At 43.1% G+C, this 144,179-nt stretch overlaps 1 protein-coding gene and 1 long non-coding RNA gene across 2 annotated transcripts; one reads left to right on the forward strand and one right to left on the reverse strand.

Annotated features, from left to right (window-relative positions):
* Positions 1–4,276: 4,276 nt before the first annotated feature.
* On the reverse strand, positions 4,277–83,354 carry DARS1 (aspartyl-tRNA synthetase 1). The gene is made up of 16 exons (XM_006117048.2): positions 83,066–83,354; positions 81,382–81,439; positions 71,254–71,346; positions 55,944–56,046; positions 38,574–38,676; positions 37,194–37,274; positions 36,453–36,512; positions 26,135–26,246; positions 20,446–20,580; positions 18,557–18,704; positions 12,992–13,138; positions 11,586–11,628; positions 9,839–9,919; positions 9,016–9,127; positions 7,190–7,261; positions 4,277–4,918 (listed from the first exon to the last, which is right to left on the reverse strand). Exons 1-16 carry the CDS (start codon positions 83,129–83,131, stop codon positions 4,827–4,829), a joined length of 1,506 nt encoding a protein of 501 aa, XP_006117110.1. The 5' UTR covers positions 83,132–83,354; the 3' UTR covers positions 4,277–4,826.
* A 190-nt stretch (positions 83,355–83,544) lies between these two features.
* On the forward strand, positions 83,545–103,350 carry LOC112544790 (uncharacterized). Its single transcript, XR_012905140.1, has 4 exons — positions 83,545–83,817; positions 86,434–86,532; positions 102,106–102,265; positions 102,892–103,350. It is a non-coding gene; the product is annotated as an uncharacterized LOC112544790 (long non-coding RNA).
* Positions 103,351–144,179: the final 40,829 nt, after the last annotated feature.

Raw genomic sequence — 144,179 nt, forward strand, 5'->3', positions numbered from 1 at the left:
ACTTTTCCTTATCGACTAATCGTGTTACAATTAAAACACAGAGATGCAGTGGTCCCAAACTGATACAAGACGGGACTGCTCAGTCCCAGCTCAAACCAGGTCCAGCAGCTTGTTTGCGGCAGCTCAGGCTGGCCGCAGACAGGGGCTGCTGCTGGAGCAGCCTCTGCCTGTGGCCAGCCTGGGCCGCTGCAGACAGGGGCAGCTGCAACTTCCTCTACCGACCCCCCCAATAGAGGCAGCAATGTGTGTGTGGGGGGAAAGAGGTGGCACCGCAGAGATGGTGCTGGACGGGGAGACAGATAGCTCCTGTTCCCTCCCACCTTGCTACGTCTGTATCAGAGTACTCAACTACTTGCTTCAGAGGGGTAGCCGTGTTAGTCTAAATCTGCAGAAGCGATGAGGAGTCCTGTGGCACCTTATAGACTAACTGAAGTGTAGGAGCATAAGCTTTCGTGGGCAAAGACCCACTTCGTCAGATGCAACTACTTGCTTACATCCCTACTCTAAACATGTCAAATGTTAAGACTGGAACCTGGGAGTCACAGATGCTGAACACCTATGCAAAACAAGCCAGCTCTACAGAGGTGTATAAAGACTGAATTAGGTGCCTAATTTTTAGGCACCCTGTCATGGGGCAGTTCCTCTGTCCTGCGTTCAGTGGGCACTGTTGAGCTTGTGGCACCACAGCCCACATCTTCTGCAAGCCCGACACAGCTATGCACCGGAGTCCCTCTTCCCCAGGGCAATGTGGCCTAATGGCCAGAGTCTCTAGCAACATCCTTTTCACCAGGACAGTGTGGCCTAACAGCCGGAGTCTCTAGCAATGCCCCCATCACCGGGGCAATGTGGCCTAGCAGCTGAATCAGAAGTCAAGGTGCAAGATCCCCTTGGGGAATAAGGAGGGACGACCCTCTCCATTGGGTCCCAGCCCAGGGCCCTATCAATGGTGGGCTCATCCCTCCACTAGCTGAGCTGAGAGTCTGCCCAAAAGATGCTAAGTTTCTCCAGTTACTTAGCTACTTCCTACCATTAGGATTGTTGGCATCTTCCCCACCTGTGTCCTCTGAACTGGGCCCTTCTGTATCCCGTCTCTGCTGCAGGGTCTGCCTGCTGCTTTTCCTCCTCTGGACTGGAAGCCTCCCTGGCTGGCCTCCTGGTCTGGTCTCTCAGGAGGTTCACCTGCAGGAGCTTGGGCAGTACATCCTTCCTCCTCAGCAGCCAGCCCAGAGCTAGCCTCTAGGTTTTTATACCTGAGCTGTAGTCTGAGCATACCTGGCAGGGTTGTGGGGGCTTCTTCCGCCAGGTGAGCCTGATTAGGCTCAGCTTTCACAGTGCAGGGCTTGTACACCCGGTCATGCACCCATATGTTAAGATGTTATCTTAATAAACGATAGTACACCAGTTAGGTATCTAAGTACTCCGGTCTTATATCTGAAGTGAGAAATGTATTGGAAGACTACATGATTTAGAAAAAGTCCCATAATGAATTAAAGACATATATTAAATAAGTTACTTGCTTGAATGAAAGTAACAAACACACAAAACTGTATTTTCATAGGATATTCATAACTAAAATCTCTCATATAATCATTAAATACATCATATTCCAGCAAATATCTGATGCTCCATAGATAGCATAAGTAAATCTAGCAGTAATATTTTAAGAATCATAGCCTACAATGTAGGCGTTACCTTGTGAGGCTCAGAATTTGTTTCTAACAAGATGTATGGCTTACTCTGAACATTTTGAGTAGGCATGTCATATAGCTATATATTTTACAGTTTGTGCATCTGTCTGAATCAGTCAGTCTGTTTGTTCAAGAACTCCTCCTAAATGATAAGAGCTAGGACCACCAAATTTGGAATGCAGCTTCCTCTTATGCTAACTTAAAGCAAGGTCAGGGCTTGGTTATGCCAGGAAAACAGGAAGTGCCTGGAATGGGATTATTTTCTGTAACATGGAAAGGGAAGGGGTCTGAGAATAGAGGCAGTTATGCTCTGCAATGACCACTATGCTCTGCAGCGGATTACAGGGAGACAGCCACACCAGAAAAAGAGTGGCAAGCTGGAGTCAGAGCTCTCCCATATTGTTGGCCACGGGTAAGTAGCCCCCCTTCCACAAACTCCTCCCCTGGATATTTGACTGTAGAACCCCGCCCCACCAGTGCGCCTACCCCCCTCAGAACCGCGGGCCAGGGCCAGGCAACCCAGCCCCTTTCTAGGAGGAGTTGCAGGCCAGGCAACACAGCACCAGCCCCCCAGGAGGAGCCGTTGGCCAGGCAGTATGACCCTGGGTGCTTCAGGGAGACACCCTTGTCACCGTAGGTAGCCCCAGTGAATCCTTCCCAGAGTCTCAGCCCTGACTCCTGCCCCCCACAAGGACCAGAGAAATGCTGGGTAAATCTAGGGTGAATGTGTGTGTATAAAGATTAATCATTTTGATTTATTTCATTACAGAAGGCAATACATCATTTTCAGAATGCACAACTGATCTTAGTAAGCTTTAAAAAAAAGACCACCAGCAAGCTATTGAGAGATGGGAAAAAGTCGCTCTCAAGAAATTGTGGGGGACTTTTAACTGGTCTATATTTGAAATAAGGAAGAATGTGACTAAACGGCTCTACAAACTGATCCTTGTGGGCTATAATCAAATGCATGCCTCTTAATCTGTATTTATTTTTCCTATACCTACATGATTATTTACAAGTAAAGACAAGTTAATACGAGAGCTTTTAGGTAGTAACACTATATTGGGGAAATAATTTACAAGCTTATGAACAGAATATAAAATATTGTAAATAGTCAACCACTTCTATATGTTAGATGCTGAGTGGCAGATTGCTGAATGCAGCCTGCTCGCAGAATATATAATGAACAGAACCCAGAATTTATTGGCTCACGTTAATCTCCTGTCTTAAAATTAGGGATGTTAAATTTAGATTAATTGGTTAATTGAATAGTCAATGCAATTAGTTGAGAAGGGTGCCTTCACCTTTGAAGTATAGCAACAGCCTTAAGGCTGTTGCTACACTTCAAAGGCAGAAGTGCTATGGAGAGAATGGGGCCAGATTTGTAAACCTGTGCTTCTTTTGCATTTTCAATTTCCTTCTTTTACATTTCTCTTTTGAAAGGAAGTTGTAAATACTAGGGAAGCAGTCCCTTCATCCCTCCCTTTCTGTGGGATAATGGTAGTTCAGACCAGAAAGGCAGAACAGAATGATTCTGTAACCCACAAAAAATCCACCTTCTTTGCAAGGCAGTGCAGTCAGTTATCTTTAAACTAGGGTTGGCTTTCCAATGCCTTGTCAGACTGAGGGGCAAGGATGAGCTAGCTCCCTGGGCTCTAAGGAAAAGAAGGAAATAAACAAGGTCGATCTACTCATCCAGAGGAGCCAGGCAGCAGAGGATCTTTAGCAACTCTTCTAGTCAGCCGTCCCTGCTCTGTGGGCTTAGGGAGTTCTGCGAGCTACCTCTGCTTCTGTGTGCATGCCACCCTTAATTGGTCTTGAATTCTCACTTCTAAGGAGTAATCATTTTCTAGGTAGAGCATGCCTCAGAGATGTGTGGTGTTGGAGCTGACTACCCAGAGTAGCTCTTCAATCCCTTCCTGACTGGGATGGGGTCGATTCCCACTATACATGTATTACACAGAGTATCTTAAAACCAAAAATGATCCTTTTGTTCTTATATTACTTTCTAAAGGAATTATACATAAAAAGAAAAAAATTAAACCAACTGGTTGTGCAACCTATTTCCAAACACCTTCATCTTCTCAAGATTGTTTTATATGAAACTGTGGAGGCAGGAAAAGGGAATAAGGGAATTTGTGTGCCGCCATCTTGGTCTTGTTAACAAGAGAGCAAGAGTCAGGCTAAGTCTGTGGCCTGACAACGCGAGATCTGTAATTAGACGCTGCCTTTGCCTCTTGCCTCCATACGGTGATAAGGATAGAATGCTGACTCTGGCAGGGACCTTGAGAAAAGGAGCATCTGGGTGGAACTAAAATAACTGTTAGCCACTGGTGTTTGTAATGGGAAGGAGACTAATTGTTATTGTTATTATATCTAATGGACAGTATATAAACTGCTTCATAATTGCTGGTATTCGAAGATCTGCCTCGGGGGGGAGGGGGACTTCCCCCCCTGTCTGAACCAGTTTTCCCTTGCTGCAGCTCGTAATAAAACTGCCTCTGGCTTCTTGTTGCTTACAAACGCAGAGTGAGGACAATGTTTTCTTCCACAAACCCAAAGAAAAAAAGACAGATACAATAACTAGAGATAGTTTATTTTAAGTTTTATTGCAATCTATTTTTACAATTTAGTATGAATACTTTGTTAAGAAAGTTCAAACTTTTCACTTATTTTCCATGATACTCAGTTTACCATGTAAATTAGTTAGCAACTTGCTACTTTCCACCTGCTTTTTAGGTTACCAATGTCCACAGTTATTGTTTAAACTTCAGTCAAATACTGTCCTACAAGATATACAATCTTGTTGCTGTAAGTTAAAAATTTAGACTTTTGTATTCTTTATTGCACAACTAGTTTATTAAAACTTAAGTGTTTAGAAATTTTCAATGTAATTCATGAGTATAACACTAACTGAATGTAAGTATGACATTACATAAAAAATGTGCACACAACTCCTATTGCAAAGATTCCAGATTTATTAAAATCCTTCCCTTTAAACAGATAGTAGTGAAGGATTCAAAATGATGTTGTGGCACTTCAGCAGACTTCACTTCCTTATTTTAGTGCATATTACAGGTAGACAGGATTTAGGCTGATCAATTGCAGGAGTTTGGAGAAAACTTTCAGACAGACATCTTAAGGAGTTAGCCGTTTGGGATCCCGAGGGAACATGGAGGTCTGACGAACATTGTGCAGTCCCAGATAGAGCATAGTGACTCTTTCTAACCCTGCAAAAATAAATCCAGCATAATCAGTTATGAGTTTCTAACTCCTGACAGCATGAACACACAGCTGTTAATTCTAGGAAACTTTTTAGACAAAGCAGAGTAAGGACCACCTCAGAACAGGGCATACAACTGCTGGGAGGTATCAGCATAACTGATTACAATATGGAACTCGCATCAGAAAAAATGTAGGTTTCCCAACATCACACATTTTGCCATGTGTTACTGTCTCAGAAAATTAGTTACACAAATAAATAAGACGGAGAAAAGAGAAAGAATCAGAGGGCCAGGAGTGCTATCTAAATAACATAGTAGATGCTAGTTCACATCAGAACAGTCTCTGACAGTGTTTAGTACCAAATATTCCAGGACAAAGTGTCAGAAACTTTAGCCAACAATTATGGGTCTGCGCTTAGGGGAAATTTCTTCCTAATTCAGCGGTTACAAGCAATTTAGACCTCATACCCATTACAGGCTGAACTTCTCTAGACTGGCACTCTCTGGTCCAGCATGATTTTAGATAGCTGGATGTCCAGTTAATCATGGGTGTGGCCAAGTTTCCTGCGATCTCATAAAGTTTGCTCACAGCCACCAGTCGTGGCTCTCAGTATTCTGTGCTTTTAATTAGCTCTTATTTACCCCTAATGTTTTCGAAAGCAGTAAGCAGTAGAAGTGTTGGTAATTAATACTGACCTCCCATGGTTCGGAAAATTCTCTGATTTGGCACTGGCTAGGTCCCGAGGGTACTGGACTAGAGAAGTTCAGCCAGTACTGGGAGTGGCTGAAATTATTATTCCTTCCAATGTGCAATACTGTGTGTTTTTATAAATGATGAAGTTTATCTGCCATCATAATGCCAATTCACCTAGCTTTGTTAGGTCCCTCTGAAGTTCCTCACAGTCTTCTCTAGAGAAAATTATTAGATTGGACAGGACATCTGCAAATGCTGCCACTTTACCATTCAGCTGCCTTTTCAGCTCACCAATACAGGCATTTATGTAAGATGCAATTCTGCAATGCTTTGCTTACCATGCCTTATAAATCTAATTACGAGGAAAATACCTGATTTAGAAATTATGCAGAAAATTAGTTTAGAATTTTCTAAATTCATTTTACAAAGATAAAAGACACCCATGAAAAGACAGACTAAAACAAACAGCATTGGTTTTGGGGCACTATGCTTAGGACAAACACAGAACATTAAAATACATGAATAGGTTACATACTGCTGTTGAAAACACTGTGTGGAATTGAAAATTGCTGTGCTTAAAATACATTTTAAAATTTAATGCTATACACTATGAAAAATTCTCTCATTTTTTTGTTCACTTGAATATTTAAAATGTTCATACATAAGAAGCCCTTACACCTCAATACCTTTGCTGAACAAATAGCTGAAGCCAAAGCTGATATATGAGATTCAGCTAAGTAACTTCACCATGAATAAAATAAAAGCAATCACAGGTTTCCCCTGACTTCAGAAGGTTTTCATCAAAAGGTATGAGGGGCCGAGAGCCTCTACTATTTTTATTCACTTTAAGCCTGTTATAATAAATCATACCAAGTAAAGTATTCTTTTATTAAAGTTTCTTTTCCTCTTTGTTTGGAATCAGAACAATCAGTGGGTATAACAAATGGAGATTTATTCTTGTGCTTGTGTGTCTTGGAACCTTGGAAGATTATTCCCTTAATATTTCCCATTTTATGAAACAACTAATGGTCACAATTTAAGATTATTTCCTTAATCCCAGATAAGGAGTTCATACTATTGCTCACCAAGGCCATACCATATATCCATGTTAGCTTCTTAAATTTTATTCTGAACATTACTGTACTGTAATCATAAATAATATTACAGGCAGTCCCCGGGTTACGTACAAGATAGGGACTGTAGGTTTGTTCTTAAGTTGAATTTGTATGTAAATCGGAACTGGTACATATTGTAGGGGATACTCTTGCCAAACATTTCTCCAGAGCTCAGTTTTATTCTCCCACACCTCACTTCCCTCAGTCCTTTATTCTCAAGCTGAGGTGTCTGCTGAGAAAAGCTGCTCCGCGTCTCCTTGGTTTGCTGCGGGGGGGCGCTAGCTTCGCGTCTCCCTGGTCTGCTGGGGGGAAGCAGCTAGTGCGGGGTTGCCTCACCCCGTTTGTAAGTAGGGATCTGATGTAAGTCGGATCCATGTAACCCGGGGACTGCCTGTACTTTATACTGACCATCTGATGCTAAATTTGAGCTGGAACCCAGCAAAAATAAAATCAAGGCAGATACATTACCTATCCCACCACCTGCATGGGGAGGTGCACCAAAACGGAAGGAATCAATGTAAGCCTTTATTTTTTCCAAGTCTAGAAAAGAAAATAATGTTTATTTTTATGCAGAGTTAATGTAACATCTTAAAATGTATCCAAAAAAGCTCAAAGACTAAATACTTCAATGTGTCCTGAATGATTCTACAAAATAAAAACTGGGCAATGAAGCTGTGTAATGTTGATCTGTAACCAAACAGATGCAAATTATGGATGTAAAGAACTAGTCGACTATCCAAAAACAAATGCTTATCGGATAGTCAACAAGTCGCTCCCCCATCCCCACCGTCACAAAGAGGCAGTGGGGGGGGTGGGGAGGAGGAGGAGGTACTTCAAAGCAGCAGCATCGCTTGAAGCCTGGGGCCAGACAGACCCCAGGCTCCATGTGGTGCTGCCACTTTGAAAAGCCATATGCAGCTCGGGGCCAGTTGGGGTGTCCCCAGGCTGCATGTGGCATGAGCCCATCTGATCCTGGGCTCAATGCAGTGCTGCCTCTTTGAAACGCCCTGAGGAGCCTGGCGTCAGGCTCCTTGTGGCATTTCAAAGCGGCGGTGCTGAACAGAGCCCGGGATCAGCTGGGGAGTCTCCAGCTGACCCCAGGCTCCATGTGGTGCTTTCACCTTTCAAGAGTAGCAATAGCCCGAGGGCTGCTGCTACACTTAAAAGGCAGAGGCGCACTAGCAACTAATCAAATAGTTGATGCAAAATGCATCGACTATTTGATTAGTCATTTAGTCGATATTTAACATTCTTAAGGCAAATAATTTAGTACCCTCTAGAAGCTCTGACTTTATAAATTAAAGCAAATATTCCATATTATCAGTGAAACTCCATGAAGTCTCCTGATTGATTTACTTGGAGAATACTTTCTATACTAGAATAGCAGCTACCCTCTACTATACATCATTGTGAGATTATATTTCTTATCACTATTAGGGGTAATAGCATTCATGCAGGTACACTCTATCAAGAAGCTTAAGCTCAGCATACTCTTCTCTGTCTCCTCACAGCCACCACCAGCAAACTTTTCCTAGCTACTGTTCATTACCCTCCAAGACAGATGCAGTTCCACCCTACTTGCTACCCCTCCCAAAGTACCCAGATTCAACACTCACTTCACCTCTGCTGATTCACTTACTTTCCACTCACTTTTCTTCTGCCTCCCTCTATTATCCAGGCAGTATCCATGCCAATTCCCTCTCCACATCCACTGATGGATGTTCCTAACATGACCTATTTCCCCTCTTACTGGTTCAAAGCCCAAAGGTCAAGTTAGGTATCAGCAACACTGTGGAGTTGCACTGGAAGTGGTATACCAGAAATCAGTAAGACTTCACAGGTGCAGGGAACTATGTCAGGTTAGGACTTGCTTTGGCAAGAGTGCCCTATCTCTGCAGTACACTTTCCTCCTCTCTATAGTCCTTAGGAAATAGTTTCTGGGTTTTTCTTAAGGATTAACGCTATAATGGATTAAAATGGCTAAAATAAAAAAGAAATTAGTTAATTGTTATGCAAGAGGCAGGATTACTGTTGCAATGTTGACCCAGATTATGGTATCAAACTTTCCCAAAATCTTGCTTTAAAGATACAGAAATATATTTAGAACTCCCTTGATGCAAATGATTTAGACTATGTCTGTTGTGCCTTAAAACTAAAGCCAGAAATTGAGAAATTCATGCTTCAATTTTGTTTTCTCCCTCATTACCACCATTTGCACAGATTTTGGAAGTCATATGAAAAAACAAATTCTCTCTCATGATTTACAATCTTGCAAAGTGTAAACATTTTATTACCAATGCCATGATGTTGGGCGCTTTCTGTCAGCAGCTGAGGATCGTGAATTCTCTGAGCCCCAGATAAAATCTCTTCCCCTCTCATGAACATATCATAGGAGTTAGAGCTTTTCTGAAAAGAAAAATTTGCATTTCATCAGTGACTGAAGTTGGAGAGATGTGTGTGTTTCCCACTGACACAGGCTAAGCCTGCAACTAGTCAAAATGAGCTTTTCAGTAATTTCACCTATCATACTCAATGCATCTAGCTGATAGTGTGAAGTACTGAGCTGCGCCAATATCACTAAACTCACCTTTGCTTTCCAGCATCACATTCAGACAAACTAATTCATGAACCTGAATTCTGCCACCTCTCTCTAGGCAGAATCACATCATTTGTATTTGGAGTTTCAGTAAACATAAAAGTGCAGGACCCATTCTGGTAAAATCTGGGGACTCCATACAAAAACTAAAGAAAGCATACCTTCTGCTACAGCTTTTATTCCCCTGTAATAACAGTTTTGCTCTCCATGCACTACATGGACTAGACTGAGAAACAGCAGTTTGCAATCTTTCCACCAGGCTTCTGCTGGGAAGTTTACTCCTCTGGATTGATCTATTTGTTTTTCTTTCTGGCAGATTTTACCAGTAAATGTAACTGTAATTCAGGTATGACCTGACGTTGGTTTACTCTCAATACCAACATGGATAACATGAATCTCATTGGAACTACAGATCACTAAGAAAAAGTTTTTAATTCAACTGTGCTTTGTCCAATTAGCTTTTCACAACTAGATTAAAACTTTGCTTTTTTACACTGACAACACTACATAACTTTACTTACGGGATTTCCTGGGTCTGGCATTGTGTAGAAAGGCCTCACAGCCAGAGGATATTTGTCAAGAATAAAGAAGTCTGTATCATACTGTAAAAAGACCAGGTATATTTTAATAAAGCTAATACTAGATCAAATGCAGTGAGGTTTATATAGAGGGAAGCCATAACAAATAATTCTTTTAAATTCTAAACAAAAGTTCTGTTAGTTTAAAACCTCATCTTTTAATTAACTTTTGCAGAAATTAAGAAAAGGGAAACTATTTGGTCTATTTATTTCACAATGTCTTTGTTGGAAAGCAATAGTTAAAAAGGGCCACTACTGTACTATCTTAATTAGCTTTTTGGACATTGCATTTACTATGATCTCCAATTCTTGAAAATAACCTAGTAAATGTGGTTTTTTTATTTGCAATACACAGATTTTCCCTTCTCCCACCATTCCTAAGGGAAGGCAGACTAAATGGCTCCATTTTATTTATGTTCTTTGTGCAACAGGGTGAATGTACTCAGAATATTTATCAGTAAACTAGTTGTTACAAAACTACCAGGAGAAATTCACACTGTAGTTTAGTTAGAGCAGTGTTTCCCAATTTTATTTGGCCACAGAACCCTTTCAAACTCAAAAGAATTTTGCAGAACCCCTAATAACAGTCTAATATATGGGAATCAGTGCCGAGTAGTGACATCATCGTCCCCACTCTCTGGCTAAGATGGCATTACACAGGGACACTTATCGTGGCAAACACAAATGAGAATTGTTTTCAATAAAATTCATAAATGCTTAATTATTATTATTATTTTAATCATAAAATGTTGTTGTAATGTAATTTTCTCACGGAACCCTTATTTTCACTTCACAGAACCCCAGAGTTCCATGGAGCACCATGTGGGAAATACTGGGTTAGAGCACCTTTTCTGGCAAAAGCAGTGTTTTAAAGCATTATCTTTTTTGAAATTTACAATCTAATGAGATGATAAAAAAGAAATATTAAACAAGCCCATACAAAGAGATTCAAATATGTATGACTTGCTTTTAAGAACAATTATTAATGTGAAAGAAAATAAACTCAACAGACTGGTGAGCAATAGTAAAAATATATAGACACACATCTATAGCAGAGGTCTCCAAACTGTGGAGCAGGTTCCCCTACGAGGGTGTATAGGAACACTGTGTGGTGGGCAGTGACCCCGAAGAGCTACAACTAGGGGGCAGGGAGTGAGCCCCACCCAGCCCCACCCTTAACTCTTCTCCAGTCCTGCCCCCAGTTACAGCCCTGTCCCTGTGCTTGTCCCCATCTCCAGCCTTGGTGCGGCTCTGCACCCAGCCAGGGTCTTGGCTGTCAGCCCCCACCACTGCTCGGCTATAACTCCTTCTCCCAGACCTACCCCAACTGTGACTCTGCTTTAGGCCTGGGGCCAAGACTAGGGTTGAGGCCAGGAGTGGAGCTGCAACCAATTGCAGGCCTGGCACCAGGCCCGCACCATGTATGGTTGCAGCTCCGCTCCTGCCACCAACCTAACCCCCAGGCTACAGCTCAGTTCCCAGCCCCAGCCCCAGCCCCAGCCGTAACCCCAACGTCAGCCAATTTACAAGAAAGTCTTATGCCAACACGGAATGCTGCCCAAATGATTTTGGCCTGTTCTGAGAACAGCCTGAATTTAGAGATGCAAAAACTACATTTGTCTGTAGTTTTCTATGTTGAGATCAAGCTTCAGTTTTAATACAGAGAACAATTTATTCTGAAGTTAGTTACCTTTTCTTTTACCAGACGACCCAGAAGTTTTTCATTAGGTGTGCTGAAAACAAGTATTTTCACCATTAGAAAAAACACTTAGATCTTTATCAAACATAGACCTCAAAAAGCTAAACAGATTTATATCTGATGGGTTTCCTAACATGCTCCTTTGGGAAACAGAATGTTTCTGAATATTTTTAGATCCTATATCACAGAATTTTTAAAACATTAATCACATTTATTTGTGTTCTTCAATGAAGTTTGGTAATGTTCTAACTTTGCAGGAATATAACCGCCCTGAATTAACAATATATACAGATGTGCTTGCTATTACCTTGCCAGTTTCTCTCACACAACAGACTAGACCTCCCTGGTCTGGCACCCTGAGGACCTGACTAGTCCCAAATGATGGAGTTTGCCAGATGAAGGGAGGCCAAGGCCAGACACTCTATTCCCGACCCAGCTGGGCTGCCCGGTCTGTAGTTGCTTCTCCAACAGAGCTCCTGGCTCCACTGTTGCTGCCCCAAACACAGCTCCTGGTCCTGGCAGGACTGCTGGTGCCTCTGCTGACCATCAGCCCTGGTGGAATTCCCAGCCCTGTGAAGGCTCCCAGCTGCCAGCACCTATGGGCTTTCTGGCCCAGAACTTCCTGAAAGTTGCCAGACCCGAGTGTCCTGGTTTTCCAAGTTTCAACCTGTACTTTGATTAGTGAAAGACTATGGGCCTGATTCCCCACAACTTTGCACCTTGCACAATCATTTACACTTATGTAAAATAGGTGTGAAATGCTACCACTTAGCTATTATAATAAGCACTTCGCAATACTGTACTTTTATATGGCAACCGTTTGGGGTCAGAGATCCATTATATTTATTTACCTGCAGAGTAACATACACTCCTTTTTTACTGCATATTTGAGAAAGAACAGAAATGTTTTAATGTGGTACATGTACTTGGTGTTGTGAACCCACAGGGCCTTGATCCAAATTCCACTGATATCAATGGGAACTAGATGAGGGCTAATGTTAAAGAAGAAAAAATGTACAGCCAGTTTCCATGATAGAGGGGGTGATCGATGAGCAAGATTTTTTTTACTGGAGAATTTTTCAAACTAAATTGTACACTGATTCCTGCTACTATTAGGCAGACAGATATTTTATTCTTAAAAGGAGTTCCACCCTCTTTGTACTTTTAGTTTTTTGTGTTCAGTCCCAGGGCTTACTAAGATAAAAAATCTGGAGTGAAAAAAACCCCTATTTTCATAACCAGTTACTTTAATTTTTTCAACAGATAAGATCTATTTTATTCTTCATTTAAAAACTTGCGATATGTTTAGTCACACAATGCAAAATCAACACTTTAAACAATAGACAGTGGTAGATTCACTTTTACAAGACTATATTACACTCCAACAATGCATGTACCTTAGATCCTCTTCATCCCCCATTTCCACTCCAGCTTCCCTGAGCATTGCCAGAGCTTCACAGTACTCCAGCCTCAGAGTTGGCTCCAAAAACTTGAATGGTTCACAAGGAAATTGTTTGTTCACTGTCAGAATTTCAGTTTGAAATCTGTATACATAAAGCAGAAGGAGCTAAGTTCCTTTGCAATCGAGCAATAACCTTACAAATGTAGAAGCAAAATGCAGGACAATGTAGCACTTTAAAGACTAACAAGATGGTTTATTAGATGATGAGCTTTCGTGGGCCAGACCCACTTCCTCAGATCAAATAGTGGAAGAAAGTAGTCACAACCATATATACCAAAGGATACAATTTAAAAAAAAGTGAACAAATATGAAAAGGACAAATCACATTGCAGAACAGAAGGGGGATGCGGGGGGGTGGGAAGGGGGAGGAAGGAAGGTAAGTGTCTGTGAATTGCTGATATTAAAGGTAGGGAGAGTGGGATGTTTGTGAGTTAATGGTATTACAGGTGATAATTGGGGAAACTGTCTTGGTAATGGGTGAGAAAGTTCAAAGACTTGTTAAGTCCTTGTTGGTAAGTGTCGAATTTTAACATGAATGACAGTTCAGAGGATTCCCTTTCAAGTGCAGATGTAAAAGGTCTTTGTAGCAGAATGCAGGTGGCTAAGTCATTTAGAGAGTGTCCTTTCTGGTTAAAGTGGCAAGAAACTGTTTTCTCTTTGTGATCTTGTCTGATATCTGTTTTGTGGGCATTAATCCTTTGGCGAAGTGTCTGAGATGTTTGTCCAATGTACATAGCAGACGGACACTTTCGGCACATGATAGCACTAACACGGCTACATTTCTATCACTATTCTACATGCAAGGCACTACATTTAGCCGTTTGGAATGGAAATCCATCAACCATATGAAGAAACTCGCACAGATACAGACAGACATTATCTTTCTATCCAAGTGCAAGAAAATGGACATCGTACCCAAAGGACTGAAAGTGAACAATCCACTAAGATCAACATACTTCACTGACTACAGTGAAAGACTCTGCCTCACACTATCCAAGAAATTAAGAAACCACCTGATAAGTATTTTATACAAGAAACAGAAAACCATCAAGAATGACATTTCTAACTTAGATCATCTCATCTCAAGACAAACATCCACACCGACTGACACCTTGCAAGACTTTTGTTCCACCAGACAAGAAATCTACTATACACACTTCTATTCCCTACAACAAAGAAAAGACAATAAATTTTCTAACCTGCTCCATACCACTGGCTACAACAGCAACTGCCTCAACCCACCGGATAATATTGTTAACCTCTCCAGCTACAAACTCAATCCAGCAGAAGAGTCTGTCTTGTCCCGGGGTCTCTCTTTCTGCCCCACGTCCCCCACAAACTGGATACAATTTTGTGGTGACCTTGAGGCTTTTTTTCGCCGCCTCCGTCTCCGAGAATATTTCCAAACCACCACTGAACATCAATCTGACCTACCAGATCCCCCCTACCAACACCAAAGGAAAAATAATTCTATATGGACTCCCCCTGACGGTCGGAATTACAATCTGGATTTCTATATACACAGCTTCCGCAACAACGCACAGACTGACATTATTCGCAAACGACAACAAGCGACACACAATCTTAGCCGCGCTGAACACCATGCCATCCAGAGTCTCAAAAACAACCTGGACATTGTAATCAAACCAGCTGACAAAGGGGGTGCTGTGGTCATTATGAATAAGGCCGACTATAACCAGGAGGCAACCAGACAACTCTCGAACACCACATTTTACAAACCTCTCCCCTCTGATCCCACCTTGGACTACCAAAAGAAACTACACTGTCTCCTTAAAAGCCTCCCCACAGCTACTCGGGAACAAATCCTACCAGAATCACCTTCTGACCCCCGACCAGGATTGTTCTATCTACTTCCCAAGATCCATAAACCTGGGCACCCCGGACGTCCCATCATCTCTGGTATTGGCACGCTCACTACTGGTCTATCCAGCTATGTAGACACTCTTCTCAAACCCTTCGTAACCAATACCCCCAGCTATCTCCGAGACACTACTGACTTCCTAAGGAAACTACAAAACATCGATAACCTCCCCAATAATACCATCCTTGCCACCATGGATGTAGAAGCTCTATATACCAACATCCCACATGAAGACGGATTACAAGCAATTAGAAACACTATCCCAGAGGACACTACTGCCAACCTGATAGCAGACCTATGTAACTTTGTTCTCACCCACAATTATTTCTGGTTTGAGAACAACTTATACCTCCAGATCAGCGGCACAGCCATGGGTACACGCATGGCCCCACAGTATGCTAACATCTTTATGGCTGACCTAGAACAACGTTTCCTCAACTCCCGTCCCCTTTCACCCCTCCTCTACCTACGGTACATCGATGACATCTTTATGATCTGGACACATGGCCAAGAAACACTGGAGATATTCCACAGAGATTTCAACAACCTACACCCCACCATCAACCTCAGCCTGGACCATTCTACACGAGAGATCCACTTCCTGGACACCACCGTACAAATCAACAATGGAAAATTAGACACCACTCTCTACAGAAAACCCACTGACTCATACAGTTACCTACATGCATCCAGCTCCCATCCAGAACACACCACACGATCCATCGTCTATAGCCAAGCCCTTCGATACAACCGCATCTGCTCTAACCCCACTGACAGAGACCAGAAGCTTCAGGATCTCTACCAAGCATTTATAAATCTCAACTACCCACCCAGAGAAACAAAAAAGCAAATTGAAAGAGCCAGACGAATACCTAGAAACCATCTACTTCAAGACAGACCCAAGAAAACCAACAATAGAACACCACTTGTCATCACCTACAACCCCCAACTTAAACCTGTCCAACACATTATCAATAAACTACAGCCTATATTGGAACAGATACCATACTCAAAGAGGCTCTGGGAGACAGACCCATAGTCTCCTATAGACAACCACCTAACCTCAAGATGATTCTTACCAACCACCACAGGACATACCACACTAATACCAACCCTGGTACCTTCCCTTGCAACAAACCCCGTTGCCAGCTTTGTCCACATATTCATTCTGCTGATACCATTATTGGACCTAACCAAGTGAGTTATAAGATCAAGAACACATATTCCTGCGCATCCAGAAATATAATCTACGCTATCATGTGCCGAAAGTGTCCGTCTGCTATGTACATTGGACAAACATCTCAGACACTTCGCCAAAGGATTAATGCCCACAAAACAGATATCAGACAAGATCACTAGGGGTACGTCTAGACTACATGCCTCTGGCGACAGAGGCATGTAGATTAGGCTACCCGACAGAGTAAAATGAAGCGGCGATTTAAATAATCGCCGCTTCATTTAAATTTACATGGCTGCCGCTTTGAGCCGACAAACAGCTGATCAGCTGTTTGTCGGCTCAGCGCGATAGTCTGGACGCTCCCCTGCCAACATCAAAGGGAGTTGTCGACAACCCAGGTATGCCTCCTGGGATGAGGCATACCTGGGTTGTCGACAACTCCCTTTGATGTCGGCAGGGGAGCGTCCAGACTATCGCGCTGAGCCGACAAACAGCTGATCAGCTGTTTGTCGGCTCAACGCGGCAGCCATGTAAATTTAAATGAAGCGGCGATTATTTAAATCGCCGCTTCATTTTACTCTGTCGGGTAGCCTAATCTACATGCCTCTGTCGCCAGAGGCATGTAGTCTAGACGTACCCAAAGAGAAAACAGTTTCTTGCCACTTTAACCAGAAAGGACACTCTCTAAATGACTTAGCCACCTGCATTCTGCTACAAAGACCTTTTACATCTGCACTTGAAAGGGAATCCTCTGAACTGTCATTCATGTTAAAATTCGACACTTACCAACAAGGACTTAACAAGTCTTTGAACTTTCTCACCCATTACCAAGACAGTTTCCCCAATTATCACCTGTAATACCATTAACTCACAAACATCCCACTCTCCCTACCTTTAATATCAGCAATTCACAGACACTTACCTTCCTTCCTCCCCCTTCCCACCCCCCCGCATCCCCCTTCTGTTCTGCAATGTGATTTGTCCTTTTCATATTTGTTCACTTTTTTTTAAATTGTATCCTTTGGTATATATGGTTGTGACTACTTTCTTCCACTATTTGATCTGAGGAAGTGGGTCTGGCCCACAAAAGCTCATCATCTAATAAACCATCTTGTTAGTCTTTAAAGTGCTACATTGTCCTGGATTTTGCTTACAAATGTAGTGCATGTTTTTGCCACAAGAGGTCAGTCTTGCAACACAAACTATTTTGAAGTGGTTTCTGGGAGAGGTCTATATAATCAAAATGGAATTTTATCCAAAGTAAAGCCATCCCTATTTAAATATTACAAAAGTTAAATATTTTAACACTACTCTTGCTACTTCATTCCTCTCTCTGAGGTAGTAACTGACTGACTGGATTATTCTGCATAATCACTATTGTTTAAAAAAAAAAAAAAAAAACCTTGAACCCTTTAATCCCTTGAAATTAAGTATTATATAAAACAAACATTATAAAAAACGCATTTCCTTTGGAAAAACTTAAAAAACAATTAATAGTCCTGCAGCACGTTAGAGACTAACAAAAATGTACATGGTAGTCCGTAAAGTGCTGCTGGGTTATTTGTTGTTTTTTTAAGATTCTTCAGTTACAGACTAACATGGCAACCCCTCTGAAATATTTCCTTTGGGTCAAGAAATATTTGTTTCTGGCAGCAAGAAGGAAATCTAACATCCATTTCCAAATTACCAATGATTTCCTTCCAGATCCTGATGAACTGGATTTGTCACATAAGGTATATGGCAATAAGTGGAAAATACTGTTCTTGGCTTTTGTAGCAGATAATGCTAATTAGTACAATAAACAGGATCTAGAAACATTTCTGTAAGAACCAATATATAGTTCAATATCAAAATAAGGACAAAGTTTGTATGTGCACAAAAAGAAAGAACATTTAAAGTTGAGGACAGATCATTTCTGTTACGGGGCCCTTCGAACAGAACAGTGAATTTTTTAAATACATCTAACACTACTGAACAAAATCAAATTAAAATACGCAATTTCAGCTACGTTAATTGCTGAAGTCTAAAGAGCTTAACTTTGGTTTTGGTGCTGTCTACACTGCAGGAAGTGAAAGGAAGAACACTCTTCCTTCAATTTCCCTTACTCCTCATAAAAGCAGGGTTACCGGCATCAACCGGATTGCTCCTCTCACTTTGAATTAGCTGTATTAACTAGATCTCTAATTCGAACTGTGGAAGATCGACAGCAGCAGCTTTGATCTTCTGTTGTAGTGTAGACATACCCTAACATACTCTAGGAATAATAACCCTGGAGGAAAAAGAACATTTCCTGTCCTGATTCTTCAGTGAATTCCAAAATCTAAGACACACACGGAAAGTCAAGCAGACTAGCAATTATGAGCACCCACTACTTTCCTATAAAGACTGTAGGGATCTCAAGCAGATGAAGCTATTTATGGAATGAAAAATGCTTTATTTACCGTTCTTGAAGTCCCTTGAATATCTGCACTAAGGTGTCCGCAATCTCATCAACCACTTCATGATAGTGGTAATTAAAAGCCATTTCAATATCCAGACCAACAAACTCAGTTAGATGTCTGTGTGTATTGGAGTCCTCAGCTCTAAATACTGTAAAATTAGAGTTCAAATTCTAAATGGCTGTGTATCCTAAAGGACATGACTACAACATTATTTGATTTACAAAAAATAACTCAGACAATCAATCACATCGTGTCTTGCATTGATCACACATTGTTATTTGTGAGCATGACAATTCCTCTTACATAAACACACACACAACTTTCCTGTAGAGATAGGCTATCCCTAGAGCATAATATTTGCTAATAAGCAAGATTTATAAAATTTGGTTCCTTCAAAATCTTTAGTTCTGTTACTTGAGAAGTTGTTCTGCCCATTTAGAAATAAATCACTAGTTACAACCTTTAAATGTACCAATTTTACAGTTCTGAGAAAGATATAGGTTAATGCTCAGCAGACACAATTTTCTGTTTTATTTCAAAACTTTACAGAAAAGCAAGATTGGAAATTAAGCCTAGGGGGTCTTTGCTCTGAGTCACTGTTCACCAACCAGTAGATCTTGGAGCCTCAGACAGGTAATCCTGTCTGATTTGGCCAGGAAGCTATCACATGCTAGCACTTGAGCTGCCTCTCCCTGCACTGCTGTGCATATCCTGCCTTTTGCCTTGGAGCTGGTCCCCTTAGGAGCCTCCTGCTTGCTGTGCAGGGCACGGGAGGCAGAGCATAGGCAGTGATGTCAAGGGACCCTCTCTCCCACTCTGTATCCTATCTCCACAGAGCAGAGAGAGGGCACAACAGGACCTGGGAGGGAGTTTGCTGGCTGCTTTTGGGAGTGGCACAGGGTCAAGGCAGGGATGAGCCTGCCTTAGCCTCACTGCATCACCACCCAGGAGCCACCTGAAGTAAGTAGTGCCCAGCTGGAGCCCACATCCCGAAACCCTACCCCGGTCATGAACACCCTCCTACACTCCAAGACCCTACCATAGCCAAGCCTCCCCTAGATCCATACTCCCTTACAGAGCCTGTATCCTCTCTGGCACCTCAACTGCCTGCCCCAAGCTCAGCTCAGAGTCCCTCTCACACTCCAAATCCCTTAATCCAAGACCAGAGCCTGCATCCCAACCCTCTGCCTCTTCCTGATGAATGGATGGGAGGATGAGAGAGGGAGGGAGGATGGAGTGAGCAGGGGCAGGGCCTAGGTGAAGGGGCACAAAGGAGGCGGGGCAAGGGTATTTGGGTTTGGAGTAGATCTTGGATTGCAATTAAATTAAAAAAGTGATCTCGAGCTTAAATAGGTTGGAGACCCCTGCTCTTAGTCCAATTTACACTGGGGATGTTTAAATGAAATTGGTTGTAGACACAACTCAGAATGGATGCATTTCAGGAATCACAATACATTAAAGAATGTAAAAAACTGTATGCATAGTCAACTTGATTGGACAAGTTAAGCATGTTCATCAACCATCATCAGCATCTGGAATAACAAATGCGGTAGATGCTTTGTTGGCTTGTCTTAGCTCATCGCTGAATTATTAAACTTCTATTTCAGTCCTCCCTCTTTTTCATCCCAAGGTCTAGAATATCATATGGCAACACCTGCTACAGAACACCAGTGCTTTCTATCAATGCTTCTGACTTGAGCATTGCATTTTTATTCAATCAACTTGCCCCTTAAACATTGTCATTATGTCAGTCTAATTAGCAGTCCTTACTTGAAACTTTTGTAAAGTATGCAGAGAAGAAGCAAAATGATCACATCTCATTTGTCACAGGCCTGCTCTAAGCGATCAATGCAGCATGTAAAACTCAGATAAAACACAGTTTGTCTGACCTGGACCAATGCAGAAAACCTTTTCAAAGTCAGCACAAATACACATCTGCTTGTACAGCTGTGGGGATTGAGCCAGGTAGGCACTGCTTTTGAAGTAGGATACAGTAAACACATTGGCTCCTCCTTCACTGGCAGCTGAAAAAACAAATGTTAATAGCAGTTATTAAAATACAAGCAAAAGTAATCTGAGGTTGAGTTATTCAATATGTTTAGGTTTGTACGTAAATTTTAGGATGAGATTTTTTTCAAAACTAATCAGGGTAATATACAGAGAGCAACTATTAATAGTAATAGAATTGTATGTCTAAATCCTCTACCCAGTTTAGCTGTGTAACTTGCTGGACACAAAAAGTTATCATGAGAAAGCAAGAGAGTGTACATGTACGTGCAAAGTCCTAAGAGTCAAGAACTCCTTCATTCTAATCCTGCAAGTGAAACTTACTCCTTTCTGTGTCATCAGATGAGTCATTTCACTGCTCTGTTTCTCTATCATATGAGAATGATACTTTTCTATGTGGCTAACAAAGTGTTCTGAGGAATCGTTAGCTAATGTTCTTAAAGAGCTTTGAAGATGACAGGGCACTATGTAAGTACTAGAAGATTATCATGTCTTCCATGAAGATGAGGATCTCCCTTACCAATAACCTCTCTGTTCAAACTACAAAAATTGTTATGCAGTTTGAGTTGCAACACAACTCCCTCTCTCTCTCTCTCTCTCTCTCTCTCTCTCTCTCTCTCTCTCTCTCAAAAAAAAAAAAAGTTTCAAGATTTTCAGCAGCTACTTTCGCATATTCTCAGTAAAAATGACAATTTAGGTAAATATCAGGGATGTGAAGGGTTAACCAATTAACCAGTTAGCCTCACCCATAATGAGTGAGGCTTACAGGTTAAGGTTAACCAGTGGGGTTGGAACAGCTCCCCACCTGCCACAGACGGAGGCTGCTCTGGCGGCAGGCTGGGGCTGCTCTGATCTCCCAGCCAGAGCAGCCTCTGTCCATGGTGAGTGAGCCAGGGCGCCCACATGCAGCGGCTGCTCTAACTGGGACACCAGAGCAGCCCCTGCCTGTAGAGGGAGGAGGGAGCATTCCAGTTAGCCAATTAAGCAGATTTTACATCACTAGTAAATTCTGTAACAATTATTCTTGAGCATGGACCAACAGCTTTTAAAGTCTTGAAGACTGAAACAGCTAAGATATTTAAATATGAAAATTAGCACAGACTTAGCAATTTTGCATAAACATAACCTCATTGAAACAAATAGCATGTTTGCCCTATTGGTATGCAGCACAATAAGAATTGCACACTTCTTGGTGGGTCATCTGTAAAGAGACCTCATGAACTATTTGTACTATAGCATTATTTCATATTTTTACAAAACAGACATCTAAAATAAAAGGGGTGAACTGTTGCATTCAGTGTGATTTTGTATAGTGAGACAATTGCTTCCACCCGTTGGATTATAAAAGGCTACCACTATAGTCTCAGATGACAACTGGCTTCATAAAATAAAAGGAAAATTAATCCACTTCTAAGAGATGTCTGGGTAAGGCACATCCAGAGAGAATACACAGAATCATAGAATACTAGGACTGGAAGGGACCTCAAGAGGTCATTGAGTCCAGTCCCCTGCCCTCATGGCAGGACCAAATACTATCTAGACCATCCCTGCTAGACATTTATCTAACCTACTCTTAAATATCTCCACAGATGGAGATTCCACAACCTCCCTGGGCAATTTATTCCAGTGTTTAACCACCCTGACAGTTAGGAACTTTTTCCTAATGTCCAACCTAAATCTCCCTTGCTGCAGTTTAAGCCCATTGCTTCTTGTTCTATCCTCAGAGGCCAGGAAGAACAATTTTTCTCCCTCTTCTTTGTGACACACTTTTAGATACCTGAAAACTGCTATCATGTCCCCTCTCAATCTTCTCTTTTCCAAGCTAAACAAGCCCAATTCTTTCAGTCTTCTTTCACAGGTCATGTTCTCTAGACCAGTGTTTCCCAAATGGTGCTCCGCGGAACCCTGGGGTTCCACGAAGCAAACGTAAGGGTTCCGCGAGAACCCAAATGCTCCCCTCCCCACACCCATAAAGAGACAGAGGAGCCCAGCGCACAAAGACGCTGGTTCCTTCCCTGCTCCCCTTTCAGACATCTCCCGCGTCCCCCGCTGCCTCTCTGCTTTTACCACTGGACCTAGCAGCAGCAACAGCTGCTTGTCCCGCTTCTGCCCGATCAACCCAAGATCCCTCTCCCGCGTCCCCCGCTGCCGCTCTGCTTTTACCACCGGAAAAAGCAGAGTGGCAGCGGGGGACACGGGAGAGGGATCTTGGGTTGATCGGGCAGAAGTGGGACAAGCAGCTGTTCTGCTGCTAGGTCCCTTGGTAAAGGCAGCATGTGTGTGTGTCTGTGTGTGTGTGTGTGGGGTGGGGGGGGGAGTACTATCAGTGAGTGGAACACCGGAACTCCTACTCACTGTGAGGATCGGAACAAATCCCCATACACACTGTGAGGACACGTGGCTCCTGTGTATGACTTTAAGTTTAAGAATTCAATCTAATATCAAAATTCCCCATGGATCGTTGGTTAAAAGAAGGAACTTTAAAGAGAAAAGTGAGTACTTCAAACTCCAATATTTTTAATGAAACCAGCAAGGAAAACACTGAGGCAGCTCAAGTTAATTATGAAAAATTTCAGCTGACTAATAAGAAACGCAGGTATTGTGAGGACTATTTGGCATTTGGATTCACAAGCAATGGAAATGTGTGTAGTGTGCAACAAAATATTATCTAATCGTTGTTTAGTACCTGCTAAATTGCGAAGACATTTTGAAACAAATCATCCAGAATACAAAGATAAAGACATTAGTTTTTTTAAGCAAAAGCTTGAATCGCTTGAAAAAAGTAAACTCTTCATGTCAAAAATTGCCAAATCTGATAATGAAAATGCAACAGAGGCATCTTACAAAGTAAGCTATCGTATATCGCTCGCCGAAGCACACACTATTGGGGAATCACTCATAAAACCATGTGCAAAAGATATTGTGATGTGTATGTTGGATCAGGAGTCTAGTAAAAAAGTTGAGGCTGTGCCACTATCAAACAATACTGTCACATGTCGTATTCACGATCTTGCTGCTGACATCGAGAAGGAGCTTATTCTTCGGCTGCATTTATGTGATGCATATGCATTACAATTAGACGAGTCCACTGACATTGCAGGTCTTGCAGTCCAGCTTGTATTTGTCCGTTATGATTTTAATAGTTCTACTGAAGAAGACTTACTTTTATGTGAATTTTTGCAAACCAATACAACTGGTGAGAATATATTCAATTGTATCAATAACTTTATGAAAACACATCAAATAAGCTGGGAAAAATGCGTTGATGTGTGCAGTGATGGTGCCAAAGCAATGGTAGGAACAGTGGCTGGCGCTGTAACAAGAATAAAAAAATGTAGCACCAAACTGCACCAGCAGTCACTGCATTCTCCACAGACATGCTCTGGTAGTTAAGAATATTTCTCCCTCTCTTAAAAATGTGTTGGACGAAGCAGTACAGATTATTAATTATATAAAAACTCGACCATTACAATCAAGACTGTTCAAAATTATGTGTGAAGATATGGGTAGTCAGCACACAGCCCTGCTTCTACATACAGAAGTCAGGTGGCTATCACGAGGAAAAGTGCTGGTTAGATTATTTGAATTGCGTCATGAGCTCTCCGCAAATCTGATGGATCACAAATTCCAACTGTCTGATAGTTTAACAGACTTTTTGTGGTTATCTAGAGTTGCGTATCTTGCAGACATCTTTACAAAACTAAATGAAGTAAATCTGTCGCTGCAAGGAAAGAATGTAAACATTTTTAATGCGAAAGACAAAATTTTGTCATTGTCACGGAAGCTACAGTTTTGGATCTCATCTGTAGGACGAAATGATTTGGATTGTTTACCAACTCTGAATGATTTCCTTGAAGAAAATGGATACAAACTTGATGAAGATATTCGCAGTGACATTGCAGATCATCTCCGCGATTTATACACGAACATCATTAAGTATTTTCCAAACATCAATGACAACAATAACTGGATTCGAAATCCATTAAGTTTAACAGAAAAGCCAGTCAGTTTTTCTACACAAGATTATGAAAACCTAATTGAAATCGCTTCAGAAGGCCAATTAATACAAAAATTTAAAGAAGTTTCTCTGATTACATTTTGGAGTGACTTATGTCAAAGTCAAGAATATTCATCTTTATCAAGACGCGCAATTCGTCAGCTGTTTTGCCAGTACATACTTGTGCGAAACTGGGTTCTCGAACTATGCAGCAATGAAAACGAAATACAGAAATCGACTGAATGCTGCGCGAGATATGCGAATCCAACTTTCTAGTATTAAACCAAATATAAAAAGAATTTGCCAAGAAAAGAAGAAAAACCACTCTTCGCATTGAAAACTATGAATATAATTAATATTATCTGATAGTTTTATTTTTTGTACATATTTAATATGATTTTTGTTGAATATAAATGAATGGTGTTATATTCAATATGTTGAATTTAAATGAATGGTGATCTCATGACCGTATTTAGCATCTTATTACTACCAATTGTGGTGTACTGGCAGTCTGTGTGTGTTTGGGTGTGTTGTTTTTTTTTCCTTGACAAACTTAATCCCTGGCTAGGGGGTTCCTTGAAATTTTTCTGAGTTTGAAAGGGTTCCGTGGTCAAAAAAAACTGGGAAACACTGCTCTAGACCTTTAATCATTTTTGTTGCTCTTCTCTGGACCGTCTCCAATTTCTCCACATCTTTCTTGAAATGTGGTGCCCAGAACTGGACAGAATACTCCGAGGCCTATTCAGCGCAGAGTAGAGCAGGAGAATGATTTCTTATGTCATGTTCACAACACAACCGCTAGTACTTTGCCCTGATATAGTACCTTCCATCAGAGAATTTCCATAAACCTTAGCAACATCACTGATGCATCACAATGTTCCTGGCCAGTTCATACCATCTCCAAATTACAGATGGAAAAAGTGGCACCGAGGTGTTAACTGACTTGCCCAAAGTCACACACAAATCAGTGGCAGAGCCAAGAACAGAACCCACATTTTCCAACTCCTACTCATGTGCATTAGTCATCTGGCCACTCTTCCATGCCACGCTATGCTAAATAACCTTATTTTGTTCTTTACAGATGTGACAACTTGCAATATTTTTTTTACTAAAGAACAATCTTCTGTATAGTATCAAGTGATATGGTGGCTCCTCCTCCCATAGAGAAGCTGCATACAAGTCTGCTCTTGTTAATGCAACGTGCATCAGATTTTAGATTGTGAGTACCCAACATTCAAGAGTGTTCAGGTTCAAGAACAATTTTTGTTTGACTTGACAGAATCTTTATATGCCCAGGAGAGACTGCAAGTCAGGTAAGAATAATCCTTTGTCTTCAGGAATGCCAACACTAAAAAGGTACAAGCAGCAGATCAACTACTAACATACATATAAGGATAGGAGAAGAACAGGACACATTGTTTCTCCTTTCTAGAAGATGATATGCTAAAAAGATAGTAACAGTTATTATTTGTTAAAAAGAAAAATTCTCAGCCACCAAAATATCAATCCAGTATCACTGTGCTAAGTAAATGCCACACCTCAGATTTGTAGTTGGCAATTAAACCACACAGTACCTGAGATGATTTTGGGAGTCTGAATTTCCACAAACCCCTTGCGAATGAGAGTTTCTCGAAAGAGCTGACAGATACCAGACTGAAGATGGAAGACAGCTTGACTAGTAGAGGTCTATAAAAAGGAAATAAAATAATATATCTGGAATTAGTTTTGCTTGCTGAACTTTATTACTTTTGTCATGACCATGAGAACGTTTAAGCTATTCAATCAGGAGTGCTTATTATCCCATATTCCCCAACAACAAGGAAGAAGTCTCAACTGAGAATTACTGATTATCCATAAAATGGCAAAGGTAACAAAAGTGAAATCCTTTTACTTCACTTTACAGTGCATTCAGTTAAAAGAAGGCACTAGTTTGAATTTTACACCCTTGTAAAGAACCACTGAGTTGTGATATACATTATGTTTTTCCAAGATGAGATTAGTACCGTACTGTAAAAACACTAAACCAAAACTGATGCAGAAATATATAATGAATTTGCTTTAAAAGAATACAGGATAAAAACAATGGCCGTGGCAAAACACGTAAGGGAGAAAAATTTGTTCAGCCCTGTTAGACTGCTGAAATACAGGACCTTTGGAGGTGATGCAACATGAAAAAAAACATACCACACAGAAAATTTAAAATTTCCCACAAAATATGGTCAAGTAAACCCTGTTTGATCAGTCTTTCCCATGTGTGCTGCAAAATCTATACCACTTTTTTAAGTGAAAACTTGAAAAAAATTATTATAAGAAAAAAATTGTTATGCTTTTCATATGTGCAACAGTTAACCCATTTACACACATAACTGCACTAACTATTCCTATAATGCTTTTTGGAGCTTGGGTATGAAAAGGAAAGTCAATGCTGAAAAATACTTCAATACGTCAACACTGAACCGATATCTGATTTCATGCTTATAGAGCATGAAACCTTACAGTTAGTGATCTACGGATGTATATAAATATATCAAATAGCTCTTGCAAGCAACTGAAAGAACATTTTTTTAAAAAAAATTGGATCTGCGTCATAACACTGTTTACTACTTCTTTCTACACATCTGACTTTTCAGTTAGGTGAGGAGAGACTTGTGGTTTTTCACATGACATGCCACCAACCACATATACCCATAAACCAATCAAAACATATCACAATCATCCAACTTTAGACAGACAGCGTACTGAATATTTGAAACAAACCTAGGTTCATCTCCATCACAGGATGAATATTTCACTCCACTGTTTTGTTTTGAAAAAGAAAAACAGAAAGCTGTAAAATACTGTGGCCTTGTAATTATTTAGAATTTATTGGCATTTTATCAGTCTGATTACATAACTTGGTGTATGAATGGACGACACTCTCTTCATAGCTGCTGGAGTTTTCAAAGACTGATGTATTAACCACAATTGTTCTCCCAAAACTTTTAGAATGTGGAAACTAAGGTTTGTAACCCCTGTCCTGCTCAGTTTATAGGATATACTCACTTCAGGAGACAGGGGCGGATATAGGGCAGGGCGAGCAGAGCGGCCGTGGCAAAGGGAGGCCCTGCAAAATTGGGCTGCCCTGGGCCCTGCAAAATGGTCATCTGCCCCTGTCAGGAGACACGCAGAGATGCCAAAACAACAAAGTGACCCCATGTCTTTTGGGGCGTTGCAGTGTAGAGTGCTGTAACCAGACTGTGGGAATGATCCAGGGGGATATTTTTCTATTTCGCAATTTAATACTGAGAAGTTGGAAGATATTGTCCACCAGATGATGACCATTCAAGCCATCAGATTTGTGACCTAAATTGTCAATGCCTTATATCTGATTAGGAAGGAGATATAGACCATTATCAAAATGTTCACAAGGATAAGTTTCTAGAGTATTCCTTTTAAGTGGCTGAAAAATAATGCTTCTTCCATTTGTTTGATGGACTACCACCAAATGAGAGAGAGAATTCCTTGGCTACAAAATCATGAAAAATAAAGAAAAAAAAATGGGATTTTGCTATGCCTCTTCCTTCTCAATCTGAAAGCAATTATTTGCTTTGCAGCCTAAAGCTGTACACAGTAATACAGCCAACTGAGGTCTAGCCACTCACTTTTGCTTCCCCAAGAATTCCTCTTCTATTTTGTTAGCAAGACTGCAAAGCAAAGACCATGGCTTCTTAACCCCATATACAGTACCAAGTTCTCGTTAAAAAAGCATTAGTGAAAATTGTCATATTGTCAGACCTGGAGACTGGTGCTTTTATTTAGTTATATAATACGTACAGCACAAGCAGTGACAAAACAACCCTGTCCAAAATGCCTCAATGCTGACCTGACAGGACCATCTCCAAAGGTGAGATGGTAGTTGATTTTCAATGCTCATTCAATCACTGGCTTCTCTCTGGAGACTGCCAACAAGAGTACCTATTTAAAGTCCATTGTGATGTGAAAACCTATTCAGCAGGAATTAGACAAGCCACCAACTCATTTCACACAGGCTGCTAAAGAGCCATCACAAGACCAATGTAAAATGAATTCAAATTGCTGCCCTAGAAGTGAAAAGCTTGGTATCCTATTACGAGTTTCCTGAACCAGCAAGTCCTAAACTGAAGACATGACAGACGATTCCCTGTCAATATGAAACAACACTTTTCTAAAATAAACATTTTGGTGCAGTAAAATAAGCCTTAGGAAAACACAAACCTAAACTGAACTGGCTAAAGAAAGGAGTTCAATCTAAGGATGTTAAATTGTGGTTATCTGACTAATCATGTAGTCAATATAATCTTTATCGACTACATGATTAGTTGATAAGAACCACTCTGCAAAACCTCAGCAGGAGTAACTCCAGGAGCGGGCTTCAGCAGGCTCTGGGAGCTACCCGTGCAGTGGCTCTGCATTTTAAATGGAGTAAGAGCCTCAGGGCTCTTACTCCATTTAAAATGCAGAGGTGCAGCATCCTGGACTAGCGCAAGCCAGGACTGCTTGGTCCTGATTCATGCTGAGTCCAGCAGCCTCTGTGCACGGCCAGCCCTGGCCTACGAGAACATCAGCTGCTGCGGGTTGCTGCTGAAGCAGCCTCTGTTGATGACCGCCAGGGCTGGCCGGTGGCAGAGGCTGCTCCAACAGCAGCCCCTGGCCGTCACAAACAGAGGCTGCTCCAGCATCTGCCCCTGTTGGTGGCAGACAGGGCTGGCTGTGGACGGGATAGGGCTGGACAGGAGGTGAATATGGCTGGCTGGAACAGTTCGTGCACACAGCCAGTCCAGGCCACTGCAAATAGGGGCTTCTTGGCGGCAGCAGCCTCTGTGCGCAAGGGGGGCCCATTCTCCGCTGGGAGTGCCACAGACAGGGGTTGCTGCTGGAACATCCTCTGCCCATGGTGAGCCTTGACCTGCCACGGGCAGAGGCTGCTTTGCTGCAGCAGGTGGCACCGCGGAGCTGGAGCTGGGGGACCTGGCTTTTAATCCTCCCCCTCCCCCCCAGCACCGGCTCATCCCTCCCCTGCCCATTGCCTCTATGAGAGGTAGTGGGGGGATGTGGGGGGGGGGGGGGGAAGAGAGGGAGTAGTTGATACTCCAGTCAACTACCCGATTAGCTTATGCTGAACGGGTAGTCGACTATTCGCTAACATCCCTAGTTTAATCTGTCACCTTGCCTTAACTGTCTCTCTACTGATGTATATATCATTGTGGGGGTTTTAAAGTTGTGTGTAATACTGTTACATCTGCTACAATACCTAAATACAAAAGAATAAATTAAAGACAGTGATAAGCTTTCACTGTGAATTATTTTTTCTTTTGCCTTTAAAAAAGTCACACCATTACAATTATTTTTGCTATAATAGAAAATCAACCACTGATATATTGGCAAATTGCATTGTCGGAATCAATTTTGCAGTCTGTGAAGATTCCTTCATGGAATTAAAGTGGGTAATTAAATGGACACATGCCACTTATGTTATACCCACAGCAGTATTCATGTTTCAAGTAGGTGTTCAGATTTGGTTTCATGTGCCAGCTCATCACCTCTATCACAAACAAGGGCAGAAATACTGCTAAATTGAATCTCGTGGTTTCTTCCTCATAGTCTCTTTCCATTTTCTGTTTTCTATTACTATTTTTGGCCATGTTAATAATATGAAGTAAAATTAAAAATAAATATATAGTCAGCACATTTCAGTCAAAAGGCGCTCTGTCTAAAACAGAGTGACTGTAGCCATACAAAATACCTAGAGAAAAAATGTTCTAATAGTCTTGAAGGCACTTAGCATCTTGAAGGACTGAGTTATGAGTGTTGGAATTTGAACTAAGAGATGCAGAGCCGGGAATTATGAGTTCTAATCCTGTCCCTGATGTGGGCTTGTTCTGGTACCATTGCAAATCACACCCCTTCTTCCTTCATTTTCAGCTCTGTAAAATAACAGCACTCAGTGAATTCAAATGGATGTAGGAGAGGGAAGATTAATTAGTTGTTTGTAAACCTCTTTACAAGACAGATATTAATTTCATATTTACTACTATGCTTTGGATATTAAAATATTTCCAGTCTCTCAAATAGCATACTAAGAGCTTAGTATAGCTAGGGCTGTTAGATACTGTGCAAATGAATAGTTATGAAACCTTAATGGTTACACAACTATTCGATACTGCCCAGGGGGTGAGGCAGGCTGCCAGCCAGTGCACTCCTGGCCCCACTCTTGCCACCCCACACTGCTGTCTCTGTATCAGAGGCAGCACTGCAGGCAGAGGGTGGAGGGAAGAAGAGTGTGGAAGGTGGATCTGGTGCTTGTGGGGAGCCAGCTTTTAAGTCAGCTCCTGCCCCCCATTGCTGCCTCTGATATGCCTCGCATAATCGTTTACACCACGGCTAGGCAAGATGTGGCCACGGGTTGGATCCGGCCCACTTAACACTTTAATCTGCATCTAACCACTTTCTATTTATATCTTGCTGCCTATGCCACCAAAATTCTAGGCGGTTGCTCAGCTCAGGCAGCAGGATCTTATTTAAATGGCTCCCGGTCGCAGAGCTACCCCAGCAGAGGCTGGAGCCACAAGCTCTTTGTTGTATTTTTTAATTCAAAGCCTCTGGCCCACACAACTTTGGGGGGAGGCTAGTCCACAGCCCTGGCCTTCCTCCCTAGGCTTCTCCCCTTGCGGGGCCAGAGCCAGCCCATGATCACATACCAAAATTCATTAAGTGGCTTCACTGCAAAAATGATTGCCCACCCCTGGTCAACATGATGACATACCTAAGTATAGAATACCAAGAGCTCATTTATCAGATGGGAGACCTCCTCACAATAATTGCTGAAGTGGTGTTTATGTCCAACCAAACTATCTATTTTTTTAAATGGCATGCAACAAGAGTAAACATTATTTCTGTTTATTCTGCAATGAATGAAAAGACAGTGCAGGCTCAGGATTTTTAGTTTAAAACATTTGTCATTCTAGCATGTTAAAGAATATTTTTATTCAGGTAAAACATTTCTTCGTGTTATCGGTAAACTAGTTAGAACTACCAGTTAGTTAAAAGTTGTACTCCATACATTTAAAATTGGCAATAACATGCTAGAAATGGCCATCACTGGATACATGTATTAGGAACTTTGACAAATCCAAACTGTTAATTACTTTATACTTCAATTTTTACATTTAGCTTTTTATAACCTACACTACTTGAAATATACAAATAGGCAGAAAACAATTCATAAAAGGAATTCTGAAGCATATACTGCTGCTTTTTGCCTACTATCACTGACTGATTACAAAAAAAAGTTCTTGCCAGGCAATAAAACATGCTTTTAAAAATCCTTCAGGTCTCAATCCCAAAAAGGTTTGAAACAAACTTTGTTATTTTATAACAGCAACAGTAAATAGGAGCTAGAACTTTGTTTTTAAAATGTTAGAGACCATATTATAACTTCATTCCATTAGTATAAAAGGAAGTAATGAGATCTGCTTCTTCATTCCTGCTTACTCACTTTCAGAAAAACTTACAGCTACTGAGGAAATTGAATGCATCATATAGCAAAGTTGGGTTTGAAGCCACTGAATATTTTGAAAGTATCATGTTTAGATCAGTGCACTTTTGGACTGTCAAATAGTATGCTTTAAGTCTAAATTTTACTACAGGTTCCAAGCTATACTGCTCTGAAAAAAATCCCTACAGTATAATTGGTTCTGTGAATTAGGCTTAATGCAGTTCTGCATGGGCACACGAGATGTATGTGACCTAGCTGCAGAAGCAGACCTGATAAAATGCAGTGTGATTGGAGCCAAATTTCCCATTCATGCAAGACTCCTGTTGAAGTTAATGAGTATTTTGCCTGAGTAAGTACTCCAGGATTTAGTCCATCATTAAACTATGGCAAGCCTGAATTGATTTGCCATTCCCCAGACAGACACACTCCAGGAAACAGAACTCTGAAGCTGTCCTTCATCTATTTATAACCCTCTTTTTATTCAAAAACAGCTGTGAAATACTGGGGTAAAATTCTGATTAGTGGGGTGCAGTGTAAATCTTGACTGCTTAATAACGTGCTGAAGTAGCTTTTACCTGGGCTGCTCACAAATAGCCTTCTAAGTATGCAAGCCCTACCCTGCGTGCACGTATATAATTGTACCGCCCGTTCCGTACTCCTGAATCTTCCCCCCTGAAATTTATGTCCTGTACTGCCCAGCCCGCTCTGAGATTGTACAAATATATTTAGTTCATTATTCTTTGAGGGAATAATATATTATCTTATCGTCTTAAACAATTACCCAGACACTTCAGCTTAAACACATTGGATTAGATAAAATAGCACAAGTGTATTAACTTCAAAGAGATAGATTTTTAGTATAAATAATGAGGCATAAAAATTAGAAATGGTTACAAACAGATACCTAGTAGTATCTACTTAACCAAATACAAGTTGAACCTCCCTGGTCCAGCACCCTCAGGACAACAAGGGAATTTGCCAGACCAGGGAAGGTCAGGCATCCGGGCTCTCCCAGGACTCCCCTCCTGGCTGCTGCCCTGGGAGAACATGCAGGCCTGACCTCCACTAGCCCACCTGCCTGGCTCTGCTGCTCTCAGAGTTCTTCTGCCCCCAGGTTTCTCCAGCCCCACGCACCAGGTGACAGCTGCTTCTTGGGTTCCCTGCCCCCAGGGCACTGGCCCTGAAGGCTGCAGCTGACCAGACCAGCTCTGCTCATAGCCACTCTCAATCTCCGGCTGGGGCTCTCTGGTCTAGCAACATTTGTGGTCCTGCCCAACCAGCGATGTTGCCGGACCAGAGAGTCCCAGACAAGAGACAGAGAGTCCCAGACAAGAGAGGTTCAATCTTTATCTTAATTGCAAAGCAAATTTCCTCAGTACATATCTCAACAGATTGTTGACCAAGCTTTCATTTCAGGTCCCCACACTTCCACTCTGAGTTGAACAGCTACTATCCTTTGTTTTCTTTGGTACTATGTCAGCGACAGACAGAGAGAGTGGAGGGGTATCTTAGGGTGACCACCCCAATTATTTAAAATCCTGTAATCCGACCTGGTCCTCTCAAAAAGCATTTTCAGCTGGGAGCAACGCAACATTCCATCTAGTAAAGAAAGGAAATTGTACTCTGTTTCTTTACTAAGGGCAGGTGTACATTATGGGGAAAGGTCAACTTAAGGTATACAATTCCAGCTACATAAACATACCTTACACCATGCTAGTGTGCCTTCCTCACTGCAAGAGGGGAGCAGATGAAATGCTCCTGTTGACTTTGCCTACTTTTCACAACAGGAATACCAGAGTCAATGGCAGCGCTCTCAGCGCTCTCAGTGACCTGTAAATCGAACGCCAAAAGATCAACTGGCAAGGAGCTAGATTTTTGTCCCTCCCCATTCCTTGCAAAAAGAATGGCCTCTTAGCAGATAATTGGTCCATGAGCTTTAGTGACACCTGGCTACGGTATCAGCTGTCCTTTTGTTTTGGAAGAATTGATTTACTACTCCTCAGACCTATTCAGAAAACATGTTCATAATTGTACATATAATGGTATGTACATTTTGGCATATTATTGATCAGGAAGGCATACCCTGTACATGTTATTACCGTAGTGTGATGGTTCTGAATATAGGGACATATTCTGTCACAATGGACTTTTAAATGCAAGCATACAGGAGAGATAGGAGGATGAAGAGGCAGTAAGAGTCCCGTACCAACCTATTCTTATGATTCCAATTCCAGAGTAGTGAACAAAATGTTGATTCAATATTTTTAATCCTATAACAGTAAAACATCATATTGAATCATTCCAAACTGGGATATATTGTTTCTCAAATCACCTCCCAGTAGCCCCTTTAATGAACTTTATAAATCAGTACTCAGAGCGGTTAGTGGCTGTCTATGAAAGTGGCTATTTTAGAAGGCAATGACAGAATCTGAAGCTTTTACATTATTTTTTCCCTGATACTCACCACAATTTTAAAATAACATACATGGCAAATCTGACATTTACAAAAGCCAAATATAATAATTAAAAACGAATACCTAAGTTTAATCAAGGTCCTTTGCTACATGTCCTGTTGCAGACTTCATTTTGCCCTACGAAGCACTACCTGATAATTTATAAGAGAAAAGTGCTTGATTGGATAATGTGTGTTCAAAGTGCAAAATGTTAGACGTCCAGAGTCAACCGAAAGGGACTTAAGTTATTTTTAAATTGTGCCATCCAATCTTCCAAGCCTCTTTTCCTGAACTAGACAAATGGTTTAAGTGTGAAACTTTTGTATTTTTAAAAAGAAAGACCCTGACCTTCTTGTTACCCTAATCTTCCTTTTTGCTGAACAAAGAGAAGATATATCTTCAGCAGCAGATTCACTGAGTTTTCTCTTATTAGTTGTGTTCCATATATGAAGGGAAGCTAAGGGAGGAGCAGAGGCAGTGGCTATCGAGTCCTGGGTCTGAAGATCCCCCCCCTCCAGCTTTAGATGTTTCTCATAGTCACTAGATTGTATCTGAGATTATTGCCTAGCAGAATCCTATTTAGATGACACGGTCACTTAATCTACCAAAGTAATTTCCCATACACTCATACCTTTGTTCTCTAATTAGCCTGGGCAGTCCTATCTATTTTGCTTACATATCAGTAGTTTCATCCCCATCCACACTTAAAAAGAATCTTAACCAACTGTTTACGCCTAGACTTTCATAAATTGAGAAGCAACACTTGAAATGTAAAGGAGCTAGTAAACCTAGTCTAATTTAGCTAGTGCATAACTGTTCTATACAATGTTTCCTACTACCCAGTGGATTTTTAATTGCATCTAGGAATGTTTTTTGCTATTTAATTTAGGATACTGTTCCTCACTATGATCAAGATATTTTTCTCTCAATATCCATCTTAAAATTTCTCTTCTGTAACATTCTCTCTCATTAGTCTGAATTATGCTTCTTGTATCATACCATGCTCCTCTCCCTGAATTTTGTATTCTTCAAAATATGTACACTTCTGCCCTGTTTCCCAATGGCCATGTCTACTCTGGCACTAAAACCTGGTTTGCCAGCCTGGTTCTAAACACAGTTCAAGACTGGTTCAGGCTATTTTGTTTTAACATACCATTGTGGACAAGACCAAACCAAGTGTGGAAACTACATTTCCTTAATCTGGAACATAATTTCTAGACTGTTTAATTTTGATTGGACCCCAGCTGTTTAAAATAAGGTCGCTTGAGCTAATATAAAAAAATGTAGTTAAATGGTCAGCAAATACATTTTTAGACCCCGTGTAAACTGTTTAATTGTGATCTAGTTAGGTTGTATGTATTTAGTTTGTTCAGTCTTTCCTAATAAACCAACAGCTCCAGTTTCCTAATGATTTTTGCATGTTTCTCTAAATTTTTTTAATAATGGGGTACCCAGTATTCTTGGTGTGATTTCACCACACCGTCATGGGAAGGCATTCTGATTGTACCTTCATTAGGATTATTTAGCTACCATTTCTCATCATTGCTATCAATGGTTTAAATTCATCAATAGGAGCAACGGTGGACTAGCTAGTGCAAGCAGGGTTAAAACCACGCCATCTAAAATCTGCTCAGACCACATCTACCTGAATAGGTCTTGAAACATTGATGGATCCCTGAGTCACACTAGCACTCCCAGTACTGCTATCATCAGAGAAAACAACCTTATAATGAAATCTTGGTAGGAGTTTAATTCAAGTGCATATGTTTAGCACAAATATTACTAGTGTAATAGCCCCCCCCCCCCATGTTATTTATAATGATCAAATGAACAGAACAATGGTCATGAACTCAAATCCTGGAATTCTCACGGATATTAAAGTTCTATATTGCTGCAATTAATTGTACAACAAAAACAGTTCCTTACCCTCAGATCAATTACTCTGTTGTCCAGCCGCGTATCTTGGTTTACAGTAGCTCTTCCTTCCTAAAAAGTTGTACAAAAGTATGTAATGAAAATATATACACAGAAAGAAATACATTCAATGGACTGAAAAACACTTTGGTTATAAAGCAAAGGGATATTTGCAAATTCAGTGGAAGGACTTTTAATACTATTTTGAAGGATTTAGTAGAACAATTCAAACAAGAATTCAGGTGGCATCTTTATCTCTGTCAATTTCTAGTATAAAAGCAGTTATTTTGGAAAATAATTCCATGGCCTGTGTTATACAGGCGATAAGAGCAGATGACCACAATGTTCCCTTCTGGCCTAGCAATCTATGACCAGTTCTTTGTTCCCAGTGTGATCACAAGTGTTCAAGATGTGACCTTTCACAATGGCTACAATGCGTAAACTAGTCTCAGGGATTTCCAAAAACATAAAAACATTTTTTCCAAGAGTACTTATTTCAGAATGAGGTCCTGTAACACTAACTGGTACAAAAGAACCGGGTCTGCAAATTATTTAGCTCCAACTACCCACTATACTACATCAAGTATCATATAGATGAGAAGATTTCAGAGAACACATATAAACTGGATGTAAGGGAAGTTAAATCAAAGCCAAAACAGCAAAAATCACTGCATTAAGAAGTACTTTCAAGTTTTTGCTCAACTACAAATACAATGAAAATTCCCAGGTGTATTAAGGAGAAAAAGTTTTCACCTCATCTCCTTCCACCTCAGCTCGAACGGCATCATCCAGCTGCAAAGGCAGTCGGGGCTCAGCCAAACTGATCACATAGATCTGAAAGTGAGACAGTAACAGAAATAGCATAAAACCACGTTCAAAACAAGGTATGATCTACAAAAGGGTATTTCTGGCCCAAACATGAAACGGTGTTTGCATAAATCGTTAGCTGAAAGCATGCAATTTTACTCATAAAGTCAAAAGAGGGAGATGTTTATTTGGTGTTAGTCTCATAGCTATACTGGAAACACTTAGTATAATTTCTTTCCTCCATAACTAGGAAACAATGCATTTTATATCATTTTATAGAGTAAGCACATCAAAGAGACACTTTCTAAAGGGGCAATTTATGACTGGGATTTTGGAACCTGAGAGATCACATCAGTTTTTTTCCCTTCTGAGGTAGATAATCTAACAGAAATTCATATGGTATCAAAGTAAGACTATAATGGCAATATGATAATATGTGCGTAAACACAGATTAAAAGACATCTTATACTCTAAATATATGGTGAGGCATTTGTGGGCACAGTCACAAAAATCCACAGGCTGCCTGTGGATAATGCATGATTATTAAAGCAAATTTCATGGAACTTTTATTATGTCTAGGGGATTTCCTTAGTATCCTTGGCTAAACTGTAACTTCCCACTGCACCTGTGTAATGTGTTACACACTGGCTGACTGCTGAACTCCACCCCCAAAGCGACTGCATTTTAGCAGTTTGTATGTGTACAGTGTGAGAAGTGCTAACATATCCTTTCGGTGAAAGATGTCACGTAAATGTTAAATACTAATTCTAATCAAACTGCATTTCCCCAGCCTCAGATTGTAAACTATGGGAAATGTATGTGTTCTCCTATTTCATAGTCGCATCCTTAGGCCACTGATTTACCCCTGCAAAGGGGACATATGCATAGCTCCTCTGTATCCTAGAAGACATATGCATTTGTCTGTATCAAAAACAAACAAAAAATCTGGGTTTATGCCTACGAACCAAGAGGCAGATTTGTATGGCTAGAGTTTGCTATTAACAAGAATCAGAACTGGCAGTGAAAGCCAATCCTAGCCAAAGCGTTCTTGCTAAAAACATCAAAATATGGTTCCAAATGAGTATTTCTTAAAGAACAGATGGAAACCACAAATTCGCAAAGTCTCTCTTGCAAAAAACAAACCCCAAAGTGCTCCATGTTTACTGTATTAAGCATTTAAGTTTGTGGTTTAATGCAGTTTACTGTAACAGTCTACAAATGTTATGGGTGATCCTTTACTAAAAATATAAATGTAACAGTTTTTATAGGTTTGAATAAAAAGTTGTCTGATTACCCAGGTGCACTATTCGGTTAAAAACATGTTACCTTCTGAACATGAAGCTCAACATCTTGCTGAGTACAGCCTCCAATTTTCTGATGCACTTTCCTCACAACACCTTCAACATCCACAATGCTCTCTTTGTTGATGCTGTCAACAGATATATCCAGTTTAATAGTTTCATCACACTTTTACGTACTAATCTGGATACAACCACAAGAGGACTGTGATTTCTACGTAACAGTGGAACAATATAACAAACTAGAGCACTTTAGGTAAAGTCATTATTTATTATATACAAGTACTGAGATAGCAGGAGGTCTTTGCTATCTTCCCTCCAGCTGTAATAAATTAACAATGGGGTAAGGGAGAAAAGAAATTTCTTCTTCAACATTTCAAATTTGATTACTATTAATTCTGTTTGGGCATTTTTCGGTTTTCCTTCCTACCTTCCTCCTTCAAAGGGAAAGGTGAAAAGATTGCTCCGTAAACTTGCAACTGATGGAATTAATAGCAAATACAGAGTCAAGCATCTTTTAGGAACAGATTTCAAAATAAGATGTACTTTTTGCAGGCTTTGGAGTCTAAAACAGTGGTCCCTCAAATTACAGTAAGACTAAGGTGAGATCTGAACTAGGGATGTTAAAATGCATTTATTTGTATAAATATGTAAATGCTGACATTTTCAGCAGATACCCCGGCATGTAAATGTGGGGGGGAGGGGCAAAGGCAAGCACCAGCTCCCATTTCAACTCTTCTCCCTCAGCATTGCTGCCTCTATGGGAGGCACTGGGAGGTGACACATGGAGAGCTGGCTTAAAAGCTGGCTCCCCACATGCATTTGCCTCCTGCCTCTGCAGCCTATGATACAGAGGCAGCTTGGGTTGGGTGGGCCTGCCTGTAACAGAGAGAGTTAACTGATGAGCCCAGGCTCATTGGTTAACTATGTACTTGGCTACACATTCACATTCATTTAAGCTATAACTTAAATAAATCCATGTTAATATTATTTTTTAACCAAACCTAAATGCACATAAAGATATCTTACACACAGAGAGGTGGAGATACTAGCTTTCAGAGTATAAATGTTGGGGTTCTCAAAAGGGTTAGAAAATAAGCTAGTTTGCCAAGGCCAGTAAGATTGCATTCTTCATCCTTGCATTTCTTGGCCTGCCTTTTGTTGCTTCTGCGATAGGTAATAGATAACATATATTCTTGTGCTATAATTCCCCTATTTTCAAGTACAGAAATGATCAATTAAATTCAAAGATACACAGCTTCATTTGTCTATTTTTACTACTGAAATGACTGCACCAAGAAAAAAAAAATCTTCCTTTCTTTCCAGTGCTTGTCTTAGATTAAATAAACTTGTCTCAGAAATAAAGGAAGTTTAGATCTATATTAAATTCTCTACCATTTATATGGAAGAATCATCTCAAATTGACAAGTCACTTTTTTTCTAGGAGTGTATGCCTGTTTTTATTTTGTTCAGTGGTCGTTTTCATCAGTGATATAACTTAAATGTAACCAGAAATTTCTGGGTCAATATAAGTTGATGGTTCTATTTCCTTTAGAAGAGATGTAGCTAAATTTTATATTATCTACGTAGCTTCTAAGAACTCTACCAAAAGAGAAGGTTGGGAACTAGAAAAATAAACACAGAGCTTACAGTTAGTCCTCTGAAGTTCAGATTATTCTCCTCTATTTTCTATTGTTGTAATATTGTGGACAAGTATACTTATAGTATTTAATAAATTATATCCGAAAGAACAACTAATTCTGCCCAACACACCAAATAAGGGTACGTCTAGACTACATGCCTCTGTCGCCAGAGGCATGTAGTCTAGACATACCCTAACATACACTGGGTAATGTGGAAAACAAGTTCTCTGCCATCTACAAGAACCTGACAATTACCAGTTAAAACTCAACCTTGAAAAACACATCCTTATATCTGCCAAACTATACTCCATTCAATAAACAGCTCAGTATTTCTTAATGTTTTCTGCTGGCTGTCAGTAAATTAAAGTCAGACAGCAAAAAGCCTTGTTTTCCTTTCTATGTGATTTTTTAAAAAAATGACACTACCACCATCTAAAAAAACAGCATCTAGCCATAAAGAAAATAGCACTTGGTAGCAATGCAAAGCAAGACACCTGTAACTGGCATGTTGCCAGCTTATATTATATTATATTATATTATATTATATTATATTATATTATATTATATTATATTATATTATATTATATTATATTATATTATATTAGCAATTCATAGCCATTTCACAGGACTCTAAGGACAAACAGAAAAGTTGAAATCTGTGTGGGAATTCTCCAAATTAATTTAATACACTCACACTTTACAGTTGGGATTTTCAAAGTTTTCAATATTAATTCTGCTTTCAATGAAATAAATATTAAAATTCCCATTGATTTCAATGAGTGCCGGGAAACACCAATGCTGAGCTTTTAAAAATATTCTACTCTCTTTATTTTTTAATAACTTTTTACCTAAAAGCTGAAACCCTGCTGAAAAGGAGAGGAGAAATTAAGCATACACAATCAATTACATATTCAGAGGAGAGCCATGAAGAGAATGAGAGATTCAGAAAGACTGTTGTAAAGAACAGGAGCAGCAAAAGAGAAAAGGCTTTTCTACCATGAGTGACAAAATTACTTGGAAGAAGAGAAGGTGGTGTGGGTGGGTGGATAGGTGGGGGAGGGGAAGAAAGAAAGAAAAAGAAAAAGAAAGAAAAGCAGGGTGAGTTATGCTCAATAAAGTCTAAGGATATTACACAAACCAGGCGAGCAATTTTAAATGTGATACTTAAATGTATGGGAAGCCAGTTTTTTTTTCCAGTCTGAGAAAGTAATTTTTATCTCACAGGATAAATGAAGCAGTATAATATGCTTGATATGCTAGAGTTTCAAGAGCTATAATTTGAGGAGAATGCTACAACAAAGTCAAACAGAAGAAAAAGATTAAAACATAGGTGAGGATTCAGGTCTATCTACAGAAAAGGCTATATGATGGTAAATCTGTAAATTTGCACAGGTGGAAGAAAGAAGGGATAAATAAGAAAATATATAGATAATGGAAGCAAATGGACCATCTGAGTAGAGAGGTAGGTGAAATATGTAATTATATTAGGCATCTCCTCTTGTCCAAGAAAAATACTACTATATTGGGTGTCATTTAGATGGAGGAAATTAAGATGAAGTCATAATTTTACTTGGGCAACCCAAGCAGAGAATGAGGATATGAAAATATCATTAAAGAATTCCTGGTCCTTGTACAGTAAAACTCCATTGGTCCGGCATCCAATGCTCCAGCACTCCTGATGGTCCGGCACCATCAGGAACCCGGAAGTGCTGGGGCAGCCAGACAATTGGAGCTGCTATGCGCCTGGCTTCCCCGATTCATCCGCTGCTGAAACTGACCAGCAGTTGACTTGGGGCTCCTGGGGCAGAGCAGCTGGGTTGCTGCCGGGTTGGTCCCATAGCGCCGCGGGACCAACCCAGCAGCACCCCAGCTGCTCTGTCCCAGGAGTCCCAAAGAGCAGCTGGGGTGCTGCCACGTTGGTCTCGCAGAGCCGAGGGGCGGTGCGGTGCTATGGGACCAACCCGGCAGCACCCCAGCAACTCTGCCGCAAGCGTCCCCGATTCAGCCTCTGCTGAAACTGACCAGCAGCGGCTGAATCGGGGACGCCTAGGGCAGAACCGGACTATCGGAAGGGAGGGCTATGAGGGGTCTCGGGTGGCATCCCCCCCACCCCACCCCAGGCCCCTCATAGCTCCCCCTTCTGATAGTCTGGCATATCTGATAATCCGGCACCCACTGGGTCCTAAAGGTGTCGGATTATCAGAAGTTTACTGTATTTCTATTCCTCCCTTTTTGAAACACAGGCAAGTCCCCGACTTGTGTCGGATCCGCAGTTACGAACGGGGCTGCCCCAGAGTACACGGACTGCGGGACCTCGCGGTCCTGCCGCCCGTGTACTCTGGGGCTTTCTCTGCATCTCCCTGGTCTGCAGACCAGGAAGACGCAGAGCAAAGCCGCGGAGGGGCTATGGCAGCCCAGGGGCGCCTGGGCTACCCGAGTGCCCCCCCCCCCCGTGGCTTTGCAAAGCTGCGGGGAGGCTCGGGCAGCGAGGCAGCCCAGGTGCGCCTGGACTGCTCCGCTGCCGGCTTCCCCGCGGCTTTGCAAAGCCGCGGGGGAAGCCGGCAGCGGGACAGCCCAGACGCCCCGCGGCTGTCCCGCTGCCGGCATCCTCAGAGGCTTTGCTCCCCGTCTCCCTGGTCTGCTGGTCTCCAGTAGACCAGGGAGACTCGGAGCAAAGCCGCAGAGGACCCAGGCGGCAGGACCGCAGTGCGTCTCGATCCGCCGCCCGTGTCTTCCTGGTCTTCTGGGATGGGGGGGGCGAACCAATTCCTCCCCGCCCCCCCCAGCAGACTAGGCTTTTCTCCGGACGCCTGTGGCAGAGCAGCTGGGGTGCTGCCGGTTGGTCCCGCAGCGCCGCTCTGGGCGCTACTGGTCCAACCCAGCAGCACCCCAGCTGCTCTGGTCCTGATTCAGCCGCTGCTGGTCAGTTTCAGCAGCGGCTGAATCAGGACGCCTGGGGCAGAGCAGACGGGGTGCTGCTGGGTTGGTTGCCAGCTGCTCTGCCCCAGGCGTCCTGATTTAGCCGCTGCTGAAACTGACCAGCGCTGACTACAGGAAGCCCGAGGCAGAGTTGCTCTGCCCCGGGCTTCCTGGAATCAGCTGCTGATCAGTTTCAGCAGCAGCTGACTTGGGGACGCTTGGGGTTCTTAAGTTGATTCTGTATGTAAGTCAGAACTGGCGGTCAGTTTCAGCAGCGGCTGAATCTGGACATCAGTTCCGACTTACATACAGATTCAACTTAAGAACAACCCTACAGTCCCTATCTTGTACGTAACCCGGGGACTGCCTGTATTGCTTTACAAACCACAAAAACCACTTGCTACTAGACTTAGGTACACATGGGCATTTCAATGACATTAGACACAAGCAAGTTTGTTTTAAAGAACAGAGGCCTAGCTTTTATGTAACTACAAACACTCACACTATATGCACGAGTATTCATGGTTTTAATTGAAGGCTTTAATACAACGAATTGATTAGAGCTGAAAAATCAAACCACTAATATTTGTGTTTCAGTTATTTATGAATGACAAAATTAGAGAGTTTGATTAATAATGTCTGAATTCTTGGCTGTTCATTGAACCATCCTGTGTGTAAATTAAAGGTTTCCATTAAGACCTTTTCTTATTTATCAGCCATTTTTTGATTGATGAAATTCCAGGCGAAGCAGACATTTGGTAAGTTTCCATCAAAGTACTATTTATTTTTAATGTTGTATAGAATTAAGTTCAACAGTAAAGAAACAAAGATTTTAAATTAATTAAAAATCCCTAATTTTTCTATCTAGGCCTCCAGACAGTTCTTAAATGTTTTTTTTATAATGTTTCACACTGATTGTTCTTTGTTTTTGTACATAGGACTGACACGCCCAGCCTCACGCCTTCACTCTTCCCACATGCTACTGGCTAGGCACCTTCCCTGTTAACTTTCATTCAGCCTTCCATCAGGCTGCTTTCCAACTCTCTGTGGCTAAAGTCGGGATTAGCACTGTTCTTCTAAGCCCAAGCATTGCTGCAGAGAGTGTCATGCCAGAATGGGGAATCTCCATGGTTTTTCAGCTCTCTAGGAGTGGAGATGTTCTGCAGGTTTCCGGGCAAATCCTGGTCCCTAAAACAATAATACAACTGCTCTCAAGGTCCTATACCTTCTCCTGGCCCTACTTCCATGGAGGACCAGGCGAGGTAAACAGAGTACTCCCTCCGCAATCTTGCGCCTCCTGGCTCTGCTTCACTCCTAGCTCTTTGGAGGAAAAGGGATAAGAGGTTGATTGATCCGTGTCTCTCTAGGTCCTTTTTTGGGAGAGGAGTATCCTTTCTTTCTCTCTCTCTCCCCACCCTCAATAGCTTGTCTGTTCCAGCTGTCATCAAGTGCTTTTGGTTCTATGGCCTGTGGAGTGGTGCTACTCAAGCCAATGAAAGGGCTTCCCTGGCCCCAACATCAGACTTTCAGTGCTTCCTGTCACATAAGAAACCAGAGAAAGGAAAGGGTCTAACTCCCAATTCCACCATTCCTAGTGCTGCATCTCAGATATGTTTAGAGGCCCATGGAAAAGGAGTCATTCGGTATCCTAAGCTGTACGGTTACCTGTAACACTATTGCAGAGCCTGAGATCTGCCCTCAGAACAAAAATGCCAGGGTCTTGTGCTCATCTATAACACAGGAAGTTCACTTGGCCACTGAACAGTGAAATGGACCACCCGCAAAATGGTGTCAAATGCATAAAATGAATATAATGAATAAATATTTTGCTTACTTCTTTCATTTTTTGGTAATATTACCTGTAACGTGAAAGTATAATTTTTTTAATATGAGAGTGATTTTCAAGTTTGACTTAACTACTGTCCAACTAAAATTTAAAATGGATAACTAAATAATGTCAAATCTCCATTTGAATTTATCACTACAGAATACTTATTAAAAGCAACAAATCCAAAAAGGAAGAGTAGAAGAGGGGAACAGAAAAGAATGGAACACACAAGACTACTGGTTAGGGGAGAGACTATGGGTATGTCAGAAGAGGTGCACACAGAGGCTGTGTCCAGACTCCATGCCTCCGTCGACGGAGGCATGTAGATTAGCCAGATCGGAAGAGGGAAATGAAGCCGCGATTAAAATAATCGCGGCTTCATTTAAATTTAAATGGCTGCCCCGATCTGCCGATCAGCTGTTTGTCGGCAGATCGGGAGAGTCTGGACGCGATGCCCCGACAAAGAAGCCTTTCTTCATCGACACAGGTAAGCCTCGTGAAACCAGGCTTACGTGTGTCGATGAAGAAAGGCTTCTTTGTCGGGGCATCGCGTCCAGACTCTCCCGATCTGCCGACAAACAGCTGATCGGCAGATCGGGGCAGCCATTTAAATTTAAATGAAGCCGCGATTATTTTAATCGCGGCTTCATTTCCCTCTTCCGATCTGGCTAATCTACATGCCTCCGTCGACGGAGGCATGGAGTCTGGACACAGCCAGAGTTATGAAGAAGGGAACAAAGGAAGGAGGGAACAGGGAATTCCTATTTGGCTCAAAGATCTTAATATTTTGCCATCATAGCAGATACCCACGCATAGCAGCTGATGCATCAGTCTGAAAATTAATTCTAGCCAACAGAATAACAAACTGAAAGAAAGGCCATTAGATGGTGAGGAAAAACAAAACTGACTGAACTTGTTTAAACTGCATGACTTGTAACTGAAAGAGACAACATATTTGTGATTCATTAGCTATACAACACAGACAGTAACCTACCTGCCTTTCACTGAAAGTCAATGAATTATATATTATGTAGCTTTATAACATTTTAAACATTTATCAACACTGTGACCTAAAACATGTGTTATTAGCAATCAAAGCTTGAGGGAGTGACCAATAATAAAAGAAATACCGGAGACTGAATATGACAATTAGCTCCAAATAATTATCTCACATAGTAGATTTTACAATAATAACCTCATCCATCTAATTACATGAACATTTTATATAATTTACCTCTGATGCAAAGTTAAGCTAAAAACAAATTTTCACTGTGTACACCATTGCTAACTAGTTGACAGAATGGTTTTTCCCCGTATCTGTCCTATAAATAGTGAAACTATTACAATTAACATTGTTTTGTACCAGAGTGGGCAATATGTTTTTATGGAGGATCACTGCAAGATTTTGACAAGTGGTCAAGGGCTGCATTTTTGTATGGAGGGGGAGCAGGGTCTGTGACAGAGGTTGAGTACAGAAGGGAGCGTGGGGTATGAAACTGGGAAGCGGGAGAGGGTGTGGGGTCTGAGAGGAAGCTTAGGTTAAGAATGTGGTTGTGACCTGGGGCAGGGGCACAGGAGTGGATTTTCTTCTGGGAAAGGGTCTAAGAGGGGGTGCAAGGTCCAGGAAGAAGTTGTGACCTGGGGGAGGAAGGCTGCAGAGGATTTGGGTTGTGACCTGGGGTAGAGGATTGGGGTGCAGGGTTGGAGAGGGGGTAGGAGTGCAGGAGAGGATGCTGCCCTGGGAGGGGTATGGGAGAGGGCTCAGGGTCTGGGAGAGAGTTGTGACTTTGGGCAGGGGTAAGGTGGCAGAGGGTTTGGGTGGTGACCTAGGGAAGGAGGGGGTGGTGACCTGTGCCATGGAGTTGGTGAGCAAGAGGAGGTGATCTCAGAGGCAGTCTCTGGCCAGGAGTCGCTTACCTTAGGCGGCTCCTGACCAGCAGCCCAACAGAGACCCCTAGGCAGGTTCCTTGCCTGCCTCAGCCCCAGGCTGCTCAAAACAGCCAAAGGCTCCCTCCATATTCCGCTCTGCGCTGCAAGCCCCTGGTGGGAGGTAGAATGGCGGAGACTTTGTACACTGTATGGAAGGGTGGGAGGCAGTGTAAGAAGTATCCCCCAACCCTCCTTCCTGCCAGGGGCACGCAGTGCCTAGAGGGAGACACCAGCCATTTTGAGCAGTCTTGGGCTGCAGGCCATATCAAAATGCTTGATGGGCTGAATCCAGCCCACTGACTGTATCTCACCCACCCCTGGTATGTACTAATTACAACTTAATTCAAGGATCTTAAGGCTAGTCTATAATACAAAGGCTACACAACTATATTGACAAAAGCCCTTGTGAATACAGTGTACACCAAAAGAATCAGGTTATTTTTCTGGTACAGTTAAACTATCTCCCAGAACAACAAAGGCTATACCTACAAAAAACAAAACAAAACTATTTTGCACGTATAAGATGCAAACTCCTACATGTGTGGGAGGGGGCTGCTGGCATACCTATGTAGGCTAGGGATGTGGCTTTTGCAAATCTTTGTAGTGAAGATCTAGCTTGGAAACACACTGAATAGGAATCTAAAGTTTTTCTTCACATGCACCCAATTTAAAAATATATTCCCTTCTATTGTTTGTTTAATGAGGGCACTCCTGGTTTCAATAGAGAAGTCAGTCCTTTAGACTAGCATGGAATTAGGAGATATTGTTACAAAGAAAGGTTGTATTGTGTACCCCACATGCAGATGGCTTCACATTCAGGTTGGTCTACTGTGGTTTTACACAAAATAGATAAATTCTATGACAAACCTAATGACTGCAAAGTAACATTGGCAAGTTCAAGCATTGTAATTCTCCAAGCTGAAAGTCAGCACTGTAAGCATTGTCACCAGGTAAAGGCAGTTTTAATATTTTAGTTAATTATATGACTTACTTAATGATAGATAAGAACGGCCATATTGGGTAAGACCAATGCTCCTTCTAGGCCAGGATCCCACCTTCTGAATAAACAGAAGAGGCAATCATTGAGTGATCCATTCCCTCTTCTCCACTGCCAGCTTCTGGCAGTCAGAAGCTAGGGACACCCAGAGCATGGGGTTATATCCCTGTCCATCTTGGCTAACAGCCATTAATGGACCTATCCTCCATGAACTTACCTAGTTCTTTCTGGAACCCCATTATAGTTCTGCCCTTCATAGCATCCCTGGTGAAGAGTTCCACAGGTTGACGGCTACAAACAACCTTGAGACATAGCTGCATGTGACCAGATCACCTGGTACTTGACCCCATCTTGCCAGTATTTTTCCTCTAAAAGTCAAGGGAACCAAGACTGGAGACAAATGGTGCCCACCATATGCAAAAGCTATTTAAGGCAGGGGAGTGACATGATTGTGGTTCTTCATTGAGTCCCTGCCCAAAGAGGCTCCTGGAAATATCTGAGGAACAAGGACTGAAATGGTTGGGGAGGTACAGTGGGGGAGAGAAGTGCAGAACCCAGGCTAGAGAGATCTTTAGATTGAGAAAGAAACATCTAGGGTTTTAGCTGCAAGCAAGTATAACTAGCCCCTCGAAAAGGTTGCATTTTTGTTTATATGCTGCTTTGATCTGGTTGTTATCCCTTATAATCACTTAAAATCTATCATATATAGTTAATAAACTTGCTTTTGTTTGGTGTAAACCCAGTGTGTGGAAATCATAACATGGGGCAAAAAGCTGTTGTGTATTCCCTCCTCTACACTGAGCGAGGGGGTGAATTTCACAGGCTTACACAGTACAGATCTCAGTGCTGTGCAAGATGGTATAATTTTGGGTTAACCCTTCAGAGGGTAGTGTGCCTCTGAGCAGCTGAGCTGTTGTTAGAGTGGCATTATGGTATATTCTGTCTTCTTATTTATCCCCTTCCTAATGGTCCCTAACAGTCTGTTAGCTTTTCTTGACTGCTGTTGCACACTGAGCAGATGTTTTCAGAAATGATTCCAAGATCTTTTTTGAGTGGTAATAACTAATTTAAAATCTTCAATTTTGTTTGTATAGTTGGAATTAATATGTCAAAGAACTCAAGGGAAGATTACAAACAGTTGATCCCAAGTATGGGTCCCTGTGGACCAATGGTCTAAGTCAGGGGTGGGGAACCTACAGCCTGTAGGCCCATCTGGCCTGTGGTAAGCCTCCAGTGGCTTTAGCATGAGTGCCGGCAGCCCCTGAGCCAGGTCAGTGAGATGGTTTGTTTTTGTTTGTTTGCTGCTTGTTGGGAGCCATGTTAGTGGCTTTTTCCCCCCTAGTTCTCACTGGTGTGTGGCCTCCAACTGAAAAAAAATTCCCCACCCCTGGCTAAGCATAGCTGTCCAGTTGATCCACTTATGCTAAATACTGTTTGCTAAAAGGTCAAACACTTCTGGCTTGTGTAGACTGGGTTCAATGCACACTCTCTGGATCTCCTCTCACTCCCTATCCACAGGGTCTGTGCATATTATCCTCTTCTTTTTCAGGTACTCCCTACAACTTTCATGGGGGTGTCTCTTTCTGGCTCCTAGTCTCTCCTATTCCCGTTAACATGGTCCACCATCTCCTCCCCCCACCATATTACTATATCTAGTTGAACTCCATTCCCCTCTTTCCCACCTATGTCCTCCATTCTTTTCAAGCCAGAGACTCTGTGTTCCCACCCCATACCAGAATCCTCCAATACTCCGCCCCTGCCAAGGGTTCTGTGTGCCCCAATGTCACCTGCTTCCAAACTCACTTATCCAGACCAGGGTCTTGGTGTGAACTTCCTTCTGCATCCCAGGGCCCCCATTCTCTCCCCATGGGGGAGATCCTGTGCAAACCCTTATTCCTTGCATTTCCCTCAAGAACCAGAAGCAAATTAGACTATGTCTACATTACAATAGGGATGTTAAATATAGATTAACCTCATGAATTCTTATCAGTGACTCAACTAGTCCCCATGGGTAGGGCCGGCAGCCATTGCGCTCCAGCCCCACTCCCGAGGAGCCCACTGCCACTCTGCACTGCTATGAAACTGCTCCATGCTGGCAGGAGAAAGCTCTTCTGTTAGTATAATTAAACCATCCCCTATGATTTGGCTGTAGCTAGGATTGAGAGACACACTCTCCCACTGACACTGTCCCCAACCCTGTTTTTGTTGGTGACACTTATCTTGGTTAGAGGTGTGATTTTTTCACACCTCTAACACACACAAGTTCTGCTGACAGAAGTGAGAGTATAGACAAAGCCTTAGCAAATGTACAATAATTCCAATTATTCTTTATTGAAATTAAATCAATAGGCATATACATGGATTTCTGTATGTACACTAAATTATCTCCTCAACCTAGGGTACTAATTGAGTCTCACTTAACATCGCAGTATATAATCTGAATGAAAAGTACTTAGCACTGATGTACCACTCAGCTAGCAAACTTCAGTATTTAAGAGATAGTAATCTCCAAAAGTGATGTTTACTAAACACACTGTACATCCTCTATATTCCATCTTTTGTATTAACAACAATATCTAAATATAGGTATGAAGGAAAATATTTATAGAATATGTTACAGTATGTAATAGTTTTTTTTAGCAATACCGTGGTTTTTAGCTATTTACCTAGCACAGCTTACAAATTCTCCACTGCTAAAGTCTGCAGGTTCCTTGCTGTGAACAAATGGCTAGTTACTAAAGTGCAGTCAAGCTCCTTAGTCTGGTGCCACTTTAAAAGCTCTATTACTTTAAAGCCATTAAGTCTGTCAATCTTACATTCTCCTTCTGCTTTAGCAGCTATGCTATAACCAAACAGTTGTGCAATTAACCGGGTGTGAACACAGAGGCTCCACATTCACCAAGCTTAATGGAGTTTCTCCTGCTCAGTCTTTCATTTACAAATACAGCAAGACCTCGCCATTTGCAGTTTCGCTGCTCACAGTTTCACCTAGTCACAGTACACTGCGCCACACTGGCCCAAGCACATAATGCAACATGCTGGCACCTTCTCTGTACAGTCTAGTAAAAAAAAAATTACAATCGCTAAAGTAACACCTAACCTTAATTATGGCACCAAAAAGAAAAGTGAGTGATTTAGACAGTGGTCAAGAACCTTAGAAAGGGAAAAGGATGATGATTTTAAGCTGAAGGAGTCAAGCTGGTGGCTGGGGCAGGCAGTAGAGCCCAGTAACCAGGAGGAGAGCCTGGCCGGCTCTGTTGACAGACCCCAGGAGAGCCTGGATTCTGCCAGCAGAGGGACTAGAATTGACTTCTCCTGGTCTGGAAAACTCTCTTGTTTGAAACCGGTCAGGTCCTGAGGTTGCCAGACCAAGGAGGTCCAATCTGTACTTACATTTCAGTGTATAGTGTACACAGCAGTATAAACAAGTCATTGCATGAATCCCTATTCCTTTTTACCTAGCCTTTTGTAAAGCAAGGCAAATAGGAAGACCTCTGCATATCCGTGGTTGAGAACCACAATTCTATGCTGTACTTTCCTTTCCTAAAAACTGACAGAAAGTTTAATTACTAAAATGGCCACTAAATGTCTTAGGTCTCTTTTTGTTATCTGTATGTTTATTAAGCTATACTTTCTGTTTTAACCACATGATTGCATTATAGTAGTCTGTGTGAGACATCTTCTTTCACCAATAGCTTCATATGGCAAGCAAAACCCACAATAGTCACTTTGCAGTGAATCACTTTCTATTAGCTGTTGTTTTGATCAACCGTCTCATGCAACATGCTGGTCAGAGATAATTTTTAACTCATACAATATGTACTACATTACTTTGTTAGTATCAGCCTCCTGGAAAGATGTATGAAGTATTCCCATAATGAAGAACTACACTATAGTTAAGGTTTTAATTTTAGGGGCATTCTAAAATAAAAAAGTGGCAACGCTGAAGTTGCATGCCAACATTAACTATGTATGTTTTATTCCTATTGCCATCTTTATTTGAATAATGAAATAGGAATATACAGGTTTTTTTCTTCAAATGGATATACAAACTTAAATAATATTTTTTTCATTCTTTTTGCTTCAACAAATTTCATTGTCATAATGATCCCAACTAATTTTAATGAATTAATATTTTCAATTATGGATTCTTTTCTCTAAGCTATTTATTTTATTAGCATCCACATACTGTATCTTTTCATTTCAGTTATCGCCTTTGATACAATTCGGGCAATGAGGAAAACCATTCCTGAGTTATTTCCTTGAACACACTGCTAACTCTGGAAATTTTCAGCAAAATTACAAATGGCTGAACATAGTATTAAGTATGGAAATTCTTATGAAGCCTTAACAATAGTGGTTCTTGATGCCGTACTATAATACTAAACTGTAATTTACAGTAACTAAATATAACTAACTTCTCTGGAATTGGAGTCAATACTTCATTTTTGATAAGGCAGTAGTGACAATACTGATACACAACCTTTAATGCCACTGAGGATTACTGTACCAGCTGTTTCAATCGTGCTGATAAAGTCAGGGGGAAAAACCAATGGTTTTATACTCTCGTTAAATCATTTCAATACAGCAAAGTATGCAACCTTTTCATTATGATGGACATACATAAGAGCAATGCTGAAGAAGAGACCTTTCCACTATAATAGTCTTAGAATGAATGATGTAATACTATTCTAATTCCATTTTGAATGCATGTGAATATTTTACCCAGCTAAACTCAGTTTATCTGCATCATTTAATCCCTAGCAAGATTTTTTTCTAAAAAAAGGCCCCATATATTTCTGGCTGGTTGACAGAAACAAGGGGAGGCCAAGTTACTTGACTAAGCTTACATCATGTTAGTAGCTCATTTTAAAACTAGAACTTGAGTCCTTTAAAAAAATAATTAAAACAAAAAACAAAAAAAAACCTTCCAGACCACATGGACTCATGGCTGTGGTTCAAAATGAGAAGTAGGGAAAATCCCAGCAAAGGATTAAAAAAAAAAGTGCTTGCACAACCTATACCCTTTATCTTTTGGGAAAAATAATTTGCAAAACATTTTGACTATAAAATTCAACACATTACTACTAACTGCACTGGTTAAAACGTTTTTGGGCAGTCTCAGTAGAGGCTTCTAATCAAAGTGATAAAGAAACAAGTACCATCTTTACTCCTACAAAGGGTCCACTCCAGAAATGGGCAGAGGCTTTTTGGTGGGGAAATTAGGGGAATCTTGAACTGACACTGCTCATGACAGTGCACTCATTGGACGGGCAGTTAACCCAGCATTTTTTATGGGAACTACGCTGATTTCAGCAGTTTGTTTATTTTAAAAAAAGAAATAAAAGCAGAAGTGCATCATAGCTCAATTTACAGGTTTTTAATCTTTTTTTTTTTTAAATGGAGATTAGAAGCACTTTCTTTCTCTAAACAAAGTTAATGCATACATTAACAACATGTTTCTTAGACCACAGCAGATTATGAAAGTTTTCATTTTTCATACCAATACTAAAAAGAGGAACCAGTATGTTTACTGCTTGTGAGAATTTTTGCAAGAATCTTATCAGTCTGCTATTAGATTATCTTAGGTTCTTTTTGTAAAATCACAAATGTATCGTGTCAGCAGATATTTAAAACAGTGTTTTTGTTGGTGACACTTATGTTGGTCAGATAAGCTTTTGCTTATCGGATAGTCGATTAGTTGCTTACATCCCTATTTCAAATGTAGGGATCGTGAGTAAGATGCAGACAGTGTGAAAAAGAAAGAAGTATCAGGATTTAGCACAAGAATACACATATGAGGGAAGGAATAGAAGGAAAAATAAAAAATGATACAACAGTTTGCAGGCAACTCTGAATCATGGTTTTCTTTCATATATGTGAAAGCACTACATGAACTGAGGTCTATATGCTGCCAAGGGAGAAAAATTAAATTTAAATCTTAAATATTTTATGAGGTAAAAGATCCTCATTACTTATTTGGGTAGAAAGAGACAAACTGAATAGACAGAAAAAGCCATCAAGAAAGGTAGGGAAGCAACCTGATTATTAATAATTTATTCATAACATTACATTTGCAAAACAGAATGGTCTCTGTCCCAAAACAATATTAGTTAGCACAAGACAATGAAGGCAACAGACAAAGTAAGGTAATATAAAAAGGAATTATTGGGAGGAGGGCAAGTTATGAAGGATTCCTGCAATGAGTTTAGCAGGACTTGCAAGAAGATTGGTAGTGGAAATGAGGACTGAGATTCATGGAGAGGAAATAGCAGACTCTTTGAAGCACAGGAAGCAGTATGAAGGAAGAAAAAGACAAGACAATAAGCAAGAAGGAGCAGGTAGAGCATCGGTAGAAATTAATAAAGCGATGGGGATGAGATTATGTATGACCTTGAAGGTGAGGACAAGGTACTTGAATTTCATCTGGTAAAAGATGGGAAGGGAGTGAGGGATTAAGGAAATGAAAGGAGAGCAATAAGAAAGTTACATCAATCAAAACAACTGACTGCCTGGGCGCAGGAAAACGGTTTCAAATGTAGGGACAGAGACTAAAATTCAGACAGTGCAAAGAGGAGGAAGAAAGCATCAGGATTTAGCACGAGAATGCACATGGGGAGGATGGATGGAAAAATTAAAAAACAACAATGAATTCTGAACATGGGCAATTGGAAAGAATAGTGGAGCTGTATCAATGGTGATTGGAAAGGAAAGATGGAAGAGATGAATTGGGAGGAAAATAAGAAATTTAGCTTTACAAATACTGAATATGAGATAAGAGCAGGACATCCAACAGGAGATGCAGGAAACAAGAGCTGAAGATGCAAAACTAGCCTTGGCATCCAGCCTTGTTCAGAAGGATTTATTCAGGACTCATTGGCACAAAGGAAGGAGATGATCATACAGACAGCATAGCAGGAGAGAAAGCCTTTTTTCTTTCAAAGTATCCATTATGTGCTGAGAAGAAACTAAACACAGGCTGTCACATGGAATACAGAACACTTCACTTTGGCTCCTCAACACCTGTAAACATTATGTCTCCTGCTGGTAGTGCCAACTCTAAGTGTTGCCAACCAACGAACACTGCTGGTTCTATTTTCCCACTGTCTTGCATCTAACCACCAAGAGCACCATTCTAACCTTCTAACTCCCCCCTCTTTTCCTAACACATCAAAGGCTTTCAACTCTTACAGCTAATTACTGGGAGCTACATTCCCAGTCATAGGAGTACTGCCAAGAACTGAACAGCAGCATCTCAAATGTCACATGCTAAACAGATTATTGATTGGTTCTGTATCTTAACTTGTGTGCATTCAGCTAAAAGATTTGTAAGTTGGAAAAGTTCCACTATAAAATCACCTTTTCGACGGATGACCCAAAACTTGAAAATCTAGTAAAGCTTAATTAAGAAAGGAAGGCAAGGAGAAGAGAGCTCTTTAACTCACATTCATCATTTTAGCCTTAAGAATAATACAAACTACATGTAAATAGCTATAATGTTCTTGTTAATTGGGAACAAACCTAATTATTACCAAAAAGGGAGAGCACAGCTTGAAAGGGACAACAATAAAAAAGTAAATTAGACCAATTAGGTTCTTAAAAGCACCTCTCTACTTTCTCACACTGAGTAATCAATTTTCAATGTAGATTTTCTTCCAAATAAAATGTAGTTCAGAACTTATATTTATTCTTGTTAAAAACATTCTACTAGGCTGTAGATCTGTTACTTAAGGAAAATAAAGCCTGAGCATGTACACACATCCCTGCCCTCCCCCACCAAATAAAAAATGACCCACTATGCTAAGCCTGCCAAGCTTTTTGTTAGACAGCTTGGAAGTAAACGTAGGTTGTCTGTGGAGAAAGAATGCTGCTTCAGCAGTTCAGAATGAATTTCAAGGCTCTGTTCTATTTTATCTTTTGTAAGTGTAATGTATTCAATGCAATAGTGAACTGACAATTTAAATAACTACATTTTAAAACAAATGAAGCATTGATGTTAATGTGTGAAAATGGTCCCAACCCCTTGGAGTCGTGGTTCCCACCATTGTTTACTTTGACAACAGGATATAATTGCTTACTTACTTGGCAGCAAACTTTACCATCTGCTTGCTTGCATGGTCTCCCACAGCCACAAGAGCCTGAACATTAAACTGCTGCTGACGTAGGACCAAAAAACACTGCTTTCCTGAAAAAAATGCAGGTGTATTAAGGACAAGTTACTCACGATCTTTGTTAATTGAGAAATGTTTCACTACTTTAAAATTAAGCCTGAGATTTAACACACACAAAACAAAGTATATATATGCACATGCATTCAACACTGAATATAAGCCAGAATGATCTTATTTATCCCCAATGTATGAAAAAGCCTGCTTTTTCTATAAAACATAAAACCTGTTTTAAAGCAACTTGAGTAAAATCGCTGATATTCATACAAGACAGAAAGCTAGGACTGAAAACTACAAATCAGAGATCAGAATGGGATTGCATAAACAACTACAGTGTCTATCAGTATTCATTGATTTTTTATAAAATTACCCTTTACATTTCTGACTTCTCACAATTTCTTAGTGAGGATGGCCCTGCTGTTATAATGGTAGCTGTCTTTTAACACTGCTTCTGAATCTTAATTATATTTAAATGCTGTAAGTTTATTTATAAGCTTTACTTTTCCTAAAGTTTCTTCCACTTTTATCCCCCAAGGTTTTACTTTATAACTGCAGTTAAACCAGGAGCCTTTGCTAACCTATATCACTTCAGAATAAATCAAACAATTTCTCTACCTCCTCCCTCCATCCTAAAGTTATTCAGTCACTGCCAAAATTAAAGAATAAATAAAGTGAAAGGCCTTTCTGACAATAATGGAGAGCAAAAAAGTCTTGCCTTTATATCAGACGGACTAAACATCAGTGCATACACACAAAAATTTGAAAGAATGCTGATTCTGGAGGACAAGACCTTAAACAGTTAAAAACCTGGATTTTAGGGAATAAATAGCAAGACAAAAATAGTTTTCAGAGAGTATAACAATGCAGTCAGTTGATTTGTGAAGTGAGTCTTTCTGACTCAGTGAAGTTAAACCCAGTCAAACCTATTTAATAAACAGTTACAAGAACTTGGCATTTCCCTTCATACTTCTAATGAAAATTTACTTAATTTAATTTGAAACAAAGGATTTTAATTGCATTTTCTTCAGACACAAGGAGTGTTAATAACATACATTAATTGTTTTAACATCCTTTGACAAGATGCGTAAACATCTTTTTAATACTGGGCTCTGACTCATAATGATACAGCAATATTTTCATTAAACTTTTGAACGCACCTGCTAAAAGCCAGATGTTTCACTAAAAATGGTTGTTTTCCAGTTTGTTGGTTACCTGCATTGCAGAATACTAAAGTCAACACATGGGCTACGTCTAGACTGGCCCCTTCTTCAGAAGAGGCATGCTAATTTCTAACTTTGGAATAGGGAAATCCGCGGGGGATTTAAATATCCCCCACGGGATTTAAATAAACATGGCCGCCGCTTTTTTTCCGGCTTGGGGAAAAGCCGGAAAAGAGCGTCCAGACTGGCGCGATCCTCTGGAATAAAGCCCTTTTCCGGAGGATCTCTTATTCCTACTTCAGGTATGGAATAAGAGATCCTCTGGAAAAGGTCTTTATTCCGGAGGATCGCGCCAGTCTGGACGCTCTTTTCCGGCTTTTCCCCAAGCCGGAAAAAAAGTGGCGGCCATGTTTATTTAAATCCCGCGGGGGATATTTAAATCCCCTGCAGATTTCCCTATTCCAAAGTTAGAAATTAGCATGCCTCTTCTGAAGAAGGGGCCAGTGTAGACACAGCCATGCTGTCTATCCATAAGAGGGTTCTATGAATTGCTCTACACCAGTGTTTCCCAATTTTATTTGGCCAAGGAACCATTTTCAGAATTTCAAGGAACCCCAAGGTTTGTCAAGCAAAAAAAAAAAAAAAAAAAAGGAGGGGGGGAGGGACCCACCAATTCATGAAAATCCCCACCAGTACAGCTCTTATACACTCTCACTAGGTTGAGACAGGATGTGTGGGGTGGGAATGAGGGATTTGGGTGTGGGAAGGGGTGAGAAGCACAAGTTCTGGGAGGGAATTTGGATGCAGGAGAAGGGGATGCTGGCTCGGGGAGGGGGCTCCAGGCTTGGGAGTGTTGGGCTCAGGTGGAAGGTTAGGGTGCTGAGCAAGCCATGGGCTTGTGGATGTGAGGGTGCAGGAGTTTGGGCTGGATATGTGAGGGGCTCAGGGCAAGAAAGTTGTGAGTATGATGGGCTCAGGACAGATTTGTGATGTGTAGATGGTACAAGAGTGTTGTGGCAGAAGACTGAGGATGTGGGGATGCAGGAGTTTGGGGATGTGAGAGGCTCAGGACAAGGGGTTCCAGTGTATGATAGGCGCAGATTTGGGATCAGGTGGTGCAGGAATGTTATGATGCTGCAGTGAGATGGGGGTTTAGCCCCAGTTGGGGGTTTGTTGGCCAGGTTTCATTTTTAAATAAAATATTACGTCAAACTCAAAAAGTTTTAGCATTGTCTCTATTTATGAGAGGGTGAGGAACCTGTTTTGAGTCAAGGGTCATTGACCCACAGAAAAGTCAGTTGGGGCCACACAAGTGAGATGCAAAAAAAAACCCAACAACCCTCCAAAGACCCCCAAGCCTCACTAATTTGGTCCCAAATGTGCTGGTGGGAGCAGGGGACAGAGTGAAAGTGGGTGCTGGGGCTGGGGAGAGGGTACTGCTGGGTGGAAGAATGCTGGCTCAGGTGGTGGGGTGCTAGGGCAAGGTGCTGGGGCAGGCAGGTGGCGGGCTGCTGGGGTCAGGGACATGGTCCTGCTGGGCACTAGGGTGACTGGCAGGGTGCTAGGACAAGGAACAGGGTGCTGCTGGGTGCTAGCATGGATGGCAGGGTGCTGGGGCCAGGGCCAGCGTGGTGCTGAGTCCTGGGGTGTGAGGCAGGGTGCTGGGGCCAGGGACAGGGTGGTGCTAGGGACTAGGGTGGATGGCAGGGTTGCAAGGAGAGGGATAGGGATGGGGTGCAGGATCTGGGAGGGAAGTGGGGGGCAGAAGAGGGCAAGGTCTGGGTGGTAAGTAGGGGGCAGAAGCAGGCTGGGTGTAGGGTGTCTGGCCAGGGGGAGAGAGCAGGAGTAGATTGGGGGTAGGGTGTCTGGCTACGAGGGAGGGTGCAAGGAGAGGACTTGGGTAGGAGTTGGACCTCTCTGATCTGGCACCCTCTAGACCTAACTGGTCCCAGATGAGGGATTTTTGGACTAAGGGAGGTCATTTCAGGGCTCCTTTCCCCCCCCCCCCCCACTAGGCTTTTCTGCACCTCTATCCCCTGCAACCCAACTGAGCTGCCCACCCCTGCTGGTTCCCTGCACCTCCCCCAAAACCATCCCCCACAATCCAAGGGAGTGCCGCACCAGTTCCCTGAAGCCCCTCATAGCCCAGCTGAGCTACTCGTCTGTTCTGTATGCCCTCCCGCATCCACCTCAGCCCAGCTGAGCCCTGCACTGGTTCCCTGCATGCCTCCCCCACAGGACTGCTGAGCCCCATTTCCCTGCACCTCCCTCAAGCCCCGCAAAACTGCTGAGCCAAGCGCCGCTTCCCTCCCCCTCCCTCCCTCTTGAGTCTAGCCCCAGTTCCCAGCACCTCGCTCCTCCTGCAGCCAAACTGAGCTATGAGCTCCACACCCCCCCACCCCCACCCCAGCCCAGGCCAGCTTCCCGGACCTCCCCACTCTGCAATCCAGCTGAGCTCAATTTCCCTGCACCTTCCCCCAAACCATGCAGACATGCTGAGCCAGCACTGATTCCCTGCACTTGCCTACCTCCCTTCCTCCCCTTGGCTGTGTCTACACTGACACGATCTTGCGCCAAAGCGTCCGCTCTTTCGCAAAAACTTGCTTCCTGTCTACACTGGCCGTGTGTTCTTGCGCAAGTACACTGACATTCTCATGTATGAAATCAGGGCTTCTTGCGCAAGAACTATGATGCTCCTGCTCAGGAATAAGCCCTTTTGTGCAACTGTTCTTGTGCAAGGGGCCACTGTAAACAGCCAACATGAATTTCTTGCTCAAGAAAGCCCTATGGCTAAAATGGCCATCGGCACTTTATGGCAATGTGGACGCTCTCTTGCCTGAGAGATGCTCTTGTGCAAAAGCACAGCTCGCACATGGCAGCGTGGACATGTTCTTGCACAAGAACTCTGCGCAAGATGTTCTTGCGCAAGGAACCGCCAGTGTAGACATAGCCTAAGAGTTTCCTCGCATGAACAAAATGAATTTTGTGTTGTGCACCAGTACTGAGTTCATGTGGCTTGTTTGGATGTGCCACTGTGGTACCCAAGTTATTAATAAATATTTTTAAACCTTTACCTTTTCTCTCTGCTGCCATGTCTCCTCCCCTTGCTCCATCAGCTCCCCTGGTGCCTGCTGCCTCCCAACTCCTCACCCTCCTCTGCTGTCCTGACTCCTGCCCTTCTCCCTGCCCTCTGCCCTTCTGCAACCTGCCCCCCCTCCACCAGCCCTTCTCTCCTCCCTGTGCCTATTCCTCCAGTAGCCCCACTCTGATCATGTGAGCTACCCCTCCTCATCCCCTCTTCTAACTCCTCCCTCTACAAATCTGCCCTGCCTCTCTCCTCTGGTGGTGGTCCCTCCCCTGCAGGTGTCTGCCCTTCTGCTTCACCACCAGAATCCCCTGGCACTTGCACCTTTTCTTATTCCTGCACCCTCCTGTTGCCTCCCCCTTCCCTCACTGCCCCTACCTCCTTTGTCCTCTTTTTCCCTGATGCCCACCCCGTCACGACCCTCTGCCCCCGTTCCCCTTATGCCCCTGTGCCCTCACACATGGCCTTCCTCATGCCCACCCCTTCTTTCAAGCCTTCTCCCCAGCACCTCCCCCTCCCTGCTCTAGCCCCTTATACCCTTACCCTCTCCCCTCCCAGCATCACCCTGTCCCCCTCCCCTCCTGCCTTTTCCCTTATTGTCTGCACTTGCCCCCCTGGGATTTGTCTCTCCTCTACCCTGTCCTTTTGGTGCCTTCCCCTCTCTTCCCTCTCTCCCCTCTGCCTCCACACAAGCCCCTTCCTCTCTCAGCCCTTCCCCTTCACACAAGCCCCTTCCTCTCCCAGCACTTCCCCTTCCCCTACCTTCAGCCTTCCACTTTTTTGGGACTGGAGTCTGTGCTCCGTCCCTGGACTCCGAACCCACAACTCAGCCACACGGTGCAACGCAGTGCCCAGCAGTTTTAAAATCCCAGGCCGTGACGTTACATCACGCCTGGGCGTCTCCCCACCTACCGGTCTGATCACACTGTGCAGGGCAGCAGCAGCCAGCAAGGGGGAGCTCAGTGAAAGCAGCGCACGGCAGGGACGGGGACGGGGCTGGGGAAGAGATGCTCTGGGACCAGGGTGGGAGGACGCGCGGGGGGGCCAGGGCCCGCTCCAGTTCCAAATCTTGGTGGAGCATGGGCACCACGAGCCCATACAACTCGCTGCCCATGCCCCTGCTGTCTAGCCGGCTCTCTCTCTTTCAGAGGGGACGGGGGAATGCCCGCTCCTTGTGGAACCCCTAGTTTTGCTTCGCAAAACCCCAGGGTTCCCCGGAGCACCAATTGGGAAACACTGCTCTATACCAAGGGCAGCTAACCAACTATAGGAATCCTTACTGGTGTCTTTCTGCATTAGCTACTATGGATCTCAACTGCCTGGATTCTTAGGTAATAGCTGGTGGTGCCTTCACCTGTTTATGGTAGTCAAGGACCTACCTTATCTTCCTCTATTGTTTCAACTATCTCCAACATGGTACCTAACCCTAGAACTAACCTGATACCTGGTGAATACACTATTTTGACACCTCCATAATGGATAAATCAACAATCAAGGGGAAATAAAGGAAGCATATAAAGGGAAGGAGAAGACTGATTTGGAATGCATACATCAGTAATACCATACAATCCACAAAGAACACCACGACACAGTGCATATTTTCCTCAGTTCATTGGTCCAGTTTATTCCACACTAGTAGGCTCTGTAGAATGAAGGAACTCACATATCTGAAGGAGTTGTTGCAAGCCTGATGGTACCTGATTTCAGCAAGGTGAGGAGGATGTGAATTCTAGGGGGGCTAATCCTTTCAGGAAGTAATAATACATCTTACAATAGAAAAAAATCCTTGGTGTTTCTAAGTTCAGCTGCTCTCTCCAAGAGTAGTTAGAAAACCCATTTGACAGCAGAACAGGCAACTCCTCAGGTGGCGGGGGAAGAGGGAGGTCAGAAGCTCTCTCACATTTCCTTAGGCAGAGTTGTCCTGTGCCATCCCTACCAATATTGATACCTTATGCAGCTCAGCACCAGCACATACCTCCCCCACTGCAGGACAAGCAGCCTCTTTGCAGAAGGCAAGAACTGGGGAGGCAGAGCTATGGCCAGAGAACTCAGGAGGTGCAGCAGGCAGTTGTGCGCTGGCCACAGAGAAACAGCGCTCTGAAGTAGAAACTGCCACTTTTCTCCAGCTGATGTCTGCACAGATGCCCACTGTTCCTCCTGAGTCCTCCAGCCTGCACACGTACCTGGTGAGCAGTGGCTGGTGCAGCCCACAGGTGGGAGGGGGGAGAGGGGTCCATTCGGGGAACGGGTCTAGGAGCCACTGCAGCCCATACACAGCACCTAACTGCACAGGGCACTATAAAATTTGGTGCAATCTGGTGCCCCACATTTTGTAGTGCCCCAAGAGGCTGCATGTTTTGCATATGGGTAGGGACGGCCCTGGAGAGATCGCCCTCTCAACCCCTCAGCAATAGGCATAGTCAGCCTTCCATACTCCACAGCTCTCTGCATCACAAGGTTCAATATCCTTGACATGGTGAGTACACTGCAGTCTTCCTCATCTCTTATCTACCCTGCAACAAAGTTAGTTCCATTTGTCATGAGGCCCATTAACCTGGTTACACTCCCCCACCTTTTTTAAAGTTTGACACCCCAACAAACTAAATTAATACATTTTACTATCAGTTAATTGTGGCTTTAACACACTGTTTCTCATAAAGAGCATCTAAACAAGGGGTGGTCAAATACTGGCCTGTGGGCCACGGCATGATCCAATCTGCCGGAGTTAGCCCCTGGTGGGCCTCTATATTTACCTGTGCATCCACAAGTACATGGGATCACAGCTCCCATTGGCCGCAGATTGTCATTCCCAGCCAATGAAAGCTATGATTGTCTGTACATGCGGAGGTGCAGGTAAATATAGCAGCAGCAGCAGCCCATCAAGGGCTAACCATAGTGAACCACTGCCATTTTATTGCTCGCTCCTGACCTAAATTCACAAATGAGCTCAGAATTCTGGGCTGCAATGTGCTAAGTTGATCAGATGTCTGGTGCCAATGACAGTCTGGCCAGTGGTGGCTGAAGGACTGGCTAAAACAACATGTGATTGGCGCCCTCTCTGAGAGGACTGATGGACCAATGGATGAAGGTGACATGCGGCAAGTCTGTTATTCTTGTTTTCAGCACCACCCATGGAAACTGCAGCTTTATTCACATTTATAGATCTACATTTTGAGGAAGAGGGAATGTAAGCTTTACTATCAGCTTCACCTCACTCTCAATTTTAAACACTGCAGCATGTACTTTCCCTGTAATGGGCTATAGTTCAGCATCACGTTCTGCATTCACCACAGGATTTCCTGTGGGCAGTATCCCACCTTTCTTGGGTATCACCAAGGAAATCTCATCCACATGTATCACTGGGGGCTGAAGTATGATATCCATAGTTGCTGTGACCCAGAATTGCAATTTTTACTAAAAAAAAGTAACAATAAATCTATCACTATGGAGCTGCAAACAAAGAAAGTGGTCAAATACAATAAACATTGGGTAATGTTAGTTTAGAGTTTAATAAATATACACAGTTCAAAATAGACAGTAACCAGACTAGTAAAATCCAGGAGAGGACGGCAAACTAATAGGAGAACATCGATTTGCACAAGTTAGAAACAAAAATATAGCACTGTTACTAAAACCAAAAGTGAAAAGTTATTTACTACAGACTGATGGTAAGCTGCATTACAAACTTATTCTAATATTTTTGTCAAAAGTGATTGAACTAATTTCATTGCTAGGGATGATTAAAACAGTACAGTTAAAGAAAGTAAGAATAATCTGAACTTTTTCTAAAGGACTAAACCATGTGAAACAAAATATCAAAGAGGAGCCATGATCATATCTAGGTCAAGATTAGATACTTTCTGAGATAAGAGAAAGAGAAAAGGCAAGAAAAATATTTTGGATTATAATTCTTTTCATGTATCAAATAATTTCACTTTCAAGTGTGGAAATGAGATCTGTCCCATAATAGGACTATCAATGTTCAAATCAGAAACTGTTACAGTCCAGACAAATATGTTACAGTCCTCAACTAAAAGATGTTGGTAAAATAATACAGAGCAGCCCAATGCAAGGGATCCTGAATTTAATTTATGGATGTGACTTTTTATTCTTTAACTAAAAGCAAGAATATAACCTTATGTGACATTCATCAACTCCAGAAAAGGCACTGAAAATCAATGCATATCCCCTCATGATAGAAGTACCAGACAACACAAGGTCTTATGAAAGAAAAGGACATTGATGGCGTAGTGAAAGAACTTCTACAGAGAGTTCTTGGTCATAAAAATTTAGATATTGTTCATTATAGATTAATATTAGTGGGGGGAAGAGACTCCCAGTGTTTTATTTCAAAATTTGGTTCAGCACTTCATGTTCTTATTTGTACGAACACAAATAAGCACATTATACTTATATTTTAAAACTTTGCAATCTTAATACCAACACAAGACACCAATGTACAGCAAGTAAGTCGTAGCTGCTTAAACTGATTCCCAAGTGCTGCTTTCTGATAAAATTCCACATGATGAGAATATAAGAACGGCCATACTAGGTTAGACCAAAAACCCATCCAGCCCATAGCCTGTCCTTGAGAGTGGCCAATGCCAGCAAGTTGCTCCAAAGGCAGTGAACTATACAGGTAATCCATCAAATGATCCATCATCTCTGGTTGCCCATTCCCAGCTTCCCTACCCAGCCTGGCTAACTGCCATTGATAGACTATCCTCAATGAACTTATCTAGTTCTTTTCTGAATCCTAGAATAGACTTGGCCCTTACAACATCCTCTGGCAAGGAGTTCCACAGATAAGACTGTATGTTGTGTGAAAAAATACTTCCTTTTGTTTATTTAAAACATGCTGTCTATTAATTTAATTTGTTAACCTCTAGCTCTTGTATTACAAGGAATAAATAACACTTCCTTATTTACTTTTCCATACCAGCCATGATTTTATAGAGTGCTCCCATATCCCTCCTTAATCATCTCTTTTTCCACCTGAAAAGTCCCACTCTTATTAATCTCTCTTCATACACAGAATACTAGAACTGGAAGGAACCCAAGAGGTAGGACCATTCACTAGTAGGTCATCTTTGACAGATGTCTATCTAACCTGCTCTTAAATATCTCCAGTGATGGGGTGTGTCTACACTGCACCCATAGCTCAAAATTTGCGTAGCTTATTTTGAAATTTGGCACTGTCTACACAGCACACACTTTGAAATAATTCGCTATTCCGAAACGTCCCTTACTCCTCGTGGAATGAGGTTTACAGGGACGTTGGAATAGCAAGCCTGTTACATTTCAAAATAACAGGCGCACTCAAAAGACATGCAACAGCTATTTCGGGATACCAGAATAGCACTGCAGTGTAGACCTAGCCATAGAGATTCCACAATCTCCCTAGGCAATTTATTCCAGTGTTTAACTTCCTGATAGTTCGGAAGTTTGCTGTTCCATATCCCTGATCATTTTTGTTGCTCTTCTCGGGACCTTTTCCCAATTCCAATATATCTCTTTTGAAATGAGCACACATCTGCACACAGTATGCAAGATGTGGGCACACCATGTGCTTTTATGGAGGCCATATATTTTCTGAAACAAAATACAGGACTATATAGCACTTTAAAGACTAACAAGATGGTTTATTAGATGATGAGTTTTCGTGGGTCAGACCCACTTCCTCAGATCAAATAGTGGAAGAAAATAGTCACAACCATATATACCAAAGGATACAATTTAAAAAAATGAACACATATGAAAAGGACAAATCACATTTCAGAACAGAAGGCGGATGCGGGGGGGTGGGAGGGGGAAGGAAGGTAAATGTCTGAGTTAATGATATTAGAGGTGGGGAAGGGTAGATGTCTGTGAGTTAAGGGTATTAGAGGTGATAATTGGGGAAGCTATCTTTGTAATGGGTAAGGTAGTTGGGGTCTTTGTTCAGCCCCCTGCGGAGAGTGTCGAATTTTAGCATGAATGCCAGTTCAGAGGATTCCCTTTCAAGTGCAGATTTGAATGTCTTCTGAAGTAGGATGCATGTGATTAGGTCATTGAGACAGTGTCCTTTCTCGTTGAAATGGCAAGAAACTGTTTTTTCTTTGTGATCCTGTCTAATGTCTGTTTTGTGGGCATTGATTCTTTGGCGAAGTGTCTGAGACGTTTATCCAATGTACATAGCAGACTGACACTTTCGGCACATGATAGCATAGATTATATTTCTGGATGCGCAGGAATATGTATTCTTGATCTTATAACTCACTTGGTTAGGCCCAATAATGGTGTCAGCAGAGTGAATATGTGGACAAAGCTGGCAACGGGGTTTGTTGCAAGGGAAAGTACCAGGGTTGGTATTAGTGTGGTATGTCCTGTGGTGGTTGGTAAGAATCATCTTGAGGTTAGGTGGTTGTCTATAGGAGACTATGGGTCTGTCTCCCAGAGCTTCTTGGAGTTTAGTGTCCTGTTCCAGTATAGGCTGTAGTTTATTGATAATGTGTTGGACAGGTTTAAGTTGGGAGCTGTAGGTGATGACAAGTGGTGTTCTATTGTTGGTTTTCTTGGGTTTTTCTTGTAGTAGACTGTTTCTAGGTATTCGTTTGGCTCTTTCAATTTGCTTTTTTATTTCTCCGGGTGGGTAGTTGAGGTTTATAAATGCTTGGTAGAGATCCTGAAGTTTCTGGTCTCTGTCAGTGGGATTAGAGCAGATGCGGTTGTATCGAAGGGCTTGGCTATAGATGATGGATCGTATGGTGTGTGCTGGATGGGAGCTGGAAGCATGTAGGTAACTGTATGAGTCAGTGGTTTTCTGTAGAGGGTGGTGTCTAATTTTCCATTGTTGATTTGTACTGTGGTGTCCAGGAAATGGATCTCTCCAGTGGAATGGTCCAGGCTGAGATTGATGGTGGGGTGTAGGTTGTTAAAATCTCTGAATGTCTCCAGTGTTTCTTGGCCATGTGTCCAGATCATAAAGATGTCATCGATGTAGCGTAAGTAGAGAAGGCGTAAAAGGGGATGGGAGTTGAGGAAACGTTGTTCTAGGTCAGCCATAAAGATATTAGCATACTGTGGGGCCATGCGTGTACCCATGGCTATGCCACTGATCTGGAGGTATAAATTGTTCTCAAACTGGAAATAATTGTGGGTGAGAACAAAGTTACATAGGTCTGCTATCAGGTTGGCAATGGTGTCCTCTGGGATAGTGTTTCTAATAGCTTGTAATCCGTCTTCATGTGGGATGTTGGTGTATAGTGCTTCTACATCCATGGTGGCAAGGATGGTGTTATTGGGGAGGTTATCGATGTTTTGTAGTTTTCTTAGGAAGTCAGTAGTGTCTCAGAGATAGCTGGGGGTGTTGGTTGCGTAGGGTTTGAGGAGAGTGTCTACATAGCTGGATAGACCAGTAGTGAGTGTGCCAATACCAGAGATGATGGGGCGTCCGGGGTGTCCAGGTTTATGGATCTTGGGATAGAAAAATCCTGGTCAGGGGTCAGAAGGTGTTTCTATGTGGATTTGTTCCCGAGTAGCTGTAGGGAGGCTTTTAAGGAGACAGAGTAATTTCTTTTGGTATTCCGAGGTAGGATCTGAGGAGAGAGGTTTGTAAAATGTGGTGTTGGAGAGTTGTCTGGTTGCCTCTTGGTTATAGTCGGCCTTATTCATAATGACCACAGCACCACCTTTGTCAGCTGGTTTGATTATAATGTCCAGGTTGTTTTTGAGACTCTGGACGGCATGTTGCTCAGCGTGGCTGAGATTGTGTGTCGCTTGTTGTTGTTTGCGAATAATGTCAGTCTGTGCGTTGTTGCGGAAGCTTTGTATATAGAAATCCAGATTGTAATTCCGCCCGTCAGGGGAGTCCATATAGAATTATTCTTCCTTTTGTGTTGATAGAGGGGATCTGGTACGTCAGATTGGTGTTCATTGGTGGTTTGGAAATATTCTCGGAGGCGTAGGTGGCGAAAAAAAGCTTCAAGGTCTTTTAAAATATATTTTCTGTCTTAGTATCTATCCCTTCCTTAACGATTTCTGACATTCTGCTCACTTTTTTGACTATCACTGCACATTCAGTGGATGGTTTCAAAAAATCATCCACCAGAACTCCAAGACCTCTCTCTCTCTTGATTGGTAACATCAAATTTAGACCCCATTATTTTATATCTATAGCTGAGATTATGTTTGCCAACATGCAATACAGCCACTCTCTGAGTTACGGACCAACACTTGGTCCATAACTCGAACTGTTCGTAACTTGGATCCCATAGAGTTACATGGCGACCGCGCTGTTCGTAAGCGCGGATCGCCGTTTGTAAGTCGGATCCGCATTTACGACCGCTTTGGTCATAAGTGCAGATGGTCGTAAGTGGAGGTGGCCGTAAGTCGGGGAGCGGCTGTACTTTGCATTTATCAACATTGAATTTTATCTGCCCAGTCATGCTGTTTGTGAGATCCTTTGAAGCTCTTCACAGACTGCTTGGGATTTAATATCTTGAATAGTTTTGTATCTGCAATCTTTGCCACCTCACTGTTTACTGCTTTTTCCAGATCATTTATGAATATGTTGAATAGACTAGTCCCAGTATAGACACCAGGGAATACCACTATTTACTTCTCTCCATTCTGAAAAATTAATATTTATTCCTACCTTTTGTTTTCTATCCTTTAACCAGTTACCCATCCATGGGTGAATCTTCCCTCCTATCCCATGCATCATGTAACCCAGTCATAGAGATACTTTGTTGGACAGGTGATTTCAGCTAGGTGTGTCCTGACTCCCTGACAAGGTCACAAATAGTCCATGGGCTCTGGGTGACAAAACAAACCAACATTCTGGGGTCCTGCAGCTTCCCATCTGCAGCAAACAAACAAACCTGAGTCCTGCAGCCTACTGACTGGGATGGTAGCAGCAAGTGGGAAATTAGCCCCCTGAGCAGGGCAAAGCAGCAAGCAGGCTGCAGTCCCAGAGTGGGGCAAAATAAGCAAACTTTCAATAGGATTTACTTCCCCCTGGGCTGAGGGGGGGGGAGCCTTTTCAGTGGTGGCAGCTTGGCTTCCACAGTGGTCTTCAAAGTCAGCAAGTTGCCTGGTCTCTGCTATCAGGAGTGTAGCAATTACTTTTGATGGAACTGGCAGTACATCCTTCCTCCTCCAACACCTGCTCTGACTGAGTTAGAGTGCCCCCTGTTAACTAGGTTCTCCATCAAGAGCTTGTTCAGCAGGGGAAAGAGAGTGTGGTCTCCTGGACCCACAATGATTGGTCTACCCTCAGCAGCCCAATGTGGAGTTGGGGCACCCATCACGTCACGATGACTTATTTTGCTTAAAGCAGGAATGGGCAACAAGGAATGGCAGGTGAGCCAAACGAGTGACCTTCCTTCATCTCAGCAGGCTGCAATTAGCCGATGGCCCACTAACGTTCCCTGTGTGACCCCATGGCTCCCATCTGCCCCCTCTTCCACGTGCCCCTTGCACACTGGTGCTCCAGAACCCACACTTCCTTCTCCTCTCCCTCCCTCCCAGAGCCGGAACACCACAATCAACTGATCTGCAACATTCAAGTTTGAGGGGGGAGGGAGGGATGGAGGGAGGGGAGAAGAAAGGACAGAGCACGAATCAAGCAATTTGCATGTTCTGAAAGTGCTAGGAGTGTGGAGGAGCAGGAAACGCAGGGCACCACTGCCCCAGTGCAAGGGAAGTGCATAGGGGAGGGAGCAGTAAGAGGGTTCACAGGCTGCAGATGAAACTCCGGTGGGCTGCATGTGGTCCAACAGCCACAGGTTGCCCACCACTGTTTGAAAGCCTTTGGGGCAGACTTTGTCAAAGGCTTTTTGAAAATCTAAGTAGACTCTATCCACTGGATGTTTCTTGTCCACATGCTTTTTGACTCCCTCAAATAATTCTAGTAGATTGGTGAGACATGATTTCCCTTCGCAAAAACTTTGCTGAATTTCCCAACAAATTAGGTTCATCTATTAATCTGACAATTCTGGGGGGGGGAGGGGGGGGGTTTCCTACAGTTTTAACTTGTTTCCCCAGCAATGAAGTTAGGCTTACAGCCTGTAATTGCCCCAGATCACATTTGGAGCTCTTTTTAAAAATTCAGATTAACTATCCAACCGTTGTCAGGTCAAAGCTTATTTCCGTTTGCATGTTACAAATGGATCTTAAGGGAGAACTTCTGGTTCCAGGGAAGAAAAAAATGGCTGTCAGTCTTGTGTGACAGCCCATAATATTCAGGACCTAGAAAAGGCTTTACCTTTGTCTCAGTTCAGAAAGGTGATTTTTCTTTTTTGTTTTAGCTGAAGTGTCCAGATTTTGGAAATGTGAAATTAAAATGGTTTTAAGTTGTCCCTTGTTTTGATTCCTTTAGAGGACAAGATGCATCAAACTAAACCATACATTAATGATTTAGCTTGCACAGAGTGATTTTCCATCTGCCCAATTGTTTGGAATCCAATTCAGTTTTATTTAGAAATCTGAATGCTTACGTAGTCATGAAAGTATGCATTATAGCAAATCTCTGAAGTTCAACTAATATAGAATAAATAAGATTATGACTTTTTAAAAACTCTTGGATACCTTTTGCCTATGAAATAAACTTAGTAAAAGCAAAGCTACATACAGCAAAATGTGATATTTCAGTACAGATTCTAGTATAATGAAGGACAACCTCGGAATTTCTCTTCTCCAAAAGAAAGAGACTGCTACTGTTTCAAATTATCACACAGAGCAGAAAGATGGCAGCTGCCATACTTTAAATTGTATTGTTTTTACAATAACTAAAATTTAACTGTGAAATAAATGCCAATAATTGTTTTGAAAAAGGATAGTGAAATTCTGGAGGTAAACTCACGCTTTCTTGTGAGAGACATGCAAGTAGTAAAAGTCTTATAGCATTGCTTCTTTCTGGTGAAGGACATGGTATAAGGAAAATATAAAATACTGTTTATTGTAATAACAAAGCAAGAAAAAACTTGACTGCATCTCACCTTTAGCTCTGCTTGTATGAATCCTGCCCCGAATCCAAACCACTTCATCAGTTTTCTCTACTGTTAAGTCTTTTATTCGAACCAAAACTCGATCTGTATCAAAAGAAAGTTATTTTAAGGTGTTGACCTTAAAAGAAATACTGTTTGTCATTGTATTCTAAATGCTACGCTTCTCTATAGTACTTATCTTTGTATAACAAAACCAAAAACACAAGTAGTTATTTATAGCATATGGATATTAAAAAGCATTCAAAATACCTCATCCCATTTACAACAGTCCATGAATTATTTTGATCAACTAGCTTTAAATTGGATCAGGCTAGTTTATAGTTTGACTTGTAATTGTCAATGAACAAAAGGTCTGAGGTTAGGGATTAGAAGTGATGCAGTTAGCAAGTCATGCTGGACATCAGTTTCTAAATTTTGTTAATTGTTTTTACAGCGAGTAGACCTAATAGCCAAGGTGGGCCCTCAGGCATGGTGATGGTGGGCTATCTCTGTGCCCTCAGAAGGGGTGAGGCAGAGGACAGTCAGCCCTTAGGCTGTGTCTACATTTTGCAGCCGCTTTTGCGCAAAAACTTGCTGCCTGTGTACACTGGCCACCAGTTCTTGCACAAGTAAACTGATGTTCTAATGCTTCTTGCACAAAAACTATGATGCTCCTGCTCAGGAATAAGCTTTTTTGCGCAACTATTCTTGTGCAAGAGGCCGGTGTAGACAGGCAACATGAATTTCTTGCGCAAGAAAGCCCTATAGTTAAAATGGCCATCAGAGCTTCCTTGTGCAAGAGAGCGTCTACACTGGCATACATGCTCTTGCGCAAAAGCACATGCCAGTGTAGACGCTCTCTCGCACAACTACTTTAACGCAAGAACTCTTGCGCTAAAGAGTTTTTGCGCAAGTTCATGCCAGTGTAGACGTAGTCTTAATGTTACCTAGACCAAGGTGCACCCCCCAATCCCAATAGCCCTCAGAGCCGTGTGGTGCGGTGCTCCATCAGCAATTCAAAGCGACCCAGGACTCCAGTCACTATTGCAGTGGTGGCGACAGCAATGGCCGGGAGCTCCAGGTCCCTTTGAAACTCCGGGCCCTGGAGCAATTGCCCCCTTTACCATCCTCCCTATTGATGGGCATGTTTACAGCCCTTTAGACATATGCCCTTAAAAGAAGTAAATTATTTTGCAGGGTACTTGCAGAACAAGCCTGAACCAGAAACACTACAGACCTATGGATCCATAAGAAATTGTACAAGAGCAAACCCAAACTTATATAACTCAATATTGATTCATGGGGCCTAAATAAATTCAAATATATAGTGCTGTGGAAGAACCGGGCAAGGGAGTAAGGCTTTGGCTATGTCTACACTAGCAAGGTTTGGCAATGAAAGAGGTGTTGACAAACAGGAGTCACCAAAACTGAAAACCTGTCAAATTGTTTTTTCTGGTACCCACTGTTGACAACTTGTGACCACATATACAGCTCCTTCATCCCACAGGTTGGATGTTAGGAAAAACTTCCTGTCAGGGTGGTTAAACACTGGAATAAGTTGCCTAGGGAGGTTGTGGAGTCTCCATCTCTGGAAATATTTAAGATAGACATCTATCAGGGATGGTTTAGACGGTACTTAGTCCTGCCATGAGGGCAAGGGACTGGACTCAATGACCTCTCGAGGTCCCTTCCAGTTCTGGTGTTCTATCATTCATCAACAGAAAGAATGAAGCATCGTGGGTATGCATCCCACAGGGCCTCGTGTCACCTTCACATGCTAAGCACTACGGGAATGTGCAACATAGCACTAGGCATCATGGGAATGTAAAAAACATCCCTTCAGCCATCTGTTTTCTTTCCAGACGTCCATGGGGTTTTCTGATTTCATGCCAACTCAAGCCTTCTGGCCCTTATTTTGAGCGCTGTGCAGAAGAGGTCACACATTACAGCATACTTAATTATGGACCTACCAATGGACAATGACGACTACAACTACTCATCAGATTCAGATTTATCAGTTTGATTAATCAGATTCATCAGAATCCGATTCAGATTCAACAGAATTAGTGGATAATCTATATGATTTTGTGAACGGCAATTTTGTTACGACACATCTGATATACTCATTAGATTGTTGCTTTTGAGCTAGGGAAACCAGCCCGGGAGTGAAGGGATTGCATTGTCATGCGGGTGTGGGATGAAGAGCCCTGACTACAGATATGTAAAGCAACCTTTGTGGAGTTATGTGCTGAACTGGCCCCTGACCTGTGGCACAAGACACCCAAATGAGAGGTGCTCTTTCTATAGAGAAGTGTGAGGTCATTGCTTTGTGGAATCTGGCGACTCCAGATTGCTACCATTCTGTTGCAAATCACTTTGGAATAGGCAAGTCTATCCTTGGGGCAATATTTATGCAAGCATGCCAGGGAATAGAAGACATTTTGTGGGAAGAACAGTAACTCTGGGAAATGTGGATGACAGAGGCTGGCTTTGCTGAAAAGGACTTTTCTAATTCGGGCAGGGTAACAGATGGAAAACACATCCCCATTTCAGTGCCACTCAACCTTGCCTCAGAGTACATCAATCGTAAGGGATACTTGTCGATGGTACTTCAGGCACTTGTGGATCACTGGGGAGATTTCATAGACATAAATGTGACCATCTGAAAAGGTGCATGATGCACACATCTTCAGAAACAGTGGCCTATACTGGAAGCTGCATGCCGTCACTCTCTTTCCAGACTAGAAATTTGCAGTAGGGAACGTAGAAATGCCCATAGTAGTCCTAGGCAATGTGGCCCACCCCTTGCAGCCCTGGCTCATGAAGCCTTACATAGGGCACCTGGACAGCAATAAGGAGCAGCTCAACAACAGGCTAAGCTGCTGATAAATGATTGTTGAATGTGCCTTTGGAAGATTGAAAGGGAGATGAGGGTGTTCTCTAAGGCAGGCTGGACCTTTTGGAGGATCCCCAAGGTGGCAGCCACATGCTACAGCTTACATAATTTGTGTGAGAGCAAGGGTGAACTGTTCCTCTATAGGCAGAGCACTGAGGCACAGGGTCTGGACTCACACTTTGAACAGAAAAACACTTGAGCTGTCAGAGGAGCACATAGGTTGTTCATCAACATAAGGGAGGCTTTGAGAAACCTCTGACAATGAGGAGGCCTGAGATTTGTGTGTGTTGGGGGTGTAAGCAAGGCATTCAGACCAGAGCATTTAGAGTGGGCTGTTTAACACAAAATAAGAACTCATGGAAACATTCATGACATTTGTCTTTTATTATATTTTAAAACCTCACAGTTGTGCTAATGTCTAGCTGTCATGATCGGGTTCATAGGGAGTGGAGTGCAAGGGGAAAGAAGCCATTACTGGACTGCAATAAGCGTTTCAAAGAAGAGAGATTGCTGGATGCAGAATTGCATCTTTGCATCCATGCATGATGATGGGGTGGGGGAAAGGGGCACAATGCTGGGAAAAGAGTTATGGCTGGGGCAGGGCCTTATGTTATGGGCTCTAATGTTCAGGAGTATTATACTCCTCAGTATGTCATTTTAGTCCTACATGACCTGGAGCATGTGTTCAGTGGTCTCCTGTCTGTTCATTGGCCCTATCTTGTTTCTGGTCCTATTTGTGCTCTTTGCTCCCTCTCCCTAGCTCATCTTTGCTCTCTTCCCTGGGGGTACATCTACACAGCGGCACTCTTCCAGGATAATAGTTTTCTGCACTATATATATATACACACACAAGAAACCCGTTATTTCAAAATAACGGGCTTCTTATTCCAGCTTCCTATGAACCTCATTGCATGAGGATTAAGGAAGATGCCTGAATAGCGATTTATTTTGAAATTTACTGCTGTGTAGACAGTGCCAATTTTCAAAATTAGCTATTTTGAAATAAGCAACGCAATTTGCGTAACTCAGACTGCGTAGCTTATTTCGAGGTACAAGCTACTGTGTAGACATACCCTGACTGAGCAGAGGAGTGACCCAACAAATCCTTCACCATATGTTCTTGGTTGTTTTTTCCCCCTCTCAGTTACCATGCTCTATCTGATGATAATGTCCTCAAGGTCTGGTCTGAAAAAGTAACCATTAACAAAAGGGTAACTGTACAGTTCTGTCTATAATATGCATGGCCTTGGGGAGGTGGGGGGGAGAGGGGGGAAATCCCACTTGGTTTGATCCTCCTGGAGTCAAGCAGTTCTCTGTGACAAGTATCAGAGGGGCAGCCATGTTATCCTGAATCTGCATAAAAAATGAGAAGTCCTGTGGCATCTTATAGATTAACAGATTTATTGGAGCATAAGCTTTCATGGACAAAGACCTACTTCATCAGATGCAGAAGTGGGTGTTTGCTCACGAAAGTTTATGCTCCAATAAATCTGTTAGTCTATAAGGTGCCACAGGACTTCTCATTGTTCTACAGCATGGTGAGTTTTGTTTTTTGTTTTGTTTTAATTTGGGGCTGAAGTGATGGGGGAGGAAGAAGTTTTATTATGACTCCCCTAAAGTATTGATAGCAGTTGTACAGCACTGGTACAAGGAAACAATTTTGAATTATCCTACACTTGTCCACAGGCTGCAATCATTGACGTATCCCTGCTGAAGGTTAACAAGCAAACCCAGGGTGAGCTTTGAGGCGAGTGGGGGGGCTCCCTCATCCTTATGTAGCCAAACTGTCTGCTCCCTTGGTTCCAGCAGCACACACTGAGGACTAGTTTGGGAAAATGTTGTACCGGGGAGGGGGAGAAGGAACAGCCCTGCCATGGAATCAACATAAAAAAAATTAGTAAGTACATGAGGCAAATTTTTGACACCATTTCCCTGGAAAATTCTATCGCTATTCATGCATGCATCAATGTTGTGTTTGGCCATAGTGAAATGGCCCTCCTGCACTGCACAGACTTCCCCGAATGGCTGCTGCCCACTCAGTCCCCAACGCAGCCCGCCTGCACAGCAACTGTTCTCCAGAGTGAGTGAGTTAGTTTTCAGCTGGTTGGGGGAGAAGGGAGCCTAACTGGCCTGGGGGGGCAAAAGCCCAGGCCTGGAGCTGGGCTCTGGGCCCCCTTAACTCCAAGATGGCTGTACTGAATTCTCCTGGTTCCTATAACAAGTCTGTGCTACACTGTGTCCCTGTGAACCAATCAACTGCTCGCCGGGGAACCACCACCATCCCACCCTGCATGGCCGCAGGGCCAGCCTGCTCAGCCAACAACTCCGCTCACCTGCACAGCAATGTACCCCGCCCGTGTCCCTTCCTTTGCTTCAACACGTGATGTCTCTTCCACAATGAGTTGCTGAGTGTCCTCACAGACATCATTTGAGAACAGTTCCTCACTGCCAGGTGTACAGGTTGCTACCCAATTGACCCTCACTCATCTCCTGGCCCTCTTCAGTTTCTTCACTAACTATTGTGTATCTGGGACAAGTATTTCTGTTTCTTCTCTCTTCTTAAAGCTATCCACGGTGTCCTTGGGCTTGGTTGTGGGGTCCCCACCCAGAATTCTATCCAGCTCATTATAAAACCAGCATGTTCTGGATAGAGCACAAGACTGCCTATTTGCCTCCTTTGCCATGCGACAGGCCTGCCAGTCCTCCTTAGCTCACATAGCAGGAAGTCTCGCTCATACCCCTTGGCACAGATCGATGGATGTAACGAGAGTCTTGACTTCTACATCGATTGCTTTGTAGGATACATGCTGGAGACCAATAAACTTGACAAAAAACCTTCCTGCTGCATACCTTGTGATTGTCGACCCAGTTCTTGCAAAAGTCCCTTAGAGAGGTGGAAGTTTTCTGTCATGACAAACTATGGAATGTAGTGACATTTGTAGTGTTATAGTGTGGACGCTCAGGGGTTTTTGTCTTTCAAAAGCAGCCTCTCTTTACAGAACATGTAAGTGTAGACAAGGCCTTTGTCTACATTGGCAAAAGCTTTATTGCTCAACTGCAATTCAAAAGTGCTCAAGTACTATCATAAACAGTGCTTTGTTGGCAGGAGTGCTCTCCTGCTGAAAAAGCCAAAAACCATCCTGGGAATGGAAGTTTTTTGTTGGCAAACTGACAGCATTCACTGGCTGACTTTTAGCAAAACACTGCTTGACTTTTAGCAGCACATCTACGTGGACATAGCCACATGGCTAAAAGTTGTGTGGTATAGACATAGATACCCTAATAAACAGTCTTTTACAGGTCTGAGAATGATGGTTTAGAGTCAGAATTCCCAAAAAGCCTAAATTAGGATTTAAAGATCTGGTGTTAGATCATTTTGGCTAGTATATGCTAACTAATATTTAAAAATCTTAGTTTCTCGTAGCCTTTACCAGCTTACTATGTGTTACACAGTACATTGTGTATGTTAGTGAATTACACAGAATTGTGAAAATCTAACACGATATAACGATTTAAGAGACATTCATAAAGACAATGGTTTTAAGGATCTTAAAAAAATTCAAATGAATTTAACTGTTGTGTATAACAGTATTATAATTAAAGTGTGATTTTGGATGCAATGAATATTGCTTTTAAATTTTAAGCCATCATTATTTTGGAGTGAAAAAAGGAAAGCCGGTAGAGAATGAGAACTTCACTTTTTACATGATTCCTATAAATGGGAACTGTGTGTGACCAATCAAAGGCAGAATATGACCCGAAAAAGCAGTACTGGGGAAATATTTTTAAATAAGTCATAATTAAAGACATCATTAACTAACCAGACAACTGACATTTTACAGTGCTATAAAGAGATTTATTTCTGTCTTTTTAATTGCACTTCTTCCCCATAATTTTTCTGAATAATCTTGAGCATTCACTTTTAAGACAGTATCTAATGTTTGGTTATAGCATAAGCAGGGCTCGACAATCTATTTAATCTACTCGTCCGTGGCGCGCGCATGCGCAGTGCGGCTCTTGCGCATGCGCAGTGCGGCTCTTGCGCATGCGCAGTGCGGCTCTTGCGCATGCGCAGTGCGGCTCTTGCGCATGCGCAGTGCGGCTCTTGCGCATGCGCAGTGCGGCTCTTGCGCATGCGCAGTGCGGCTCTTGCGCATGCGCAGTGCGGGGCTGGCGAACAGCTTTTGCCGCAGTTCATCAAGCCCTGAGCATAAGTAATGTTTTATAAACCTCAGGTTCTAACAATTACAGCTAATCATTCACAGCGGGTATGTGGTTAAATCTACTACCGTATTTTCCGGCGTATAAGGCGACTGGGTGTATAAGACGACCCCCTAATTTTTTAGTTAAAAGATAGGGTTTCGTCTTATGCCCCTGCGCCTCCTTTGCTCCCGGTGTCCCTGGTCTGCTGGAGACGGTCCCCAGCAGACCAGAGGCACCGGGAGCAAAGCCGCAGCAGCAGCGGGGTCCCGCGCCTCTGAGGCTTTGCCAGAGCAAAGCCTCAGAAGCGTGGCACCCCGCCGCCACTTCGGCTTTGCTCCCGGTGCCTCTGGTCTGCTGGGGACCGTCTCCAGCAGACCAGGGACACCGGGAGCAAAGCCTCTGAGGATGCCCCGGCAGCAGGACAGCCCCGGCGCGCCTGGGCTGCCCCGCCGCTGGAGCCCCTCCGCGGCTTTGCAAAGCCTCGGGGGAAGCCGGCGGCGGGGCATCCCAGGCGCGCCTGAGCTGCTCCGCCGCCGGAGCCCCTCCGCGGCTTTGCAAAGCCGCATATCCAGCGTATAAGACGACCCCCGATTTTGGGGGGATGTTTTTTAACATCAAAAGTCGTCTTATACGCCGGAATATACGGTACTCTTTAAAAGGGATAAGAGTTTTTGCTGATATTGCATATCTCCCTTGAAGTAAGCTAGGGCAACAGAGCTCCATCCCTGTTTCTAGACTTCTACATTCCATGGGATCTACCTTTTCTACATACAGACACTCCCAACTTGTAAACTCCAACTTAGAAACATCTGCACATACAGAACCTCATCTGAAGCCTCATGCAGGGATATCTGTAGGATTTATGGGACCCTACACAGTACTATTAAACTGGTGCCCCTATGCCCAATGGCAGCCTGGGGATGACGATTTTTTAGAGATTGATTTTATAATCTTCAGAAACACAGTAAAGAAATATATTTTTAAAGCAAATTTTAAACTAAATTCCTGTAGACTAATACAGTAAATTCAGAAACACGTAGTATATATTTAGGATTGGCAGATGCCTGTTAAATTGCTTCATAACCACTTGAATGGCTTTCACAGGTTCAATGTTCTGCCAATAGGTCTAGCAGGCTTTTTCCCTTTTAAGTTAATCAGATCCTCCTTAGAGGAAGCAGAGCCACAGACTTAGGCTAGGCATTAAGATCCAGTGAGTTTCCCAAATTTTTGGATGCTCTATGCAACTGCATATTCTGCCTATGAATAAGGCAGGCCCAGGGGACAGGCAAGAGGCACAAGCAGTAGTACTCAGCACAAGCGCTGGTCGGAAGACTGTAGAGGAGCAGGCAGTGGTCTCACAACCAGAGGCTGGAGAGAAGCAGTGTTTCGAAGGGGAAACTGCCACTTCTCTCCAGCTGCCGACTGCCCCGCTCCTCCCCCGCTCCTCCGGTGTCCTTTGACTAGTATTCACGCTACCTCCTGGTGAGCCAGGGATTGGGGGAGGGGAACTGGGGTGGCTGCAAGAGCTGGTGCAGAGCCTACAGGGGGCAGAGGGGAAAAGGAAGGAGGATGGTGGCTGGAGGATGTCCAGAAGCCCCCTCACAATCTCCATCTACCTCCTCATGCCCCTCTAATTAAACCTGTCTTTTCTCAAGCACAAGCATTTAAAGTTAAACAAAAAACTCTTCTCTGTTTCATATTGCAAATATACAGTATTGCAAGCAAATTATGAGTTAAACAGGCTTTTGTATGCTAGTCTGTGAAACTTTGTTTCTATGGGAAAATGCATTTCTAGTGCCGAACAATCGACTTACAAATGAACTTTTGGGACATGACCTGTTTGTAATTGAGGACTTCCTGTACTGAATTTGACTGCTCTAACTAGAAACCCTACTCAGAGCTTCCCCTCCTATCACAGCTCTCTCATAGCTTGCCAACTCCAGGTTGTGAATGTAAATAATGTGTAAAAATAGTAACTATTTAACCAATTAAAATTCTATTAGCTACACAGTTAAACACTTAACTGGGGCAAAACCGATGTGGGGGGAGCACCCCCACATTTTACACAGGGCTCTGGGCAAGCATGACCTCAGGGCATGCATCTGGGGCCCCTGGTAGAGTTTATGAACAGATATTGATAAGCCTGATGTAACTGGTTACACTTTTACATCCAGGTTACCATCTGCCACTCTGAACTCTTCCCTCTCTCCTATCATACACCTTTCACTTCTTGCCCTGCAATGGTATTTGTGACAGGATGGATCACAGAAGTCCCTCTGGGGTAGTCCCCTGATGTGGTGATCAAACCATTGGTGCCTGCCTTCCTGGACCAACTTTGTCCTGTTGGGCCAGAAGCTCTGGTCTTCCTCAGTCAAGGCAGAGTTATGATTACCATGCCTTTGCAGTGTAAATCAAACACAGAACCAGCTCAGTTCTGGGAGAGCTCAATTAGAGAGCTATTTGCATCACCCAGGAAACAAACCCCCAAAGGGGCCCAAAACCTCAAATAAATCTGTCTTAGTGTGAGAAAGTTTTACCCAGAAAAAGGTCACCTCCCAAAACAAATTGATAAATGTCAGATGGCATTCACCCAGGAGTTCTGAAAGAACTCAAATGTGAAATTGCAGAACTAATAACTGTGGTTTATAACCTATCCTTTAAATCATCTTCTGTACCCAATTACTAGAAGATAGCTAACATGACACCAATATTTAAAAAGGGCTCTCGAGGTGATCCTGGCAATTACAGATCAGTAAATCGAACATTAGTACAGGGAAATTATTGCCTAATATTTCAATACCTGTCTTTGAAGATGTATGCAAATGCTTTCAGAACCTTAGCAGTAATTCTGAAGTAACAATTAGATTTTTTTTTACAACTGTGATATAATAATATAAACGGACAAGGAAAGAGAAACAAGTAGTGAAAAAAAACAACCCCAAACAGTCTAGCAAACAAGAGTTTTAGTTCAAAACTGGTACTATAGTAACCAACACTAATTTTTTTTCAGCAGTTTGTTTTGTTTTGTTTTTGTAACTGACCTGGTTTTTCTTGTGACTGTATCAGTGGTAACACTCCATATCTTTCCTTAGCAAAATCCTAAAAGGTATTGGAGGGGACAAAGAAAATATTTTTTGTCAAAGAAACGTATGCAAAAGCATGAAAAAAGAATTAACAGTGTCAACTCGCTCACATCAGGACGAAAGGAAAATCTAAAATAATCATAGCATTATTCTCCATAAGCTTTCCTATTTTTTTACTATGCCAACAAAGATGAGCTGATTGATGCACCACTGACAACTACTACAGGCTGAAACTCTCTTAACCCGGATTCTGTAGTCCGGCAACATTCATGATCAGGCACAGATGTTACAGGACCAGGGCCTGGTGAAGGGCCAGTAGCAAGGACTTTTGAGGGGCTAACAGGGCAATGGGCTGCCCGCCAGCGAGCTGACAGCAGGGCTGCTCAGCGCAACAGCAGGGCCGCTCAGTGGAGTTGGGAGACCTGGCACGTGGCTGTCTGGCAGGGTTGGGAGCCTCAGTAGCTGTGGTTTTGTGGAGCAGGGAGTCACAATGAGTGGCATGCAGCTATCCAGCAGGTTCCAGAGCTGTAGCTGCTCGGTGGGTCTTGGAGCCATAGCAGCCATAGCTGCCCAGTGGGGTCAGCAGAAGTGGAGAGCCAGCCAGGGGGCCAGTGGGAGAAGTCCAGGAATGACTTCCCCCTGCTCCAGCAAAATCCCTCAATCAGGACTGGTCAGGTCCTGAGGGTGCTGGACCAGAGAGCCCCAATCTGTACAAGATTTAAATGCATTGGAAGAAGGCATTTTCACTAGAAGGATCCCAATTCTGGAATCCATTTTCCTGCTTAGTCCAATGGAGCCCAAGTCTCCAGACCTTCAGGGAACAAAGTAAAACTCATCAATGTACTCAGGCATGTGCCTGACAAGTAAACAATTTTGGCATTTTTCTTATTTTAATAGACTATTTCGGCTGTTGTGCACATTTACATGCAGCTAATAGAAGCACCCACCAATTTCTCTATTGTTTTTAATGAAGCCACCTATGTCCAGAATTAGATAAGAAGGATTCATTTTCAAATTAAAGAAGTTTGCTTCCTGAGCATGTGTTATGGATGTTTGCCCCATTACTAAGATAATATTTTGTTTATATACAAGATGCGTATCTTTATATGTTTTCTTATCACTTTTGACCTATAATCTCATAGTGTAAAACATAAAACCACTCCCCAGGGCACCAAGCCCCGCTGAGCCTGCCCTAACTCGTATTTTGGTGCAGTGACAATGAGGTGCTGCTTTGGGACATGACTAACCCCATGAGAATAACAGGAATGTTTCTCACTGCTCGCGTGGGACCAGTGCACGCACACCTATGACAGGACACCGCAAAGGATAAAAAGCTGCTAGTCTGCTGGGAACTCAAGCGCTGGACTGAAGGCAGCGATCTGCGCACAAATGCGGGGGGGAGGGAAAGGGGACCTGAGACAGACCAGCGCCTACGGGTGGACACAGCTCCTCTGCGAGCCCGCGGGACGCGAGCACGAAGCTCTCCCCCGTGCTGGGGGTACTCCCTGCTCCCCCCGCCCTAGTGATGACCTCAGGGACTGGTGGGGTGGGCACAGGCTCGGGCCTCCCGGGGTGGGCAGCCCCCGTCCCTCACGGCAGCTCCAACCCCCGGTGCTTTCTCCCTCACAGCGCCCGGACCCACATCGGCCGCCGGCGGCTCCATGCCAGCTCGGTCGCGCTCCTGGCTCTTGCGGGCGGCGCTGGGCATCCGGCCGGATCTCGCAAGCAGCTTCTGTCCCTGGGCGGCTCCCGTACAGAACGGCGCGCACCTTGCTCAGTCAGCTCCGCTCCGCCGCGTGGCTGCACTACTTCCGGGCACCGCGAGCTCGCGAGAGCGGCTCCCGGCCACGCGACAACCGGGAAATCTCCGCTGGGCGGCCTCTCGCGAGAAATGCACCGCTCGCGGCCCTGCCCCTCAGTTGCTTTCGCCTCGAGGCCGCCCCTCCCCCATTACTACCCGACTAGAGCGTCGTCCTTTCCCCTCAGGCGCCTTCCCGCCCCTGCCCCTAGCTGCGCTCCCAGCGCGTGAGCTCGGTCTGGGCGTCCAGCCCCGCTGCCCGCCGGTAGCTGGCGACAGCCCACTCCCAGCCACGCCAGACGGAGGTTGTGCCCCGCTACTTGGTGCCGTGGCTGCGCCTCTCCCCGGAAGGCGGGGGGCGGTGAGCGCTAGAGTCCAGTCAGTGCAGCCACAGCTTCGTTAGGCCCAGGGGGGGACGCTCAACCCCGCCACTGAACCCGGTGTCCATCCCTCCCGCGCAGTGCTCTGTGCGGGCTCTGGGCCAGCTTCGCTCCACCCCCAGTTATAGCGGGGCGCAGCCACCGACTCGCATCAGACAGAATCTTCCCGCGCCCCGAGTTGCCGTTGGAAGGCACCAGTCCAACGGACAGAATCTGGTTTGTAGGCAGTGTTGGGGGAGCCCTGTTGGTCCAGAATATTAGAAAAATGAGCAGGGTGAAGCATTGTCTCTTGCTGCACCAATTTCTGTCGGTGCAAGAACTCAACTCAACCACGCTGGGGGCTGGCAACAGACTTCACCAGCCAGAGTGGAGGGGCTTGCTCCATGGTTCTTGGGCCTTAAATGGAAGGGGCAGGAGCTGCCAGCCTTCAGCATTGTTGTGGACTGTGCTGTGAGCCTCCCAGCCAGCCCTCAGTGCTGCCTGGACAATGCTGCATGGGGCTCCAGCAGCAGTTTAAAGGGCTAACAGACCTGGACCTTTTTAAATCAGGGGGCCCCAGGACAACTGCTCCCATTGCCCCCACACCATCAGCAATCCTGGCAGTCTTCAGGTCTAGGAAAACTATTCTGTTTCATACTTAACTGCTTATGCACATAAGCTTCTATTTACCACAAATGTTAAGACTTGAAGATCTCTATATAAGCTTGGCTTTCTCACCAACAGAAGTTGGTCAGATAGACATTACTTCACCCTTTTTTTCTCCAAAACAAGGGTAGGCAAAATACAGTCTGTAGGCGGATCCAAATCACCAAAAAGCTGGATTTGGCTTGCCACCATTTTACTGCCCAGCTGAAGCATCAGGCAGGCTAGGCTCCCTTTCCCCGTATTCAGTTGAATCCTAGGTCCCCTAGTTTCTCCAGCAAGGCTGGGAGAGGGGCATTTAGAAGTGGGTAGGCATTATGCCCCACCACCCAAAACAGCTGACTGATGAGGCCATGTGGTCTTTACACACTGTGCACCCCATGGGGATGGGCTTAATGCCCCATTCCCACACAGTCTCGCATTGAAAACTAGCCAATGGGAGCTACCTGAGCTGTGTTTGTGGTGCACAGCATGCAGAGAAGCACGTGGCCTTTGCAGCCAGCTGTTTTGAACTGTGTGCAGAGGTGTGTCAGGGCAGTGAGCTTGCCTGAGGGTACTGCTGGACTGCTGTCCAGAAGCCTCCTAAGGTTTGTGTCTTCCAGCCAGAGCCTGCACTGACACCCCACTCTGTCTCTCCCCACAACTCTGCCCTCTGTCTTCTACCCCTGTCCCCGGTCATAAATCCTAAGTGAACGCCCCTTTTTCCAGGTCAGAATGATCTCTTGCACCCATAACCTCTCCCAGAACGTACACCCCAATCCTGCCCCAAGTCACAACCCCCTCCTTCACCCAACACCCCTCTCAGACACTACACCCCAATCACTATATGAAGCTCCTTTCTACATCCCATTTCTATCCTTTACCCTGTGCCTCCTCCATTAATGGAAGAGTGTAGCCGTTGACCACCTACTAAATTATTGGAGTGGCCACCCATAAAAAATTATTGCCTACCTCATCCTAAAATCTTGTTGAAGAGTCTTGGTGATACTTTTTCAGTACGCAGAAGACAGTTCAGATAACTAGATAACATAGTGATAGTCATATTTTAACAGTAACATAAAAACACCAAAAATGTATAGACTTTCAAAAGATGTCAGATTTCTCTGTTCCGGTTCTTACTGCTGCACCTCATGATAGCAAATGCAAATCCTGTGCCTTCCAACTCGATAAAAGGTGTATTTGCTACTATATTGAAAAGGCTCATTGTTCCCTGGAATTCCACTAACACTCAGTTTTCTGCAGAATCTGCTTTTTAGTTAAAAACAATATTTTTGTGACAAACTTTCAAATGCTAACTGATTTGGTTGTAAAAGCCTCAGAGGGGTAGCCAGGTTAGTCTGTAACAGGAAAAACTTAAAAAACAACAAATAGTTTAGTAGCACCTTAAAGACTAATAAAACACGTAGATGGTATCATGAGCTTTCGGGGGCACATCTGAAGGAGTGAGCTGCACCCACAAAAGCTCATGATACCATCTACATATTTTTTTAGTCTTTAAGATGCTATCAGACTAATTGTTGTTTTTTTAATTTGGTTATGTATGCCTCAGTCTGCAAATAGCTTGAAGCAATAGCTCTAAGGGGAACCTGTTTTAGGTCGGGGTCACACACAAGTGAGAAGTAAAACAAAACAAACCAATCCTCACATGGCGTGAGAAGGAGAAAGACACTACACATTTCACCAGAGCCAAGGGGAGCCCAGGCTAGTAGTAGATTTTGAGTGCTTCAGCTTCATAGTGGGGTAGTGGGAGAACTGGAGCCCAGTGCAGGCTCCCCAGTGCTGGGGTGAGCTCTGAGCCTTGCAGGCAACTTGGGGGGGAGGGCATATTTGGCCCCTGAGCTTGAGGTTCCCCACTCCTGCTCTACATGAAACTGCCCTCTTATACAGGATAATAACTCTTAAATCCTAAAGTTGGGACTTTAAAGGACAGTGTTGTTTCATTGCTGATCCATTTACAAGAAACATCTACCTAATGTAGGTTTTCCCCACAGTCCAAACCACATCTTATATCTCCCTCTGTGCTATGATCCCCAACTTTCCAAAAATCTCAGCCTCCTTTTGCTCTACACTACAAAAATGCATTTTCAGTACAAAATGCTGCAATATGCTTAAAATAAAATATAACTATTAATTGTATTTATATTGGGTTAAATACAAAACTCAATTTGTATGTACTTAAATTTGCTGTAGGATTTCCAAATAGTTGCACCAGACTGCTACAGAATTTGGCCCCATTGGCACAAAATTGAGATCAAGCTTGCTGAAGAATAGAAGAGGCATCGTTTAAAGGTAAATAATAGCTCATCTGCTGCACCTTCTGTTATGGAAAATGGTTGACACTCATTGAGGCAATTTTATTGAAAACCATTTAATTCACCTGCAGTGAACCAAAGAGTGATGAGTAGGAACAAACCTGTTATTAGGCACAGACATGTGAAAAAGGCACTAGGAACTCTGTCTAGAATGGGTTGGCTATTCCCTGTGGATTCACTGAGGATTACCAAATGGGGATAACGTCACCAGCAGCCAATCAGATTGTCCTCTTGAGTACACATGGATGAAAGGCATATTATACTTAAGTAACAAGACATGACAGACCATGTGTTAGTGCTAAATAATTGATGCCTCAATCACATAATTAATCACAAAGCCAAGATGAGATCTGGCCAGTAGTTTATGGTTTAATTTACAACTAGCTTTTCTATTTGAAAAGAAAGGTTCTTTACAAGTATTTTTATGATCAGAAATGCAATGTAGAATGTCTTTTCTGAACAGAAAAACTGGCAAATCTCAGATTTGTTTGCATTTATATTTTTGGTGGACATTTAGCCATATCAACTGTTTTTTCCACTGGCTCCATTGCTTTTCAGTGGTGCTAAAGGTATGTCCCTATTTATATTTCCATATGTCCCTACTAAAAAGTTTCATGGTTTTTTTAAATAAACTTCAGTTTTTAATGTCCATATTCAATAAAATAGGTACAGTTGATCTTTAGGCACAAATGCTAGTGTTTAGATGTTAATATTCCTGATGTTTAAATACTAGCATTTGAATCCTCAGCACATAAGTGAGGCGGTTAAGTGCCTCCCCAGATTTCTTCTTGGGCTGCAGAGGGCAGGGAAAGAGAGGGTATGTCTACACTACCCTCCTAGTTCGAACTAGGAGGGTAATGTAGGCATACCGCACTTGCAAATGAAGCCCGGGATTTGAATTTCCCGGGCTTCATTTGTATAAGCGGGGAGCCGCCATTTTTAAAACCCTGCTGGTTCGAACCCCGTGCAGCGCGGGTTCGAACGAGCGGGGATTTAAAAATGGCGGAGCCCCGCTTATGCAAATGAAGCCCGGGAAATTCAAATCCCGGGCTTCATTTGCAAGTGCGGTATGCCTACATTACCCCGCTAGTTCGAACTAGCGGGGTAGTGTAGACATACCCAGAGAGACTTTGTTATTCTCTTGCCGCACCTGCCCTCTGGCACATTCAGCCCCTATTCCTGGCAGTTGGGCATAGATGGGAAGTGGAAGGGGCAGTATAGAGAGTCTGTCTGGTCTCAGTGGCCTGCTCTTTTCACTCTCCACTCAGACCCAGCTAGTGGGGATGGGGGCTGAACAAGATAGAGTCACACTTCCCACTCCAGCACATTTCTAGCTCATTTGGCCCTTATATAATGGAGATGGTGGTCTGCTGCCACCACCTCTCCAGCAGAACTCTTGGGCAGCTACTGTGCTGTACAGAGCAGTGATGCTGAGTTACCAACTTCAGCTGCTTGAGAAGTGTCTCTGTCTTGCTTCCTGTACTGGTAGGCCATGTCTAGACTGGCATGATTTTCCGCAAATGCTTTTAACGGAAAAGTTTTCCGTTAAAAGCATTTGTGGAAAAGAGCGTCTAGATTGGCATGGATGCTTTTCCGCAAAAGCACTTTTTGCGGAAAAGAGTCCGTGCCAATCTAGACATGCTTTTCCGCAAAAAAGCCCCAATCGCCATTTTCACGATCGGGGCTTTTTTGCGCAAAACAAATCTGAGCTGTCTACTCTGGCCCTTTTGCGCAAAAGGACTTTTGCCCGAACTGGAGCAGCATAGTATTTCCGCAAGAAGCACTGATTTCAGACAGTAGGAAGTCAGTGTTCTTGCGGAAATTCAAGCGGCCAGTGTAGACAGCTGGCAAGTTTTTCCGCAAAAGCAATTGCTTTTGTGGGAAAACTTGCCAGTCTAGACACAGCCGTATAGTTGCCAGTGATGAGAGGAGGCACAATAGGAGTAGGACAGAGCTCCCCCACCTTCTGGGCAGATAGCTTTTGGGGCTGGGAGAACATGGGAGTCCCTGGGCTGGGCACAGGTTATCAGTCACTGGGAGAGGTGCCAGAAACAGGTTCCCTGGCCTCTGCTCAGCTGGGGCTGACCCCAGCCAGACCCTGGGGCACATGCTTCCCAAATTTGTGGCCCCTGGCTTCCACCCCCAAGAGCCAGCAGGATTGACTAACCTGGCCCAGGGAGGTAGGGCTGGAAATGTCTCCCAGAGAATACGTGGTATGGTCATGTGTCTTTTCTGGAAGAGAAGACAATTGCACCACCACCACCACCACTTCAAGTATCAGGAGGCATGAGTGGTCTATGCTGGAGGCTGACTTAAGTCTATAAAACTTGGGCCTCATGTTGATATCAAAACTATAAAAAGCTCAATTCTGCAAAATGTGCAGCAGTCACATAACTCACTTTAGTCAGGAAAAGTTTAGGGTGCTCAGCACTTCATATGATCAATCTCTGTCTACGGAAGAAATGTATAAAACTGTTTCTGGTATCTTTTAATCTCCCAATATGCCCTTTAATTAATCAGAAATGGAGAGTTAAATATAAATGATGGTTTTGGAAAAGAGCTTAGATATTTGATTTTATTTTTAAGTTATTTTAGGGTAAAACAAAATCATCTTAATTGTGATATAACAAATGTTTGTTTAGGCCAGTGGTGCTATGGTGCCCGCTGGGGCATTTATGTGTGCCCTCCTAGTGACCAGGGCCAGCCCGAGCCATTCTTGCGCCCCGGGCGCCCGGCGCATGCTCGATGCCACCCCTGGGTGCCCGACAGCCCCAAAAAGTTTGGGACCACCGGTTTAGGCTCTGACTACAAAGAGAACTACACTTTTGGCAAATCAACTGTTGGAAATTTTTGAACTTATGTACAGAATTAAAATGTATTTGTGAAAAAACAAATGTTGGGGTGGCTTAGAAAGTCTTCTGGAAGTCCAGCTTTATTGCCAAGTAGTGCAATCACTCTTTGTCGTGGAAAGGAATTTTAAAGTGTTTCTCCTTTTTTTGCATGCTGCAGAAGGTGTTTTAATGGAATAAATGTTGCATTTGTATTTTTCCCCCCAATTGATCTATCTAGATACTGTATTCATATGGTTCTCATCAGCTCAGTGTCAGAGTGCCTGTATACATAATTAAAAACAAATAAGCAAATATAAACACAAATTCTCCCTACAGAATCTGTCAAAGAACATTTGAATTAGTATTTGAGTCTTAAAAAAATTATGAGTACATCATGTGTGTGTGTGTGTGTAAGAGAGAGCTGTTATTTGTATAACTTTTAAATAGTGTCAAGTATGTAGTTTGTAATTTATTTTAAAAAGTTTTTACAAACTTCTGTAAAATGAATAACAAAAGCTTTGCATCCAAATCTAAGTTAGAACTGGATTTGGCAAATCCAAATCCTTCCTGGATTTTCCCAGCTCCACTTCCTTTAGGAAGTTTTTAGTCAATGGGAAACAAAGCCTTATTCAAAGGATTAAAGCCACAACTATTCTCATTGTTTTACAGCTTCAATCATGGTTTTCCTCTAACAAACAACATTTGCAATTAATAAAACTTACAAAACAGGAACTTTGGAGACATACATGCTTTGATAAGAAAGAAGGGTATTTCTTTTAACAGAACTTCATACAAAGTTTTGTAATCTTTTTTCATTAAGATGTTGACAACAATTGGATTTTTCAATTAGTTTTGGAAGAGTTCTTCCTAATAAAACATGTACTGTGATCTGTGATGGATGGTACATTAAACAGGAGAAAAATCTTGTTGGCACTTTGTCTGTAATGGGTCCCAGGGTGATTTCAAATAGCTCAGAGGAAACAACTCAAATTTCATATGATGCACAGTTAATCATTGCTTATAACAGTGAAAAAAACTGCAGCCAACTGGGATTTAATACTTCACAGTTTTACAAAAATGTGGTCCTGTATTACTTCCGTCCTACACGTATCTGAAGTTGGAACTCAGATGCTGTAATTATCAGTGCACATATTAAAATGTCTACTATTTTATCCTAATAATTTACCGAAAGACTTTTGCGCAAAAGGGCCAGTGTAGACAGCACAGTAGTGTTTTCCGCAAAAAAGCCCCAATTGCGAAAATGGCGATTGGGGCTTTTTTGTGGAAAACTGCGTCTAGATTGGCCACGGACGCTTTTTCGCAAAAAGGGCTTTTGCGGAAAAGCATCCTACCAATCTAGACGTGCTTTTCCAAAAATGCTTTTAACGGAAAACTTTTCCGTTAAAAGCATTTTCGGAAAATCATGCCAGTGTAGACATAGCCCACGTCTCTACCTTCTCCTGCCTGTTTTAGGATATCTTATGTGTAGGGTACTGGCAGGAAGCAGTCCAAAAAATAGAGTCTGAACTGTATTAGGATTGCCAGTCATCCAGAAATTAAAGATAAATTTAAAATAAAGATTATATCATTTGGTAAAACCTCCAGGAATATGTTCAACCAAAACTGTCAGCACTAAACTATGGCAGGTCTTTTTGTGGGAATAGAGAAGGTGCAGTTGCTAAAAAGATCTTTGATTTTTTCCCCTTGAGCACTTCTATAGAGATTGCTTACTGTAATTAAAGTTTCTATTATTTGCGCTTTTACCAATGCTTCAAGTTGTTTGTATAAGTATTTCTGAAAGTATATACCACACTGTATATGAATACCTCATTTATACATGCAGATCTGTATCTTTTTTGAAATTGTGTGCTTATAAAACATTAACATATATCAATAAAAAGTATTTGCTCACTTACTAAATTATTATTTATAAATGCAGAGACTTTGTTTATAAATGTGTGCTTTTTCTGAGCTGGTTTGCAAACTCCTCTTGCAAATTGCCTTCTCTTTTACATATTTCCTGAAGACCCACTTTCCTAAAGCACACATGATATTTGTTGATTAAGTGTTTTACTTTTTTGGTCTATTTATTTTATCATCTTAAACAATTCTGCGTTCCATCCTGCTGTGCACTAGCTTTCACTGAACAACCATGTTCTTACTGATATGAATGCTGTCCTATCTCCCCAGAGCTCCCTTGCTCATTGTGACCCCTCCCTTTTTGTTGTCATTTTTTAAATTAGTTTTTAAGATCTTCACTGCAGTGATTGTGTCTCTCTATTCTTCCCCTCCTCCCCTTTAACTAAGGTGTACTCTGTACACATTTGGGCTCCATCATGCAGGATATTGTACCCTAGGAAGATAGTTCTGACATAGATGATCTAGTACTTTGTTTCTAAACAGCAAAGCCAGCTATTGTTTCTTTTTAGTCTAGTTGCAAGTACAGTGTTATTTATAAAATACCATTTCTCAGTTATAGAAACATAACAAGCACCTGAAGTCACCTTCTATTTATTTTAATACTTGTAGCCCAAATACAGTTTTATTTTCTTTTAGATTTTGTCAGCTAAATTTGCTTTTGCCTTGAGATCTTGGCTGCTAAGTGTAACCTGGAGTAAACCTTTGCAGTCGAGTTATAAACCTCTTGAAATAGAAGGTTATAAATGGAAATGCTGATTCAGGCCTTAGATAGAGTGGCAGGAACATTGATCCTGTTAGTAAAATATGAGTCAGGAACCAACACTAAATGTGATCCTTGAACTTGCCCATAAAGAGTAAATGTTCTTTGTTCCTGTTTAAAACAGGAGTAAGCAGAGGACTCAGAAGAGTTATATAAATGATATGTGATTAAAAAGGATTTGAAATACATTTCTTACATTTTTCTACAGAAAACTTTTCTGCAAACAAAGTTTGCTATTGATTAAGGGAATTACAACAGACCTTTTTACATGTACACATTGAATTAGACCTCAAGATGTTAGTCACACAGTGGAAATGTGGAAGTGGACTGAGTGATTCCTAGAGGAAATAAATGCTAGCATGAGAACAACAGCTGAACTAAAATCCCATAAGCCAGGAAAAACAGCTTCACAATTACAGTAACAGGTGGTTGGTTTCAAAACAAATTTCAAGGTCTGACAGCTCAATGCACCTGCTTTAGGCTGATTTCTTTTAAGGGTGTGCGTGTGTCATGAACCATTGATAAAAACTGTAATTCTTTGTACTTGAGAAAAATCATCATTACCACATAGTGAAGATAACTACTAGAGTTTGCAAGAGGCAGTACATAGTCAATAGGTAATATGATTCATTCCGCAATCTCTCTCATTAAATTTGAAATCTTTCTGTGCCGCACCTAATCAGACAAATACATCTGGAGCCAAAATCATCCTGTTATGAATGAGGTAACTCCATTGAGATCACTGGAGTAATGCCACTTATCGAGGGCCAGATTGATCTCTGGTATCTTCCCCATGATCAAAGAATAAAATATTTCATCTGAGATGATATGTAGCTAACTCAACAGATAAGGTTGAACAATATGGTTTTATTTTATTTTAAATGTCTTAACATGTTAAATTGTTATCTTTTGGGATGAGGTTATCTATATTTGTTCTCAGCTCATGAACAATTATTTTTTAGCTTAAGCAAAAAAGGAGTGTATAAATACACACTTTTACCATTTACATTTTTATGCTTGAGACTTTTCTCTGAACATCAGTACATGTTATAAACTTGAAATTTGTCAGAGACATAATCCCCATCTGCTTCTTGGTGATCTGGTGAAAATTGGTTTTGTTGTGATCTGCTTACAGGTGTTTACAATTAAATTTTCACAAGAGCCTAATTAAGTGATTTTGAAACTTAAGTGCCATTAACTTTTAGTTGAAGTCTATGGGACTACTTAAATACATAGTTAACTTTATGCATTGTAAATCTAGTAAGAGTCTGTGCCTTAATGTGGACATTTCTCAATTTTTGAATGTTTCATTTTGTAACCTTAATCTATTTTTATTTAGTGTTTTGTATGCATTAATTTTATTAGTTCTGTAGATGTTCCTGGGATCATCTGCAGGGAGCAAAAGAAAGTGACAAAATGTACAATATCATATTTTAACTCTATTCAGAAAACCAGAATGATTAAATAATGTATTTAGCCATCATACACAGTCTGTACATAGACTGTGGCAATAATCTAATTTTAAATGGCTTTTGTAACTTTGTCAAATACATAAGTGGTAACACAAATTGTATAGTGCCTTAGTTAAGACATTGCAAACTGAACATTGGGTGCTTGCTGTACAAGGGCGGTAGGAAAGATTTCTTTTTTTAAACTTGGCCTCTTGATGTACAATGAAAAAATTTAAAAAACAACGAATAGTCTAGCAGCACCTTAAAGACTAACAAAACATGTAGATGGTATCATGAGCTTTTGTGGGTTGTACCTCTGAAGCTTTTGTACCATGAAAGTAATTCAGCAAATAAAAGGAAATTTATAACCTACATTTCTAGACTCTTTAGAGATTTTGTACCATTATGAGTTTTTGAATGAGACAAGTTTTTTTTCTGCAAACCTTAAATATTTCATGGCATTTTTTGTAGCAACAGGAGTTTTCCCTGATGTCTTTTAGTTAAAATATTCCCCTTCATCCAGTTGTACTGGTTGGTTTCTACCATGTTTCCAGAGCCAGCAGTAGTTCAATGGGACTGTATGTATATAATTTGCAAAGTGCCTTTGGATCTCAAGAGTATTACTGTTATTAGTTTTAATCCTATAGGGAACTGTCTGTGCTGAAATATATGAAACACCAGACTAGTGGTTGTGTTGTGTGTCAGATTCCTTGCTCCCTTAGTCATTGTGGTTAAGAGCATTTACTTTTTAGGGAAGGTGAGTACTTTGTCACTTTATCAAATGACTCCATTCCCTACTCAAATCAAAACACACAAGCAACATTCACATTTCTTTAGCTGGAGATTTAGTTCTGTTGATACAAAGTACTGGAGAAGAGAGTGGGGCAAATAGAGCAAATCAGGAACAGGGATTCCAGGGAAACTTATGCAAGATGTATGCCAATACCACAAAAAGCAGCTGCTTTCACAAACAGCAGTTGTTGTGGAGCACCTTCCTCAGGCATTTGGAGCCTTTGCATTGTTTGGGGGGTTTTTGGTTCTAGGGATCATGTGGTGAATTGCTGGTTTTAGTCTTCATCAACATTGTGCTTCCTTCTACAGCAGATAAAAATAATGAGGATATAGCTCAATGTCTGTATTAAGGAAACTGAGGTGAACTGAATGTGACTGATTATTATTTAATCATTTCTTTTTCACAAATGAAACATAAATCCCACACTATCCTCTTTGTGTTGTTGCTTTTTCAGATTTAATATATTTTTACCTGACCACAGTGGTGTTTGTAGAAACTTGTGCAAGCCACACTTTAGAATGCCATATTTTTTTATTCTTTGCCCATATTCCAACTACAGGCAGTCCCCGAGTTACGCGGATCCGACTTATGTCGGATCCGCAGTTACGAACGGGGTTTGCTCCCCGTCTCCCTGGTCTGCTGGTCTCCAGCAGACCAGGGAGATGGGGAGCAAAGCCTTTGAGGACGCCGGCATCGGGACAGCCGCGGCGCGTCTGGGCTGTCCCGCTGCCAGCGTGCTCCGCGGCTTTGCTCCGCGTCTCCCTGGTCTGCTGGGAGCAGACCAGGGAGACGGGGAGCAAAGCCGCGGAGGACCCAGGCGGCAGGACCGCGGTGCATCTTGGTCCGCTGCCCGCGTCTCCCTGGTCTGCTGGGGGGGGGGGGGGGCGCAGCTAGTATGCCCCCCCCCCCCCAGCAGACCAGGCTTTTTTCCGGACGCCTGTGGCAGAGCAGCTGGGGCGCTGCCGGTTGGTCCCGCAGCGCCGCTCTGGGCGCTACTGGACCAACCCGGCAGCACCCAGCTGCTCTGCCCCAGGCGTCCTGATTCAGCCGCTGCTGGTCAGTTTCAGCAGCGGCTGAATCAGGATGCCTGGGGCAGAGCAGCTGGGGTGCTGCTGGGTTGGTCCAGTAGCGCCGAGGAGCGGCGCTACTGGACCAACCCAGCAGCACCCCAGCTGCTCTGCCCCAGGTGTCCCCAAGTCAGCCGCTGCTGAAACTGACCAGTGCTGACTACAGGAAGCCCGAGGCAGAGTTGCTCTGCCCCGGGCTTCCTGGAATCAGCCGCTGATCAGTTTCAGCAGCAGCTGACTTGGGGGCGCCTGGGGTTCTTAAATTGAATCTGTATGTAAGTCGGAACTGGTGGTCAGTTTCAGCAGCGGCTGAATCTGGATGCCAGTTCCGACTTACATACAGATTCAACTTAAGAACAAACCTACAGCCCCTATCTTGTACGTAACCCGGGGACTGCCTGTAATTCACTTTCCATGACTGCTTTTTTCTGAATTAACCCTGGAGGATATGGAACAGTAAATCAGTCACCAAGTCTTTACTAAATACATTATTTTGATTACATTTCAGCCCCTTGGTGCTCAGTGGTTTTGAACTCTTTATAGTTGCAGATGAGAATGTCATGAAGATATTTAAATACAGTATTTAAAATATTCTCCAATCACATCTTTCCAGCTTTGTTAGAAAATGTCAATTATCCAAACATTTTATTCATTAATTTAAAATCTTACTATTTTTGTAAGGCAACAAGTCTAATTAATCTATCTTTCTATGCTATAAACAGACAATTTACATTCCATACTGTTACAAAAATGTTTTTTGATCAATGTAACAACTGACTCATGAAGAACTGGATTTTTATAATGTCTTGGAGGCCAAGCGGGGTTTTTTGATTGTTTTTGTTTATTCCTTTCATATGAATTTTGTGTTTGTGAAAGGGGCTTTCTTGTCAATTCCGGTAACTGAAATCTTGTATTTAGCCATATAACTTGTGTTTCCCCTACTCTCCTGCCTATGTGGCTCTGTCTCGATGAGTCATCATGCTCTTTCAGTTGTTGGTCTTTTACAATGAAACTATGACTAAAGATGCTGTTAACATTCATTAAGTGCCACTTACTCCTTTTTTTTTAAATTGAGTAGTTTTTTTTAAATTGTTCTTTAAAATTAGAAAAAATCATATAATCTACTTGCTTCCTGAAGAACTTAGATTATGCAGTGGTACGATGCATGAGTGTGTGCAACTGCCAGAGAGAACCACCATATCACAGAACACATTGTTTGCAATTGGCTAAGTGGAAAAATAATGTATTTAATGGACACAGGGACTGAACTATCCACTAAAGACAGAACAGTTCTGCTTTAAACAGTGTAGTTCCTCAGATGCATAAGTGAGGCACACCATAGGGCAATAGTGAGATGCTTGTATTGCTACTACCTGTGCTGTACTTATTCAGTCAATGCAGATGCTTAGGATGCCAATCTTCTATGTTATCCATTTAACATTGTTACCAGCTCTAAACTAATTAAACCTGGACCCAGCACAAGCTGGAATTGAGCTGGGCTGCCTGCCTGCCTGGTTCCTAATACACTTTCAGTGCACAGCCACAGCAGGGGTAGGTCCAGGACCCAGTGCAAGCCAAACTGAGCTGGCCTGCTGGCCAGACTGCTAAAAAATTTGCTGTCAAGGGGTGGAGGGGAAATGTGTGTAGTCTATAGCATTAACCTATAAGCTTTTGCTAATCAGTTAATCGACTATACTATTACTTCCCTATTTCAGCCTTCCCTCATCGGTCATGTTTTCTAGACTTTTAATCATTATTGTGGCTCTTCTCTGTACCTTCTCTAATTTCTCCACATCTTTCCTAAATTGTGTGCACAGAACTGGACACAATACTCCATTTGAGGCCTTACCAGTGCAGAGTAGAACAGAAGAATTACTTATTTTTCAGGTGATGCCCATGCAGGGGTGGCCTGAGGCGGGCTACCGGCAGCTGGCGCCCCAGGCAGAGTGCACAATCGGCGCCCCCACCTCCACAGCCCTCAATGGCATGATATAATCATTGGGCGCCCCATTTAACACAGCGCCCTAGGCGACGGCCGAGTAGGCCTATATGCACAGGCTGCCCCGGCCCCATGGGTGTTCCACTGTTGGTATCGGGTTGTCCTGGTGCCGCAGATGAGAATTTCCCCTAGCAGTAGTCGGCTGGACCACACATGCACATCAGGGGCCTCGTGCTGTTCCTGCTTTCTCTTTGTGCATGCAGTCTGGCTCCTGCCAGTTCTTTCGTTGCCACCTTCTTTCACAGACGGAGCAAGCTCCTCTCTCCTCTGATTGTGTCATATAAGAAATTGAGTTCCAGTTAGTTAATAAGTTACTAGTCATCGGGGTGGATGAGAGTGCCGCGGGGCCCCGGGCAGCGAAATTTTGCAGGCCCCGCCCTTTGACATGGCGCATGCACCGTGGCGCCATGGTGCATGCGCAGGGCCTCGGGAAGCGCGGGGCCTGAGGCAGCTGCCCCGCTCGCCCTGCCCTAAATCTGCCGCTGCTAGTCATAGTTATTAGTTAAACTTCTCATTTGTTCATTCTACAGTTAGTTTAAAAAAACACACACCTTCGGCCAACACCTTTGCTAGCTACCTGATTTTAACCCCTAGTCAGCAGTCCTCCTCTCCATTACAAGCCTACTTCCACATTACAATTCACACTGCTCATAGGCATTCCTTAAGATTTATGGTAGCAATAGACCACTTCCAATACTATGTGCTACCTTTTGGCTTGTCTTCTGCATGAAGGGTCTTTTCCAAATCACTTGCCATGGCAGCAGCATACTTATGACGCAAGGGATTCATCATATTTCCATATCTTGATGACTGCCTAATTAAGGGCCCCTCCTTTGCAAAAATGCTCGACTCAACAAATACGACACAAGTGATCTTCAAATCCCTAGATCTCATTATCAATCTCCAGAAATCTTCTCTGACTCTTGTGCAATCATTGGAGTTTATAGGTGCCTGTCTACGGTGGAACACCCACGGGGACACACATCTCGAAGAACCATTGTTACCGCACAAGGTGAGTAACTTCCTCTTCTCGTGTCTTGCTCAGAACAATCCTGTAATGCATCCCAGAATGACTTCTTTTTTTGCAACTGTGTCACACTGCTGACTCATATTTAGTTTGTGGTCCATTATGACCCCTAGATCCCTTTCTGCAGTACTCCTTCCTCGACAGTCACTTCCCATTTTCTATGTGTGAAACTGATTATTCCTCCCTAAGTGGAGCACTTTGCATTTGTCTTTATTGAACTTCATCCTATTTATCTCAGACCAGTTCTCCAGTTTGTGCAGATCATTCTGGACCCTATCCTCCAAAGCACTTGCAACCCCTTCCCAACTTGGTATTATCTGCAAATTTAATAAGTGTACTTTCTATGCCAATATCTAAATAATTGATGAAGATATTGAATGAAAACCAAACCCAAAGGTGATCCCTACGGAACCTCATTCATTTTTCCTTTCCAGCATGACTGTGAACCATTGTTAACTATTCCCTGAGAATAGTTATTCAACCAGTTATGCAGCCATCTTATAGTAGCTCCATCTACGTTTTATTTTCCTAGTTTATTGATAAGAGGTTTATACAAGGCTGTATTAAAGGTTTTACTAAAATCTAGAAATACCACGTCTCCTGATTCTCCCAATCCACTAGGCTGGTTATCCTATCAAAGAAAGCTATCAGATTGGTTTGTTATGATTTGTTCTTGACAAATCCATGCTTACTGCTTACATGCTTACTTATCACTTTATTATCTTCCAGATATTTGGAAATAGATTCCTTAATTGTTTGCTCCATTATCTTTTGTGGCACAGAAGTTAAAGTGGTCTGTAGTTTCCTGGGTTGTCCTTATTTCCCTTTTTATAGATGGATACTACATTTGCTCTTTTCTAATCTTCTGGAATCTCTTCCATCTTCCATGCCTTTTCAAAGGTGATAGCTAATGACTCAGATACTTGAATATTCTAGGAGGCATTTCATCAGTCCCTGGTGACTTGAAGACATCTAACTTTTCTAAGTATTTTGTTCTTTTCCTATTTTAACTTTTGAACCAACCCATTTTCACTGACATTCACTATGCAGCAGTGTCAGCCTGCTGGGGCTAATCGCCCACCACTGCCAAAGTACTTTCCTAAAATGATTCCTGTTTGAACTAGAACATGTCTTCTAGAAAAACATCCTTTTTTGATTTTAAAATTGCTGATTTGAGAATCAACCCAACCCTTGATTAATTGTTCCAATAATAAATTACTCTCATTGTTACATTTTCACTTTATTTCCAGTCTGAATTTGTCTAGCTTTAACTTCGAGCCTTGGGTCCTACACTTCTGTCTATTAGATTGAAGTAGGGATGTAAAGGTGTAGTCGACTAGTTGACTATCCAATAAGTCTATGCTTATCAGGTAGCCGAGTCGACTACTTGCATTCCCCACGCCCCCTTGCTGCCGCTGTATCACTTAAAAGCCAGCTCTCTCCAGCACCATCTCTGCAGTGCCACTTTCCCCGCCCCTCCTCCCCCGCTGCCTCTAACAGATGTGGGGGGAGAGGGGCAGGAGTTGCTGGCAAGAAGCAACCCCTGTCCACTGCAACCCAGCCACAGGCAATGGCTGCTTTGCGGCAGCTGTCCCTGTGTGCAGTAGGTCCCAAATCACCACTGGGACCCCTGCACACAGAGGCTGCTGCCGGCTGGGCAGGCAGCCCGGTTCAGTTCTGTCTCGTACCGGGTGCGGGACCAAACCTTGCTGCAGTTCTGCAATTTAAAATGCAGTAGGAGGTAGTGGGCAGGCTGCCTGACTCCTACTGTCTTTTAAGTAGCTGAGCCGCAGTGGAACTGGTCCCACACACGGCACAAGCCAGAACTGAGCCAGGCTGCCTATCAACTAATCAAGTAGTGGATAAAAATTCTATCGACTACTCAATTAATTAAATACCCGCATTTTAACATCCTTAGATTGATGAGCACATCGTCAGATGGGCTTGCACCATTAAGTTTGAATTTGGATTTTAACTTTCTAAAAGTTTAACATGTTACATGTTCAGGTTTGGCTTTGAGTTCAGATTAATCTTTACTCAGATGTGTTTACATTTTATATAGAATGATGTGACCTGCTTTGGAAAGGAAGTAGAATAAATAGAAATGGAAGTGGCAAGGTCACCTTTAATAGCATATGAACTGCTTCTTAACAAGCTTTACAATTGCTTTGTTTCTTCCTCTCTTAGTGCTATGAACAGGCTTAGTCAAAGAAAGCCCTTAAGAACAACATAAGGAAGCTGCAAAAGATGTTATGAAAGCACAAGAGCTGCCAGACTAGTTAGTACTAACACAGCATTGTCCAACAATTGTATTGTGATACAGTGTCCAGAATGGGAAAACCCTTTTTTTTTTTTGGAGGAAGGACTTATATTGTCCTGAATTCCTGTGTTTTAAGTGAGACATAAACAGCATAAGATTTCACTGATGTGTGGCATGTATCTAGTTTGTGGTTTTCATTGATCCATTTGCTGTTGACTTTAAATAACACATTTTGGTTGAATGACAGGTTTATAAACTGTAAGCCTGATCCCACAAAGTTTGCTTATGTACATTGTCCCACTGTCATAAATGGATGGAAGACCAGCCCATGTGATGTTTTCCAAGCATCATTACAGTTGTTCAAAATTATAAAGGGAATGCTTAACAATGAGTGAAAAGTAAAAGAGTCTAAATTTTAAGTTAAGGTACCTGAAAATTTCTGCATATCAAAGTGTTAAGGCACCTCCCTTATATGTCTGATGACAATATAATATTTATAGCATACACTGCTTTAGCATCTTTCATCTGAGGACCTAAAAGCACTTTACAAACCAGTAAAAAATTGCATTTTGCTTCTGTATTCCATGTCTTTGTTACCCTAAGACTATACTACAACAATGAGCTTCTTCATTATACCTTCCAGAAAAACATCCCAGAAAATAGTTTGTGCAAAAAACAACAGCCAACCCATAGGTGCCAACTCTGTGTGCGCTTCATGGCTGGAGCGCCCATGGAGAAAAATTGCAGGTGTTCAGCAGCACCCACCAACAGCCAAACACAGCTGTTTTGTGGTGTGCAGGCTCCAGAAGGGAGCGGGGATGGGGCTCACTTGGGGGAGGGAGTAGAAAGAGGTGGGGAAGAGAAGGGGTCGAGCAAAGTGGGGGCAGGAAGAGGCAGAGCAGGGGTTTGGGTAATGGGGTGGAATGGAGGTGGAGTACATATGAATCACATGAGGAGTATATATGAATCACATGCTTATTTCCCATGTTAGGAGATGAGGAGAAACTTCTATTTTTTCATAGAATCATAGGACTGGAAGGGACTTCAAGAGGTCATCGAGTCCAGCCCCCCGCCCTCAAGGCAGGACCAAGCTCCGTCTACACCATCCCTGACAGATGTCTATCTAACCTGTTCTTAAATATCTCCAGAGAGGGAGATTCCACCACCTCCCTTGGCAATTTATTCCAATATTTGACCACCCTGACAGTTAGGAATTTTTTCCTAATGTCCAATCTAAACCACCCTTGCTGCACTTTAAGCCCATTACTCCTTGTCCTGTCCTCAATTGTGTTCTTTCATTGTGTTTTAATATGCAAAAAGCACATGGATTCTTGGATAGGAATTTTTTCTATTATATTTTGAAAAGTATTGTGGGTCACAAAATCTTGTCCCCTAATACCTTAATAAATTTGTTAGTCTTTGTGTTGCACTCTGGCCTCCAGACCCCCGTTGTCGCCCAGCTGGAGGTCATAGCAGAGGAGGAGCAGGAGAACCAGGGCCAGCTGCAGGAGGAGATGGAGACCATGACCTTGTCCCTGGAGCCGGTGCCTGTGAGCCAATATGTCTCCCAGGCCTCATTGGATGCCAGGGAGGGATCTTTAGGTGAGTGGTCTTAGTTTGTCACATACACAGGGTGGGGGAGGCTGGCGCACAGCGGCAGGGTGCAAGTGTCGCTCAGGCTGTTTGGGCTGGACATTGTGCTGCGGTCCATGCATGTGGAACCACGTGCAGCATTAGTGTGTCGCACGTGGATGCGGCAGGCAGCCCCTGAGCACAGCCTCAGTGGAGGCCACACAGCACCTGCCATGGCTGGAAGTAAGATAGCCAGAAAGGCACAGGAACAACCCTAGATACACCAAGGAGTGCCGCACATAGCACACTGGCATGCCTGCACATGCGAGGTACCACCTGCTCCAGCAGTGCTGTGAGCTGCAGGTGTGTGTGGACACCAGGGCGGGCCAGGCTGCTCCCGGCTCCTCTGATGCTCATTAAGGGATCCCACTGTGGCTGGACACTTCCCTTGCCTGCTTGTCTGTGGGCCAGGGGCGGGGGGGGGGGCAGCATGTGAGGCAGGGCCTGCTATGCAGGCCACACATGGCCTTGCTCCCGGGACATCCCCCTTCTCTGGCTCGAGGACTGTTGGTTGCTGCTCACAGAAGAGGACATGGCCTCAGGGACAGTGTCTGCATGGATGACTGGCCACCTCTCCCTCTTTGTGTTCTCCACAGCCAGATCAGCTGGGACTCAGGTGCAAGCCACACCAACCGAGCCAGTTGCCAGAACCCGGGGGACCTGAAAGCACGCCAGGTTCATGAAGACCTCATCTGCCAGCATGTCAGTGTCCCTGGCACAGAAGGTCTGCGAGGACTCAGAGTGGCGGAACCACGCATGGGACCAGGCCATGCAGTGGTGTGATAGCATGTGTGCCATCATGTCGCACATGATGGCATACCCGCCTGCTGTCGCTGCTTCTGGCTTCCACCTTTCTGTCTCCCCTGCAATGCCCATTCCCCCTATGCCTGCCCCCCATGCGATGCCTCTGCTTCCTCCCCAGGTGATGCCCATACCCCCTCCCCAAGGGTATGTCTAGACTACATGGCTCTGTCGATGGAGCCATGTAGATGAGTTTACTAGACATAGGAAAATGAAGCAGCGATTTAAATAATTGCCGCTTCGTTTACATCAAAATGGACGCCGCGCTGTGCCGATCAGCTGTTTGGCGGCACAGCGGGGCAGTCTGGACACGCTGCGGTCGATAAGGGAAGCCTTCGTCGACCGCTTCAGTATGACTCGTGAAATGAGGCTTACCAGAGCAGTCGACAAAGGCTTCCCTTGTCGACCACGGCGTGTCCAGACTGCCCCACTTTGCCGCCAAACAGCTGATCGGCACAGCATGGCGGTCATTTTGATGTAAATGAAGCTTCATTTTTCTATGTCTAGTAAACTCATCCATCGACGGAGCCATGTAGTCTAGATATACCCCAAGTGATGCCCATGCCCTCTCCTCCTGGCCCCTGCCATTCCTGACCCCGCTCCAGCCTTCCTATTGCCCACTCCCCCTGTGGTCCCCAGACCCACCCAACTCCAATGAGGTCCCCACACCTGAGGTGGCACATCCAGCCCCCCCTTCCTCCTCCAGGTTATGAGCTCCCTCCCCCTTCCCACCTTTTTAGAATGTAAGATAAATACAGACTTTTTGTTTTGTTCAAAACCAAACGGGTGTCTTTATGCAGGACTCCCCCTCACACTGCAGGGACTTCAGCTCCAGAGTGCCTTACCCCTGGGGGAGGGCCCCAGCAGTGGACTTTTCTATGCCAAATTGGTTGCCCATCGACCAGTAGCTGTCTGGAGTGGCAGGCTTCCAGATTGCGATTGCGACCCGCTTCTCTAGGGAGATGGCAGGCAGCATGTAGGTGTCGCATTTCCAGAGGGCAGGGGCAAGCCAGGCACATAGCTCCAAAAAGGTGGTCTTCTGCATGTGGAGGTTTTGAAGCCACTGCTTGTTGTCCCACTGCTCCATGACCAAGCCAGTCACACTGTCCAAACTGGTGTTGAGCCTCCAGAAATGCCTCTCCACAGTGGGTTACTGTTGCCAGAGTATAGCTCCTGTACCCAGGGAGAGGGTCCCCAGAATGATCTTGGGGTTGAGCTCGGTCAGGAGCAGGAAGGCAGCTGGCACAAAGTGCTGCAAAAACTACAGCATGTCCATGTGGGGCCATCTCATACCCAGGAGTAGCTCCAGCTCCATGGCACCAAGAGAAAATCTGTGATGTCTAAAAAAGCAGGGAAATCACAGCAAGCACTTCGAGAGCTTTGCTGTCCCTCAAAAGAGGTAGGTTAGAGAAATGTCTGTCCAGGAGGGTCCCATGAAGTGCGTGTCTTTTCAAGACCCCAGCACCAGCATTCGACAGCAACTGGTGACCTAAAGGCCTGGCTGAAGTGGTTCCGAGTGGCCTTTTATTTGAGAAAGTGTCCAATCAGTCTGGACGCTCTCTTTTGAAAAAGCGCATCATTTTTTCAATGCACTTTTTTGTGTGGATGCTCTCTTTTGGAAGAGGTTTTTTCAGAATATCTCTTCCTAAAAAGTCGTCTTCTGAAAGAAGCCTGTAGTCTAGACGTAGCCTCAGTTATTTCAGAATAACGGCTGTTATTATAAAATAGCTTTGCTGTGTAGACATTCCCCCCCAAGTTCTAGTATTCTATGATTCTGTGATCTGTGGGGAGCTCAGACCCCCCATGGACAACGGCTGTTGTGACTCAGTTCTGCTGCCTTTGTATTCATGGAGGTTAGGTCCATCAATGGCAATTAGCCAGGATGGGTAGGAATGGTATCCCTAGCCTCTGTTTCTCTGGAGGTGGGTGACGGGGGAGGGATTGCATGATGATTGCCTGTTGTGATCCCTCCCTCTGGGGCATCTGGTGTTGGCCACTGTTGGCAGACAGGATACTGAGTTAGATGGACCTTTGGTCTGACCTAGTATGGCCGTTCTTATGTTCTCTGCCTGCCACACTGCACTGCTGCCTCTGATACAGAAGCAGCAGGATAGGGTGACAGGGGGCTCCCCAGAAGTGGGGCTGGAAGCCAGGAGGTCATCTTGGGCAAATGTGAGGGTTGCGACTACACAATTACTAAAACAAACTATATCTAACATCCCTAACAGCTACCTCTCTGAAACCTAATTCATTTTTGTTTATTTTAACTTTACGGTATCTCTGAGGATGAGGAGCATGATCTAATTGAACAGACGAGAAATTTGAGGTACAAAGATGTTAAGTACCTTGCTCAACGCCATTCCATAAGTGAGTGGTATAGTCAGGAGCAGAATCCAAACTGCTGCCTGCCCATTCTTTTCCTCTAACCACTGCACATGCTTCCTCTTTGGATGTAGCTGATAATAATGGTTTGATATCCAACATGTTATCTTTGCATCAAATGAGGTTTCTGATTATTGTTGGGTGTAGTAGGTGTGCTTTGTCTTTTTTCTTTCAATGTTAATGTCTTGTTTTATTAAGAGATCAACGACTATCTAGGCTGATAGAAGTTATTTTTCCCAAAATATTTTAGTAGTGTTAAGTGCAATGACTACGTTCTTGAAATTTCTGAGCTTGAAGATAACAGTCATGCACAGTCCGTGATTAAGAGGAAAACACAGCAGAGTACATCACTGTTAACATGTGAACTACTGCTATCCTTGGTTTTCAAAATCACAGACTTTTACAAAATGCTGTTAGGGACAGCTATTCAATTAGTTGTCTGAACAGGTCTTACCACAGATCCAAAACAGTGCCTTCTGTTTAGAATATGTGACCTTTAAATTAGCTTATATCTAAAAATCTGTAACGGAGGTTGAATAAAGGAACTACATAAAATGGATACTCAGTGGGCAGTTACCACCTGCTAAAGTTTAGTCACTTTTTCCACAACAACTTTATTGATTTGTGCCACTGCAGATAATGTGGATTTGATTCACCGTTGGGAATAAATTGCAGCATGTAGTTGGTACCATTTTGTGATTAAATACTTCCATAATGGCACCTCGTATCAAACAATTGTGATTTCTAATAGCTATTGCAACCTCCCCCAACTGTATTTAAAATACCAGTTTAAGTTCCTACCTGACAAGAATGCATTTGCATGCAATATACAGAATCATAGAATTGTGGGCTGGAAGGGATCCCAAAAAGTCATCAAAACTTGTGCCGAGGCAGGACAAAGTTAATCTGCACCACACCTGATAGGTTTTTATCCAACCTGTTCCTAAAAACCTCCAGTCATGGAAATTTCACAACCTCCCTTGGAAGTCTATTCCAGAGCTTAGCTAGCCTGATAGATAGATAGTTCTTCCTAATACATAATTTACATCTCCCTTGCTGCACATTAATCCCATTGCTTTTTGTCCTACCTTCAGTGAACATAGAATCATAGAGTACTAGAACTGGAAGGGCCCTTGAAAGGTCATCAAGTCCAGTCCTCTGCTCTCATGGCAGGACCAAGCACCATTTACACCATCCCTGATAGATGTCTATCTAACCTGCTCTTAAATATCTCCAGAGATAGAGATTCTACAATCTCGCTAGGCAATTTATTCCAGTGTTTAACTACCCTGACAGTTAGGAAGATTTTCCCTAATGTCCAACCTAAATCTCCCTTGCTGCAGTTTAAGCCCATTGCTTCTTGTCCTATCCTCAGAGGCTAAGGAGAACAATTTTTCTCCCTCCTCCTTGTGACACTCTTTTAGATACTTGTAAACTGTTGTCATGTCCCCTCTCAGTCTTCTTTCCAAACTAAACAAGCCCAATTTTTTAGACTTCCTTCATAGGTCATATTCTCTAGACTTTTAATCATTCTTGTTGCTCTTCTCTGGACCTTCTCCAATTTCTCTGAATCTTACTTGAAATGTGGTGCCCAGAACTGGACGCAACACTCCAATTGAGGCCTAATCAGCGCAGAGTAGAGTGGAACAATGACTTCTCATGTCTTGTTCACAACACTCCTGTTAAAGCATTACAGAATCATGTTTTCTTTTTTTGCAACTGTGTCACATTGCTGACTCATATTTAGCTTGTGGTCCGCTATGACCCCTAGATCTCTTTCTGCAGTACAGGCAGTCCCCGGGTTACATACAAGATAGGAACTGTAGGTTTGTTCTTAAGTTGAATTTGTATGTTAGTCGGAACTGGTACATATTGTAGGGGAAACTCTAGCCAAACATTTCTCCAGAGCTCAGTTTTATTCTCCCACACCTCACTTCCCTCAGTCCTTTATTCTCAAGCTGAGGTGTCTGCTGAGAAAAGCCGCTCCGCATCTCCCTGGTCTGCTGGTGGGGGGGTGGGGGGCCCACTAGCTTCACGTCTCCCTGGTCTGCTAGGGGGAAGCAGCTAGTGCGGGGTTGCCTCACCCCGTTTGTAAGTAGGGATTTGATGTAAGTCGGATCCATGTAACCCGGGGATTGCCTGTACTCCTTCCTAGACAGTCGCTTCCCATTCTGTATGTGTGAAACTGATTGTTTCTTCCTAAGTGGAGTACTTTGCATTTGTCCTTATTAAACTTCATCCTATTTACCTCAGACCATTTCAGCAGTTTGTCCAGATCATTTTGAATTATGATCCTATCCTCCAAATCAGTTGCAACCCCCCCAACTTGGTATCATCTGCAGACTTAATAAGCGTACTTCTCTATGCCAATATATAAATAGTTGATGAAGATATTGAACAGAACCGGTCCCAAAACAGACCCCTATGGAATCCCACTTCCAGCATGATTGTGAACCATTAATAACATGGAGAACAATTAACCACAGTTCATCTTGATAGGAGCCCTTAACAGATTTGAAGGCTCTTTGGGTCCCCCCCCATTGTCTTTTCTCAACACTAAATATGCCAAGATTTTGTAATCTTCAATCATTGATCATGTTTTCTTAAACTTTTATTGTCGTTGTTCTCCTCTGGACTTTCTCCAGTTTGTCTACTTCTTTCTTAAAGTGTGGTGCCCAAAACTGGACACACTGCTCTAAGTGAGGCCTCATCAGTGCTGAGTAGAGTGGGACACTTACCTCCCGTGTCTTACAACAGTCCTCTTAACACATCGCAGAATGGCATTAGTTTTTCCCCTGCTCAGATTGTGTTTGATCCACTATACCTCTCAAATAATTTTCAGCAGTACTGAAACTTATCCAGTTATTCCCCATTTTGTAATTCAGCATTTTCGTTATTTTAAAAGTGAAATACTTTGCACTTGTCTTTTTTAAATTTCATCTTGCTGATTTTCAAACCAATTCCCTAATTTGTCAAGATCATTTTGAATGCTACTCCTGTCTTCCAAAGTGCTTGAAACCCTTCCTATTTTGGTGTCATCCACAGATTTTCTAACCAATTATGGGTTTCATTATCAACCCATTAATGAAAATGTTGAATAGAACAGACCCAAGACTGGCCCCTGTGGAATCCCACTAGGTCTATCCTCCCAGTTTGATAATGAACTGTTGATGACTAGTTTTTGAGTATGGTTTTTCAATAAAGTTAATGGTAAAAAAATACAACTTCCATTTAGACAGTGTATGAATTTTCAAGAAGATTCAACTATGTGTAAAATTTGTAGTTGTTGTAACAAACCGTTTTCGAACCAGAGTGATATAGAAACATTAGACAAAAGATAAAGGATTAAATTAGAGTAATTTTAATGATTACTGTAGTGGAAAAGAGGTTTGATTACATTTTCCCTCTCTCCCCCCCATTCCCAGGAATCCTTGCATTCAGGGTAAATCTAGAAATGTGCAGGCCAAATCAGTTTTTCTAAGCCATTTGCAAAGGACCTAAACCAGGGATTAATAACAGAAACTGGTTACAATTTCAACTGTTGAGAGGGAATCATTTCACAGTTGTCTTGGAACACATGCTTCTGAGAAGCAAGTAAGGGCACTTAGCTATAATGGTAAGAGAGAAACTTTAGCTTTATTTAAATTTGTGTAATAGTGGGTTAGGTTAGATTCTATATGCATGTCTTCCTAAATCCTTGCTGCGTGGATAGTTGCTTTTCATAAACTATGGAATCAACAGGTTGAAGATGAAAGGAATAGTTGAATACATCTTTCTTCACTACGAAAATATTTAGCTTCATGGGGCTTCAGTTAAAGGGATCTACAGCCATTTACTCAGCTTAGCAGCATAGAAGTTCACAAGATGGAAAATACTTCTCTCAATAAAATGGGAAAGATTTTTGCATGGTTTTAAAAGTTCCTTTTGGTGTCCCTGAGCCTCTCATCAAGGAGGCCAGCTTATAGAAAGAAGCTATCATATTATTATTGGTTATTTATATTACTGTAGCACCTCAAAATGCTAGTCATGTAGCAGGACTGCATTGTGCTAGACGTTGCACAAACATGGGACAAAAGGACAATCCCTTCCCCAAGGAATTTACAATTAACGTATAAGACAGGAGAGAACAGATAGCTGCAGATAGATGAGGATAACAAGCAAACCATGAGACAATATAGGTCAGTGCGGTTGGCAGTGATTTCTGTACACCAGATTTTTTTAGAGACAAAATGGCAAAGGAGGCTTTAAAGAAGGGTAAGGAGGTAGCTTTGCATATTATTATGGGAAGCGCCTCCTAAGCGTGAGGAGCAGCAAGAAAAAACTGGCAGCAAACAAAACAAATGTAAGAGGCACAAATCTGCTTTAATAGTGGTTTAAATATCAGAAGGAAAATGGAAGTGTTTAGTCATTTTAAATTAAATAACTTATTTAGGAATTAGAGTTCTCAGCTAGATAAGATGAGTTTGCACTGCCTTTAGTTTACTAACAACAGATAGTCCAAATGTCTTCTTGCCTGCTGCACTGGATGTGTTCACTGTAGACACAGGTTGACCCTCTAAAATCTGGGACTCTCTGGTCCAGCAACATCTGTGGTCCAGAAGGCCATGCATATTGCTGGATGAGAGCCCCCCAGCTGGCCAGGTTAAAGGGCTGGCCTGATGGTGGGAAGCGCAGCCCCAGAGGTAGCAGGACAAGCGTGGTAGGGAGAACAGCCCCCACTGGGGCTGGTGGTGGGTAGCACAGCCCCACCTTGGAGCACAGCCTTAGCAGCAGTGGGGCCAGCATAATGGGGAACATAGCCCTTCCCAGGCCAGAGGTAGCAGAGCCAGCACCCTGGAACGCAGTCCAGACTGGAGCCTGGGAGTGCAGCCTGGATCATCAGCAAGAGCACAAATCCAGCCAGATTCAACGTGCTGGTGAGTGTAGCCCTGGCCACCAGTAGGAAGTGCGGCTCTAGCAGGGCTGGGGGCAGCGGGCTTGAGAGGGGGAGGAGGGTGGACATCCCCTGGTTTGGAAAATTTTGTTGTCCTGAGGGTGCCAGACTACGGAGGTCTCAATTGTACTGCATTAATGAAGAGATATTGCCAAAGCTCCTTGCCACTTCTTACAGCTGAACTGGATGATAGACACCATATTACACAACAAACATTTGTTTTTATTAAGGCACTGAAAACTTAAGATCAGATAAAACCTCTGTGTGTGTATCTAACAAGCGCAACCCAACCCTTCTTAGCTTGTGAGATCTGAAATGATCTCAGGGAAAGTTAGTGTGGTTGATGAATGCAGGTGGGCCCATATGTATATATAAATATATATACCAGGTATTTTTAAGGCATTTATCACTGTGGTATCTAATCTCTCATTGAAGTCTGTGAGACAGCCTTGATGTAACTGAAGGCAATAGTTAATCCTATATAAGGACTTCAGGGGCCTAGTTCCTCCCTCTTCCATGGGTCATGGGTAATTCTCATCAGTGGGAGTTATTTGTCTTCTGCATGAAGAGAAGCTTACCCTGTGGATTGGTCCATATATTATAGGTTACTGAACTATATCACATCCTACAGTTCCTTTTATTTCTCTGGAAACATCCCATGACTTTATGGCTGTGTCTAGACTGGCAAGTTTTTCCGCAAAATCATCTGCTTTTGCGGAAAAACTTGCCAGCTGTCTACACTGGCCGCTTGAATTTCCGCAAAAGCACTGACGATCTCATGTACGATTGTCAGTGCTTTTGCAGAAATACTATGCTGCTCCTGTTTGGGCAAAAGTCTTTTTCCGAAAAACTTTTGCGCAAAAGGGCCAGTGTAGACAGCAGAGAATTGTTTTCCGCAAAAAAGCCCTGATCGCGAAAATGGCGATCAGGGCTTTTTTGCGGAAAAGCACGTCTAGATTGGCCACGGATGCTTTTCCGCAAAAAGTGCTTTTGCGGAAAAGCAGCCTGCCAATCTAGACGCACTTTTCCGAAAATGCTTTTAACGGAAAACTTTTGCGTTAAAAGCATTTCTGGAAAATCATGCCAGTGTAGACCTAGCCTGTATGTTTGGAGGTTGGAAAGAGGCTTGCCAGAATATTGTTACTGATCAAATGAGGCAAGCTGCAGTTTACAGTTACTTATGTGGCTGTGTTAATGGTATTGCTTTTTACAAAATATTTCAGGTCACAATGTTAGGATTTTAAAAAAAAATCTTGAGTTAAATTTAAATACTCTGATGAAATAATGGGTGTTTTTTTTTAACCTACTCTACCCATTAGTATTTTGTGTGAGACTTGAAAGACTTGTAAATTCTGATAGGATCTGAACTGGTACCAAATGATTCCATATGAAAGACTCCTGCAAATATAATGACAAAGGAATCTGCAAGGTGAATGAGTTGGGGAAACTTATGGAGGAGAAAACAGACAACATAGGGGTAAGAAAATAAAATTATTTATACTCACTGTACTGGAGGATTAGAACTATCTTTGTATCTTCTATTCTTCTGTCTTTACGATCTTATTCAAAGTGCATTCAAAATAAAGAAGGCAAAATTCTTAATAAACCAATCCTGACTATGGAAGTCTGAGCTATAAAAAGTCTGTTTCATGGACTATTTCTTTTTTGATACAATCTTGAAGTGTTGACTGATTTCTTTCTGCAAAACACCCATTTGCTATGACAAAAGAGAAGGCTGAGGCACTCTTTTGACTTTTGAGTCAGTATGTAAATTGTGAAGGTAATTTTATTACCCACTTTATTGATCTGACCATCCAAGTGGTTCTGAACAGCATTAAACTATCTGCCTTCATGGTAAGTCAGACGTGCCAGGCTGAATGAAGTTTGTAATTGGTGCTTGGTGGTCAAAATTAAGTCCATAAACCACCACTGAGAGGGTGTTCTATGCAAATTGCATATGTTATTTCTAATTTATTTTGACATTTGAAATAACATGCAATTTCAAGCCATCCCTTAACTCTCATTCAACAAGGTTTACCAGGATGGCGAAATAGCATGCTGTTATTTCGAAAAATATTTTGAAATAATGGGTAGCTTGTGTAGACGCGAGGTAGCTATTTTGGGATACCTCCAATATCCCAAAATAGTTATGCAGTGTAGATGTACCCAGAGAGAGCAGAATTATATCTTAGTACTGCTGTAATTCACTCTAGGGCTGGTACAGATTGACTCACAGATTAGGGAAGCTATAACCAGCTCCTTGATGGTACCCCTCTCTCTTGTGATGACTAGCTCTTGGAGCAGAGTGAACTGGTCCTAATCCTGCATTTCACCAGCTCACTGGACACGAATCCAACTGTAGGTTGCTGTCTTCAGGTTACCATATACCTCTAGAACAGTGGTCCCCAACCTTTAGAGGCTCCCGGAGGCCTAGGGGCGGGGCCACTCGCGCTGGGCGCCCAGGGGCAGGGCCGTGCGTCCTGGGGCATGCCAGGGGCGGGGATGTTCCCCAGGGCCGGGGCCGCCCGAGCGCCTTGTGCCTTGTGCCCGCATGTGCCCCGGGGCTGGGGCCGCCCGAGCGCTGCGCACCAAGCACCGGTGCGTGTCGCGCGCCTGGAGCCGGCGCCTCCAGTGCGCCGCACGCCGCGGGCAGGGCCGGCCCAGGTTGTCAGCGGGTGCACACAAATGCCCCGGCGGGCGCCATGGCGCCCGTGGGCACCGTGTTGGGGACCACTGCTCTAGAAACCCAAATTGTGGAAAACTCACACATTTCTCCTCTCATCACATATATGGAGATTTCTGGCTCAGTCTGAATCCAAGTGCTCTTCTTTGAAATAAATTCACTTCTCTGAAAACTTCAAGTGAATTCACCTAGTCATCAGGGCTGCAAATCCACATGTTTACACACCTGGGCCTATAAATCAATACCCAGGAATCAACCCTCACTTTGATGCAACACCTAGAGTGTGTCTAGACTACATGGCTCCATCGAGAGAGCCATGTAAACTAGTTTACTCGACTTAGTCAATGAAGCAGGGATTTAAATAATCCCCGCTTCATTAAAATAAAAATGGCCACCGCGCTGTGCCGACAGTCAGTTGATCTGGCACAGCACGGCAGTCTAGACGTGACGCGGTCGACAAGGGAAGCCTTTGTCGACTGCTCCGGTATGCCTAGTGAAATGAGGTTTACTGGAGCGCTCAACAAAAGTTTTCCTTGTTAACCGCGTCGCGTCTAGACTGCCGCGCTGTGCCAGATCAGCTGATTGTCGTCACAGCGCAGTGGCCATTTTTATTTTAATGAAGTGGGGATTATTTAAATCTCCGCTTCATTGACTTTGTCGAGTAAACTACTTTACGTGGCTCCGTCAACGGAGCCATGTAGCCTAGACACACCCCTAGATTTCAGCCAGACACTGCCTCTAGCTCTTGCTACATATGGCATCAGGCACAGCAGTAACACTAGGGGTACGTCTAGACTACAGGCTTTTGTCGACAGAAGTTTTGTCGACAGATACTGCCGACAAAACTTCTGTCGACAAAGAGCGTCTACACTACATTCAGTTCTGTTGACAAAGCAAGCTGCTGTGTCGACATGGTAGTGTAGACGCAAAGGACAGTTTACATGCAATAACACCTTCTGTCAACAGAACTCTGTCGACAGAAGGCATTATGCCTCGTAAAATGAGGTTTACCAGCGTCGACAAAACTGCTGAGTTCTGTCGACGTTATGTCGACAGAACTCAGCGGTAGTGTGGACGCAGGTATAGTTTTGTCGACAAAAGTGGACTTTTGTCGACAAAACCCTGTAGTCTAGACACACCCTAGATGCTACGCTTTACACGAAATGCTTCCATATGTGGTTTCGCTCAGTTTACAAACCAAACAGTGACAGACTAGATAAGCCCTCTCCCTACTAACCAGGATCAAGAATTCTTTAGACTGATGGGAAAAGACCCAGCCAATATTTGCAAAGGGATCCCCTTCTCACAGCCCCTCTCTTCCCTAGTGTTGTTACTCACTACCAACACCTTGCTCATAGGGTGAGGTGCATATCTAAACAACCTCACAACATAAGACAAGTGGTCACCCAAAGAAATATCTCTTCACTGCAACCTCCTAGAGCTAAGGATGGCCAGGAATGCATGCACCACTTCCACCCGCTGATCAAAGACACACATACACAAGAGACCTAATAGGTCACGTAGTCTGTATGTACTATATAGATCAACAAGGAGGAGCCAGTTCACCCTCCCTCTGTGTGGAGGCGATGAGACTGTGCATCTATTGTATCTGCCACAACATTGCACTGTCAGCAGCCTACCTCCTGGGCACACAAAACATAGTGGACAGTCTATGTCACAAATTTCCATACAACCATGAGTGGAAGCTAGATCTATTAATACTTCATGATCTACTCAGGAGGTGGGCAACTCTGACCAAAGACCTGTTTGCCCCTTACCTGAACAAGAAATGTCCATGCAACTGCTCCAGAGGAGAGATAGAACAACACACCTTGGGTGATGTTCTTCTCTTTCCCTTCCCCCAGAAGACGGGGACCTTTCTATGTCTTTCTCCCTTTCTCCTGCTGTCAAAGTCTTGGGCTACGTCTAGACTGGCATGATTTTCTGCAAATGCTTTTAACGGAAAATTTGGGTGTGGTTTGAATATAACCATTTTCGCGATCGGGGCTTTTTTGCGCAAAATAAATCTTGCCAGAAAAACTTGCCAGTCTAGACACAGCCTTGGTGAAAATAAAAAGACATAGAGCATATGTGATATTAATTTCTCTTCCTTGGCCAAGACAGACCTCATTTAATTACCAGTCAGCCCATAATGTGCCCACTGATCCCTCTCCCAGTCACTCCATACCTCTTCTCAGAGTACAGAGGATGTACTTTACATCCCAACATAGAATCTCTCCTCCTTGGTTCCAACACCTAGAAAGCTCCTGTTTGACAGAAGTGCAAGAGGTGGTATGAAATAATAGAAAGTCATTGGCACAATGTATTTACCAGAAAAAAGGTCTAGGTTTTAGATTTGGTTCACTTTAAGGATCTGAATGATTAACCAGGTAACTGGTGGTGGCTAGAGCCACCCCTTCTTTAATTGGGTAACCTGCTAACCATTACATTTAACTGGTTAACCAATTAAATGGGATTTTACATCCCTGCTGTACTTCCCAACAAATTTCCCCAACATCCATGACTCTTCCACATATCTTAGACAATGCACTGACTAAAAAATCAGGAGTCTCTCTAAGCTCTCTGAGTTCACTAACAGCAGCCTTCCACCAACCAGTAGAGGGGTACTCATGCTGTCATATGTGATGACTAAAAAGTTCCTAAAGTGTATAGTAAACCTCTTCCCACAAGCATGACTTTCTACTCCCACATGGCACCTAAACCTGGCATTGAAAGGACTGACTAGGCCTCCCTTCGAACCCATGGCCACCTGTTCACTTACATATGTTTCAATGACAATAGTTCCTCTAGTAGTGTTTACTTCAGCTAGGAGAAATAGCGGTCCCGATGGCACATACACACCTCTTCATGGTATTCTTTTGTGAAAAGATTATATTCAAACCACACCCAAATTTCACTCCCAAAGTAACCTTCCCATTTCACACGAATCTCTTGATTCACGTTCCAACCTTTTATCCCAAACCACATTAAGACTTCGGGGAGGCTATATTACATGCTTTAGGGACTACACATCCGATGCCATCTTTGATAATATCATCTGTAACCTACCTGATTCCAAAGTCCAGGCGGCCCAGTGGGGGTACTGTCTGGGCATCATCTACAATGGAGCACCCATAGAGATATTATTCAAAGAAAAAATTACTCATATTGTGCAGTAAGGATGGTTCTTTGAGATGTGAGTCTCTGTGGGTGCTCCACAACTCCTCCTCCTCCCCTCTGCTTTGGAGTTCTTGTCAGTGACTCTGGTAAAGAAGGAACTGAGGGAGATTAGCCTGAGCGCACTGGCTAACCACCATGGCTAAGCACGAGGAAGGACAGTGTATGTGTAGGCCTAACAGACATTGCTATTGAAGTTCTCTGGGTAGCAGCACAAGGATTGAAGCAGACCCACAGCGGAGTACCCAAAAGGTGACACATCTCAAAGAGCCATCATTACGGCACTAGGTAACTTTTTCTGGTCCCTTTCCAGCAGCAAAGAACTAGATACAGAAGGAAACTAATGACTCTTAGTCTAAGTGTAAAGCTATTTAAACATGTATTGGAAAAGAGAAATGGGCTAGGATTAGTCTATTTCCCTTGGAAGACAGTGTGTATTCACAGTGCAAAAGAACTGGAGCATTATTTCACTTGCTGCTTGCTGGCAGTGGGCCAAATTGTAGACAGTGGGCTAGGAGTTTGGTATTCACGTGATAGATTGTTTTGTGCCTTTGCAGTTCTTAGCGGGTAAAAAAATCTGTTTGGTAAAAGAGCACAGTAATTATGTTCACTGGTATCGTCAACCTCTGCATCAATTTCTAGAGTTCTTTCTTTCTGTTCTTTATTTATTTAAGGTTAACTACAAATAGGATAGGCAATTTGTCTTCATTGCGAGAATCAGATTGTGTATTTTATATTTGTTGTTGTCTTAGTATTACCAATTTTGAGAGGATAGACTTCAATGCCATTCCACCGTGTGAAATAATGTATGAAGCTTGAGATACTATGCAATGTCAAAGTATGTATATATGTGTTTATATGTGAGACACATGCAAATATTGGTAATATTTTGTATTCCAACAACATCTTTCTTTCCAGAGGATCCCAAAACACTCCATAAACTTTACATTGACTGCACAGTTGTCACTACACTGAACACTGAGATTTCTTTTTTTTCACAATAGCAAGAACAGAAGGCACAACATTTGCTCCAAAAGAACAGGATCCTACCATTTTGCTAGCAGCATAAGAATAGTGGCACACCACCTAGCAATTTTGGTTGTGTTCAACCAAAGACAATAGTATACCAATGCACTGTCCCATTCTTTGCAATGTGTACACTGAAATATCCTGGGATGGGGACTAAATGAAACATAGCATGCACCATAATCACTATGGGGAAAAGTGATAAATTCTGGCTGGTATCCAGCTCTAACATGAAACACTATAGTGATAGAAATGTAGCCGTGTTAGTCTGGGGTAGTTGAAGCAAAATGCAGGACAATATAGCACTTTAAAGACTAACAAACCATCTTGTTAGTCTTTAAAGTGCTATATTGTCCTGCATTTTGATGAAACACTATGGAATCTTTAATATGCATGCAGAGCCTTACCTAGCTGCATTGTCTGTGAATTACAATTGTTTTGGAGAATTATGGATGAAGATTTTTGATTGTCTCTGAGGTAGCCATGTGCCAACACCTTCAGGACTTGTAAGTTAGGATTGGGGCTTCAAAGTTGGTCCAAAGTGAAAGGGAATCAGTCGACTTCACAAAGCACTGCAGTAAAATTGGGCTGCTTCATGATCTGTAGCTTTCTCTCTGTTCACGTGCATCCCCAGAAGAGTGAAGCTGCTGCAATGTGTAATGGAGATAGCAAAGTCATCAATTACATATAATTTACCATCAGTAACCCTCAGTTAAAATTATACTAGTAAAAGAATGTATAGAACCACTGCAGAAGTGGGCCTTTAATATATATTTCATAATACTCTTGCCACTAATAGGAAGCCAAAGACAATGGGATGAGTTCAGACTAGAAAATCTGGACCCAGATATCCCTGAACATTGAGAAGATTTGGCAACATCTCTAAATGGATGAATAAAAGGTTGACCTCTCTTGGGAGTAGGGAAAAAACTGCTGTCTGTTCTTTGTCTTGAGAAGGACATGGTGAAGGGAGAAAAAGTAAGCGAGAATATGTTTGCATTCCTAAAAATACACCATGGTAATAAAAATAAGAGAAAATGAGTCAGGTACGAAAAGATTATGAATGAATGGCTGTGGGCATTTACATGCAAAATCATCCTTAACTGAGTGTTAAGAGAAAGCTTAACAGATCTCCATAAGCACCATTACTTCAGCCAAAAGCTAACAGAAAATTGGCAGTGATCTGCAAGACACAATGAACTGTTCCAAATGCATGCGAGCGGATTAATCATGCATGACTTCTGGAGGCCCTGGCTTGCAAGGGGATGCACCCAATCAGGAGAGTGGGACAGGAGTGGGGGACAAACAAACAAAAAACATGCAAATAATTGAATACTCCTGCTCCTTCCACATTTGGAGATGTTCCCCTTTGTACTTAAGACAAGGGAGGCAGAAACTAGGCTACAGCATCACTGGAACAGACGGCCACGCTCTGTCTGCGCGAGGGGCAGCATGCGCTCTCTTTCAGAGAGTTGCTTGGCAACAGAATGCTGCCTGCCTGGGTAACTGCAGGAGCAGTTGAAATTGACAGAGGGAGAGAAAGGGGAAAGGAAAGTGTGTGTGGGGAGGAGTGAGCTCATCAATTTAGAAATTTTTGGCAGCTGAGCAGGGACAGTAAGAAAGAAAAAGGAACTCAAAGAAAATGGGGAAAATACAGCTAGATAAGGAGACATCTCTCTCCAGAGAATGGACTAAATCCTGATCTCAGACTGATTGCGTATAGGTGTAATCATGGATGCCATTTGGGGGAGCAGGGAGGCAGCAGCCCTCTGTAGTCCCCCCACTGTAGCAGGATACTTTCTCCTGCTTCCCCTCTCTAGCCAGGACAAAGCGAGAGGAACACAGGTAGTTTTATTTACTCCTCTCCAGTGTTCCCTGTAAGCTGCATGGCTGTTTTCTGAGCCCAGGGTATCAAAGCTCTCACCCAGGCAGGAAGCTCAGCTGATTGGCGGGAGGTGGGGTGTCTGGCTAAGCAGGCTGCACGCTTGAACTGAGAAGCTCACAGAGCAGGTAAGCAGGGGGAGATATTTATAAGGAGGAAATAAGTGGTTGTGGGAGGAAGGAGGGAGTAATTGGATGGGGGGCATTAGAGAGGAGGGGAATTTAGAGAGTCCCCTCTGTGGTAGGAGAGTGGGAGGCAGAAACAGAAACCCAGCACTCTCAAGCCTCCGGGGCTGGGAAGGGGAAAGTAAGAGGTTGACTGCATGGGGTAGGAAAGAGGAGGTGGGTGAGTGTTGGTATTGGGTGAGGGAAGGGGGAAGTTTGTTTGTGCGGTGTCCTGGAGGCTGTTTGTGCCTACAGATTTTAGAAGCAGTCCATACGTGTAGAAGAAAATATATTAACTATGAATCAACAGGCACTAACTTTGACAGTCTGGATGCGGAAGTCGAAGTGGCCAAGAAGCACATTGCACCAAAAAAATTGACATCAGTTTCTGAAGTTTGAATGTTCTTAGTGACTTACCAGCAGGTTACCACTCTTTGCTATCTATTGTTGGTATTATATTGATCCTCCCCGTTTCCATAGTGTCAAATAGAAGTACTTCTCTATGCTCAAGGGAGTGAAGGACTGTTTTAGATACACACAGGAGATGGACATTTAAGTGACTTGGTAATTTTAGCCTGTGAGCATGAAGCTTCATAACATCTGGATGTTAATAAGGCCATTGACAATTTTGCCAAGATGAGACCATGGTGTTGTCCTTTGCTTTAGCTCATATTTGGAGTATTGTTTGTTTTATAGTAATTGATTTACTTTTCAACATTCCTGGAAAACATTAACTACCTCATTCTCCTCTTCACAATTTGGACCATAAGACATTTAAAAAATAACAATAATTGTAAGGCTAAGCAGATTTTATTTATGTCTACTGAAGATAGTGTACAAAATATCAAACTTGTGTTAAGGCTCCAAAAATGACACCTCAAGATTTGAGTTTGGTAATGTTTTGCTGTTGGTTCTAAATTTAAAAATAAACTTAAAATATGGCTTTAATTAGTATTTGTTATATTTTTTATATAAGAATTAGTAACACCGTTTGTGTCAGTTAATTTCTAAGTTATCACTCACAGAGAAAAAAAAACCATGAGTTTTCAGATGCCTAAGTAGCATGGAATGGAATCATGGGTTAAGTTGCCCCTCCCCCCAAAATCTGAAATGATGCCCCTAGATATAATAAATTAATATCCTTGACTTCTTTAAAAAATTAAAGGAAGACCAGGTCAATAAGGTTTATTAATTTGTTTGATGTTAAACAAGCACTTCTTTGTGAAGCTTAGGGTGTATGTGAACTGCAACACACACAACACCACATCTTTTGAAGTGGATAACAAAGGTAATTTACATCTAGCAAACTTCCCCTTACATTACTGTCAGGGTAAAATAAGAGATGTGCTTTCTGTGATGCAGGCCAATTAATTCAGATTTGTCCTAAACCACAAAGTTTTGCGGGACTAGCTAAGTCAGTTAGCAGTGTGAAAGAAAAATCACATCTCTAATCAACATAGGTATGCTGGCAAGCAAAGACCCCTGTGTACAAGCTTTTGATGGTATAGCTTATGTTTTTTCAGGGAAGAGGTTGAGCTGTAGGAACAAAATAACTCTTCCTGCCAGTATAAACTGAATCTTCACTGTGGGTCTTTGCTGGTAGTGTAGACTAGTCCTCATCCTGTGTCAGCTCAACAGAGTGAGTGAGCTCCTTAGCATGTGTCATTAGTCCTCTGTGTTGAGGATTAATGTCTCTACCATAACATATAACACCCATCTCAGCCATGCAGAACGCAATGCTATATACGGCCTCAAAAACAATCCTAACATCATAATCAAAGAGGCAGACAAAGGAGGCGCTGTAGTCATCATGAACAGGACAGATTATAACCAGGAGGCAAACAGACAACTCACCAATACCAGATTCTACGCGCCTCCCTCCTATGACCCCACTAAGGAATACCAAAAAACCCTGAAAAAACTGCTCATGAAGCTCCCTGATGCTGCTTAGGAACAAATTTACACTAACACCCCTCCTAATCCCACACCAGGAACTTTCTATCTACTATCCAAAATACACAAACCTGGAAGTCCTGGATGGTCCATCATCTCAAGCATTGGCACACTTACCACAGGATTATCTGGCTATATCGACTCCTTCCTCAGACCCTATGCTACCAGCACTCCCAGCTACCTCCACGACACCACTGACTTCCTGAGGAAACTTCAAAACATCAGTAATCTACCTGAAAATACCATCCTGGCCACTATGGGCGTAGAAGCCCTTTACACCAACATTCCACATGAAGATGGATTACAAGCCATCAGGAGCACCATCTCCGATAACAGCATTGCACACCTGATTACAGAGCTTTGCGACTTTGTCTTCACCTACAACTACTTCCAATTCGGAACAAAAAACAGGACTATGTAGCACTTTAAAGACTAACAAGATGGTTTATTAGGTGATGAACTTTCGTGGGCCAGACCCACTTCCTCAGATCAACTAGCGGAAGAAAATTGTCACAACCATATATACCAAAGGATACAATAAAAAAAATGAACACATGTGAAAAGGACAAATCAAATTTCAGAACAGGAGGAGGATGGGGGGGGGGGGGGGTAAGGTAAATGTCTGTGAGCTAATGATATTAGAGGTGATAATTGGGGAAGCTATCTTTGTAATGGGTAAGGTAATTAGAGTCTTTGTTCAAACCTAAGCGTAAAGTATCGAATTTGAGCATGAATGACAGTTCCTCTTAAAATCAGGAATAAGGGATCTTTCAGAAAAGGCTTTATTTTCCAAAAGATCCCCGTCTAGACTGGCGCTTTTTGCCGGTAAAGCCCCGAGCTGGAAAAAAGCGGCAGCCATGTTCATGCAAATGAAGTGGGGGAGATTTAAATCCCTGCTTCATTTGCAATTGCGCTGTGTCTAATCTGCATCCCTTTTCCGCAAAAGGGGTGCAGTCTAGACACAGCCTACCTGGATATTTCTACTAAATGATCATTAAATAAAATCTGCTAATTTCTAACGTAAGGTCTGGATTCAGAGTCAACAGCTCACTGAGATGAATGGAGTTAGTAACATCACTTCTTTTAGAGCTGATGTTCAAGTTGTGAGTCTACATAGTCAGGAAGACAACACAGAACTTCTTTACTTTGAGAAGGTTTTGTTTTAGCCAGTCAGAGAGGCTAGAGGAATGTATATTTCTAACTGAAAGCTTAATTTAAATGGGGGATGTAACTAGCTAACAAATGACCTGGCCAGGTTGGAGCATTAGGCGGGGGGGTGCTCCGACCCAGCTCGCTGCCTGTGGTGCAGTAGGCCCACCCCAGTGTGAGCAGCCCAGTATGAGCAGCTCCTCAACCTGGCCGGAGCAGCCCTCTATCCATGCTATGACATGAGTGGAGGCCTGCCCATTGCACCGAAGGTGGGGGGCTGCTCAAGTCCGGCCAAGCTAGTCCACTGTGCCACACCGTGGGCTGGGGGCTGCTCTAGCCCAGCCAAGTTGGAGCAGGCCCACACCCGCAGGATCCCGGTTAAGCAGTTAACTGGTTAAACCTAACATTTAACTTGTTAAACAAGATTTTACATTCCTAATTTCAACAGAAATATTGGGACAGTAAAAAATAAGGAGAATTCTAAAGATAGAATCTCACATGAGACCAGGCTCCATCCAGCTCAGTAGCCTGTCTTTCCTTCCTGTACCAGAGGAAGATTTAATCAACCTTGTGGAATAATAATTATGGAATAACCTAGCAAACAGGAGCAGCATATGGAAGTTTTGTGAAGGTTTTCTCAGGGTGAAGGAAAAGAGTTTGTTTAGGAGAGTTTGTTTGGGAGAATTTGTTTGTTTTGTTGTATGCTTGCTTGTTTGCTGTGTGCTTTCTTGATTAAAGTTTATAGTGTGATCTGTTGGTGGGCCTCTGTATTGAGCCAAGCAGTCTGCCAGGGTACGCTGAGTGCTTACTAATGAGGCTGTAACCTGCTATACTTTGATTACCAACCCTATTACGATCCCATGATGAGAGGGCAGGACTATGTCAGGAAGAATAGGGTTTCTGAGAGACAGCTCCTATGAGCATGTCCACACTACAAAGAAGATTGAAGCTGCTGCTGTTGGTCTTCCAGGGTTCGAATTAGCGGGTCTAGTTAAGACAGCGAATTCAAACTGAGAGGGGCACTCTGGTTGATGCCAGTAGCCCTGCTTCCATGACGTGAAAGGGAAGTCAAAGGAAGAGTGTTCTCCCTTCGAATTCCTGCAGTGTGGACAGCGCCAAAAGTTGAGTTAAGCTATTTTGACTTTAGCTATGCAATTAACACAGATTTTTCAAAAAGGCTCCAGAAGCAATCATGGCCAGTAAGCCTAACTTCATATTGCTTGAAATTGTAGGAAAGAACAGAAATATCAGACAGATGAACACATGTTGGGAAAGAGTCAACATGGCTTTTGTAAAGGGAAATCATGCCCCACAAATCTATTAGCATTCTCTCAGAGTATCAATATAATGTACTTGGATTTTCAGAAAGCCTTTGACAAGGTCCCTTACCAAAGGCTCTTAAGCAAAGTAAGCAGTCATGGGATAAGAGATAACATCCTGTCATGGATCAGTAATGATTAAAAGATAGGAAATAATGTATGAATAAATGGTCATTTTTCACAGTAGAGAGGGCAGTAAATAATGGGATCCCACAAGGATCTGTATTGTGACCGCTATTGTTCAACATATTCAGAAATGGTTCAGGAAAAAGGATGAACAATGAAGTGCCAAAGTTTGCAGATGATACATAATTATTCAAGATAGTTAACTCATAACTGACCATGAAGAGTTATAAAGAGATTTCCTTAAACTGCATGACAAAATTCAGACAAAATTCAGTGTTAATCAGTGCAAACTAATGCACATTGGAAAAAATCATTCCAGATATGCATATAAAATCATGAGGTCTAAATTATATGCTATTCTCAGGAAAGAGATCTTGGAGTCATCATGAACAGTTCTGTGGGGGAAAAAATCCATTCAATGTGATGTGGCAGTCAAAAAAGCTAAAATATTAGGAAAGGGATAGATAATAAAACAAATTATCATAATTCAACTATATAAATCCATGATATGCTCACAACTTGGATATTGTGTGCAATTCTGGCAATCTCATCTCAAAAAAGGTATGTTAGAATTGGAAAACATTCAAAGAAGGGCAATGAAAATGATTACAGTATGGAACAACTTCCATACAAGCAGAGAGATTAAAAAGACTGGGACTGTTCTTCTTAGAAAAGAAACCATTAAAAAACCATTTTTATACAGGTCTATAAAATTATGGATGGATTGGAAAAAGTGAATATGCCAGTGCTGTTTACTTCTTTACATAACACAAGAACTAGCAATTACCCAATGAAATCAATGGGCAGCAGGTTTAAAACAAACATAAGGAAGTTCTTATTCACACAGGGTATGTCTACACTAGCCCCCTAGTTAGAACTAGGGAGGCTAATGTAGGCATTCAAACTTGCAAATGAAGCCCAGGATTTAAATATCCCGGGCTTTATTTGCATGTTCCCGTCCGGTCGCCATTTTTAAATGCCACTAGTCTGGACTAACTGCCCGTGGCTACATGCAGCAGTTAAACGGTAATTCGAAATAAGTCTTTAGTTTGAATTACCTGTTACTCCTCCAGATGTAACAGGTAATTCAAACTAAAGACTTAGTTCAAATTACCGTTTAACTGCCTAAATTAGCCTTCCTAGATCTAACTAGGGGGCTAGTGTAGACATATCCACATTGCTTAGCAAACCTGTGCAATTCACTTCCAGAGGGTGTTGTGTAGGTCAAAACTATAACTGGGTTCTAAAAAGAACTAGATAAATTCATGGAAAATAGGTCTATTAATGGCTATTAACCAAGATGGTCAGGGATGCAACCCCTTGCTCCAATATCCCAAAACCTCCAATTGCCAGAAACTGGGACTGGATAACAGGACGATGGCTCACTCAAAACTGTTCATTTTCTGAAACATCTGGCACTGACCTCTGCCAAAGACAGGATACTGGGCTAAATGGACCATTGGTCTAAGCCAGTACAGCCATTCTTACTGTTCTTAACCTGCCCAATGTTAGTGGTTAATTTGGAATACAGGCAGTCCCCGGGTTACGTACAAGATAGGGACTATAGGTTTGTTCTTAAGTTGAATTTGTATGTAAGTCGGAACTGGCTCCAGATTCAGCTGCTGCCACTGAAACTGACCAGGGGCTGACTACAGGAAGCTGGAGGCAGAGTTGCTCTGCCCCCAGCTTCCTGGAATCAGCCTGATCAGTTTCAACAGCTGCTGAATCTGGAGCCTGGGACAGAACAGCTGGGGCTCTGCCAGGTAGGTTCCCACAGGACCAACCCGGCAGCAACCCAGCTGCTCTACCCAAGGCGTCCCGCAACAAAAGCCTAGTCTTCGGGGGGGGGGGGGGGGGGCGCACTAGCTGCGCCCCCTCCCCCCCCCAGCAGACCAGGGAGACCCGAGCAAAGCCGCACAGGTGGAGGGACCCCGCTGCCCGTGCGGCTTTGCTCCTGTCTCCCTGGGGTACTGGGGGTAGTCCCCCCCAGCAGACCAGGGAGACCCGAGCAAAGCCGCACAGGCGGAGGGACCCCGCCGCCCGTGTGGCTTTGCTCCTTTGCCCCCGAGCAAAGCCGCCCAGGCAGCGGGATGCCGCCTGGGCGGCTTTGCTCCTGTCTCCCTGGTCTGCTGGGGGGGTCCAGCAAAGCCGGGACACCCGAGCAAAGCCACCTGACCAACCCAGCAGCACCCCAGCTGCTCTGCCCCAGGCGTCCCCAAGTCAGCCGCTGCTGAAACTGACCAGTGGCTGACTACAGGAAGCCCCTGCCCCGGGCTTCCTGGAATCAGCCGCTGATAAGTTTCAGCAGCAGCTGACTTGGGGATGCCTGGGGTTCTTAAGTTGAATCTGTATGTAAGTCAGAACTGGCGTCCAGATTCAGCCGCTGTTGAAACTGATTAGTTTCAGCAGCGGCTGAATCTGGACGCCAGTTCCGACTTACATACAGATTCATCTTAAGAACAAACCTACAGTCCCTATCTTGTATGTAACCCAGGGACTGCCTGTATACAGCTTCCTCAGTTTGGGAGCATCCCACCCCCCAAGCACATCCTTTATGGAGGGCAGGTCGTGGGGGGCTGAAGTACCTCCTCCCACCCCCGATTCAAATGGGGACATTTCTGGCTATTCCCCTTCATCCAGCAGCAAGGGAGAAGTGCACAGTTTTCTGAAGTCTTCACTATGGCTGGGGAGCACAAGGGGCAGACAAACCTGGACCTGCCCCAGTCTGGGGTCATGCATCTCTCCCCCTGTTCTGCTCACTGGAGTTGCAGTGGCCACAGAGAGGCATGTCTCATCCGGCCCCAAGATGCTGGGGCGAGAGAGAGATGAGGTAATCCTCTCCCCGCAGGGCAGCCTGCAAATTAAATCCCTCATCCCCAGCCCCACCACAGAACAATAAATTTATATGAAGTATGCACGTTTTCATTTTATTTTCCAAAACCCCAAAATTAACTGAGTTAAGGACCGAGCGATGCTAGGTAAATCTTCTAGTATGTTATAAATGTGTGTTCCAGTGCAGAATTTTTGTGATGCACGCTCCCAGTAACCCTGCTTGCCATTAGTATCAAGTTGATCTTTCTATGCTTGTTTTGCTCCAACTATAGGGATTGGTTAACACATATGAATGCCCTTTCATTGTTAAAATAAAATTAAAAAAAACAAGATCTGACTAGTGATTCATTCCCCACGCTGGGATCTGAATCAGGGTATATCTACACTACAGAGTAGGAATAAGATCCTCCGGAAAAGGGCGCTTTTTCCGGAGGATCGGGGCCAGTGTAGACGCTCTTTTCCGGCTTTTCTAAAAGCCGGAAAAAAGCGGCGGACATTTTTATTTAAATGCCGCGGGGGATATTTAAATCCCCTGCGCATTTCCCTACTACGATGGCTGAAATTAACATGCCCCTTCCGGAAAAGGGGCCAATGTAGACGAGCCCTGTATGTTTGGGGAAGTGGAAATTGAGGAAATTCTCTCTTTGGCAAAAAATCCCATCAGGTCACAATTGTGTTAATTACCAGTGGAAGGTTAGAAGAAAAGCTGTAGCCAAACAGGAGGCATTCAAATAATGTTTATCCTTTTAGGAAATTACTAAAATTAAAATGAACAACACATTTGGGTTCAGTAATCTGATTTTTTTGTTTTAGTTCCCCCTAGAGAAACAAGCTTAAAATGACTGAGGAGAATGAACTACCCAAAGAATGTGACAGTCACAGCTGTAATTTCTGGGGTGACTGAGAGAGACACATCCTGTTGGATCAAATCTTGTGCACACAGCCTAATCTCTGATGTTCATAGATTTATTCAAAGATGCATTTTAACTTCCAGAGGTAGCTCTTAGATGCTACATTTCACTACTGTCGTCCAGCATATTTTTCCAATTCTTCTCAGTTCAGTGGTTTGGGCAAAAAACATTTTTTCTCCTGATGCTCAAGAAATGAGCCGTGCTGACTATCCACCACAGAAGAGAGACGCCTAAAGGTCAGGACGACAGAGAATGCTCTTTAACCAAAAACCTGTCTGTCCATTTCATGTAAGAATATATGATAATATATGTCAGAAATTATCAGGTTGTCCTAGGTATATGGGTACCTCAACTATTTTGATCTGAAAGGAAACTCATTTTACCCTGCTAGCGTGGGCTTGATCTTTGCTTTTCTCTTATCAGGTTTGCCATTCCCTACAATACAATAAACACACAAACAATGTTAAAATAATGTTAAGGTTAGGACATATTCACAAAGGAAGGAAATTCTGAATTACTGCTTTCACTCAAGCCTTCACTTAGCAAGGCTGAGTGTTATCAAATAATCAAGGGTCTGGGGCTGAGAAGCTCTTTAGGGATCATATAGGTTGTACCAATATACTGTGAGTCTATTATACAAATTGTGCACTAATAATGTGTACTTTCAAAGATTGTTCAGTGTTCTGCTGCTACCTGATAAAACCAAAGTACAACAGGGATGAATTTAAGTTGCTGTGGCAACATTTAATGTATGCTTTCCATTCTTCTCTGGTTTTCCTTCCTTTTGGCATCTAAAGGAAAGTTTTCAAAACAAAGAGTCCATGTTAAGTTTTATAATCTTACATTTTAGGGACTTACTAGGGAACTTGATCTAAGCATCCTAAAATCAATTTTCAGTGCTTAAGTGCCAAGCTAAGGATATAATGCAGAGCTGGGCTGTCACATTTGAAGACTGACTCCCCATATATAAATGGTTACTGTGACTTGGTACTTCATTTTATACAGATTCACATTTGCCAAGTTTAATTTTGTTCACACATGGTAACAAGATCTAGACATAAATTTGTAGATAGATTTGTGTTTGCTGTGTTGTTATAGCAGTGTTAGTCCCAAGATTAAGAGACACAAAATGGGTAAGATAATGTATACATATATATTTTTTGGCCAACTTGTAGTAGTGAAAGAGACAAGCTTTTGAATTTACACAGAGCTTTCTTCTCCAGACAGATTTATTTCATTTCAACTGAACATCATAGCATTGTCCTCATTTACTTTTAGTGACACAAATCTGTCTTATTTTGTCCTGGATTCCATCGATTTTCACTGGTACCATTTCACTTTGACAATTTAATGTTCTCTCAATAGATTCCCATTCTCTAGAATCTAGATCCCCATTCATACTGGTTGCTAATTTCAGTTTGACAAAGGAGTGTCTTTGCAGAATTACTATGATCATTTTAACAATCACAGGGCTGGCTTAAGGGTTGTGCTATTTGCCTGCCCTTCAGCAAAGCCACACTCTTTTCTGATATTACTTTTGGAAAACTTTACCTTACCTGAAAGAATTTAAAATACTCAAATGATGAACTGTTGTCATACACATAAAGAGATTCTTCAGAATACACATTCTTGTCTGTCACTTACTATTGACAGTACAGAGAATAACTGTCTACCAATAACTAGATTATGAAAATAGTAAAATATGGAGAATAGGTATATAATCAATTTTGTTTTGCTTCATTTTAATTTGTAAATATGTCTGGTGAGGGGCATTGTTTGCAATTCCACAGATGAGCTGAATGAAAAAAGACCAGGGTTACAGCAGAGTGAACACTAACGAAGTGCTAAGCTTGTTTAAATAGGTTGTGCCTTCTTCAGAGAGACCATACCAGTCACAAGGGACCTGAACAGAAAAAAAAGGATAGAGTTCTGCCAGCTGAGGGAGTCCATCCCACACCCGCTCTAAAGTATTTGAACATTATCAGAAGGGTTTTAGTATTTGTACTACCTGAGAGTTCTGGAGCCTACCATGTAATGTTGCGACCATTTTAGCCAATTTTCTCTTTAATTTTTTCCATGCATGTGCAGAACAAATTTTGCTGTGTGCACAGAGGCATGTGTGGATGTGCATCACTAATAGAAACACATGCTGCTGGCTTTGAGTGACTGTGGATGCTCTGCTAATCTGCTGGGTTGGATTTGAATCTCTCCTGAGTAGCCACCCAAGTGCACAGCCTACAGGGGAACACTGGTTATAACCCATGCTTTTTTTGTAAGAAAAAAGGTGCCAGTGCTGGGGACCGGCCCCTTTAAGAGCCAAAGTGCCGCACTGGAAGCTGGGAACAAAAATGCCATGCAGGCTTCCGTCAGGAGCTGAACCGCCCCAGGAAAACAGGTGATGGTACGCATGGGGGAAATCCCATTCCTTTTCTGTGGGCTGGGGAAATAGGTGACTGTATGCCATTGCGGGCCATACCATCACAAAAAAAGCACTGGTTATAACCCATACAGGGGATTTTGGCATCACATTAAACTATCTAGGAATGGGTGTAAAAAGTATTAATATCTTTCTAGTCAGGATTAATTTGTGTGTAAAGTAACAGGGTCAGCTTTATCCCTGGGATAACACTGTTGAGCTATATTAGAGATAAATTTGTCATCTCTGTTTTTATGAATACAGTGGGACTGCAAGGCAGACAAGCAAAAAATTCACCAGTTTATTGTGTACCAATTGAATCACTTGTCCAAGGCACAAATTGCTAAAGGATAATCTTTTGTTTCTGTACATCATTCCTATGTGTTTACTATTGCTTCATTGGTTATGAGCTCATAACAAAGTTAATTTTCCAGCAGTGAAGCCAATGGTTGTGTAAAGGGCCAGCTATATTGACACTCCTGGAGATAGAAGCCTTCTTATCTATCTCAGAGTTATGGAGTGGGAAATAGCAAAGCAAGCTTCCCACACTACCCTGCCAATGTGTCTTTATACTGACCTAGCAGACTGTAGGGTTGAGAGGATAGTTCAATCTTCATGCAATTCAGTCTTTGGGATCACTCCAGATACTGCCAGAAAGAATGCCAGTTTTGCCACTTGGACCTAACCAAGTGAGTTATAAAATCAAGAACACATGTTCCTGCGCATCCAGAAATATAATTCATGCTATCATGTGCCGAAAGTGTCCATCTGCTATGTACATTGGACAAACGTCTCAGACACTTCGCCCAAGTATCAATGCCCACAAAACAGATATTAGACAGGATCACAAAGAAAAAACAGTTTCTTGCCATTTCAACCAGAAAGGACATTGTCTTAATGACTTAATTACCTTCATCCTGCTTCAAAAGCCTTTTAAGACTGCACTTGAAAGAGAATCCTCTGAACTGTTATTCATGCTAAAATTCGACACTTTACACCTGAGTCTGAACAAAGGATCTAGTTATCTTACCCATTACAAAGATAGCTTCCCCAATTATCACCTCTAATATCATTAGCTCACAGACATTTACCTTCCCCCCCCATCCCTCTTCTGTTCTGAAATTTGATTTGTCTTTTTCATATGTGTTCATTTTTTTTAATTGTATCCTTTGGTATATATGGTTGTGACAATTTTCTTCCACTATTTGATCTGAGGAAGTGGGTCTGGCCCACGAAAGCTCATCATCTAATAAACCATCTTGTTAGTCTTTAAAGTGCTACATAGTGTTGACTCTTATCTACGGGATCTGGACAGATACCAAAGCCATTTCTTGTAGGTCACCAAATACACAAAAACGTGGCAATGATTTTTGATGAATAGTCACACATATACTGAGTTAGCTATCAGAATGTGCGCTGTGTGATAGTGGTTTTATATATAAGATCCATTCCTTCCCGAGCAACACAGAGCCGTAACAAGGGTGGGGCAAGTGGGGCACTTGCCCCAGGGGCAGTACATTTAGGGGCGCAAAATTAAAAATTAGAAAGTTAAAATATTATTTCATGTATATCTTTACTATCATCTATTTGCAATCTCAATATATGTGCAATTAACAGCATGTGCAATGAATAAAATTAATACAAAAAATTAATAATTTTATCATTTTTTTGGGTGGGGGTGGGGGTGGTGCAGTTCAGTAGCTTGCCCCAGGCACAGAAAACCTTAGTTTCGGCTCTGCAGCATTTCCTTTTCTGAATAACTCATCCCTGTATTAATGCTTCCTGAGACAGAGTCATTCTCTTAGGCTACATCTAGACTGCAAGCCTCTTTCGAAAGAGGCTTTTTCGAAAGATACTTTCGAAAAAGCTTCTTTCGAAAAAGAGCATCTAGACTGCAATCTCTTCTTTCGAAAAAGTGAGGCGCTTTTTCGAAAGAGAGCACCCAGGCAGTCTGGATGCTCTTTTTCGAAAAAGCCCTGTTTGCATTCAAGAATCCTCGATTTAATTTCGAAAGAACGCGGCTGTAGTCTAGACGCAGGTGAAGTTTTTTCGAAAAAAGGCTATTTTTTAAAAAAAAAACCTGCAGTCTAGACACAGCCTTAGGGTGCTTCTACACCGCACAGCTATTTTGAAATAATGGCCGTTATTTTTAAATAACAATTCGAGCATCTACACAGCAATTCAATTATTTTGAAATAATTTCGAAATAACAGAGAGGTTATTCCGAAATCTGAAAACCTCATTACATAAGGAATAATGCCCATTTCGAAATACAGGCAACCCCCGACTTATGACCGCCCAACAGACGACAGCCCCACATTTACACCCTAGCCGGCTCTGGGAGCAGCTTGTGCGTTGCCTCCTTCCCCTGGCACAGCCCCCAGCCGGCTCTGGGAGCAGTTTGTGCTGCGGACTACAGCTTCCAGGAGGCAAAGCGGGCCAGGAACGGAACCCCCATTTTTATCACTGCTCCCATGGGAAAAAAGGATTCGACTTATGACCGCTTGACTTATGACAGTTCTCCAGGAACCAATTAGGTCATAAGTGTGGGGGTCACCTTTAGCTGGTTCGAAATAGTGTGTGTGGATGTGGCAGCTGGAGTTATTTCAAAATAAGGGGCCTCCAGGAAATCCCATAGGTGCCCTACTGGCCACTCTGTCTACACTCATCAGGACTCTATAATTCCTCTTCCCCTGCAGCCTTAAAGCTGCAGTCTCAGGGGAGAGAGTTTGTGGCAAGAAGTTGACCCTCACAGCCTCCAGCCACACTGTTGTTGCCACAACCACTCCAAGGGCCATCATGAGTGACCCTCGAGCCCTCAAGAGCCCTCCCCTACTCCCAGGGAGCAATCTGACAGCTCTTAGGAGCCTGCCAGGCACGCAAGACACAGGCATTGTCCTGGTCTGGGGTGGAGATCTTGGCCCTCATAGAGGTTTGGGGCAAGGAAGAAAACCTTCAGGATCTCCGCCCCAGACAGCAGAATGCCGATATCCACAGCCACATGAATGATAGCCTGGCCACAAAGGGCCACATCTGGACCTAGGAACAGGTCCAGATGAAAATGAAGGAGCAATGCCAGGCCTATTCCAAAGCAAAGGAGTGCTGCTCCTGCTCCAGGGCAGAACCCCACTCCTGCCCCTATTACCTGGACCTGTACCACATCCTGAGAAGAGGTGCATCCCCTTCCCCACACTTGGTGATCGATGCAGGGCTGGAGATGCCCATCGTTGCCTGCCTGGGGGGCAGAGCTGGTCATGCAGAGGAGGAGGAAGAAGACCCTGATGCGGCCAGCACTGTCACCTTGGTGACACCGGAACTGGTACCTCACAGCTTGGATGCATCCCAGGCATCCTTCAAGGCCATGGAAGGATCATCAGGTGAGTGATCTTAGGCAGATAAGGGTGGAGGTGGCGGGTGGCAAGGGGCTGGGGCTCATTCCTTGTGCAGCCTTAGACTGTGGATTGCACTGCAGGGATTACTGACTTTCTCTTTATTCTCCACAGCCAGACCAGCTGCGAGAGGGGGCCAGGCGACACTGCCCGGGGCAGCCACCTGACACGAGGGAGCTGCAAGCACCAGAGATTGCAGGAGGTATTGGTGAGGGAGCACATCGCATGAGATGCTGAACCAGAGGCTCCAGGAGGACATGCAGTTATGCAGAGAGACCTGGAGGGAGTTTCTGAAGCAGGGCTGCACTATGTGTGTGACCGTTCAGTCTCTCCTTGCCCACCTGAAACCAGCTCCTGCTGCCACTCCTGCCCCACCTCCTATTCCAGCTCCTGCCCCACTTTCTATGCCAGCCCCTGTTCCACCTCCTCTGCCAACCCCTGCCCTACCTCCTGTCCCTGACCCTATTCCAGCTCCACCTCCTGCTTCTCCCCCTAGCCTCCTCCCTCCCCATGGTCACCGAGGTGCCCGCACACAAGGTGGTGGAGCTAACTGAGCCAGGCTCCAATCCCACTCCCAGCCCTGAGCCTCTCCTTCCCCCATCTCTTCCCCCCTCAAAGGTTCTCAACTCTCCTCCATCCCCCCACTCTCCTCTCCCAGGACCATAAAGAAGTATCCCTTGCAGTTTATGTAGACAGATGCACGGTGGTCAGGGGCCCAGAAGGGCATGTAGGTGCTGTCAATAGCCCACCTGCAATAGGGGAAGCCCAGGGTGGCAAAGCTGGCAATGATGGGGTCCACGTCTCTGAGGTGGATGACCTTGCACAGCAGGATGGTGTTGATGGCCCTCACCACCTGTGGAAGGAGACAGATAAACAAACAGAGAATCACAAGGGTGCCAGAGCCCTGGGGAGGTGCCAAGCCCATCCCCTTCCCCCCCCAACATACCCAGAGCCACTCCCTATGTAGCCCATTACCTGGCAGGGCTGCGTACGGGCAGGTCTGAAAAACCACTCCGGAAAGGAATCTTCCACCCCAAACACCACCCCAACCCCTCCTTTCCCCAGGGTTTTCCATTCCAGCACTTCACTCCCGCCCTCTTGGGACAATAGCCTGAGAGCACTATACCTGCATGATGAGGGCCCCGACAGTCAACTTCTCCACTCCTAACTGGTTGCTGATGGATCAGTAGCTGTCCGGAGTGCCGAGCTTCTACACAGTGATGGCGACCCGCTTCTCCAGAGGGATGGTGGGGCGCATGTGTGAGTCCTGTCACGTGAGGGTGGGGCGAGCCAGGCACACAGCTCCAGAAAGGTTTCCTTCCTCATGCAGAAATTCTGGAGCCACTGCTCATCATCCCACCATCCATAACAAGCCAGTCCCACCAGTCAGAACTGGTGTCCATTCACCAGAAGCAACAGTGCACGGTGAGGTGCTGCTGGAAGAGCTGTGCCCTGAGTCAGATGATGAGGGTCTCCTGAATGAGTATGGGGTTGTGTTCCTGCAGGGCCAGGAAGGCAGCCTGCAGAAACTGCAGCACAACAAACAGATAGGGGCCGTCACATACCCAGAGACAGCTCTGGCTCCATGTCTAGCAAGCTGAGGTGTCTGCAAGGAGAACCACAGCAATCAGAGAAAAGGCTTTGCTTTCTCTCAGAGAGATAGGCAGGCAGGAGAAGAACCTGAGAAATGGCTGTAGAGGGGGGTCCCTCTAAGCACGAATCTCAGGCAGCAGCTCCAGGAAGTAACTGCATCCTGATGCCCTGCCCGAAATGGTTCCAGGTGGCCTTAAATATGAGTTAGTGTCCAATCAGTGTGGATCCTCTATTTCAAAATAGCTAAGCGCTTTTTGTGTAATGAAAGAGTAATAGACAAGAACTACTATCTACACTGAGAATGGGGTCATGTTTGGAAGAAAAACATAGTTCTTTTAAAATATATTCTAACATGTTTTTCTCTCTTTTGGGTGGGTGGGGTCAAGATATGATAGAATAATGTTTCAAATACATATTCAGGACTAGGACTGAGATCCTCAACCCTAGTCTGGGCCTCATATGGAGTGGGGTAAAAGGACTGGCATGGCATAAATGGATTCTCAAAGTCTTGTGTCTGATCAGATAGGGTATGTCTACACTACAAAGTTAGTTCGAACTAACATCCGTTAGTTCGAACTAACTTTCATAGGCGCTACACTAGCACTCCGTTAGTTCGAATTTAATTCGAACTAACGGAGCGCTTAGTTTGAACTAGGTAATCCTCATTCCACGAGGATTAAGCCTAGTTCGAACTTATTAGTTTGAATTAAGGGCTGTGTAGCCCCTTAATTCGAACTAGTGGGAGGCTAGCCCTCCCCAGCTTTCCCTGGTGGCCACTCTGGCCAACACCAGGGAAACTCGTATGCCCCCCTCCCAGCCCCGGAGCCCTTAAGGGGGCACGGGCTGGCTACGGTGCCCGTGCCAGGTGCAAGCCAGCAGACCCTGCAGCTGGCACGGATCGAGCCACCCACCCGATGCCCCCCAGCCCTCCCCCTCTTCCCGGGACCAGACCTCGTCCACGATCTCCGCACTAGGCACAGGAAAGTGGCCAGCTAGGGCAGGAGAGCTGCCAGCCTGGCCACCCAGGAGCAGGTGTGCATGAAAATCAAGGGGGTCCACTGAGACCCCCGACCCTGAGCCCTGAGCTTACAATGGCCGTCCTGGGTCAGACCAAAGGTCCATCTAGCCCAGTAGCCTGTCTGCCGACAGTGGCCAACCCTAGGGACCCTGGAGGGGATGGACTGAAGATAGTGACCAAGCCATTTGTCTCATGCCATCCCTCTCCAGCCTTCCACAAACCTTGGGCAGGGACACCACTCCTACCCCCTGGCTAATACCACTCCATGGACCCAGCCTCCATGACTTGATCTCACTTCCCTTTAAACTCTGTTCTAGTTCTAGCCTTCACAGCCTCCTGCAGCAAGGAGTTCCACAGGTTGACTCTTTGCTTTGTGAAGAACAACTTTCTGTTACTAGTTTGAAGCCTGCTACCCATTCCTTTCCTTTGGTGTCCTCTAGTCCTTCTTTAAGGGAACTAATGAAGAACTTTTCTGTATGCACCCTCTCCACCCCATTCATGCTTTTAGAGACCTCTATCCTGTCCCCCCTCCATCTCCTCTTTTCTAAGCTGAAAAGTCCCGGTTTCTTTAGCCTCTCTTCATATGGGACCTGTTCCCAACCCCTGATCATTTTAGTTGCCCTCCCCTCTCCCAGCCTCTCTCTTCCCCTCTCCCACCTCCTTTTCCCAGTCTCCCCCAGTTTTGTTCAATAAAGTCAGATTCCATTTTTGAACACAATTGTCCTTTATTTTGTACATCAAGAAAAGGGGCTAGGGAAGGGTAAGTGGAAGGAGGTGAGGGAGGAATGGAGTACGAGCCCCCGATGGGGAGGATTGGGCTGGCTCTGCGGGCTTCTGGGGGTGGAAGCTCTCCTGCAGCCCCCCAATTTCCCCTCTCCCCAGATGGCAGCCTGCAGCAAGTGCAGCCGGGCTGATGGCCAAGTGGTGTGATGTGCCCAGTGTGGGTACTCCGGGCACTCCAAGCCAGGACTGCTTTGCAAGCGGGGCACCCCTGAGAACTGTCTGTCCGGGGTGGGGGTCGGGACCCTTTAAGCGCAGCCCTCGGCTAGCCTGAGACAGCATCTCCACGCTCTAAGTCCTCCTCTGATGCCCTGCCGGCACTGCTTCCGGCCATCCTTAAGCCCGGTTCAGGGTCCACTTAATGTGGACATGCTAGTTCGAATTAGCAAAACGCTAATTTGAACTAGTTTTTAGTTCTAGACGCGTTAGTTCGAATTAGCTTAGTTCGAATTAACTAATTCGAACTAAGTTAGTTCGAATTAGCGCTGTAGTGTAGACATACACATAAAGATTTCCCTGTTGCAGGCACCTAGAAGGACAGTCATAAGGTGGTTCCCCAAGGACATCTCATAAAGCTTGGTGAAGGGGTATGCTAGGAGTGTGGTTTGTGTGCCAAAACTTGCAGTGCTGCCATGATTCTGAGCAGAGCTGTTGGGGATATGACAGCCCCAGGCGTTTGTCATAATTTATACAGATCTCCGAATTTTTCATTATGATGGGGGACCTCTCATCTTAACTTCCCTGTCCTTAGGCTGTGAGTTTTGCGTTTCCCCTTTTAGGATTTGTCTACCATAGAATTATTTAAGAATAGCTCTTGACTTTAAATGTATAAATTAACTTGGATTTACTTTCAAGTGTAAACAAGCCCTGTGTGAGACAACACAGAATCTCACTCTAGAATTCTACTTAGCCCTGTTCCGGTGTATATGGGACCCTATAATCTGTTGCTGAGGAAAGCTATTGAAGAAAAGAAAAGCACTGAGTTTAAAGGATGTCTAGATTTCTTTCTGGAAAAAGAAAGGATTGAGGTATACATTGAAAAGGCTGGAATGTGGGATTAAAAATGTACAAAGATGAAGTCATGCGAGGAACTATTTTTCTGATCATAATATTCATTGTTATCTTTGTCTATGCTAGTTTTTGTTCTGTAACATGCTTCATGCTCTTCATATTTTTCTCTTTCTCCTATGGTTTTGCAACATTCTTCTCTCCGTCTTCCTCTCCCATTCCATTTTATTATCCATATCCCATGTGCTACAGCGTGAAGTCACAGAATTAACAACATAAAATTTCTTTCTGTTGTGAATGGTAAAAGGCCCAGTTGGTCAAAGTGGTAACAAACATTTTTATTTTAGTTGTCACAAATTGATGTGAAATGTATACTTCTAAATATGAACACATTCTTGTTAGTACAATATGTGTGAAATGGGTTCTCAATGCATCCAGTCTGATTTTGCTTATTCTATACATTGGGGAGATCTATTGACTTGGATTGAACTATGACAATTTACACACCTGGGGACCTGCCCCATCTGAACAGATGTGTCCATTAACTCAACTGTCATTTTGTTTATAGTTTTAGATTTTTTTCCTTTTATTTTCATTCTCCCATGTTTTCCTTTTTCCCATCTTTGCTGCATGCATGAACACTCAAGGAACATCACAGCGTTTGGATGTCATGTGAAGATAGTTTAATACAGTATGTTCTGAGGTTTGATTTGGTTAAAATCTACATATGTTTCTTAAAGCCGTATCAAATGAGAACAAATCCTAAAAAGCTGGCCTTCACTCGACCCAAAATCTTGTGGGTTATCAAAAGAGTAACATCAAAGCTGATTATTTTACCAAGAGGCACCACACTGGGCAACCCTTTGATTTTCCCTTTTACTGCTTACACGCCCAGATAAAGCTAATTAATATAAAATCTCTCTAAACCTTTTTATTTGTATTTTTAGATATATTATATTAGGGTATCACCTCCATGTTGTTGATTGTATTTTAAAAGTATTTTTCTGCTGGATTAGAGCAATTACCCTTTATGCATTCCTTACTTAAAAAATAGGAAAGCAGTGTAACAAGGAGCCTGCATTATATAGCCAAGTCATTATATTTACATGATTCAGTACTGCAGCTGTTTGTTCCCTTTATTCTTTTCTCTGGCAATAATGTAAAATAGAGCTGGATAAAGTGGAATCACATTCCTGTTATTCGCCATGCTATATAATACAGTATATACAATATTTAGAGTGGCAGCAGTTAACTGAATATTTTGCAATTTTGTTGAGGAGCCAATAGATGTGAGCAGATGGGTCTCCAGTTCCAATCCTCATACTGAGATATAGGGAGGGAAAGAAGTGTACTGCTAAGAATGAGCCTTTAAGTAATGATTATACCATATGTTGTAGACAAACACATTATGATTTGGCAGACACAATCTGAAGAACATATCTTGAATAATTCAAAATCTTGCTTTATGTTTCATCAAAACATGTAGCTGGAGATTTGAATTTACCATACATTTAGTAGTAGTAGCTTGCATTTACCTTTATACATCCTAGGAGTGTCTACACTGGCAGGCTGCTTTTCCGGAAAAGCCCTTTTTCCGGAAAAGCGTCTGTGGCCAATGTAGATGCGCTTTTCCGGAAAAGAGCCCCGATCGCCATTTTCGCGATCGGGGCTTTTTTCCGGAAAAGACTACTGGGCTGTCTACACTGGCCCTTTTCCGGAACAGTGTTCCGGAATAAGGACTTATGCCCGAGCGGGAGCAGAATAGTTTTTCTGGAATAGCGGCTGATTTTGTACAGTAGAGCGTCGTTGCTTTTCCGGAAATTCAAGGGCAGTGTAGACAGCTCGCAGCTTATTCCGGAAAAGCGGCTGATTTTCTGGAATAAGTGGCCCAGTGTAGACGCAGCCCCTGGGTATGCTTGATGGATAGCTAAGAAAGACTAGAAAACTAATAATACTATTATCAGATTAAATTTTTTGGCAAGCCATTTAACTGGTCTGTCCTGAGTATTTGTTTGATGTGTGAGAGCTTAGCCTTCTCATGCTGATTGTATTATGAATGCAGAAAGTAAGGGTTGTTATGGGCCAGGATCTCATTAAAGCACATATTTAAATACATGTTAACACAGATAGACATATTTCATTGGTAGAGAAAAGATCTTGAAGAGCTTAACAATTGTAATGTGAAGTGTGCAATTCAGGCAAATATTTAGAGTACAATCTTTCACATGTGAAATAAAAATTGAGAGTGTATATTTCCTTATGTATTACGAGCAACTGTATACTTACTAAGTGAATGCCTTTTTATTCTAGTTTAGAGGAAACAACAAAATAAGGTAGCACAAAGTTAAATTCTCTGAGAGAAAGCAACAGTGCATCTTCTCTGTAAAAAGCTGTATTCACTCTTCTTTGCAAAATGGCAGATGGAGATTCCTTAGAAATATAAAGAACACAAAGTCTATTGTATAGTTATATACATCATAATCTCAGCTGTCAGAGATGTTGGAATCAATCTCTGTAACTTTCAAATGATGAAATTTTGGCTCCAAAATTTTTTAAACTAGTTAAAATATTATAGCCTGCTTTATCAAGCCATGTATTGTGTGGTATAGCAGAGCTTTAAGGGATCTTTCGGAAAAGGCTTTATTTTCTGAAAGATCCGCGTCTAGACTGGCCCTTTTTTCCGGCAAAGCTCCGAGCCGGAAAAAAGCGGCAGCCATGTTTATGCAAATGAAGTGGGGGGATTTAAATCCCCACTTCATTTGCAATTGCAATGTGTCTAATTTGCATCCCTTTTACAGTTGTCCTCTCAGGACAACTCTCCAGGTATTTCTCTGGGAAAGGAGGTGTGTGCCTTAGCTTACTGAGCCATTACTAGAGCAAAATATTCCTTGAAATCAGTATAGTCAAAAACCTAGAAAGGACTTCAAGAAGTAGTCCTTGTTTTTTATTTTCCACTTCAATTTCATGGTGTGTGGGAGGTTACTGTATTTCTCAGAGAGTAAGCAAGGCCAGGTCTGTACTACAAAGTTTTGTTCAAATAGCAGTTTCAGTCAGGATGTGAAAAAAAATCTTCCCAAATGGCAAAACCCTGATTTAGATGCAGCTGTCAGCACAGCTAATATTGTTTGGTGTGGTGATGTTACTGCACCTGCAGAAAACCTTGTCTGGGCATAGGCTGCATCCACATCAGGGAGCTCTCCAGTATAGTTATCTTGGTATAGTTCTCTTTGGGTACATCTAGATTACATGCCTCTGCCAACAGAGGCATGTAAAATAGGCTACCCGACATAGTCAGGGAAGTGGGGATTTAAATATCCCCAGCTTCATTAAAATAAAAATGGCCACCATGGTATGCCGGCTCAGCTGATTGTCGGCACAGCGCACGAGTCAAGATGTGAATCAGTCAACAAGGGAAGCCTTTGTCAACTGCTCCTGTAAGCCTCAGGAGTGGTCGACAAAGGCTTCTCTTGTCGACCAATTCGCGTCTTTACTCGCGTTCTGTGCCGATGATCAGCTGAGCCGGCACAGTGTGGTGGCCATTTTTATTTTAATGAAGCCAGGGATATTTAAATTCCCGCTTCCCTGACTATGTCTCTGTCGGCAGAGGCATGTAATCTAGACATACTCTTGAGTGCTTGTTTATGTCCATTCCACCTAGGTGTGCGCATACTGTGAGCTCGAGTTCCAGAAGCTTTTTACCCTTAGCAATACCTGTTGGACCAGCCAGGGAGACCCCTAGAGTGGTGCTGCTATAATAGCGCATATATATCCCTGCTGGCGCTCCACCCCCTCAGTTTCTTCTTTCTGCCCATGAAGGTTGCTGGAACACTGGGCTTGCTCTTTGCAAGTGTGCCCTTGGCATTCTTCACCTTATTGCTTGTAAATAGTTCAATCTTCTAAATAATTAGTTTTTTAGTAGCTGTTAACTGATATCTTAGAGTAGTTGTAGTTTGCACTTGATTCCCGGGGGGGGGGGGGGGGGGGGGGGAGAGGAGAATGCCAGGGCTTCACAGCCTCGAGCTTGTGCAAGGTGCCAAACCCCCATCAGGGAGTGCCTCAAGTGCATAGGAGAGAGATATTTGACTGACTCTTGTAAAATCTGTCTGTCCTTCAAGCCTTGGACAAAGCAGGGATTTTAAGAGGAATAAGGGATCTTCCGGAAAAGGCATTATTTTCCGAAAGATCCTGTCTAGACTGGTGCTTTTCTCCGGTAAAGCCCCAAGCCGGAAAAAAGCGGCAGCCATGTTAATGCAAATACCGCAGGGGATATTTAAATCCCCCGTGGCATTTGCAATTCCGACTGGTCTCATTAGCATCCCTTTTCCGGAAAAGGGTGCCAATGTAGACACAGCCAAGCAGTGTTCCCTCTAAGCTGCAGGGCTGCCCAGCTTCACAGGTGATTAATCAGCCCAAGGGGGCTCCATGCATGGAACTGACTGACTAGGTGGGGCTGATTAATTAACTTTAAATCTGTGGTCACAGGCTCTCCCTGCTGTTTTGCAGCCTTCAATTCCATTCATTTCACTGGCTCCAGGAGGATTGCTAGCCCTGCTTTGCTGGTTTCTTCTCCTGCTCAGCTCCCTCCCTGCTTGGCCCCTTACCCCATCCAGCCCCCCTTCCCTGCACCTTGGTCCAGGGTGGGCAAAGTGGGCTCCCTGCTTTTCTGCTCCCTCTTCTCCGCCTTTGTCAGCAGGACTCCAATTATAGGGCCCTCAGGCAGGCCAAATCCTTTTGACTACAGCTTTGTTCCCCTCCCTCTCCTACCTGGGGCTGAAGCCCTTGGGGTTCTTCAGCTTCAGTCCTGGGTGGCAGGGCTTGGGCTTCAGCTTCGGCCTAGGAGGCTGAAGCCCTTGGGCTCTGACTTTGCCTTCCTTCCCCCAGGGGCTGAAGCCTTTGGTTTTGGGCCCTTTGTCTGGAGTGGCAGATCATGGGCTTCAGCTTTCTCTCTCCACTCCCCACCTGGGGTTTGGTTAAATTTAGGCTTCAGTCCACCCTCATGAGTTTCTGTAGTAATTTTTATTGTCAGAAAGGGCTCATGGTACAATGAAGCAGGAGAACCCCTGTCTGATGATTTAAGTAGCTCTAACCTGGCTGATGCATTCTTTGAGAATATCTATCAAGTGTTTGAAAACGGATTGTGTGATAAATTCCCAAACTCAGGAATGTCTCCCTGATACCAGCCAATAACTGAGCTCCTGTTTTCTCTTCTTAGCCTATCCCCCAAGATGATTTTTATGGGTTTCCATTTGTTTGATGCTCAATATACCAACTTCAGTTAAAGGAAACAAACAAACCAAAGTGATCATTGTCCCCAGCTCTCATCTAATTTAGTGAGAGTTGAAGACTCTTAGTGCTTCTAAGCTCAATAATGTATATATTGTACCCCTTGTCATTTAACTTTTCTTTTAATATTCTGGACCATTGTAGCACCTATCATTTGCTCTTGTCTCCCTCTCCAACTTCTTCATTTCAGGTATTGTCTTCACTATAGCAACAGTGATGTGTTCTTACTTGAGCTGGCTAACTCAACTCAACTAACTTGAAGTAAGATCCTAGTGAAGACAGGTCGGTGGTAGTTTTCACACAAGTTAGCATATAAAATTAAACCTATGTGGGAGTCTAGTCTTTAACTTCACTTGCTAAATTATCTGAGTACTACAAACTGCCTGGTCTTCACTAGAATTTTACCTTACATTAGTTAGTTGAATTGGCTATCTCAACTAAGGCTATGGCTACTATACTGACAATTGAGTGAAAAAACTTTTGTCATTCAGAGGTGCTAAAAAAAAAAGACACCCCCCTCAAAAAAAAAAAGTACCGGTGTGAAAAGCGCTTTGTCTCCTGGCAACAAAGTGAATGTTGCTCATAAGGGCGGGAGTGTAGAAATACTTTGTTGGCAAAGGATCTAAAAACTTTTAGCAACAGGGCTATGTCGATGCAGCCTTGTCACTAAAAGATGTGTAGCCTAAAAGAAGACACTTTTTTTCCTTTTAGGCTTGATCTCTTGTGCCAGACATGTGCCTGTTCATGAACTCTAGTAGAACTTGTATACATCTTTACACAGTACATGACTCATTACCAAGACAAACATGAGAAATCCATTCACATTTTGCATCTACTGTTAACCAATGAGAGTTATTCTTTGCAGTGGAAGTACATTACTGTAACAAGGATGTTGCTACAACGTAATTTTGCTAAATGATTTTACTTCTCTTGATGCTGGTAGTAAGGAACATTCTTTCATTTGCAGGATAGTTGAGAAGGTGATCTAATAAATCTTTTCCATCTCTAATGTCTCTATGTACCAAATATGTATGAGACAGATAATAAATATATACATAA

The sequence above is a fragment of the Pelodiscus sinensis genome, chromosome 7, assembly GCF_049634645.1.
Source record: "Pelodiscus sinensis isolate JC-2024 chromosome 7, ASM4963464v1, whole genome shotgun sequence".
NCBI lineage: Eukaryota > Metazoa > Chordata > Testudines > Trionychidae > Pelodiscus > Pelodiscus sinensis.

Excerpts from the sequence above, each read along its gene's own strand:
- DARS1 (XM_006117048.2), bottom strand. The coding sequence starts at position 83,131 with ATGCCCAGCGCCGCCCGCAAGAGCCAGGAGCGCGACCGAGCTGGCATG. Across the intron at positions 56,047-71,253 it reads TCATACAAGCAGAGCTAAAG|GAAAGCAGTGTTTTTTGGTC; the intron begins GTGAGATGCAGT and ends CATTTTTTTCAG. Across the intron at positions 26,247-36,452 it reads ACAGAGTAATTGATCTGAGG|ACCTCTACTAGTCAAGCTGT; the intron begins GTAAGGAACTGT and ends TCCTTTTTATAG.